We start from the raw sequence: 121,896 nt of genomic DNA, 5'->3' as shown, positions 1-121,896 counted from the left end.
GCAGTAGCTATGAGCTCAGAAATGTGTGTGTATAATTTGCAATTCTCTTTAATATGCCATAAAGGCTTCATGAAAGGTTTTAAAAAATGTTGTTGTTTATTGTAGTGGGTTAGCTGCAATCAGAATTATAGCTGGACAAGTACACTACTTGTACTTTATAATTAAATGATCACCAGCAAGATATTTCTAAATAGCCAGTGGAGCAAAAAAATGATGATGGCGCCATTTCTCCTGGGTGGCACAGTTAATAATTACAACAGTGATCATCGTACACCATGAAAACAGTTTTATTCCCTGAGCAAACTGGAGAACAGGTGTAAAATCAGGTGGAAACTGAATCCAGGTCACTTTGTTTTAAAGACCTGCACACTAACCGCAGCTTTGCAAAGACGCGGCTTGTGTATTCTCTAACCTGCGTGGGTCGTACAGAGAACCTGAGAAGCTGCTTCATTGAGAATGTAGACAGCCTTCAAGCAGCTGGTCCAATAATCCACAGCAGGAGCAGACAGGCAGATCTCTGATACCGCGGGAAATCATCCCACAGAAATGCACCGAGCGTTCTTTATCTCTGAAAGATATAAAGGACATTAGCATTCAAAAAATTGATTTCTTCAACAAATCCATAATAACACTGATCTTTGTGCAGCTGGTGAGCAGTGCAGCTGAAAGTGTTCTACGGAATGCTGAGGCTTGCAGTATCATTAGTCTTTATCCTGACTTCTTAGCTAAGTCTGTAACGCCTCTATATCCACAAGATGCCCTGCACTTAGGGAAGTTATGTACAGCAATTTTATGAAACAGCAGAACTATCATGCCAATATTGGTTTGATTTTAAATGAAGTTCATATTGGCCCTGTGCTGGTATAAACACTTGTGTGCACTAAGCTATATGCCTCTTTCCTTCCTCTGCTTAACATCAGGAAATGCAGGCAGTGACTGTGTGAACAGGATTGGTTTACGGATCTGTGCTTTTTCTAGTGACTTCAAGGTCACTGAGATTTACAATGAAATGGCTTATGACACTTTAGTAAAAGCTACCCAAAGCTGATGACAGCAAAAGAAAACGAGCCGGCCACTTTAGAGGAATCTGCTTGACCTCTTACTGTGATCCATTACGTGGATGTACTGTTGTCTGTTTTTATTACAACACCTAACAAAGATGTTCACGTTAGTTTCAGCAGACAGAAGGTTGTTAAGGACGGCATATGGAGAGTGGATATGATAGACAGATTGTATATGCTGCACAAGGTATAGCATATCAGGAGAACGTTGCGTGTCAAGCTCCAGTAAAACTGCAGTTACAGACTACTACACAAAAGAGCATTAAATATGATTTAAAGGCCAATCTGTAATGGCAGTGTGCTGCCCCCTATTGAAATATTATTGCCCTACTACTTACCGTTTTAGATGGTGATTTAGTGTGCTCTGTCTAGTTTGGTTTATTTCAGTCGTAGCTCCGAAATATAATGCGTGCGCTTCTGATTTAAATAGTATTGTACGTGTTGTACTCGTAAAGCTTTGTTCTTTTGTTTAACAAAACAGAACAATGTTTTTAAAATAATGATGGCTTGAGAATATACAAGCCCTAAGCTTATTTGTCACTCTGAAACTAATATTAAAACCACCATACAGGGAAGCAAATGTATGCAGGCTTTGTTTCAATCATCCGAAAAAGTGCATTACCAACACTTGGAAAGGAGACTTGTTAGACTAAGTGATTTTCAAGGCATGTTTACTTTGCACTCATGGAACAATGTTGATTTTTATGGGATGCATATGGTTGCCTTTTATTGTGCTCAATTAAATCGCTTTAAACTGGGATTAACTTTTTGAAGTGGCAATCTATATATATATGACGTCTCCTTACGTAGAGCTGTTCACCACACGGCTGCTGCAAATGTCTCCTAAGCACTGCTCACAGATCAGGGTGTCAAATATGAGGCTGCCACAGCAATATTTAGTGGAAAAGCCCTTCCTGCTTTTAATGGTCTGACCTACATCCCAGTTCAGAGAGCTAATAAAAGCAGTCTGGTGGAGGTCCTGGAGCTGCGCAATGTCACTCACAGATCCCCAACTCAGCAAGATCCGGAATGCTCAATTAGTTTGTTTTACAGGCTCCATTAATATGCATTAACTCCCTTTCCAATACGAGCACAGACAAACAGTCGCTGCTGGCCATATATGAGACAGGTAACAGTTTGTATTTGTTTCACCTTTTCAAAAACGTAATACATTTTGGCATCATTAAAAAAAATCATGGTATTACTCAAGCGCAGTGCAAATTTCATGTTCTTTACGTGAGTATTTATACGATGTTACATTTCAATGGCATTACAGAAGGAACTATTGTAGTATTGTATTTAACACATAAAACATGATTATGAAGATAAAAAAAAATATGATACATCTTATTTTTGGGACTTTAAGTACATTTTGCCAATAAAACATATGCTGTTATTGAGGTACTGCAAAAGGATTAGTAGTAGTAGTAAAAGGATCTTGCTACTTCCCTCATTCAAGGTCAAACTTGTTTTGAAATACAAAATGAGCAATCAGGCCGATAGATCTAAAGCAAAAAAAAACAACCGAAACATCCCACACAACACAACAGTTATGGGAAACCATAACATTTACATATAATCCCTCAACCAGCCTCAGCTCCCCTTTTGAGCCAAGACAACAGATAGCTCACCACAGAAACCTACACAATCTGGTACCACTCCTCCCACACAATAAACCGATCTGGCACATCGTGAGCCGAATCAATCATGGCACTTTATTATCCTGTCACTAGTCTGCTTCCTGCAAGTGTGTTTACCCTGTCCATGGCCCTGCGATTGTGACTGTTCAGTGTACATTAAGACAGACATAATTGAGATTGTGGGCGGCCGAAAGTGCAGGGCTCAACCTGTTGTCGTTAATCTGTCATATTGTCGAGAGTCACGGCAGCAGTGACCCGTAGGAGGCTCCACCTTGGACGCACGGCTGATGGCGCTTTGTTGTTCATGGCAGAGGGCCTCACCTATTTTAAGTTTATTGGTTGGCCACCAACGGAGAACCCAAAGAAAGCGTGATCTATTGCTTAACCTCTGACTTCAATTTCTTTGCTATGCTCCTAATCCATGTTAGGTACTTTATGATTAGTTGTGACGCTTTTAAAACTCATCACCTCCACATTACATGCTGGTATTCATGATCTGAGTCATTAAAGATCAGATGGGCTTTGTTGTGTTTAAGTGTTATGATGAAAAACAAGTTGAAAAACTCAAAGGAGCAAACAGCCATGACCAGCGTAATGAAAGCTTAATACTTGGCTTTGTAACATACTAAATTATCCAGGCAATCAATTTAAATTAATTGGTAACCCTTCAGATAGCAGCAGATTCTTTTTTAAATGAGATTACTGATGGTTGTGATGAAAATGTGCCTTCACTTTGTATAAATTAAAGCTTTGGAAAAGCATTTACAAAATAACAAGATATAAATGAATGCAATCGTACTGTTGGAAAAGGTGCTTTTTACAATCACACAACATATTAGAAATAATAGCTGAATCTTGCCTCAGCGGCCTGTTATTAATTACCTGGCAAATAGGACCTGTCTGTTTTCAGACTGAGTTATAGCGGTAGTGAGAGATCACCAAAGAAAATTAAACAGCAATCAAAGTGCATTTCTATCATCATAATTCTGATTGTCAGGATCACCTTTCCCAAGATGGCTCAGAGCTGCTCAACGAATCAAAAATAGTTTTTATTAAGTGGCTCAATTTGCTGCCGTTCATATTATATATTTATGTTGCATCATACATGTATCTTGCATTCTTATTTCTGGTATGCAACACCATTTATTTGACACGGAAACATGAGAATGCTGCCATGAAACTGCATTTTATTGGTAGTTAGCAAAGGCGCAGCTTCTAAAGAGTCATCTGTGGCATCCACTGTGCAAAGCAGCACGATATGTTTACGCCACACTAACACAGAAACAGCAGCAATAACACCGAGCTCCCTGGAAGATTTTTATCACATCATGCATGCCTTATAACCAGCCTTGATTTTGAACTGCAGAAATTCCCAACCGTTTGAATCTCAAAGAGTCTGTAAGTATCTGGCTCTGTGTCTTCAGAATGTGGCTTCTTTTATAGCGGGGGTTATATCAACCTGGAGACCCATAAGTTATGAAATGTCAGGATCCTATGCATTCTAATTGAGTGTGGAACAGTTAATGGCTGTGGAAATTCAGCCACTTGACGTCTTATTCCCCTGTGTGCCGTTTCACTGCCAAGCCCATGAGCCTCAATTAAACGACAAAATGGGCCCATTCTTGAAAATAACAACAATAAAAACACAAGCCTATGTGGCAATAATATCAGGTCTCACCTTGAATTAACACTGGTCACAGCTTGCAAATGACTAAACGGAGACACTGTGAAAGGAGCAGAGACAGTCGGGCAAAGTGATGCATGTTTTACCAGTTTAATACAAGAATATACTAAATGAGGGCTGCAACTAACAATCATTTACTTTATTGAGTCTTCTGCAGATTATTTTCTCTCCAAAGGCCAGTGGTGGAATGTAACTAAGAACATGTACTGAAGTACTTCTACAGGCTTATTTCCATTGTGTGCTTCTTTATACATCTATTGCAATAGATTTAAGAGGGAAGTGATGTGACACTGAAAAACAGTATATAATATGATTCACTACTTCACTTATCTTCCCAGTACAAAATATATAATATTGAGCTGCATTACTATTGCATTTTTTGGGCTATGGTATGGTCGTAGGATTTTCCCTAAATGATATAAAAAAGAATCCCTCTCAATCACAGAGGAACGGATATGTGTGTGGCAGTGTCGGTATCTGCAGAGACCCTGCCGTTTGTCTGTATTTTGTTCTTTTTCTGTGTTTGGGACGGTGCTGGTTGTCGTCCTCTATAAAACTGTACGTACCAGATCGTAAGCAAGCATCCAAAAGGTCGCTAACAAAATGGTGGACACAACACAAAACAACTCTTATATAGCAAGATGAAAGGCCCAGCGTGTGAAGGTCATTCCAAAATGAGAGTTAATTTGGGGGCATGCGCTTCTGGTGCCACTGATTCAGGGAGGAGGACTCAAATTTTAAAAAGAAATCTGCAAATATTCATATTTAAAAACGTTTTGTAATTTCTGCTTAAAAAAATATTTTAGTGATTATAATATTTTCTGAATAATTTCCTGCCAATTGCCAAAGAAGTTCAGCTCTATACTGTATGTATAGTGTTGAACTAAATGTTAGATGTGTTTTAAAATGAGTGAGACAAGCATTTAATGCCTTAAACTTGAAGATGTCACACAGCAGGTAAAACCTTCCCACTGTTCCCACAGGACCAACAGGAGTTATCAGACTCAAGCCTACATGTTCTACCAAACTAGTTCATGCCTTAAAAATCCCTCCCCAAAAAACTTAAAGTTACCTATGTGTCACTGAACAAAACTTTAAAAAATCTAGAATCAATAACGCTTAAACCTTTTTCCATTTTCAGCAGATGTCTGCAATCCATAAATACACATGGAGCATGTCCTATTAAATCCTGTGATATGGCGAGGGGCTAAATATTGACCCAATCCTGATTGGAGTAGATTTTTTTTCACACTCTTGCTTATTGTTTTTATGAGTCTTTGACTTTAACCCCTTTACTGCTTCACTGAATTCATGCAACAAACAATAGCTTTTCAATAATTCAATTTATAGCTCGCCATAAATGCAATTCAAAGGACAATGCTGTTGCAAATGAACACGGCTTTTGGCTCCAGCAACATCCCGGTTGCCAGAGGAAAGGGAGAATGTATATTTTACGGTTGCCTCACATTCCCATTAAAACGTGAAAGCTACATTTCCAAGTGTGTGGTATCAATGTAATATACAGAGTTAAGAGACAGATGGTAGAAGGAAACTCTCAAGTGGCAATGCTGTGCAATGGTACCACTGCAGCCAGTGCCAATAAAGAAATCCTCCCAAAACCATCCAAGGCCAGATTAGCTCTATTAATGTTTATGTGCATCTATCATGTGCTTGTTCACATACATGCTCATGTGGGGAGTCTGATCCTGATACACACGAGGCCATGTCTAGTTCAATCAGTATTGTCCATGCCAAAACAATGAGAAAAGTAGTATGTGTGAATGGATCTAAGACACCAGCGTAGAAGCAAAGCACAGCACATGAATTACCAATATATTTATTTATCTAGGCATTTCTGTCAATCACAGCAATAATCAGAACTAACTCATTCAAATTTTGAGAAAATGAAGGATGCATTCCCTCCAATTTTCAATTTGGAAGTGGCAACTATGGCCATGATGAATGTCTGAATAGTCCATCTTCTTCCTCTCATTTCTCCTAACCTTTCTTGACAGCTTAGATATTGCCTACCTGGTAATTTGCTCTACAATAATTGTTACTGTGAGATTTCCCCCAGCTTTTAACAAGGATTCTTAACACCCTCTGTAGGTGACAAAATGCAATTACAAACACAAGTGCCCCATCGTGACGGGTCATCAGCAGCTGCCACCTCCATTCCCCAGCTCCGACTGGTTCCATTAATGGAAAAAACAAAAACAAAAGACGTGCGGGCAGATTCTGCAAACATTTGCTGCAAATAAAACTTTAATTAAAAGATATGAAGCCGTTTTATTGATTAACAACATCAGTGATTAAAGTGAACGGCTGACATTTTTTCCGAGGCTTGCTGTTTTGTTCCCTCTCAGAGATCATTTATTTGTTGCGTGGCCCTGTTTATTGATGAGTGTGTTTGATGAATGCAGATGCGTCTGTTTGGAGAGTGAGCTTGCTGATGGAGCGATCATATTGTGTGAAACACCAGGCTCAGGCAAGAACAGCTGTTGCAGCTTCGTCCACTGGGACGCCATGTTTCACCACCACCCCGAGTGCACATGCAGGCGCGCTGCTGTAAAGCTGCAACCGACATATTCACAGCGTCCTAACAACTCTATGAATTTTATGACACATCACCAGAGAGCTTTCATCTCTGTCCAGCACTAAAACCTTAATTATTGGACTAATTGCTATAGCTACGTTCTTCCCGCTGATAATCCGTCGGTGATTACATTTTGTGCTCAATACCAGGCTTATCCTTTAATTAAAAGGATTATTAACCTTTAAAGTAGAGCCCTGTGGGATTAAACCCAAGAATGTCAGTGTCAAAACCAATCTTTCACAAAACCAGCTGAGAATGAGGTTCATCATTTCAATCATTATCAGGAGACTGTGGGGTAGTCTACACGTTGGTCTTTTTAAGGAGCTGACTTACAACCGCAATAACCACTGTAGGGTGGTCATGCACATCCAAAGCAGTCTGGAGGTGCTGGACCAAAAACAATACGGCAATGAGAGAACAAATGAAATAAAATAGCTACAGTGTACAGACCTTTATTTATATTTTCAATAAAACTGCAATATGCCCTCATTCACAACTCCTCCAGGAAGATCACACATTACTGCTGGTGGGCTAAAAATCAGTGCAAATAGATGGATAATGGTACAAGGTCTGACCAAAACAGAATGTCAACATGATGAGAACAAGGTGAAAGGGTTAGTGAGTCAATGGTAAAATGGCTTTTCACCTCTAAAGCAGGTGAGATCAAAGTTCAAAGTCAGCCTAAGTGGAGCGTGATTGAAAATCATTGGAGCTCTTGAAAAACAAGAGTACATTTTTGAACAATGAAGAGGATGGATTGTTGTGGCTGAGGTTTGATGACGAATCATTGATCTACACGAGTCCTCTTCATGGACACCTGTGTAAGAAACCGTAAGGAGGCACACATGCTCTGATTAGTATACGAATTCATGAATATAAACGATGGTAAGTAGATACCATCAGTGTCACCGTCGCTGTTGCGGTCATTCAACGCAGCATAATTTTGCCTGATCGATACCTGCCCTTATCAATAATGTAAGAGAACTATTTGCCACCAATGAGGCGAACATGAACCATGAGCGAGAGCCCATGATGCTGACCCCCCCACCCTCATCTTATAGCTGACTCGAGCAGTTGGAATCAAGAGCTGTTTGCCCATACCAAAGCCACGCTGCATTATCCAGAGCAAGGCTTCATTTGAATGTCCTAATTAGTTAATTAGTTGGTGGTTAAGGATGATATGAGCATCTCATCAATCTCTCTATCTCTAAAAATAAACACCCTGGGATGGCGGTGGTGAGTCATTAGAATACTGATGACTGTGGGAAGTGTCTGTGAGGATTAGAGGTCTGCTTGTGACACTCCATATTTCCACAAACCACCCAGCTCTACAAAGAAGACTAAAGAGCCATTGCCTGTGGGCATTGTATGGATGACAAACCAAGCGTGACATAATGAGTTTACGGAAACTCTGAGGGGCTCAATTAATGCTTTTTCATGCGTAGCTTTTGGAATCCATTTACTTGTTTATCACTGATGGAGGGAAAATGATAATTAGACATGAGAAGGATTGTCATACACATATATTATTAAAACAAATACATTCGAAGGAAATGTGCATTATGACTTTTAAAGTGTCTGTTTTTACCAGCCACCGTACAGTTGTCAAGTGGACTTTGAACAATTGCTTTAAGCAGAGTAAAAACAGTGCAGACAGAGTGTGTGCTTCATTTCTGCAGTGGAATATCTGAAGGAAGGAGAAGACAGGGGAGAATAGGAGGAGAGAATAGGTTAAAAATAGTTAGCATATGGCAGCATATGATTGAGTTTCCGGGGCTCTGAAAATTCACTCTAATTATTCAACGCTATCCCTCTGTCATCGTTCCCTATATGCAATCCTCTGCGTGGTAGTGCAAGTGACTCCAACTAATATACATAATTCTGCTACTTAATTGGCACGGATCGGGTGAAAGTGGGCTACGAAACCTCCTTAGAGACTAATAGGGGCACATATCATTGGCTCCATCAGAACAGTAGTCCCATAGGTGATAGAAGTCAGCAAATATTTCATGAGCTACACTATCGAAGTACCTCACCTCTGCAGTTCTGTACACTAACCTGCATAGAACACTTCCCAAACAGTTCAGCTGTCAGGTGTATTTATAGCAGGCGGGCTGATGACTGATGCTAATGCTGTGGAAATTATGCAGTGCACAATTGCTGTCATAACAATATGTTAGACTTAAACAGGAAGGTTAACTAAACTAGTCATTTAAGATATAAGTGGGCCACTGAAGTATGTCTGCGTCAACAGATACGGATTAAGCATATAGTGCTGCATTAACTACAGCTGGTTTCCATAGGAATGGTCCTAAATTTGGCTTTGCGTTGATTTAAATATTTTGTTGATTTAAATATTTTCAGGGTTAGATTTGCTCCAGGGCTGAATGAGGGATTAAGTTAAATTGCCATTGAGAAAAAGTCAAAGGTTAACCTTGTACCATAAGATGAAAGATACAGATGAAACATGTGCTTTAAATTTTATATAATATATAATAACATTATAATTGCACTATTATATTAATAATAATAATAAGAGTCTCACTCTGTCACATACACACACACACACACACACACACACACACACACACACACACATACACACACACACACACACACACACACACACACACACACATCCATTCTGTGTTGCACTTTGTAATTAAAATGAACCCAACATTAACATAACACAGAGACGTCTTGTTTAGCAGTAAACTCCCATTGCAGAATTATTGTTCCACCTTAAAAGTCCGTCCACCTTAAGGCAAAGTTGTCACCACACTTCGGGGCTAAACCCCTTTTAAGCCTGAGATGTAGATGCTTTTTAAGCAAGCGTTAAGGTCACACAACTGCATATCTGACAGAGCTGCTATTCTGACGCTATTTCTGTGGAAAATAATAATAATAATAATAAAACCTGATGAACTTACTTGTGAAAAGGTTTACTGAGAAAACTAAAAGAGACAAACACTAAACATGGTAGTGGATCTGTGATGGCAATAGCAGACATTTTGCAGAAGTCATTAGCACTGATAATTAGCGCAGTGTGGTTTCATAATAGACAGAAAATATGAGCGTTTGCAGGACTAGTGCACCCTGGGGTGTCAGCACTGTTCGCTCAAAAAGCTTCCACATGAGAGTAAGACAATAACCATAAACAGACTGAAGAATGAATTTAGAAGCAGTATATTTTTTGTAGTTTATTTTATTTAGTTGACAAGTACACTACATTTTGTGAAATGCATTCTGTGGCATTCTGTCGTCTGTGAAACTGAGAATTGATATCAGTTGAACAGACGACTGCTTTGTCTACCTGCGTCCAGTATTCTCAGTATTAGCTCGATGCTAACTCTTTTTCAGCATTCGTAGATATTTTAGGGGGTAATTTGCAAAGATAGGTATTTTCTATACCTACAGGTGCTTAGGAATTCACATAAACAAAAAAGTTACATTGAAATGCATGATTGCAATGACCAATGACATTTGTCACGCCAAGTACGTCACATTAAAGAGACAAAAGTGTGTTTCCACAGTGAGCTAACGCTCCCATGGATGAAGTTGATGAAACGTCACATTTTTTTAAATAAAAATTGAGGCGGGAAACAACCCGTGCCAGTAAAAGTTCCAACGCATTTAGTTTCACAATGTTAGGCAGAGATAAGCTATATATATATATATATGTACACACATTCAATATGTGCTGGGCAGATTAACGCGTTAACGCAAAATTCATCTGGCAATCCTTTAACGGCGTTAACTACTCATGCATTAACTACTCATGCATTAACTATTCATGCATTAACTATTCATGCGTTAACTATTTGATCATGCATTAACTGCATGTTTTTTATTTTGTTGCTTTTTTTTTTGCATTAGGAGGGGTCTATCACTTTAAATCTCTACAGAGGGCGTAGTTCAGACCTGGCGTCTTACGGCTTTCCCAGTCCGGCCTGCGTGAGGTCAATCAAACATTAAAAAATAAATGAATAAGATGCAGCTAAGAACGAAATACGGCGACACTGCTTTAACTTTGAAGGCGATTTATGTAGGTGCGTGCGCGCGATTCCATAGCCTCACCGACAGGCTACGAATTGAGCCCGACGTGAAAGCACATATTGTTATGTAGCTTCTGTTCTCAACAAGCAGTGAGTGCTGCAACAGACGGGCAGTCTATCAGCAGCCTCCGCGCCCAGATTGAAAGTTAATCGCACATGCGCAAAGCTCCTAACCCGCAGTCTGATCCATTATGGCAGAGCACCTTAAGTCAGTATCACTTCTGGATCTTTACTCTTCTCTCAAAAGGAGAACTTTCCACACATCACAAGATGTTCAGTGCTCTTGTTCAAGCCAACACAGGCTGGACTTTTCTCAATGAGAAAACATAAAAAGCACTCATTGCTTTTGTATAAAGTGAATCAATTGCTGGTCTTTAACATACATCTTTAAGGTAAGCAACAGACTGAACATGGACCCAAGAAGGAGTGGTTTGTCCCTCACAGGGACCCTTACTACTGAACAGTACCTGGTCAGAAAAAGAAAAGAGATTTATATACTATATATGTATGTATGTTAACTTGCTGTGACTCCAGAGTGCCTGTTATCTTGTTCTGATGACATTACTTTAAAATAAAAGCATGCAATACACTAGTTTTTACTTCATTATTGAAATTGAATTTGGCGCATAATGCGATAAATTGTGATTAATCGCAGAAAAATTATGCGATTAATCAGTTAATTTTTTTCAACTTAGGCCCAGCCTATATATATATATATATATATATATATATATATATATATATATATATATATATATATATATATATATATATATTACCTGTCGTAGATCCCTGATATTTTTAGGTTTTAAATTCATGAAGCAATTTGATTTATAATAGAAAGAAGCTTAATAATCTCACCCACTAGCAGAATTTGAGATATGACTCTTTAGTGCTATCATGGAGCACAACAATGCATGAATGATTTCATGAACCAACCAATCTCCCAACAACTCAGTGTATTTCTGCAGGACAGGGCCCTTTAACCTTTCTGAAAAATAGACTGCCGCAACAATTTAAAATGATCGGCACGGTCAGCAGCCTTTAGGTTGAAACCAAAACCTTCAGAAACAGCACACCAAATAGTAAAACCACACCACAATAAAAGGTTCACACTATATCAAAACAAATTGTGTCCACTAAAAGAATCAATTTTTGACATTTCACCCCCATCTATTGAGAGTTCACTGACCCTAGCGTTTAAATTTACTGCTCTGTACAGCCTCAATCAAAGTGTTTGTCAGCAACACATTTTGTTGAAAGTTTTAGTGTAACACATTGCCGATCATGACATGTATAGATTTAATGGGCCCTTGAGCCACGCTTATATATCTCATGTTGTTCACACAGGATAAATATCTTAGCTCTCAGTGTATAATAACACAGGAGGAGATTTGTGGATGAGACCCCCATTTCTAATCTCAGATCTATTAAAATGCTTCTGAATGAATCATCAAAGCTATTGATGTCACAACAGGCTTGTTAGCTGGATCCTGAAGTCAATAACAATTTCTTTAGGGGTTTGTAAGAATGGTCACAAATGGTAACTTTTCAAGAGCATTTGTAACATTGTCTACTCAAATATATATACAGTAAACACATGCAGAGATAATACATATTGTATTTATATTTTGCTTCATAAACATTGGGAAACAATAACGTTAAATGTGAGATGTGAAATGTTCAGTATCGATTTGTGTTTTTGTAGTGTCAAGCACTTTGTAGCACAAGGTTTAGATCAGTCGGGCAAGTAATGCCAGCAAAGAGGAAAATATAATCCCAAAACCTTTGTTTTTCCAGGAACAAACACAACCCGCCGTCTAGATTTCTCTCTCGGAATCAGAGAGAAGAGAGATACTCGAGCTGAGGATTCCCCGTAAGCAGCAAAGATGACGTTCTCCACTACGGTGAGAGGCTGTTGAGTTAGCCCGGGGAGAGGGATCATGAGTACAATATTGACTTTAAATTACAGCAATAGCTGCTGCTCATGCTGTCTCAGGACCATGCTGTGGATCAAACACAAAGATCAGGCCAGGATTAGGAGAAAGCCACTGACAAGCGCCGAGCCGCCTCTCTGCTGCGGCAGCACGAGTACTCACCCAGCCCCTCCCAAATCTCACACTAAGCTCTCCCCCGCCTCTTAACATGTAACACACAGACCTTACACTCATCTCATTTGGATTTCAAAGCCCAAATTGATTACGAACAAAATTATCTACACACAAGGGGTAAAGGCGGCTGGGTTGTGTGTGTGTGAAGACTTTGTCAGGACAGATTTATTCCGACTTGAAGGACGGCAGCATTTCCTCCCCGACGGAGAAGATTCTCACGTTTGCTCACAGGACACAGCCGTGTTCTTGCAACGCCTTGTAACTGAGCTTCTATTTCCCTTTTCCTGGCAGTTAAACACAAATAACAGCATGGATGATGTGCTGGGATTCATTGTGTGCGCTCAGGGAGGAGTGCAGGATATGACTGGTGTGATAAATGATCACGCCTTGTGCCTGGCGTGACAAAGGAACTGCAGCACAATCTGCATGTGCTCCATCCTTTCGCCATCATTAGGTGTAATTGGGACTCATGGCGAGGTGTGTACTTTGAAAGTACTGTAGAATGAAGCCCTAACTCTTAATAGGACGAGCTACATAAGGGAAACGTGTCCAGGGCCAGTGCTACAGCACTAAAAGTATGGCCCAATATGGCCTACAGTAAACGGAAGCTCAACAGACGTGCTGGTGTCAAATCTCCTTATCTCTAATGTCAGACCAACTCTATTGTCATGTCAAACTCCCCTTTTTTGATGTTGACCTTCAAGGCTGTAGCCACTGGGGCTGTTATTGGCATGTGTCTGAGGAAGGTGGAGCAAGTTCCTTCACTCTAAACGCAGCACAGAAAACACAGCGCCCAGACAGGCACTGATTACAGTGCTGCTCATTAGCTATAATGGGGATGCATGTGGAATTTACAGCATTGTGTAACAAGATTAAAAACAGACTCATGAATCCTAGTATTCATGCACCCATTTTTCCCGTCGCACTATTATTCATCATTAAGAAGAGAATCTCCAAACACAGCCGAGTATCTGCGGCAAGTTTGTACTAAACTGGCAGAGTAATAATAGATGTGGAGGGGTAAATGAGCTTGCAACTTACTCCTGTTTGTCAACCAAACAGTCCAAGACCCCCTTGTGCACTCTTTAAACGCTGTAAGTTCCAGCCGCAGCACAAACACAAAGTCTTTGTTTCATGACCTCAGCCTGTATATCCTTTCCCCTCCTTTGAATCAAAGCCCCCACACCATCTTTAGCATTTAGAATTAATTGCACAGTTATCCTCAAATTAATTCCTAACTGTTTTACAACACACAGAGAGAAAAGGGCAAACCAATTATTATTCTGTTTTCACCTTACAGAGGGGGATATTATGCAAATGATCCTCTCTACATGAGAAGGAAAAGGGGCTTTATTTTCCTCAGCAGATGCTGCCTAGACAGTCTAGCGTTCTGTGGGGGACAGGAAGTGGGGATGCTGTGAAGATCTGATCGCTCCACCTGGCCTCCTACTGACTCCATATCCAAGCAATAATAGAAAACACACTGATTAATTATTTATTTCAAAGAATCATTTTTTTTTATAGATTTCATGCTGGACAACTAAGGTTAAAAGGAATGTTCCAAGTGCTGTCTGGAAGTATTTTACAACTTCTACACTTACGAGCTAGAGGTGTTTCTTGATGGAAGACAAAGTCCCTTGGCTAGACAGACCTGCAAAATGTTTTATTTGCTACTTTCCCAGGAAAAGAATACATGCTTAGCGAGAGCAGCGAGCCTGTGAGCCAGACATCAAGAAGTGGTTGACAGGACGACAACGCTGGGTTTCAGAGAGGACAGGGGGCATCTCACCTCCCTCGGCTGCGCTGCGCTTCTGACCACAGCGAGTGTTTATTAATCTGAGACCTTGAGACCTTGGAGAAGTTGCTAAATATGTAACTAAAACACAGACTCACAGCATTTCCAACTTCTTTAACAGTCAAGAGCCATAATACTTTGCAACGAGCTGATTTAAAACCGGCTTCTTCTTCCAAGGTGGAACAAACAAAAGCTTTAATGAGCTGTAATGATGAGTTAAGGTCAAAGCACTTATCATCTTTACAAATCAGGAGAAGATGTGCTCATGGAAATAAGCTCCCATGAGTATCCATCATCACCTCAAAAAACTGCATGCAGTGGCACAGCTCCAGGTGCTCGAGCAAATTGGGCTTTCGATGTGGGATGGATCAAGCGCCGGCTCAATATTCATTATTCTCTCTGAATGTGATCTGCTGCAGTTCTGTGAGTGGGTGAGGGTAATTGTGTACCTCATTGTGCGTGTGTTTAGACCCAACCTTAATCATGATGTCAGGCTGTTAATAAAAGGTTATTAAAGGAACAAAGATCCAGGTTTTACATATGTTAGGCAGGGGAGGTCTCGAGAACTCCTGTCTCTGAGGTAAACACGAGCCTTCATGACAAATGATGCACATGCTGAGATCAGATAGTTAACAAGAGATCCCCTTATTAACCAGGTCTGCATAGATAATTGGCACTTGAGCCTCACATTTTGAATCTGGCCTGAGCAGTGTCATTTATCAAGAACCCGAACATGCTGTCAGGGCTCCATAATAAGCTGCAGTAACTGATGAATCAAGATTAAGCAGATAAATTGCAGATGACAGAGGAGAAAATGGGCCACAGCCACTTTGCAGGGGGCTTAGTTTGATATTCATGACATTAAAGCGGTATTATTTCTTACAGGAAGGGATCTTTCCTGCATTAGAGGCTATAGTTGTAAAATAGCTCCGGCCCGACAGCATCATGATGAAGAGTCTCAATGTAGATTGTAACACTTTGCTCTAATCTGCATATGCTGCGTGCAAGCTGTTTGACCCGGAGAGGGAGAATGTGAGACCATTTCGTAAGTCATCTTCTGATATTTCCTCTCGCAATTCTTAAGAGCTCTTGAAATATAGCAAAAATAAAATTAGACATTCTCTGGTTTCAACTTTTCAAGTGTGATGGATTTCTGCTCAACTGAATGTTCTGTTATTCTGATAAAATGAGCTACTTCAATGTCACATTGGGCTCTGGGTACTTACAATGGCCTTTTTATTTTACAGTGTTAGGACATTTCTTCAAAAAAACTATCATTCAAAAAATCTAGGAAATAAATGGCAGATTAATTGATAATTAAAATAATGAATAGTTGCAGCAATAGGTAAACATTATTTTAATTTACGAAACATAAATATGCATCATACCAAACAGTAATTGATCTATTTGCAGCATCGGGTTCAGTAATACATATTGTTTACAATTTGAGCAAATTGTTTTTGTTATACAATATAATTGGCATTAGCTAAACAATGCCGGAGCACATTATGCCTATTACTGCTGCACAACGATATCCATCAAAACAATTATAGTAGATACAACTTCCTCATCAGAGAAACATAATTAGGTGCATTCATTCCAAACTTATTAGTTTCCACTGGCTGGTCATTGATCTGTTTTCATAGCCTTTTAATGTGAGTATAAGTCTGCATATGTGTGTGTGTGTGTGTGTGTGTGTGTGTGTGTGTGTGTGTGTGTGTGTGTGCGTGTGTGTGTGTGTGTGTGTGTGTGTGTGTGTGCATGCCTGTGTCCACCATCCCTGTTTTTATCTCACTGGTATATAAGTGTAGATAATTACAGATGATGGGCCGGTGATCAGCTGCAGGTATGGGAGCCACCTCAGGCCTCGCCCCGCCTTGCACCTCCAGCACTCCCCTGCTCTGTCAGGCATGTTTGGCAGCGTCTCCTTTCCCTAAGTCTCCAGCTGTCCAGTGGGGTGCGCCAAGTCACAGCAGGAGTGCCTGCCCCTCCATCTAAGACCCATCTCTTTCTAGGAGTGTGAGGTGTGTGTGTGTGTGTGTGTTTGGGGGGTGGTTTGTGGGGGCTGAGGGGGTCGTCTCTGCACTCGCATTACTCACTAGCAGACGGAGCATGCTGCCAGCGCCCAGCATGTCCGCCCACACGCCCCTGCCCTGCCGGTTAGACCTCACGGTTGGAGGAGATGATGGAGAGAATCTGGGATCGTAGAGGGGGGTGGATCCAGAGGAATCTGAGAGACAGACAGAAGCCCAGAAGCTTACCTGCATCCCACAGGCCGATCCTCGGACAGCCCGACCTGATATGGTAGTCTGAAGTCTCCTTGTTGGGGTTCTTTTCGGGGGAAGCAGGAGGGGTATCTGTGAAATGACAGCTAAATGATTTGTATGCTTTGGAATTATCACCTCCCATTATTACTGTGCTATGAATTCTACTGCCGTCTTCCAAAGCAAAGTAGCTTCATGTAGATTTTGATGTTGACAGTTTCAGAATTTCAGTTTATTATCAGTTCATATTTTGGCCACACAAAGGACTTTAAAACAGTAGTTAATGGCACGTATTTACAAAGTATTTGGACCTTAACATTTTTGTGTGATTGCAAAAAGTTTAAGAAGCACAACTTTGTGTTTGATGTCTGTATGATAATAATAACAATAATAATTAAAATTCCAATAATAATGATGATAAATTATGTTTGCATACAAAGAAAAAAAAGACTAAATATATCTATGAATGTACCAATTAGTAATGTCAAGAATGCAGATTAGTGAAATATTGGAGCAGAATATTATTGGAAAAGGGTTAGAAACAATAAAAAACAGCAGTCAGATCATCTTCATAATGAACATTTGGACAAATTCTTAACAACAACTCTAAGTAAGAAGGGCTCATTACTACCGACCAGCACTACTGCCATGTGCCCACAGGGGGCTCTAGTGTACCACACATTCTACTGCCCAGACACTGAGGCGGCTCAGAGACCAAGGCGCTGATCGTGTGGAGGGTAGACCTTTTGAACTGCTGTGCTGTACGATTGAAATACACATTAACCAAGCTTATATAGCATTCAGAACACAAACTGTAATAGTACAAATGAAATACAAACAGGGTTAAAAATGTTTTAAACAAAGCAGAGAAGTATTCACAATGTAGTAATGTAGCACTGTATCAAAGTCTGAAAAAATGTAAAAAGCTGAAAGTCCCAGAGAATACACACTGTATTGCGATCCTGATATTTCTGACTATGTGTGTGCGTGTGTGTCTGTGTATATGTGTGTGTGTGAAATTCCAAGGTGGTGAACAGTACTTGATGAGCTAGCTCTGGAGACCTCTGAATTTTAATGATGTTGGAGATGATATTGTGTGTCCTTCAGCTTGTTATACTGACACAAGCACTCCATAAATCATCATACCTAGCTATCGTAAAATCAATACCAAACTGCTACCTCAGCGCTAACCCGTAATAAGTTTTTCAGCCATCTAACAGCTTAAACTTTGCTGTAATGCCGTTCGACCTATAGGTTAAGATCAGAGCATGCTTAATTTGTTTTGTAATAGAGACTTTCTAATCCTTAATGAAGCGCCTATTAGGGAGGCTTTTGTTGGCACATTGGTGATCAGTTGGTGGAACAGCCATTGCAATTAGGTTTGAATCTTTGTCCTAGAGCAGAAAAAGGAAATAAAAAAGGGGGTGGAGAAAAGAGAAAGAAAGCTTGAACGGTCAATAAATGTTAATCCAGTCAGAACTCGTCTGCGCCTTTGAACAGGACTCACGCTGAGTTTTTTTCACATGCACTTTTTTCATCCTTCCTTAAGAGAGGCCATCCCTTAAGGATACTGCCACTGATCCTGAGACCAGACTACCACTCACTAATAAGAACCCATGTGTAAGCAATAGTGTCCACATTAAACACATTATTACAGGCTTTGTGAGAAACATAAGCTATAAATACGTTTAAAAAGAAAATTGGGAGACCAGAGTTTTTCGATGAGAAATGGAGAATTTAATGGGACTGCTATTATGTTATTGTGAGAAAGTTAAAATAAATAAAAGGTGGCATTATGTTGTGTCATGGCTTGATGGACGTTAGAATGCATCGCTACTTTTATCTTTGTCTTCTTTTTGCACTAAAATGATCTCTACAAGCTTTATCCAAACACCAAACAAGAGAAATAACTAAATAAAACTGAAAATGACAAGCCTCATGTAACCTTGTGGGCTTGTTTTGTTTAGAATGATAGCTATAACTGGGGCAGCTTTTCTGAGACACACAACATATGTAAAAGCCTTTGCACAAGAGAGAAGCCATTGCCACAATTTCTGAAGCGTAAACAGCTTATGAAAGTCAAATGGATATGTGGCATAATCTGACACGGCAAGTCACTGCTTCAAAAACATCCCTAACAAACCACGATGCCAGACAACAGCGACGGCGGTTGCATGTTTTTACCGCTCCACAGGTGATCGTGCTCTGATAGCAGCTTGTCGCAAGTCGACAAATGAAATGAGAACTTCATAACTGCTGTTTGACAAAAAGGTGCTAATGAACAGTATTACTCTAAATATTGTGTATTTCATGAGCACCATCTTGTAGTTTACACTCCAGTGCATGGAGCATTTACAAAAAACACACAGAGCTTACATGGGTCACAAGACCAAAAATTCTGGTTCCAAAGATTTAGCATCAAAGTGGCGCCACCATTGGCTTACAACTCATGAACACCCACAAGCCCATGGTTTTTGGGGAGGCTGACATTGGCTATGATTTACACGCAGTGACCAATTGTCAGAGGTCTTGCTGGCTGACCCTGAAACATCTGTGTTTAGGATCAGTTGCTGATCACACAGCAGACGATGCAGCAAAGAGGACAATATAACCCTGGCAATGTGCAGGCTGAACCATTTTAGACTTGAATGGAACCAACATGTAATGTGATTAAATGTGAATTGTGGCAAATAAGCAAATATTCTGACGGATCCAAAATTACTTTGTTAATAACTGTCTCATGTTGTATATGTATCAGCGTTTCAGAAGAATCATTATTATTAGTATGCCTGAAGATGAAGGTCCATGTTAACACTTTTTTTGTATATACGGATGCACGGGTATAAATTACTCAGCCGGCACTGTCACAGTTTGTTTCTTGACCTTAACTTGTGGTAAGAATGTAAATATGAAGCCTTCTTTTATAATAAAAATATGCAATTAATATAAAAAGATGTTTCGGCACACATAAATATCAAGAGCATTTGTTGCACTGAAATATCTTCAACATTGATTTTAAATATAGAATCAATACATGGTTTTGAATGCCATTTACTGGAGGTTTTGCCACATAACTTTAGTGTTTGTTCATGGCAATGGCAACAGTCATGAACTTACAAAAGACAACATGACTTTGCAGAGAAGTATTTTATTTGAATACAGGGGTGAATTGCAGCAGCCTGTTATCTTGCATGTCTGTCACAGGCCTCCCATGTGGCTGAGGCTGTTAGGGACTGGCGAGGCCAACCCGGGGCAGGGAGCTACAGCAAGGGGAGGGGAGGATTTATAACTTAGGGCCAGAGCCAGAGCCAGTGTGGGCGGGTTGGGCCGTCTTTTTTGTGACCTGCCACCTCTGACGGAGCTCTGAAAAGTGCAATCTGACCCTAAATGCTGAGCAGTCGTCCCTCTTTGTCACGACCCTTTGTCATCTGAATAAATAACGCATATTGTAATGTAATACTACATGTAGACTGTCTATTTGGAAATCCTGTTTTTATATTTGTTTAATGAAAATGAAACAAAATAATAATAATAATGCAGAGAAAGACAGAATTCCGGCAATAATAGGTGGCAAAAAACAGTTTCTCATCTGCATAAAAAAATACAGCAATGCCACTCAATTAAACCCACACAGCAGCAACCACCACCATAGATGTAGTTTTTCACAATTGTATGATCTGCCAGAAAGTCCAGACTCGCCCTTTGTTGAGCATCTACAGAGAAAGAAACACGGATAATAAAGGTCTCTTTATGATGAGGCTCCTGCACACAGAGACACAAAAAACTTAAGAAAAAAGATCTATCAAGAGGTGGGAATTACATTGCCCTGTGCTAGGGGTGGGAAAATGAAGCAGGCTTTTGTGAGCTAGCTGGCAACATAACCTTCAGAAACATCCTATTTTTCATTAGAGTTGTGTCAGACAGCTATGCCTTTAATAACATTCATCCCTGTACCAAGGAGAGGATAACTCAAGCTTTAGGCACATAATGAATGGGAGAATATGCCCTAGCGCTGTTAAACAGGCAGCGCTGCACTGCTGCACTCATGGCAAGCCTTCCACTGCACGCCACCCTCCTGTATTAACGCCATGCAAATGAACAGTCAGATGCTTCCTGAGGTGGCTCTCTAATGCGGCCTTGTTAATTACTGTCATTAGAGCAGGGGCTAGGAGAGATGACTAACAAGCCACCGTCCTCATGATCTCCACATTTGAAAGTCATCTTTGGCAATAAAAACATGTCAGAACCCCAGTAAGAAAATTGCAAATTGCCAAATTTGCTGACAGAGAGGATTTTTTTCTTCTCTTTCTGCTGACTCCGAGCAGGCTGCCAGTGATGGATGCATTCTTGACACAGTCTTGGTGATTAGACTTAAGAAATAATGAGTATCAATGTCCCAGCCGTGGAATATGCAAAAATGAAAGAGCGCTGTGTGAGTTTAATTAAGGGAAGCCGAGGCAGGAGCTGCTTTCAAACAGAGTGACCCAACATGATCAGGTTCTTATTGCTGTCATTTCTGTGCTGAAATATGGCCAGTTAGGTACCGGGAGTGCTTTAATAAGACCGACGTAATGTAATAGAAAGCATGCCCGAGGTAGTGAGTGAATTGTAAATGCAGCCCAGATATATTTCTGTGCAGTCTTGATTTCAGAAACACAGGTTAACATGCAGAAACTCACATCACAGAGTGAGGCTCTGTGAATTAGGGCACTTTTGTTTTATGAACAGTTGAATTGGTTTTCACTACATCATTACAACCATGGGGGGTGTGGGCACTCATTGTTTCCACAGTCAAGTTAAGTATTTTGTTTTACAAAACGCCCTCCGGCAGCTCACACTCCCTACATCAAGAGAGGGGATGTTTCTCATATTGCAAACCAAAATATCCCCTATTATTGTCTGTGATGCATCACATCCCTTGTGCGGCCTTGAATTTAGTTTCTCCCCCAAAAGTGGAGGGTGACACAGTCAAAATATTCAACACACAAGGCCATATCCAGGCTAATATAGAAGACTTTTCTCCCCTCTTCTCCCTCTTTTTTTTTTGTCCGGTTTCATTCCTTCATGTTTTTCAAACATCTGTGCTGTTGAGGACAAATCAAAGGCTCTATTTTACTAATGTACCGCTGAGCAGACTGTGAGGTGGCTGAGGGGATAATGAGGGACTGCAGAGATGTGAAACAGACAGGCTGAAATGGATAATTAGGACAGAAAGTTTCTGTGATGCCAATGGCACTCTACAGGAAATAGGATCATTAAGTTATATATGAAATCTCTCTATGTACAGTGTATCTATATAAAATTGCTCGTCCGCTTCATCCTTTTCATTACAACTTTTCATTTCATTACAACCGAGCTCTGTTTAACTCAAGGTGCAGCCTTGTTTTAGAGACATGTCAGAATTTAGCCACTTTAACTATCTTTATAACTACCTGTGAATATATTTTGCATAATTACTGCTTTGACCTGCTGGACAAAAATACATGAATACTTCTTGTACTTTCGCAGGACTGCCCACTTAAAATATTCTGCAAAATCTTGTTTTGAAATGTAAGTATGGCAGATGAAAGCTGGGGCTTTTGATTGTTAGCATACGAATGAAAAGGACACGCTCACAGGTATGTAGTGCTCAGGAGTATTTCATACTGTATCAGAGGGTCTGGTGCAGGAAAACTGGATAATGAGCCGCTATAGCTGTTAAAAGATGTTTGAAGGAGATATCATGCTATGTTGCTCTATTATGATTAGATTTCTCCTTGACAATATGAAAAGATCAAATCAATATCTACTGAGATTTTGATGATCCACAAGCCACCCCTATCCAGTTCCCCCTCCCTGGGCTCTATTGAGAGAGCATGATCTGACATCACCACAGTAACATCAAACGTTTCTCTGCTACTGTGAAAATATGTAACTTCGATTAGTGAAATGCTGAACAAGATGACCTGTGCTTTGGATTCACTCCCAAATGTTGCTGTTTGGGTACTGATGACAGGACCTATTGTGTTTCACTTTAAAGCAATTCAATTAGGAGTCATTAGTCCTCTGAGTGATTACCAGTGGCCTATCGATAGAGAGGAAGGACACACTAATTAAAGGGCATTTAAATGTTTCTCGGCACAGAGTAATGGGGCAAAACACAGCATTTAAAATGCAGTTTGGAGGAAAATATCCTTGCGCAGCAAATGACCGACATAACATGTTCACTTTGCTCTCTGCAAATTCCCTTTATAGGAGCATATACGGGAATGGATCCCTGAGGAATACTAAAATATGGTCATACAACAGTCACCAAGAAGCTAGCAGCCCCACTAAAACACAGGTAAATATTCAGATGCTACGGTTCTCCACTGTATAAGAAAATAAATAACCAGCTAAATAGCCAAACTGATGCAAAATCATGGCAGGCGTTTATAGCACATATGTGGAATTGAATATGGACATTTCACTATAAAGAGGAAGTGGATTATCTTTCATTTTTAATTGACTGTCAGTGTCATGCATCTTTGAATTCATTGTATCATAGATGGATGGTACTTTCACTGCCTATCATGCCTATCAAGTTAATTCCATTCTAAGATGAATGGTGGTGATTATGTTAAAGAAAGGTGACTCTGGATCCGCTTCCCATTTCTGTAATAGGTGGCTCATTTTTTTATGCTATCACATTGTGGAAATCATCAGAAATTAAATTAAACATATTCTGAATATCAACAAGATAAATAGAAAATTCCAATGCTTACAAAAACACTAGCTCAACTAAATCTTAATAAAAGACACATAAAATAATACTGCATTTGCACAGGTCACAAAATCTCATTTCATCTCCACATTTATTTCTGGAGACTCATCATCTACAGCAGAAGGACAGTACACCTCCATGGTGTGGAGAGGACTGCTTTGTGTTAACATAGTGAGAGAGATATTGATTAAAGTATGATAAGAAGAAGCTCCAGTCCCAGGGCAGAGCCTTTACAGCTATGATTAAATACTCTGTACCCAAGCAGGACCTATATCTCAGACAGAAGCTTGTGCATCTATATACAGCAAATTGTCTTTCCCACTCATATAGAATTAACGAGTATAAGAGCTCTACTAACTATAGCTCTTTTAATATGAAATCATGTGTAGTCCATTTATTGTTTGGCCAACACGTGTCAAAGGTACACGATGACTGAAGATGTAAAATAAAACCTTGAAAGGCATCTTACAAATACAGTAGTTAAGAATGCATTAGTGAATATAACATGATATACTGAGATATATGTTTCTGTTATAGTGGACTCTTTCCAGAGTTTTAGTATTCTAGATTGCAGGCACAATGTAAGTGAAGTAACATGAACCAGTACTGTGTTACAGATCCTTTTTATAAGGAGTAGCTGAAGGATGTTTAATCTCTATGTTTTCAGCCAGGCCAATAATTGCAGCACTGAACAGAAGGAAGCAATAACTCCACTAACAAGAAGATGCACATTTATATAAGGTTCCAAAAATGAATTGACAGATTTATACAAATTTAATTCAAATATATTTTACCATCTAAACATTAGCGGAGAAAAAGGTTGTTGGCCCAGCACTGACCATCTGTAAATATCCACACAACTTGACAGGTATTGTCAAATATTAAATTGGAATATATCTAAAAAAAATTTAAATCATTGTTATTATATTATGTTATAACATTATAAAATGTGAAACAATATTTCAACGGGGGCGCTACACAATAGATATTAAAGGGACTTTTCATTTTAAACTTAAATAAACGGAGGAATAACATAATAATCATCATAATAATAATGTGTTTGTTGTATTTCAATAGATACATTAATAAATGTCATCAACAGGAAAAAAGGTTTTGTTAATGTTGATATGTCTGGTTATCCTACAAGCCTTAGAATCAACTCGTATTATACACAGTATGATGCAGGGATTTTCTTTATTCCCATTTCAAGATAATAAAGCCCCATTCTGACAAGCAGCAAAATATTTAAATTTTCCTCTCACAAAAGTGAATACTTTTTCCCCCAATTTGGTAAAATACAAAACCTTACAGTGATCGGAAACATCTAGCATAAATACATCTAAAGTATGTTTCTGCAGTGAAACATCAGTTGAGGCACGAGGCGATTTAAGAGGAGGGATGTCACCTCCTTGTTAGCAAAGAGGGGTTGTTTAGTTGAATATGTTAGTGTAGTCCGCCTGGCTCATTGATCCTTTATCTGACTGAGGTTTGTGACTGAGCTGGTCACCTCCACCCCTGATGCCAATGAACAGAGTAGAGTTTGTAAAGCCCAGAACAGTCAACTTGAGCGTAAAAGTTGTCAAATTTACTTTTTGGATCAGTATTGTGTACATACTTTAAATGAATGACAAAGTACCGATACTTCTTATATGCATGTTTGTATATATTTCTTTGCTTATTGTAAACATATGTTTATATGTTTTGCACAACTTAATATTGTATTTCCAAGTGAAAATGAAAAAATGTCCATAATGATACACAGATGCCAGCCGAAGTATTGGGTTTACACACGGTGAGTTCAGGCCTGACATGCAGGTGGAAGAGACTCCACCACTTTATGAAGTTTAAAGAGTGTTGCGTCTCACTAAATCTGCTCTTTTTTTTTTTACCTCTCATACACAGCTCCTTATTATTTCTAGAATCACAATAAAGTGTTTGAATTCCATTTCAGTTCAAATCCAAAGTCTTTTAATTGGGTAGATTCTACAAACAATAACTTTTCAGTGAGAAAACAGTCATTAAGTGAGAGAAAAGAGCAGGTTCCCGATCAAGATAGTAAACCTTGTTGCCTTTATGTAAAACTCATTAGTTATAACACTTTTCTTTCAAAATGGGATAATCAAATGTTGCATGCCAACTGCGTTCCTCGGTTTTAAAATAACTGTGAGAAATGTCCCTTTGGTCTGACTTTTATTCCTCACCTTATTCCCAATGTCATTCATTTGCCACTGAAGGTAACAAGCCTTTTCCACTCTGTGCTCTGTAACGGCAGACCTTTAATAGCCATTTCCCGGTGTGGTGAGGGGAGAGAGGGGGAACATGTTTATTTGTGTGTCTGCACATGCCTCTCCAGCGATTCTCTCTGCTCCACTCACCCAGCTGCTGGCTGGAGGAGTGATTCATGGGCCTGACAGATGCCTGGTGCAGCTGGATCTGTCCTTGATCATCCCAAAAGCCTGGACAGCACTGTCATTCACCATTGCCCAAATTATCTCTGTATTGACTGCAGAACCCTCTGTGACAGCGCCGTAATGGCTAATTACCCAGGATGCTTTGGGTACTTTTAAACCCCAGAGTGTTCTCTTGCTGTCTTGCCATGCGGCGGCTGCTGCTAGTGCGTTTTGCTGAGAGGGACACTGCTTTCTCAAGCCCCACCTGAGCACCACAGGCTGAGGAACCCAGAGCAAAACATCAAGAGAAACAAAAGGCATAATATCCTCTTTTACAGAAATAATACAGCGATGCCAATGTAACAAAACACTTTTGTTACGGTCTCAGTGGTGTTTGGTAAGCTGTCGCTTGTGACAGTGAAATGTGCACATAAATTACCATTCATGGTTTGCCTGGTTCTCTATCTTTCTCTGCATGTCAGGGGAATCACCTCACACACAGTTAATTATCAAAATGTGTCAAATTATCTTACAAAATTTGGCTAGTTGAAATCTTTTTCAGTATGTGAAGAATAAAATGCCTTTTCTCTTACCAAGAAAACATGTTTTTTGTGGAAACGTACACACAAATAGCTGTCGAATGCTTTTCATTTCAGTCCAAAGGTCCACAAAAAGGATCCTCATCTACAATTCTAAAGCCCCAACGTTACTTTCGACGTTGAGATGCATTTCAGCAGGAAGGTGACAGAGGGAAGTGAAAGGAAATAAACGGAGAGACAGAAAGAGGAAAGAAGAAGGTGAGGGAATAGAGGGTACAAAATCCCATCCTGACTGTTAGGGAAGATGATGAGGTCCCCTGAGAATGGACAGAGCAGCGAGGGAGCAGCTTTTCTTCACAAAGACACCAGTAATTTGCCACATCCTGTCCACACACCCGGCATGGAAGCCACTCGGTCCTTAATTACCAGGATAACAAAACCCATCCCCTCCCGGCTCCTACCGGTGCTATTCTCCTCATGTTACTTTCCTCCACAGCCACCATCGGCACCACCCAGGCTTCCTGCGCTCCTCCTTCCCATCAGTGTCGGGTAGAAATGGATAGCCTCTGCTGCTGTCTGCAGACAGTGGAAGGATGGACACCAAATAAAGTGATAAGAGCTGAGAGAATGGCCCTGCCTCGGTTAGCAGCTCTGATCTTGATGGACAGGGGCACTATAATGACATGGAGGCCTCACCTGGATAAACTAGCAGTTCTGACAGCCCTGTTAGCCATATACACAGGGGAGCGCCTTTACACAAGACCACTACCACTGATGGTCTCCAACTAATGACACAATTACTGGTAATTTATGTTGATTTTGCCTTGATAAAATTTCATTATTACCCATTTTATTACAACTAATTTCTCTTAGAATCCATTTGCTGTCTGATCTATAAATTACATAGAGTCTACAGAAATTTAGTTAGTTTAGGAAACATTAAAATGTACATCACAAGACACTGCAAACTGTGTCGTTTGTAATGACATCGCTGTCATGAGACAACCAGAGTATAGGGGCCGTGGCCTTTTCATCTGGTCGTCGTCTGTCATCTCCAAGATGGCGCCGCGTCTGGCCCGGCTGTATTTGCATTGGCTTTTGCATAAGTCTCCGTTGCTGCATGCATCCTGACTCCACAGATTCAAAACAAAGAGGAAGAGTCAGGAGTGACACAAGAGTTCCGCCTTGCTTCAGCACATACAGATACATTCAGCTCCAAGGGAATGACGTGGCTGTATTAGCGCTGTGTTTGTATGCCTCTTTCATTGAGCAGGCAGTGGGAGGGTCTGCTATTCCTGGGGGTGAAGGGGTTAGAGGGGTGTGTGTGTGTCTGTGTTACCAGTCACCTGCTGCTAAATCCTATTAGCAAGGCCTGGGGGTTAAACCAACCATCACCATTAAAGGCCTGTCAGGGGAAAGCCCACAAATAATAGGGCTGATTGCTACAACTCACAAATAATAAGGTGCTTTGATAGAGGATAATCAATTAGTGGTAATAGGAAGAGGCATGACATTTTACGGATGCCTCTGAAAGGGGGAAATAGCAGCATAATGACAAGAACAAAGATTTTTGAGATTAATGAAAGTTTAGCCTTATATTAACAGCTTCAATCATATTTTTATCTGAGAAAAATGTAATAAATCAAATAATATTTATTATTTTTCTTCTTGACATATTGCAACATCACTGCTTTAAATACTGACTGTTTTGAATAAACTGTATTTTTTGACGGTGTGCACACAATGTCCTGTTCTTTACATAGAGCTCTTCAGCTGTTAAAGATAATGTATCAGTCATCGATGAGGTGAAACATTTAGAGGTCACATGTTAGCTCAACTGAAACCTAAAGTGACAATACTTTGGATGTAAACAGGCTAAAGTAAAATTTACTCAGTAATACTCCCGTTTCACATTCAATTACTCATTGCTGCTCTATTTTGACTGCATGTCTTTGGACAAACAGTAGTAGCGTCTGTCTTGATTTTTTTTTTGCTAACCCAAGGACAAAACAGTGCTTCGTTTTACGGCCTCTACTGCCTCGAAGGCAAAAGTTACAGCATAAAGCAGATATTGTTATTCGAGGATTAGAGTGTCAGCCAAAACATTTCCATATGTTTCCTAAAGCGAGGAAAGCGAGGTGAGAAGAAATTGGCAAAGCAAGTGTTAAATGAGATGGGAAGTGACAGTTTACATCTCCAGCCACAATTAACACATTGATGGCGTTTTTCGCCGGGCCCCTCACAGTGATAATGCCTGTTGTCAAATCTGTTTAGCACGCCAAATCTCCTGGAGCCTTCAGCTAGGCAGCAAGCTTTTGACAGATTGAAGGTTCAGAGATAGGCTATCATGACAGATGGAAGCTGGCATCGATGTTCAGCTCTCGCCAATCACAGGGGACCTGCCCCCCCTATTCTGCGGGGCGCAGCTCCGCAACCTTCCCCCCTCTGATGGGAGCAGGGGATGGCATTGTTAAGCAGTGCATCTGTGAGACTCAGTCTCCTCTGATGGAAGCATAAGGCAAAGAGCTCTCAAGCAAAAGACGGCCACTGCTGTAAGCGCATTTCAGATATGATGGGAGGCTAGCTCTAGGGAATTGTGGAAGAGAAAAAGTTTGAAACATTTTGAGGAGCTGAGGAAGGACCCAGGAGAGGAAGGAGCGATTGCAGCAAGCCTCAGCTATTCAGTAATGCCATCATTAAATTTGATTATTACCTAAATGCTAGCAAATGCCCTGTGCAGTGACAGCACAGTGGAGTTTTGACAGAAACATGTACTTGATCAGTCTTTATATCTGATTAGCAGAATGACATTTTTCATCTGACCAACAGAGTCTCACCTGTTAAATGCTCAATACTGAGAAGGAAAATCAATTTAGCGAGCCTTGGCTTGTGTGTTAAGTCCTCCTTAGAACTCATAGTACAGTATGATTACCCTTAATGAGATCCATCTGAAATGGTGGCACAAGAGAAACTCATTAAACTGAGCTGGTTCTAATCAGACAGGCTTATATGGATTTTGCAGACATCAGAAATTGTTGTGAAAAAGAAAAATACACCAGGGCCTCTGAAACCGAAGAAAGGATCTGATAATTAAGTGTCTGCCATGCACTGATGATATCACGAGTGTTAATGATCACTTTAATGACGGTTCACACTGCACCGAGTTGATTTACAATACACCTACTGTGAGGCACCACTGCGACAAACACTGCAGCAAACACACCCACGCCAAAACAGTTTAGTAAATACTAAAAAGCTGTAGGTTTGATCCAACAAGCACTTTTAGGGAAAGGAATAAAATGCTTACTTGCACAATAAGATTTCCGCGGGTAGATAACTTTGAGATGCAGCGTTGTTGGTTTACTTGCTGGCAGGCAGCCCTCTAAGTTGTTTGGTCTCTCCCTCCCTGTTTAGGCGAACACATTGTTGATTCAGACCCATCATGTTGAGGCTTGAGGTCACCCTGTCTCAGGCTTGGCTAGTTAGCAGCAGCCCACCTGATGGCCCAGAGGAAATCACAGCAGCCGCACTCACAGGAGAGGGCCTGACAGCCAGGCCCCGCACCAGAGAGAGGGGTCCAGCCAGGGGGGTGGAGAGAGGAGGGTCAGTGTGGGGGGAGGGAAGAGAGAGGGAGTGTGTGTGTGTGTGTGTGTATGTGTGTGGGGGGGGGGGGGTGGAGGGGAGGGTCCTTCAAACATAGAGAGGGATGAGAGACGGCTAAAGAGGGCGCGATGTTGAGTTGTGTTGTGATCGCGGCTGCGTTGAGTGAGACAGAACACGCAGACAGACCTCAATGATGAAAGAAGGATGCAAAAAAAGAAACAGGGCTTCTCACTGGGTGGCACAAACAAGAATGATGAGGTTCCTGGGTTAAGTTGTACAAAAAGAGGGAAAAGAGGAAAGTCCATTCAGTGTAACAGAGTGATGAGGATCCTCATTCACAAAGATGGATGCTGATATTTTGGGGGAGGGAGAAGGATTTCTGTTCAGTGGTGTATATGGATCTATACAGGGGGCTGGTCTAGTGGTCTAGTTGTCTAGTTTTTCCAACACCTAACAGCAGTTTCTGTTCAAGCAGAAGCAAAACTGCCCCGTGTAAATGAAGTGAGGCATCAATGTAAGTTATCCTGGGGCAGTGATGCTGCTCTTGCAGAGAAAACGTTGGCTGTAAAATGCTGTGATGAACAGCAGACATTTCCAGTTCACAAGTCTCCCAGTCTCTCCTGAGAGTCTGCTTCATCCCTATTATAGCCAATAATAGCCCATTGTAGTCATATGCTCTTTCTCTTCACTGTGACTGAATGAGGACACATTATTTACCGTGAGGAGACAACGCTAATACACCGCTGCAGAAAACTGCTGACGGGAAGAGGGCAAAAATCATAGGTTTCCCCTCCGAGAGGACGTTACACTTCTTTATATTTAGAGTTATGTTTAATAACATCCCACAATCTGCCAATATACCGCCAGACTACCTCCACAGTCGTTCAACTCCAAGGTGGCAAACTTGGGAGATTCAAAACACTGTTTTGTACCCTCTTTCTGCATTAGGTTTATATCGACAATGAAAATGTAATTTTGTTTTTTATGAGTTGAACAGAACTCTTTGAAATGGTTAGTATTGTAATATGATTGTTTGACACAAAAACATGCTAACAATTATATACTTTTCTATAATCCAAAACTATTTAAAGCTAAATTATACAAAATGATCTTTACAATATTTAAAATGTCTTGTTTCTGTATACTGTATGGGAACATAGATTTAATTTATCATTACTGTTTCTACAGATCAGAGGCAATGCACAAATTAAAACGTAAAAAAATGCTCTAATTAAAGTCCTTTAATACTCATTAAAATGTAATCTCAATGGATAAAGGCTCTCTCTACTGGAGCATTTCAACAGGGGGCAATAACTGCAAAATGCAGATCAAAACCTCATTGTGCCCATGTGCCATTGAACACATTTTCTTTAGGTTTCCATTTCATGCTTATGTCCAAAAGCATCCGGAAACAAATGCCTCACCACAAAGTCATACACCATTAATGCAGTCAGTGGTGCTGCAGCCTCAGAATCTTATTATCTTAGTTGGTTCAGCCTCATTAGCTGTTCTATGCATATTAATGGATGGGAAATGGAAAACTATACCCCATTTAAGAACAAAACATGCTCAAAGTACTCGCTGCTTCGAGGTTATGGCACATAACTCACTCTGCAAATTGCTATCATCGGGCTCCTGGCAGAACCCTGCTGTTTTCTTTACCCAGAAGCTCCTGGTTCCCTTGCAGAGACAGAGTTTCATTAACCTGCACTGCATTCAGATGCTATTATGGCTCTAATTATGGCACATGCTCTTGTGAGGAACTGCCTAGGTTCCCAAAGACTTTTATGTCCAGCTGTCCTGTCACCAAGGCCGGGGTCGTCACCGCTGGTGCCGCCGAAGTTTCAGATGGAGAACATGTGCTAATCTCAGATGCATTGAAGCTGGCTTTGTAGATTTAGGCAGGCTTATCTATCATGGTCACGACTGCATTAGACATAATACCTTAAGTTTGCAGGCACTGAAGTAGAAAGGAGAGCAAATTAAATTATTCTCATCTACCTCCTCAGCTGTGTCCAGATTGCATCAGTAAAAAAAAAAAGAAGAAGTGTACTCTCGAGGATAATAGGAGCACCTAGCAGTGCAGAGCTACGTCTTTATGTCACACTTGTTCTCAGCACTAGAAAGACATTGCTGTCATCCACTGCTACAGTCGGCTTTTAATGATTATAAAAGCTAGATAATGACGGTGTTTACCATTCTAGATTCAGCTGATCTGCCAACAGACCAATGGAGACCTTAGCTTGGGAAACAAATAAAACCTCTGTCCAGTGTCTCATTATCCATGAAAGTATCTCCTCGGCTCCCTATGTCTAATCAAAGAGAAAGGAAACACAGGAACAAGCTCAAAAATTCCAGCATGAGGGAGATTGAAACAGTTCCCTCAGCGTTGAGCATTGTTCACTCACAGCAGATAGTGAAGGTAAGAAGTTCCTTTGGCAGGTGCTGCAGGCTGTCAGAGCTGTAGATGAGCTCTGCTGCTGGATAACATCTTGCCAAATGCTCGAAGCTTGTCAGTTAACAGTCGGCCAGAAAAAGGTGGACAGCTACTAACCTCTCGGAGAAAAAACAAAGACCAACAGTAAGTTCCAAGCCTTGAAAAGAAAAGTTTGGAGTTTCCGAGTACAATTTCCAGTTTTGTCACACGGAGAAAGGCAAGCAACTTGGAAATGCAACATGTTTTAATGCATTTTAAGTAAATGTGTCTGTGTTTCTGCAGTCCAAGTACCTGGAGGGGTCTGTGAAGACAATTACTATTTTCATTGGGTGAAATTGCTCTTCCTTTAATATAAAAATGAATAATCATTCTCCAAACATGTTCATGTTTTGGAAAAACAGCACAGAGCAAAGTTAGTTTAGTTCAAACATCTAAGATAAATTCAGCTCACCAATATCAATACCAATTTTGTTGGCAATTCAATCAGTGCCATAAAATACTAATATATATATATATATATATATATATATATATATATATATATATATATATATATATAATAGTTAATATTTGTATTATGTACAAAAAATTATCTGATCTGATGAGTAAACGTATCTATTTATTTCTACCTCCTCTCTCCATCTCACCCTGTCTCAATAGGTTTTCTCGCACTGTAAACACTGAGAGTGTCAACCAGCGTGGCAGTCTGATCATTCAGAACTCTTGACCATTATTGGTTAATAATGGGCTGATGAGAAGACACAAAATGCTAATTTTCCATACAAAGCACAAGTGCATGAATGTATCTCTTTTTTTCATTTGGTTGAAGAGTGATCAGTAGTACTGATCACTAGTAGTACTGATCATTATAGTTGTTGAGAATCAACACCTGTTGAGCTTTAAGATATTCACAGCTCATTGTTTTGGTTTTGCTACAAAAACTCTGACCGTTCAGAAACAATACACGACAAGCCTCGCAAAGAGCAAGAATTAAATAAATGACTGGTGAAGAAATTTAAACATTTATCAAGGGGAAGAATCTTTTTTCTAAAGAGTCGGTGGAGCAAAACAGGGATTACAGGACTGGCACATGACAGGTGGCTGGAAATAGCAGGAAGTCCATGTTGCTCTGTTTCTGTTGGATGCATGATTAGCTGTGAGTGTTTTAGGAGTCGCTCCATCCTCTTCTGTTGCTCAATGCAGTTTCTATACAACATTTTGACAAAGATGAAATATGTTTAAGATGTGCAGGCTTTTCCTTGCAGGTTAATTCTAAAGACCCCGTATGATATTTTTAAGAAAATTAAAAACTTTGAATAAAATAAAATTGGCATTGGCATGTTTTGTTTTTTTTAACCAAAGCATTAATCAGTTTTATCTGAACAGGAGATATATGTTAGCTAAAAGCATAATTTTCTGGTTACGTTAAACCTTTTAGTAAATTATCAAACGTAAGCAATGTAGATTAATCTGTTATATTGGTGGACTAGAGTTTAATATTATGTCACACGTGAGGGCAAATGTTTGGTGTAGGTTGAACGTGACCAACAAAGTAAAAGCAACGCTTTAAAAATAATTCACAGGGTAATCGACCAAAAAAAGTACACATTGTAGTTAATGGGATCAAGAGGGCTACTTACTGTATGCACTCATTAATGTAGAGAAAAAAAAACTTTTAAAATAAAAAATGTTAAGTATAAAACTAACATCATAACAAATACTATTGCACAGTTCATTATGTCTAACACACCTGTTAAACAGTGTATTTTGCTCCATGGTACTTGTTTTGGAATGTAAAACCAAGCACTGACTGATAGAAGTTGTACCTGCAGTATACAAGTTCTTCTAAGACTAGCTCAACTACCTGTAAAGGTGCTAACCAGCACTTTCTATTTAAAGTGCAAGTAGCTATAGTTTTCTCTAACGTGCAGCTAAAGTAGTGCCATGAGCTCTGAAAGGGAAACTCATCTGTAAAGGAGAAATATGATCACAAATTGCTCCCAAGTATGTTTAATTAACTCTCTCTAACCGGGCTTAAAAAAAATGTAGCATTTAAATCATCAGTCGATTAATTAATCCTAACTATTATCGTAATCAATAAATCACGTCAGTAAATTATTGAGTTAAAAAAAAGAAACATTTGCTGGTATGTATACATATCGTTCATTGATTAATTTAGTAATCCAAATATGTAACTTTAAGATCTGTTAACATGTTTTGATTAGGAGTTGGGGTTTTTTTGCCATTTTAAAGACATGTTATGAATAGATACATTTATAATGCATCTTTTTTAACGCAATACTTGCCAGAAACGCGTCATGCCAGAAACATGTCATGTGACTAATTCACTTTGTTTTCATTGACTACATGAATTTGACTTATTGAACTATTCTAACATGGCCACAAGAGTGAATATACCTCAAAGGCTTTATCGCGAGTGTTATCGATCCTTTGACATGAGCGGCATGAGCCATCTGTAAATCACTTCAGCTGACACTCCACATTTCAGCAGTAGTAGGATGCCTTTCTTTTCATTTCCTTTTCTAATATAACAAAGCATTTGAATTCATGTGATCTCATGATTGAAAACACAATTGAAGGGAGCACACTTGCGATCCGCAACACTAATTCCAGTCAACCCTTTTCCTAAATAATCTCAATAATTTTGCTTTAATTATAACCACCATAACAATGAGCCACAGTGAGATAAATAAATAACTTCACTGTCCTCCCTGGAATTGTGCTGATGCGGAGGTCTGCCTAGGCATTATAAACCTAATTAGCAGAAGATTACTATGCAGTGTGCAAGGCTGTGGTCCAGAAAGACATCATTAGGTCTTCTGATGGGGATATGCCTTCAGCACATTGATTCTTTTTCGCTCCAAGAACAATGCAGATTGCAGACTTTATAATTGGGCTTTCAGGTCATTTGTGACTTCACTTCCACTATGTGTGGCTGACGATCTCCATTCAAACAAAAGAAGCCAATAACAATAAGACATTCCCACTGCACTCAAGGAATGAAGAGGATGTTCACGGATTATGAGATGCGCCAACGAGATAAATAATGATCATGTGAGCATCGCATACTCTAGGACTGTAATAGTATTCTACAGAAAAATATGATAAAGTTTTAGAGATTCAATCAGATATGCTGGACATTACACAAAACTCGCAACAATTAGTCGATGAATCAATTATTGGCTCAACAGAAAATGTATCAAATATTTTTGATAATTGATTAATCACTTAACTCTATGCACTCATACTTAAGGCATTTTTCAATTAAAAATCCCACAAATTTTTGCTTAAATGCTCTCAAATTGAAACTTTGCTGCCTTGCGTTGTCATACCTCAGTTGAAAACACACAAAAGAAGAAAAGAAGCACCCATAAAAAAAGTAAGTTCCTTATTTGTTGAAAAAATTCACAAACAGCTCTCATTCCAGTTATTTAAGGATATGGCAAGACAGAGGGATATACATAGTCCCATATAAATCCGATCAAGACCTTCTGTAAGTAAAAGAAAGCCTGTAGACTGAAAACTCCTCCAGTATCCTCATAAGAGTAAACAGCTTGTTCCACAACAAAGACTGCACATTACTTCTAAATGGAAAACTCAATGATCAGCCTGAGCCTCTTTTCAGGCGCCCTGGCATACTTTCCTGTAGAAAATGTAGCTGTGTGATACGCTGACTGACACAGACACCCTGGTCCCTTTTTATATAAATGTAACTACCAACCCAACCTGCAAGACCACAAGCACTGCCCTGAGATCCAACCAAGATAGCCCAACAATATCCAGGTTGGATCTCCTCCCCACATGGTCGACCTGCCACTGCAGTTTCTTCTACCCCCCAACAATATGCCCATTCAATGTTAGTGGTTCTTGCAGCAGTCTGGGCAAAACCCTGCCTCCCTTTTCTGTATCATCAGAACCAATGAAAAGTTCAAATTCCTTGTATTTAACACAACTTCCCCCCACATTAAGAACCAAACCAAAAGCAAGTATTATAGTCTGAGAACAAAACAAGATTCAAGACTAAGGAAAGAGTAGAGTAAGGCAATCTTCCTAATTAGATTCATGCACCTTCTTTCTGCTGGAGGTCATTAAAACCCTTTTTTTTTAACAAAATGCCAGAGAAAATAGACAAAGAAATGTTGCAAGTTTTACACTAGCTGCCTTTAGAATGAATGTAAAGAAAATAACAACCAACCCAGTTGACACTTTGGGGTTTTGTAGCAATAAGCCTAAAGAGTAGAAAACTATTATAACCATAAATATTCTAAGGCCCTCTTCTGTCTCCTGCTTGGTTTGCGTTTCATTTGCTTACTTTGCATTCCTCTATGTGCGTTCATAAGAGAGCTTGTTTAATCAGCTCCGCTCGCTGTCTTCCTATCTGGACTCGCCCGTCATGTGCTCGTCTCCTGCAGCTCGTTCTCGCTGGCTGGCGTTTGGAACAGAGCACTACAGCCCCATTTGAGGTATGATAATCAGCTGATTAGCCAGCGAAGTCCTTTTCCCAGAGGCTCCTTTGTGTGCAAAATCCTCACACTCAATTGACATGTGGACATCATCAAGCTGATGAAATGCAATTGTAATGAACAAGTGAGGCATAGCATCTGCAGTGGGACCCTGAACGAAAAGGACCCTTCCCTCCTGACATGCTAATGCTGAAAGCTGCTCTCTGCCTGTACTCCCCGTGGGTCCCTCATGGAAATGTGAAGAGATGCATATTCAAACCAGCGCCTTCTGAGGGGGCTGGATGTACAGCAGAGAGCGATGGGGAAAAAAAAAACCTGTGTGGACTTGGCCAAATGCTAATTCTGAGACAGATTATATTGCATCACGCGCAGTAATGATCTGACAGTTCATTTGTGAGGAGAGTTCAGGATCTGAGGTTTAATGCTTGGGTGGACGCAGGTGCTGAGCCCCAGCTCCTCAGAGCTGTCAGAGAAAGGCAGGGGGCTGCTGTCAAATTATCCCAGTTAAAAAGGCTGAGGCGCCTGCAAATATGAAAGACATTTAAGAAATTAATGCATTCGTATTCAACACATATTGCAACAGTGTTTCATTAGAGGTGCTCTAGTCATATTAAAACTGACATCTGACCTTTCACATTTCTCCGAGGCACTCAGGAACATTCTTATTACATACATGCTAAAGTCAAAGAGAAGGTAATTGTGATAACTAGCAATAATTAAACAAGCTGACATTTTATTACCACCGTTTTCCCTATTCTTCTTCTTTTGGCATCACACAGCACAATAATTATAAAAGCCATATTTGTATGAGTGAGTTTATCTGAGAGGAAATTATGTGAACAGTGAAAAACCTGGCGCTATGTGACTATCATATACTGCTTAAGTATACCATAATTTCATCTCTTGTTTTGCGATATCAAGGAGACTTATTGTATTACCATTGCTGCTTTGTTACTGCATAATCTTACTGTGATTATGATAAGCATGCATAATGGAGACAAATTCCATACAATTTCCCTGATCAACATTTTCTGCTTTCATGCATAAAACATTAATCATAAACAGATACAACTAGGGAAGTCATGGAGACTATCAAAGTCAGGATTTCATAAATTATATAATAAAAAAAATTCTCAACACCGTCTTTCCAGCTGTTGTGTTGTGTCACAGCAGATTGCAAAGTTTATCCGACTAAATCCGACTTTTTACGGAGTATCTTCTGGTTATTATGAACAGAGTGTAGTACAGTTGGGAGAGGTCGAGCCAGATAAACAGACTGATGATGCCATACATATTTGTTCTATATGGATAGATGTAGGTCATTACACCTATGGCCTCCAGCTGAGCTGCTTGTGATGACAGGACCTCTGGGCTTGGACCTCAGAGACAGAGCAAATGGGCAGTCAGCAGGCCCCCTGCTCACTGGGTCTTTTGGGTCGCTGAGGTGTCAGGGGCTGAGAGGGTCATGGACCCTGAAATCTAGCCTCACACACTTTCAACACTGTCCCTAACCCGGTGTGAACGCAACTACACCCTAGGCTTTGAGGTGGGCTCCCTCCCACCAGGTGTTCGTGATGGCATACATGTCTTCAGGGTATGGAGTGCCGCTGGCTGCCCAGGACTACACATGGTGCTGAGGGTCAAACATGGAGCCATGCTGAACCAGCTGTCGCTTTGCTGTTCGCTCCAGCCCTAAGCCAGGCCCGCTGGAATGGGCCAGATGCGCACACTCATTCTTCTACAGTCTACAGCAACCTAGGTCTCACTATTTGACCTCAGTGCTTTGGCATTATTTTGCAAAGACCATTGCAATAAAGCATGTAGCATGTTGCGATCATTCTCTGCAGAACCGCACAAAGTGTCAAAACAGTTCCCTTGTATTCCCCCAATAATTGGCAGGGTCAGTGTTTTGTATTCCCATTCAGCATACAAAGCTATCCATTAATTTGAAAAGGCTAAGCTACCATGCTTACACGTGTACACGCCCAGATCACAGACTCTGTCCTGCTTTGGAAGCAGCAGCACTCCATCTTCTGTCTAACTGCAGCTAAAAGCATGAAAGCAGCAGTGAGATTTCATTTGACTAACTGACTGAAAGCACTGAGGGAGTAAAGCTTGCTGGAGAGATTTATACACCCAGCCTGATGCCTCCTGCTCCCTATAATAGAACAAAAGCTTGTTGTCTCTTCCAATTACAGATGTCAAAACGCTTATTTTGAGGGTTGTGATCTTTTCCCTTTTAATCTGCAAAGATAAAAGGTCTCAGCTTCATTAGCATGTGTTCTCTTCCCCCAGACTCAGATTCCCTGCTAGCAGCCAGCTCAGCCCTACAGCCTATTACCCACTCTTGGGGCCATTAAGGTCTAACATTAATGATGTGTAATTAGCATATGATGACAAATAATAACAATGCACTCCCATTCAATCTAATGGGGGGTAGGATAATAACATGGAATCCCACTGTTTCAACCCTACATAAAGCTCACAATATCTATGTTTTATTGCCCACTCTGCTGTTCGAAGGTATAATGGAGTGGGAAGTAGAACGTGTGCATAAATTATTTAAATTAATATGTTTATCGAGAAATATCACAATTACAATACATCAATGAGTCAATGTGCTTAATCTGCACAAACCATGGCCGTTAATCATACTCACTGACAACGGAAGACAATTTTAATACAATTTTGGGAGTTAGTCAGAGTTGTTTTTTTCTTTGTGCGAAAAACATGAGAATATTGCAAACTATCAATATCGTGTTGTACTGCCCAACTATAATATAGTCCAACGGTATGCGCAGAAATCTTTTTATCTACTCAATTAAGGAAATAGGCCAAATGGGCAAATAATGGGGCTTCTTTAGCCCTCACCCATCTTACCTATATCCCTTCTTTAGGAATGATCTATTCAAGTTAACGACAGCGAGAACTCCAGGTAAATGGAGGGGTAATAGTAGACAAGTGATCAATTATGCTGTAGAACAGAGGCAAAGCAATCAGAAGTGACAGACCGTCTTCAAACGTCTCTTCTCATCCATTTAACAGGCTGCCTGTTTGTGTCAGCTGTGGGTCTGGAAGAAAACCATACAATTAAAGAGACCCTGCATGTTTACGCACACACATTCATATACAGCTTGAACATGGAGCATCTTGTATTGTGTTTTGTTTAATGCAGCAAATACTACTTTTTTATTTTTCACATCTGTCACAAAACAACCCATCACCAATTATACTGAAGCAAAAACATGGGCGTTTTCATATCTGTTGGTTACCTCCTGTAAAGAGGCTGGTGGGGCATCTCCGAATCAAACTAATCAAAGCACCTCAAAAGTAGAATCTAAATGAGTATATTGACAAACACAAAAATGAGGGGCTGTTGAAGTGAACAAGTGTGATGTGTTGCGAGACATACTGCCTTTGTGTTTTTAATGTGAGAAGTAAAATTGGCTTTTAAAAATGTGCTTTTCTTAACCATTTAAAAATGCAACACTCATTACTTTACTGGATCATTCTGTAGATTACTGGAAAGACCATCACAATTCTGTAAATGTATTTGTAATTTATTGTAATTTCTATCCAAGTATTAAAGATCTCACTGAAAATGACAAAATATAAAAACGTTGAAGTGCATGAAGGCAAACACATAGAAAACCCTAAATCCTTCCGTTTCAAATTGAATTTATCTCCAGAAACACAGACATTCTCTCTTTTTTCAAGCGAGCAAAGTAGAGCTATTTGAAACCCTGTTTATAGCACCCACATCTCAAATTGACTTGCTAATGTTAACTTTTATTCCGTTGCCATGGGTTACCGTGTCGTGTGATTTGACACCGAGCTGCAGACACTGCTGATTAGTAGCATCCAGTTCTGTCCATCTTTGTGCATCACTGAACCATCTGGTCATTTATTCACTAATAAGCCCCTAATGGCCCAAATATTCAGCGGCCTGTCATTGTGACATGGCAGAAAATGCCTACATCTTTCAACTCGCCTTGACATGTTGCTTGTTTCACATCAGAACTCGTCATTTACAGGAGAGGAGCTCAGAGGGGTAGAAACTTGACCTAATCTGCAGTGTTAACACTGGAGCTTTGTTATCTGCTAGACTGACTGAAAGGATGTTAATGCATTCATCCTTACCCACTTCAAGATCTTCTTTTCTGCCACGGGGAGAAGGATACGAGTGCTGTCAATAGGAATTTGATGATGCACGCATTGATTCTACTTCTTCAAAATGACAGATTATGCACAGCCCAGACTGCGAGATGCTGTGAGAGAATGCAACACGCGCCTCGCGGTACTGCAGTGAGTTCACGTCCAACCTGTCATTTGTCGCCAAAACATTGACTTCTTGCCATAAATATTGCCAGATGAACAAAGCCAGCTGGGATTGTAATTGGTGACATGCAACCATAAATTTAACCTTTCCCGGGACACTGGTGGCAACCAATTAACTAGCCATTGAAAAAAAAAACCTCAATTATCTGTCTCATTATGGCTATGTGAGGCTGCATGTCCAAAGAGCAAAGAGCAAAGAAGATGAGCAAAAACAATGATTTATTTTCTCATGTTGACTTTTCTTTTATACATTTCAGAGCTTAAGTTGATATAAATCAATGTTTATATATATATATATATATATATATATATATATATATATATATATATATATATATATATATATATATATATATATATATATCGCGTCAAAATCCATGAATATTGAATATGTGGAAAAGGCAATTACTCATTATACTAAGTACTCATCTGATATTAGAGAAAACATGAAGGTGACTAAAAATGTACAATAATAAACCCACCAATTCACAATTCTAAATGAAAACCTGAAGCAGCCCTTTTCTCTATCATTGGTCTGATTGGAGTGTGAATGAGTTTCATGTTGACCGACTGGTTGCAGAACCTCTCTGTCAACTTAACTAGCAGCCCAGGATGGTGTGAATGTATACTTAACTCCCTGTCACTTAGCGAGGCATGCACCCTGAGTCTCCATCAAGACGAGCTAAGTAAGATGGAAGACGAGCGGGCTTTGGCTGGAAAGAAGACGGGAAATGCCACCTTTGGTGAACTCGCCTGGAACCAAAATCTCTCAGCCTTATTTGAATGTTGTGCTAAGGGTGAGAGGATACATAGTGTGTCTTTTGCACACTTATTATAATTTCTATTGTAGAAATGTTAGGGCATAGCTGTTTTAAGGGATTTACTTCATACTTGAAGCATTTACAGGAAAATCCCTCTTCTAGCTCATCTTTTCCCTTTTTAAATCTCCCACCATGCATTGGCAATGCAAACTGCAAACTACTGAAGGGAATCAAATCATCTATGTCTTAAACCATCAGGCTTCATACAAAAATAAAGTTGAAACCAGAGGCATTTGATATGGGAAAGCGAGGGGGAAATGTTTTATGTATGCAGTAAGTACAAATTCAGGGCTGAATTCAAAGCAGAGTATATATTTGGAGTCCACGTTTTTAGCTCTTCTAATTAGCCAAAGTATTCAAATACAAACAGTCTAGCCTGTCTGATGCCGCAGCAGCTCTGTGGTCTAATTTATGTAAACGTGTTCCATTATATAGGCTGCTGAGAGCATTATTATGTTTGGCTTGGTTTTGGGACTCTCTTAAAGCAAACCTACAATAAAGCATAGCCAGCTCATCTCATTTGCTCCATGTGTTGGATGTGTATTCTAATGAACGGCTTACAACAATGCGACCTGCCAGCGCAAATAATTAACCTTAAGTGAAACCAATTACATACTTTTCTGCCATCGCAAAAGCCTCGAAAAGCAATCATGTATAGCTTTCTCCAGGAATGTTTTGCTGATAAAGAAACTAAGTAGAGGATTCTAGGCTATTCTGTAGCAACAAATGAACACTGAGAAGTCTCTTTATGCTCAGAGAGATATCTAAAGAGCAAGAAGATAAACAACAATTATACTGCTTTCCCTGTCAGCGCGGCATGCCTCGGGTCAGTCCATTAGAGATCACTGTTTGGTGCACTCTTGTGCTGGAATAAGAAGTGCGTGTGTTTGCGGCCAGGCTTTTGACTGGCAGTTGGGACCTGGAGACTGTGTGTGTGTGTGTGTGTGTGTGTGTTGTGAGCTGCCTGCGAATACAGACGGAGGGGGGGATATCCAGACATAAACTTCCGCTGTCAGCATGGGCAATCATGGCACTTCATTGTCCAGCAGCATCATTACAATATGGTTATCATCTGAGCTTGAGTCTGACACCTTCTCCAGGACCTCTCCAATCACCCCCATAGTAAGCTTCAGTACCAGGCAGTCAGGGCAAATCTCTGCTTTGTGCTTGTCTGCCTTAATAGACTGGATGTCACTTCTGCCTGTGGAATGTGCCCGGTCTTCAGCTGTCAGTCAGAGGCGCGGGTGTCAGGCCGGAGCGTGGCTGGAGCCGTCTGGATTAGAGGGTAGTTACCATAGCTGTCAGATTACTGACAGCCTGACACCCCCTCTCCCAACTTCCTCTTATTGTTTCTTTGTTTCTCTCAAACATCCTCCAGATGGGAGAATTACCAACCAGAGGAGAGAGAGAGGAGGGAGATGGAGAGTGAAGTAGAGAGGGGGGGGATACAAAAGCCGAGGCGGGTTTTAAAAGTTGTATGCCACGTTAGCTTTGTGATGAAGTAAAGCGTGCTTGGTAGATTCCCATAGAGGGAGAAGGAAGAGAGAGGATGAAAGAGAGAGCATTACACCTATTCCCACCTCTCCTTGTTATCTTTGGTATTCATGTCAAGATAGGTGATTGTGTTGGTCATTAGTGTTCCTATACCCAACAGAGTGTCTTAGTTAGTACCTTTGAGTAAAGCTTCATCTTCACTGAATATTCACCTCTATGACTGTACCTGTCTCATTCATCTGGAGAAATGTTGGAGATGTTCTTTAATTTCTCTTTCATTTTAAGACAAATTAACTAGCTTATGTGGAGATGTAGACAGGCATGATAAAAAATCACTTAGATAATATAACCTATAATGAATTATGGAATCATCCACGGTTTCTAGGAGTATTTTAATGATTGAAGAAACTGTGGGTGGGCTATGGGTCAGCACTTGTCTTTACATTTTTCATCTCTCTCATTTCTGTGACCCTATATGTGTGACACTGGCAGCCTGCCATTTTTAAATGAGCACTGGACTAACAGCAGACTTTACATTACAGCGAGAAATGAAGACCACAGACATAAAAATCCACATCCCATTTTGCAGCTTTCCATTTAAAGACAGTGTAAAAGCTGTTTTATTTTACATGAAATAACTCTTTGGTGGATCAAGCTGATCAAATATTCACAAAAAGACTGTATGTGAGATGTATAGAAAATATTACCTGCTCCAACTACCTAAAGCCCCAAACAGTGCACTTCTGAAACAATTACACACATGTAAAATGAAAGGAAAAGAGATGTTTTGTTTGTAAAATGCACTGATACATCACTTTAGCCCCTGGCCATCGAATTCTACCATAAAAATAACCAAAGGCAGATTACAGTTTGCCCTGACCTCCAATCTCCTCTAACAAGCCCAGCTACTAAAATCAGCTGCACCGTCATGTTCGGGTAAAGATAATGAGGGCGGCTGCCTGAGGAGAGACCGAATGCAAAACAATTATAGTTAGTTACAGGAGCACAGGTTAATATTCTCTCATGTGCCTCTTCTCACACATTCTCTTTTGTCCTACATCAATCTTAATGAAAGTTATGAGACCTGTCCGCAATGATAAGCAGCCACTCAGGCGTACTCTGTGTCAAGGCTCCCACATCATGCCTCCCCTTCAGCCTATGTTTTGCATAGCCTAAAGCATCTATTAAAATCCCCTTGTAAAATTCATAAAACAAAAATGCAGTGGGTCAAGTCTAGAGGGAGCCAAAGTAAGCTGCTTATTAGCAGGGAGTCGAAAACACAGATCCAATTACAGATCCTGAACAAGGAGCACTAAGAATCAGCATTGGGGAATAAGTATTTTCCTTTGCTCTCCCGTTCAATTGGCCTAGGTGCAGAGGAGAGAGAGAGAGGTATCAGAGAGCAGGATCCACGAATGGTAATTACAGTGGGAGTGTTTAGTGCATGAAGCTAGAGTTGGAGCCATTCAAGTACAAACTCATGTAAATCTTCACTTTGCTTCAGATAGTAAATTGGTGGGGTTTAAGGGGAATCCCAGAAGGAGCGGGGCTACACCGAGAGGAGCCATGAGCTCCAGAGATATGTAAAGAATCTCTGTCTAGAATTTAAAGGGCTACAAATTAGACCAGACATTAGCCTTTTTCTTTTACAGAGCCAGCAGAATGTGAATGAAACAGAATAAATAACTATAAGAAGGCTTTTCCCCCCTTCTTATAAGATGACATTAATCCTTTCATGTGCAATGACAGCTTACAGGGTCTGACCCTTTCCCCAGACATCCATATAAAGCCAGGAGATTTCTTAAGATCCCACCACGAACAAGCTTCTGTTAATAAGAGGTCCTGATAGAGGTCTCCACCTCACATTTAATACTCTACTTTACACCAACGCACCCTGCTCAACATGCTCAACAGATTGCTCTTGTTAAACCAATCAACAGTATTGTGAAATTGTGTTCCATTTAGACACATATTTTTAATTTGAATGGCACCATGTCTGTAACAAGCGGACAGGACAGCACTTTTACATTTTTTTCTTCCTGGGTAGTGAAGGCTGAAGTGTCTCTCAAGCGTACAATAGTGTGAGCATTTGAGCCCTTTGAAAGAAAAAAGATCAAAGGCGGCAAGTCCTCCTGCTGCTGGTGGTTTTAAGCTGTAACCAGCACAGACCCCGCTCTCCACATCTCGGGTAGCGCATAGTGGTGGGTGGCGAGCTGACTGATTGCCAGGAGTGTACTGTCAGCATCACTCTTTCCACAGAGAACCATGATGGGGGACAGTGTGCAGGATGTCCATGTGGACATCTACACCAAGACCATCAGCCCTGCAGGGAGACGGTGGCGGTCTGCATCTCCTATAATGACCTCAGTGGGTAATGTGCTACGCTGATATCTAGACGAGGTAATTCATTTGCACAAATGGACAATCCATCACATTTTTGCAGACAATGAATTCTTGGCCGAGCCGAATGTGTGCCGTATTTAGTTTTCAATACATTCCTGAAAAATAATTGGGTATTTTCAAAAAGAAATCAATACTGTAATTTCTATAAAATATATTTAGTGAGATGTCATGTTAATGCATTTCCTGAATTCAACAGCTTCATTTGAGACTGGAAAGATTTTAAGGTAAGTGCAAAATTTAATATGAATTATTATAAATAAAAAATAATTTGTACGTAAATGAACATGCAATTAACGGTAAGTTGTAATTGTATGATCAACTGGTTTATGGTTATAGCTACTATTCTGTGTATAGTCACTACAGAGATGCAATAAATACCAGAGGTTAAGGATTTTAACTGTGATATTGTTTAAAAGAATAAAAACAACATTGCATGGCTCAGTGGACTTTTAGGGAACATACCATGTGCTTTGTGATGTTGTGGTTTCAGATCTTGCTTGTGGCCTATGTTGTGGGTCATCCCCCCTTTCTCTCTCCCTCTAACCTCGCTATCCTGTGACACTCTGCTGTACTCTGATAAAATGACATACATAATGTTATCTCAGTTTCCATACCAGGTTATATTTATTACAACTGGACACATTAGAATTATGTCAGAGGCTAGAATAAGTGCAAGGTCCTCACATCCTTAAATAAATGTTAACACAGTGGTATAAGTTAACAGACATTCCTGTACAATTACCAGCCAGTGTTACACCGCTGACATTATCAGGAGGAGAACCTACATTACAAATGGTGCTCCTTTTGAAAAACAGCAGCAAAGTGGCCACTTTATATTCCATCACCTTAGATTTTTTTCCCCCCCGTCGCCCCTTATTTCCCCTCCTTCCAATCAATTTAATCTGCAGCCAATGCACTGATACAAACACAATATCTATTTGCGCAACAGGATCAGACACAAAGCAAATAAAATCTGCAAGATATGCAGTCCAAAACAACATCTCCTAGTCAGTGTATGCGGATTAATTGAAAGTCTTTGTGCTGTCATTTCAGTTGAGTGCAGTTTGACTAACATCTTAACCTACTTAGTGCAATTAGTGCTTCATTAGAGAGGCTAACTAACTATTGCTTCTCTCCATAATGATGTGCAAGAGTGTAGACATAAAAGTACATAATCAATGGTTTCCAATTACTCCACAAGTGCAACCACTATTTCAAATAAACTGGATAATAATATAGAGCCATTACAAAGTCTAAGGTAGCAGAACCATTTAATTGCAGTGCAGTTCTTCTCAGCTCCAAGATTTTTTCACACTAATGAAGTGTCATACAAAAAAAGACTGTATTGATTTTTTCACCACACAGCCTCTACCACAAATATGTAATTATCCTTTTTATATCTGGCAGGGGATTAAAGTAATCTATAGTATCTAGCCTTTGCGCTTCCCTGACAGGGTTGTGTGGGGCTTTTACCCTTTTCAAAATATGCAGCTTTTTGATGAATGAACTTTAGACAAAATGCTGTTCTGTTCTATATTGTTTTGTCTAAAAACCTGTATTCTGAAGACATCATGCAGCATGTACAGCTGCCTGAGCTTTCAGTACACAATCATGGCATTTCAAGGCCTGTCATCTATGAGCCAGGCAGTTAGAGCTAACCATCAGCGAACACACACATACACACACAGACAGATAGGCTCCACAATCAAACACAAGCACACGAAAATAGAAACAGACGCACATTTTCACACACTGGCACAATTTCGTTGGAGATCTCTGTGACGCAGAGAGCTCAATAGAATTCATCACAGCTGGTTAATAAGGTTAATTTAATCCAATAATGTGTCCATGAAAATCAGTACTTCCTCTGGAGCGCCACACAAAAGCTCCCTGCTGTTCACTGTCAAACACACAACACATCCACACTCGGGCTTCACATAATAACAGCCCAGTCCATTTAAACTTTAGGCCGGCTTCTCTCTCTCTCTCTCTCTCTCTCTCTCTCTCTCTCTCTCTCTCTCTCTCTTCCTCTCCCATTCTCTCTCTCTCCCTCTCTGTCTGTCTTTGCGTCTCCAGACCTGAGATGGACGAGCAACCTTAAGACTACCCCACGCTGGGCTGCCCTTCACGATAATAAAAAGCCATTACCTTGACCGCTGACACGAGGCCAAGTGTGAGGGTCAGAGTGATATTTATTGATGAAACTCTGAGCTCCCAATCTGCTGCACTCAGTGCGCATCATACAGCTGTCAGCACAGACAGGGATCAGGCAGCATGATGGCCCTCGACATGGCCCATCTATAATTTATGAACTACACAGAAAACAACCAGGAGACAACAGAGAAGCCCTGGCTGCCCAGGGATTACCCTCCAGCCAAGCTAAAGAGATCTGAACGAGAACCATCTAAGGGCCACTGTGGGCCACGCTGATATGGGGCAGCAGGTAAGCACAATAGCTGGTGTTCCATATTCAGAGGGGCCTCACCGGGATCCATCTCTCTAGAGGACACTGTTGTGAATAATATAATAGACAGTGTTTACAGTGGGGATGTAAAGTGAGTGCACTGGTGCATCACACACCCCAGCACACTTCAGCTGAGCCCTGTAAATGAGCTAACAGAGGGACAGAAGATGTAAAGTTTTACACTTAACTCAAAAAAAAAGAAGCTCCGGAACAGCCCAGTGGCAAAGACAATCAAAGATGACCATCACAGGGTGAAGACATTTCACTATTCGTTGTGATATGTTTCCTTAAATTGTGACATTTAATGGTTTAAATGTAGAGATACCAACTATGTTCTTTGATTAGCTGATAATTAGTTTGGACTATAAGAAAAGGAAAAGAGTGAAACATGCCATGCACAAAGACACCAAGACCCAACAGTTTAGAAAACAAAGTATTTTAGGATACAAAGTTTAAAACACAGAAAAGATTACAATCCTCACAACTGACAAGCTAGAACCAAAGCTTTTTACTAGAAACTTAAACAATTAATAGACTATCAAAATAGCTTTTGATTATAGTTTCAGCTACAGACCAACGTCGGCTAACTTGTAGACCATCGTGGCAGGAGATTGTTGGCTATTAGCAAAACAAGCAGTAGTACCATAACTATTAATTTCACTAACAATAGTTAGTGATACAACTAATGAAAAAAATAACACCAAACCAATTTGAAAAAAGCATTTTGCGTCTGTTTGACCATCATTTTCTGTTGTAAATAATAACTTTTGGTCTTGACAAGAAAAAAGTGTTTAGAGTAAATAGATAGTATTGTTTCCTAACTTATTTATTTTTCCCCACTGGTTTGGTTTGGTATAGTTATGCTTTCTTCTCAATTTAAATCCCACTTGACAGTTCTTTGTGGAACACTTTAATTGCAAATACACTTCTGGCCGATTTCTTAACACAAGGGTATTCTGTATCCGTTCTTGAATTCCCACCCAGATCAAATGCAATCCTTCATCGGCCAATTTCCCTGACACTTTCTTTTTATCCTCTGAATTCATCTTTACATGCTGCAGACAGACATACTGTATATTGTTTCTGATCAATAAATAACCACATAATTGAATACCGCTGCATCCCAAATGAAGCCCTCATTTACCAAGCTTCAGTAAACAGTCTGGTTTCTTTGCCTATCTAACGCTGACATTTCCGAATTCAAACACATTCAGGGCACTGTCAGTGAGCGCGGCTTCTGGATCCCACTTAGGCTCCTCTTTTCAATATGGAACTATCTCCACCCAATAAATTATTCTGGGCATCTCCAAAGTCATTACACATTTATTTTGATCTCACATCATAATTCACAGCTTGGCGCACAATACATTTTCTGAAAATGCATGGTAATTCCTTGGTGCAGAGCAAAGTTATGATTCATTTATACTGGAGTGACAGCATAATGCGGAGACGTCAAAATCCATTAAACTGTTCAATGTCTTGGGGTTTATTTTTAGATCCAATTGAGATTTAACTGATGGTGAAAAATACACAGTCAGGTGTGTTTACCTCACCTTTAGAGGGAACGTGTTATGGTTCCAATTAATTTGTTATTCCTGTCACTAAACCCATTGTCTATGTCAAAACTGTCACCGCGCTTTGGGCTTTGTTTTCTGGAGAATGGCATTTAATTTCACCGTATACTTTCATAACTATACTCATTTAAAATATGTGCATTTTATTTAGAGCCACTTAAACTAAATACATGCTGATTTGATTGCTCATCACAATGGCAGAATGCAAAATGGCTAGCTGTTGCATTGACCACTGAACTAGTTAAATGATCAACCAGTTTAAAAGACATTCAATTATCGTATGGATGCCTCAAGAGACGGGTGTTGAGAGGAGGGATCTGCAGTCTAAGTGGATGCTAAATTGCATTACTGTGGACATAATAAAGCTGTTTAACATTGTTACCTTAACCTATACTTTCCAAAGTAAAACAGAGTACAGGCCTATAGTGTGCTGTGGCACTGCACACCCATATTTCTATGAGAACACATGTCAGTTTATCATGCTAATCATGACTCCCAAAAGAGTTAAATTATAAGAATGTTGTCAAAATGTTCAGGAGAAGTGTAGTTTTTTTGTGTAGTTCATAATGTATTGTTTTTCTATATCCAGTATTTTAATATATATATATATATATATATATATATATATATATATATATATATATATATACATACTTTTTACTATATATATATATATTTATATATAATTTTTTGGGAGATTAAACTACATAGTAAGAAATAAATAAATACGAAAAATACATTAAATGACATTAAATGTAACTTTGTCACCCACCTACGTGTACCTGTCTGCACACATTAAATTGAGTGGTGATTTTAAACTCCACGGTGCTATGGTTCCTTTGTATGTAAGCCCACAAGTGCACCGAGTATGGCTAGCTGCTCACTGTCTAGGATGGGGAAAGGCAGACAGGAGGGATTTTTTTTCTTTTCTTCTACAAGGATTTTTTTGTGTGCAGTTATGGTCCATCATTATTAAATGTCTCTTGTTGGATGGGAGAGGCGCTTTATCAAAAACAGCCATTCATCAGGCACTGTGCAAGACAGCTCACATCTGACCTCTGCGGCAATAATGCCGCATCAAGTAGGCCAACTACCTAGTTTAGCGGCAGAGCAGGGAGCAGGGGCCGGCTCCAAGATTAAGTGCGCTGTTTCAGGTTTTCATTCCCAGGGGTTCTGCTGGCTGATGTTGTATTGATTGCAAAAGTTTACCAGTAAGTATCACAAACAACAATAGCCAGGTCAACGATCGGTGATGCCTGAACCGCTATTCCCCGGCGGGGGGCTACACGTTCAGGGCTAAAGCACTGCCATCATCATAGCTGTGTGCAGGGTGCACAGAGGGCTCTCTTGAGCTGCTGGAAGAGAAGTGCACTGGCTGTTCCTACTGACATTTAGGAAAGCGATATGTCAGTGTGAAATGAGCGAGCGTGAGATAATTATAAGCCTTTGCTTTATAAAAGGCTGCATCGACAAACTGTCGGATTGGCCATCCACAGAGGCACCCGGCCCTGTTAGGTACTCTTGCATAGGCTACTCTTTTCCCCATTTTATGGTTTAGTAATTTTTTTTCAACATCCACTGTAAAGACCCATCTTTCTACATACATATGTGACAGATCCAGAATTAGTGTAATGGAAATTATACACAGTATAGTGAATTTCGAAACAACTCACTTCCCATGTTTATGATAGCATGTCAAAGAAAGGAAGTGTTACCAATACAATATATTTTCCACAGGGAAACAGCAATGCTGCACTCAAACACAAGCGAAAAGGCTGAGCAGTAAAGAACACGATTCACCCTAAGGCCATCTTCGGCAGGCTGAATGATGGTGCATCCTTGGCCCTGCATGGAGGACAGCACACAACCCTCCATCACAGTGCCACCGGACCATTACCCAGGGACTGAAACGGCCAGCCGCACCAAGCAGGCCTCCTCCACTGCCCCATGAAGCTAATCATGTGATTTGATGCAATGACAGAGTAATGACACAGATTGGTGGTGTGTTCAACTTGTGTTCCTCTGCTGGAGACTACAGAAGAGGTGGTGAACACACAAGACTGCCCAAGCCAGAGCCAGAGCTACCACATTACAGAGCAAGTTACAGAAGATAACCAAGTACTCTCACAAGTGAAATCAAGATTAATGATGCTGCTGAGGGATTCTTTTATGTCCTTGAGTAACTATATTTCACTTAATGAGGGACATTAGCTGTAATAAAACTACTCAGAAGAACAACCCGTTAATTAATGCCTCCACATTACCAATGAATGAGAATAACTGAGTTGTAGGACCCATTGGACCAAATATTAAAGGTGCAATCTGTGGGCTCATAACTTCCAGTGCTCAGTGCCAATTCGTCAATTCAGCCACTAAGATATAGCCTGGCACTAAATTTCTAAACCAGTATTGTGAAACTTTGATTACTGTACTGCACATCATTCCTTATCAAGACTCATACTGATTTCAGTAAGGTTTCAAAATAATGTATTATGATGTATGGTAGTGAATGTAATTACTGCCAGGTGGATGTTTGAACTACATAGTAAATTATCTAACAGTTAAATTATTTACCACTCCTGTTCACCCCAAATGGACCACACCAATTCTAGTTCAGTCTTGTGTCTGTTTCTGCATCAGGCGTTTTACAAATTACTTCCAGATCTTCACCTACCTCAACATCAAAGAAATACATCTCACTAACCTCCCTCTAAGAGCACCTTTATCTGGGCTATAATCCTGGCTGTAATGTGCCCTCGTTAGGAAAGCACTGCTGGCCCACACCAGTAGCAACACAGGGAAAGCCTCAGGCACTACTGGAATTAATTACAGACAAAAGCGATGGTGTTTGCAATTGTCATGCCAAATTTATTACTAGCCACTTAATGTGCCTCATCTGAACTGATCCACACACTAGCTAAATTGCCCCAGGGCATCTATTCTTCCTCTTCTAGGGGTGGGGTTGTATTAGTAAGGGAGCATGTGTATGTGTGTGTGTGTGTGTGTGTGTGTGTGTGTGTGTGTGTGTGTGTGTGTGTGTGTGTGTGTGTGTGTGTGTGTGTAGGGCAGCCTGCATCTGCTGGGGGCCTGCCTAAGTCCTGGGCTGGAGGCGGTGTGCACTAACAATGCCCCCAGCAAATACAGAGTGTAGAAGTCTGTAACAAATGTTAACACACCCGATTCTCCACCCACCCAGCTACGTCTCCAGAGAGAGCTTCAAAGCCAATCTTGACATCTTTAATTCTGTCATTTTTGTGATGATAATCCTTGATGTGCTTGGATGTGGTGTCAGTGGTAATTTGTTGCACGTAAAAGTATATCTCAACACAGGCTTGTGGCTAACAAAAATCCTTGGATCAATAAAGAAGTCTTACCATATTTCAATACAAACATACAGAACATAATTGAAAGTCCAAGATGAGGTCTTAAAATAGCTTGTTAAATCAGTTTTTTATCGAAGACAAAAAAAAACTGCAAATATTCACATGTAAGAAGATGGAACAGGTATACATTGGGCATTTTTGCTTAAAAAATGGTAAAGATAATTAATGATCAGAGAAAAGGACCTGTCAGTTAATTCTCTGTCAATCAACTTATTGAATACCCGACTAATCATATCAGCTCTACATGGACGTTTTTAAATAATATAAAGTTGAGGTAAAATACTTTTATGGCTCAAGGTGAAATACAATGTGCATCATTTATCAGTTTTTTTCAATCCTGTCATTTATATGGGTGTTTATATCAAAAGGACAAAGGCTGTCCCAAATGCATACTTACACTTAAGCCACCATTATCTTTCTGCTTGTGCAGCTGAAAACCTAATACCTTAGTTCAATAATAATGCAGAGGGGACAGCTCATTGGTAGCGCAGTGGTACAACAGAATAATAGCTTCAGAGGAGTCCTGCCTCTCTAAAACAAATATGCAGGTGCTTCAGTTCAACTTAGGAAAAATGCAGCAAAATATTGTATCCACAAGTGCATAATGTCTCATCAACACCGATCGGTTATCAATTAAAGCAAAACTATCTCATTATATTAATGAATGGCCTCAGCTAGTAATAGCCTGTCTTATTGATGTTTGAACAAGGTAAGCACAAACCCCCTTACACAGCACAGAGGTCTAGAGAATCAGCAGCTGAAAACATATTTGCAAGAAAGAAGAAAACAAAAAAAGGAAAAGCAAAGAGAAACTGAAGGACACAACAGGCTACTCTCAGAGGGACTGCATTTATTCCAGCAATTGTCATGCAAGCCTTGTTGTAAGTAATAATGTGGCCTTTAATGACGGAATGATGGACCTGCCAAACACTGCCGCTGCCATATACTGTCTGCATGTCCCCGCCGTCCGCTTCTCACATACCCTTCTGGGACATATTAGCATATCCTCGTCAATTCACAGCCCACTTTAACATAATCCATATTTGTTGGGTAAAGTCCAACAGCAAGCCTCCCGTACAGCGGTCATATGATGCTATGACACACTTCAAGAGACTGGCCCACATAAAGCATGCTTGGGCAGCTAAGCAATTCAGAAATGCAAAATAGCAGGGCATGCCGTTCCCTACCTTGTACCTAGAGGGACAAATCCCTTTTGGCCAGACATCTCCAGACTGTTACCTTGGTATTCCTCCACAACAGTACTTGTGATTTTTATTCTAAGTGTTCAGGAAAGAGGAGAAAAAGAACAAAAAGGAGTCTGCTGTCATGGCTGGCAGTGAGTGTGTAGAATACATTGAGTTGCTGAGGCATGTCAAAGTATGTATGCTTCACCTATCAGGGAATAATGCCATATTTTGATACACGTTTGAGTGGTTTCTTACTCCTTAAAAAATGGATGGACTAAGGAGAGACCAAGCTTTAAATAACCTTCAATTAATTTGTCAAGTAAATGGAAATAATGGAAATTATCTTTTTCTATGATAACACTGGGCTCCTGTCTACACGTGAAATGCCTCATTACTTATCATGTAATGTAATATTTTTGTTTGTTTTTCACAGCATCTACATTAAAAAATTGTTAATATGAATAGCATGAGATAAATACAATTATTGGAAATGAGGCAAAGATAATAACTGACCTAGTGAGTCATCCTTAAAGAGGAGGACAAGTCATTATTTTATAGACGGGAAATGCATTATGAATGTCCTGATATTTATTGATACTGTAATGCGAGCGTAGATTTTATTGAGTACAGTCAGGAAACAGTTTAAGCAAAAATAAACCAACATGTTTTATCAATCAGCAAATCCAATCACAGGGGGTAAAAAATGAAACATAATAAATGATGTATTATCTGAGTAATATTAATTATTCACATGTTTATATTTCAGTGATGCAATTCTTTGAAGTTCTTTCCATTTGAAAAACATTCAGCAGAATTCCTTCACCCACTTGAAAGCAATACCTGTCATGAACCATCATCACAAAAGCCTTCTGAGATATAATCTCAGAGAACTTTTAACCCAGGAATTTCAAACCCTCCTGTCAAAGAGAAAGCAGAGATCTTGGGATCATGACACTCAGTCAGCAGCAGTCACATAGCTCTGGGCCGGGAGCTTCTCAAGTGCTGGACTGTCTGGCAGCCAGCAGGGCCAGAGGCTGAATTTTACAAAGCTTAGTTATATATTAGTCTAGTGGAATTCACTTACTGTACTGCAGCGTACAAGAAACTATGTATGAATACATCAAGGCTTGCTGCTTGCTGTTTTTCATCAAATACCCAAAAAAAACCTCTACCACCGCTGTTGGGAGGTAAACAGAGTGGAGCAAATCGTAAACAACACGGAAGCTATAAATATTTTAGCCAAATCAGTTGTCAGACCCACCTAGTGCTCAGGCCAGAGACACCTAGTTATGGCTGGTTCTAACTGAGGTTGACTTATGATAATGAGATGCATTCACAGCATGACCTATACAGGACACCTCCTTCATTTGATTTGTTGTGAAGGAAGTTTCTGGTTTACTTCCTTTGTACATTCAAAGAAGAAAATATGTTACGCATGACTTCCAATTTATGAAGAATTACACAAACACCAAATTGATTGGCGCTCCAAAGAGGTCAGTGAAGGATCCGGCAAACATCCCCCCTGACCAAATCCCTCAATGAGGCTGTGAGCGGGATGCTTCTCCGAGGGATCTCATGCTGCATGTCATCAGCCTGGTTAGATTGCACTGCCAGTGGGTTAGCAGCAGGGGTCATATGAGACTCGGTGTGGACTGCAACATGTAACGCATGGCAGACGTCAGTCTAAAGGCTGGCCAGTAGCCACTCCAAAACATCCCGATAAAGATTGAGGGGCAGCTGTTTCCATCCAAAACAATTTGTCTCACACACAAAATGGGTAACAGCCCATGTAAAGCTCTGCAGCAAAACCTTAAAAAGGGCTGTAAGGTTTAGGTCGTTTGCACTACAGAAATCAATACGTCAATACTGTGTCAATAGCATCCTTCTATAATAGGGCAATTGTTTGGGGATGATCTTTTAACTGTAGATGATTCTTAGTCTAGGAACAATTAAACAAACAAGCGTATCAAGTTAAAGGAAAATGTCTGTTTTGGGAGCGAGTCCAAGCATTTGCCTTTGTAAACACAAAGCCCACATGTGACTGAGAGAGGCCTCAGTTGGGCAGACAGCAGAGGGACTTAACAAAGCTAATTAGGAGAGGCTGACATGTTAAAGTGAGCTGCGGCTCGGGAGTCAGCTCTATCACATATGTTTCCTTTGTGGCGGGTGAAGTGGCTCCTTTGTTTGTGAATTGATGGCGTTTCGCTCCGCCGTCCCTTTGGGTAGAGGCACTGACCTGCGGAGGCCCCGACAGGGAGAGGAGGCTCTTGCTCTGTCTCCCCAATGCCTGCTGCTCCAGCTGTCCCACTCCCTCCCAAACCAAAACCTTCCCAGAGCCGTGGATGCACAGTGAGATGGGCAACACCTGTAAAAGAGCGACTACCCCCTCAGCCCAGGCACCTCAAAGCAGCCTGCCCACCTGCTACTGAGCTCTCTGGGCCCTGCAGCTTAAACGCTCATTTTGTGCCTCTCAGCACGGGACTTATTGATATAAATAGCTGTGCACAAAGTGCACACTCTGTTTTCTCTTGGTCTGATGCAGTAGGTGTGTATGTGATTATATTCAATGGCAGTCTCTTTCAGGTGGGGATGAAATATGAGCAGTTTGGACACTGGGTAAATGACAATCTCTGCTAGAACACTGAAAATGATTATAGCACAATTGACATATATCGAAATGGACAACATGATTCTGGCACCCGTCTTAAACAAGGATTCAATATCTAATATGTAGACACAATATGCTCTGTATTAAACATTACAGATACTGCGATAGATTTAATGATGACCTTACCATTTGTCTTGATATAGCTTGTCCTTCCTCAGTGGTGAAACGTAAGGTATGTCCTTGAACAGGACACTCTATGGTTATAATGAAAAAGGCGAAGTATAAAGCCCCAAGAAGTGCAAGCCATTCATTTATTATTATTATTATGTGTTAATTGTAATTTAATACATAAATTGCCTTTTTATAATTAGCTCAATAAGATTTACTTAGTATTTCAATCAGATGGAAAGAAAACAGACGTACAAATCAAAGTGTACAGCATCTCAAAGCATGGACTTTAAAGTGTCAACTTGCCCTTTAGGGCCATAAACAAAGTTTGTAAAAAAGTAAATCTCTTTCATGCACCTCAGCCTGCATGGCAAGAGATTAATCCTCAGCCATTAAGATGACATGACAATTTGCGGAGTAGTTGAGTGTAAATAAATACATTGAGGAGGAGATAATACATTAGGCTGCTGACCAGGCTATTCCATTACAGCAGCACATTTGTTTCCATACGGAGGAAGCCATTCAGCGTATGGCGTCTTTCCTTCATGAGGTGAAAGTGGAATCTTGGCTCTGAGAGGAAAATAAGGACATCAGGACTCTCCGACATTAACTTTCATCAAAAAAGTCATCTCACCAACCAGGAATAGAGGCTCTCTCCAGCTCGCTCATAAAAAGGAAAAGATATGATACACAACCTTCAGTTTAAGAGGGAACAATAGTTTTGTCTCCATTAGGTGTTATAAAACAACAGCAACAAGATGTGCATCTGGTGCCTCGCTATTTCAGAAACATGGCTGTAAAACACTATCTTGCAATGATTCTCCACAAACACAAAATAAGTAACAACCCTAAAAAACGTAATATTTTAGATGTGTTATATGCATCTTTAGATTACAAGCCTTTTGAGCATTTCACGTGCTGGTTCTGCTGGAAGAAAAGAGGCAGCACAAGCATTGATCTTGCAGTAATTGATCTGATGGTTCCTTGTGATAATTGACAATTATCCCTGATTACCAGACAGGGGCTTAAAATCAGTCTAAGAAAATGACCGGCATTATGGGATGTTGTACAATGGCTGAACAAAGATAAATCAATACGCCTCAGAAAACTGCTTAGAAAACAAGACAAAAGAGCATCACATTAAACCACATGCTGCTCTGCCTCAAACAATCCCTTACATACTGTATACGGATACATATACCACGCTGCTACACATATACTAATATTACAAGGAGATAAATGAACACAATAAACATTTAAGAAAAGGAAATAAGCTCATGTAATTTGTCACAAATTTGATGATCAGTTTCTGCGTGTGTGCATGCAGCAAACCTTTGTGCATTTGTGTGTATCCATATTGGGCATGTGTTTGCAAGTCGCTTCATGTCTATATTTCTCTGTTACTATGTGTCTGACCTTAGCTGATTGGTCCTCTTGATTTAACCAGACAGATGCAACTCATTGCAGCTTAATAAATGTAGGGGCCCAGGGGATCTCAGCTAAACAGTTCTATTAAGTTGGAAACATGTCAGCCAATATAAAAGCAGCCTGACCCCGGGAAAGGTCAACTGTGACACGCATGTTTACTCGAGAAAACAACCCGTGGCTAGAAGGTCTTGTTTTATCGGATGTCTTCAAAAGAGAGAGAGAAAGAGAGAGTCAGGCTGCCCAATTGTTGGTTTTATGTGATTGTGGGTCTTTGAAACCACAAAGGAAAGCACTGTTTTGTCACTGAGATGTTTTTCTGCTTAAGTAAAATGACAAATACCCACAGTTACACTGTGTATTTCTCAAGCTGCATAGATAGATAGATAGAAAGATAGATAGATAGATAGATAGATAGATAGATAGATAGATAGATAGATAGATAGATAGATATTTCATTATTGTTAAATATGATTATATTTTTCCTCACTGATTAGTCATTGTGTCTATTAAAAGTCTGAACAATAAAAAATTCCAAAGGTGTCTTGTTTGATCTTAAACTACAATATTCCAATTTCCAATTTCTTTAAACTCTCCTTGCCAATTCCGATTTTCTTTCTAAGAGCTAATATTGACAGCAAGGCTCCAGACAAACACTTTTTAACCAATGTCCAGGAACGTCCTGAAAAAATATCGACTATCCCGAAGTCATTGTAAACGTAAAAATGTCTGAATGGTAATTACTTTGCCATTGTCATCCATAGCGGTTATTTACATAAAAACAAACAAGTCAAATGATTAGGAAATAAAAGATAGTATTTATTTAAATACTTGCTTTGAGAAGACACTAGATCCAATACTTACCATAATGCATATTTGATGCATATTTTGTGAGCGCCTCTCTGCCAGGTCTTTTAAAATCCACTCCTAAAGTTTGTAACAAAGGCTACACGGTATAAATGTGTGAAGTGAGCAAATCATCACATTAATAGGATTATTTTGCAAAGTGGACAAAGACTCAAACTCAAGACTCAAACTTCAAACAGTAGACAACATAAAAGCCTCTACACACCAGTGAGTGAAAAAGAACGACAAACAAATGCGCTACTACTCATTCGCAGAAGACTAACGACCAGAATCCCGTTGACTGAGAATGTCTGGCAGTCTGTCTGTACTGCCTAAGCTAGCGTAAGCTATTTTATTGAGTTACCTTTTAGCAAGATGCTCCAAGTGAATTTCCCTGAAATGTTTTAGCATATATGTCTGCTGCTTTTATTATGAAAGGAAAGAACGTATAGAGTGGATCTGGTAGGCTTTTATCAAGGGTTGAAAAGAGTAATAAAGTTTGCCGTCTTGGTTCAGACTACAGAGTCTCTAATGATTGTTTTCCCCAATACGTTCATCTGCCATTTATTTTCTGAAGTACCCGATTAATTGTTTTGGCGATATCAGAAAATAATGCATATTGCTCATGACAACTTTCTAAATCCAAAGTTGCTTATTTCGTCTCACCTAAAAATATTAAATGTTCTCTAAAAAAAACCCAAAGAAAACAGCAAATCATCACTATTAATAAACTGAAACTGGAAAGTAGGAGACATGTTTTATCTTATAATAAGAGAAAAAAGACAAATGATTTATTTTAAAAACTTCTTCGGAGGTGTGTGGAAAGGGGGTGGGGGATTTGGCAGTCAGTCACCTGTAAAAAGGACTTGAATGCACTGAAACAACCTTCCTCATCATTTTTGGCATTTAAAGAGGCACCAGGTAAAAAGCCCCCCCCCCCCCCCGCCCTCCCTCCCGCTCGCCCTCCCCCCGCTGCGACAACACACTGAACCCTGTCGCTCAGGAACAGCAGAGGTGAGAGGGCCCTGCTTCTTTTCTTCACTAATGTGCCTCTCCAATGTTTAATCAGCACATCAAAACATTGAGGGAGAGGAATTTCCGTGCTTGGTGAGCATATTAGGGATGCAGTCACAGCATTAACTAGCATTGATGAACTGTTTGCTTATGCAGTAATAATTAACTTCCATTACATTACTTTGTGTGATTACTTTCTTAATTGCCTGAATTATGCATCAATTTAATATCTAATAACCAGTCTCAGACATTAGACACTGTTCAGACATAAATTGCATGTAGTTTCCGAGCTTTAATTAAACACACTAGAATAAATGAAACGATGCAGGATGGATGTCTTGCAGTGATTTCCTGGGTGCTTAAATATGCTATTTATTATAAAAGCATATAAAATTCACTTTCTCCTCAGGAAAGCAAACCACAAGATGCCAATTACAGTATGCAAGTTGCTTTGCCATGGATTTTTCAGAATCTAGACTAATAAATTTGTTGAGTGGGACTCATTGTTATATTATGCAAATACATTACCATGCCATTTTTTAAGTTTCAAATTCTGTGTGCAGAGCAAAACATGTCCCCAAAGATGATTTTAATTATATCGCAGAATAGGCTCTTGTTTTGCATTGTTATTGTCCTGTGGTAAGGAACTGGTGAGCTGGGACAATAAATGAGGGTCTATATTCAAATTATTTTTCAGATCACTTAGATGCAACATATCTCGTACATATTCTCTGCATGAAATATGGACATTTGCTTTCTGGTTGAAGCTAGAAATGAATGACCTAATCAGAAACATAAAAACACTATAAAGGTATTGCAGCCATAGAGCAATTATAAGAATGTTATTTCAGACATACTGTGGGTCGGTGCATCAGTGTGAAGAAAAGCCTTCTGCCCAAACTAAATCACTTTGCTCATCTCTTGCAATGCAATGCAAAAATAAACATTTTAGAATTAGGCCCATCTTTCTCAATTGCACCCTTCGTGATACCTGATTTAAGTTTGATTTACAGGTAGTACAGCAACTGTACGTCATATGAACAGAATATAATTAAAAAGCCAACCCGTGGAAGCACCAGGTCATTCAATGAATTGATATTAACTTTTAGTCCTCTTGTATCATCATTTTACCCTCACTCAAAAAGTGACATATCCACTTAAAGAGAAAAATGAACCTTATTTTCCTCATCAGCAGTAGTCTGGCAAACATACATGTAACAGAAAAGCAGCACGCACACACACACACACACACCTCCCTTTAAAACAGTGTCAGAAGACCCTTTACAATAATGGGAATAAAAACTATATTTTACATGAATTATTGAAAATGATATACAAATTAAAATGATGTCAAATTAATGCAAAAGTGGTGCATGTGGAAATCATCACCTATGGCTGAAATAAAAATGTATTTAGCTGATCTAAACTCATGCAAATCTATGTGACTGGTATTGGGTCTGGCAGCATCGTTAGTCTGCTTTTTAAATGATCTCCGGAGCTGGTGAGCTGCCGGCAATGCAAGGTTAGACAGAAAATGATGGCAGCATGCGGATGCTTCACAGACCTCATGATAGTTTCCGTCTGTCATTATTTACGTCTGACTAGTCGCGTCATGTCAGCTACCTAGAGAGACACTTTTAATGTGAACCCCCCCCCCACACCCTCGTTCTCCTATTGCTTTTCACACGCAGTGTAGTATACCATTATTTCTTTGCTTCAGTTCCTTTAGGTGAAGTTCGCCCTCCCATCAGCTAGAATCAAAGACAGATCCTCTGCTTGATTTTATACATGCCTGTGTTCTGACAGAGCTGGCACAGAAGCTACATACCACAATGAGAAAGGCAATACTGTATCTCATTTGACTAATTAAATAAAAAGGGGAAAAACATTGGGCTATGAGGTGACTAGGGATTTGAAATCTGGATTCAGAAGATGTTGAGGGGCACAGCTGCAGCAGCAATTTGATAATGAAATGAATATCTGAAATGTTTCAAAGTTACCTTTACACTGTATGCTGCTGTGTAATCTACAGTCATTAACTAACATAGTTCTACATCGGGCTACGTTACTGGTCAAGTTAATGAAAGACTCAATCCAAAACCATAAGGTCTCACTTATGAGTTCTCTTTCAAAACATACAAATGTATTTTGCAACAGTTACCCTCAAGCTCGATGAGATGGCCATTTATCACAGCAGTACCCATGAATCAAGTCACGTTGTAAAATCGATCATTGATTCACCTTATTCCCTTGTTTTTTCATCTGAGCCACATAATGATCATTATACTGACCACAGCATGTCCAAAAAATGGATTTATAATACACTGAGCTCAGCCTCAAACATCACAAGAATGGTACCATGAGGAAAAAAATTACACAGATATAGCATACCCAAAAAAAGGAATAATACAGTGTATTTTACGACTGTAGTACTCTCCCTGCAGCTTTAAGTACAGTACATTCTACAAGAAACCACGGGCCCAAGACCTCTTAGCGAAAGTCCATCTCTACGCTCTGTGCACGTGATTCCAGCCTAGATGAGCATGCTGTAATGGGGCTGCTTAGCCCCATCATGACCCAATGAGTGCCGGCTGTGGAGTGGATGTGCTTGGTGTGTGTGTGTGTTCCCAGCAGGGAGACAGTGCCTTATGAAGGTCACAACTGCAGCAATCTGGGGCTCTCTAAGTGAACCCTGGAGAGGATAACAAGCCACATCTAACGCTCTTTCTTTGTGCTCTCACAGCCACTGATCCACCTAGGAATAGTACAAGCTAAAACACAGTTTGCTCAAAGCAAAAGCAAAATCCACTTCCGTATGGTACGAAAAACATACATTCAGTTCCTTGCGAAAATGCCGTTTCCAATTACAACACAGAATTATTATCTTGGTGTCTTTCTAAAAAAAAAATGGTCTTGACCCAAAATGAGAAATATAGTGTTTTGCAAATCAATTCTTGTATAGCCGACTTTACAAAAATGGAAAAATGAAGAACACTATTTGCCTCAAGGGAATTTCAGTTCAACCACAGTGTGTGACAGTATTGCCCTATGTTATGGCCGCCTAATGGACAATGTAGCATTAATTCAGCTTCAGATGAACAGGCAGGACAGCAGAATCAAAAATGAGGAGGGGGCCCTAGGTGTATGAATTATGCATATTACATTAGCATATCGCTACAATACACTGTGCGACAAAACAATGCAGTGCAAATTGGGATTCGACTGAGATATTGAACAATTTCCTACATGGTTCTTGCCTACCTTAGAAGTGAAATTGTATTAAGCTTTCCAAATAACAGCAGAACCCATATGAGATTTGTATGTTCACATCTAGTCCAGTGGACAAAAACACTATGTAAACAAGTCATGGATAATTGAAAAGAAAGTCTCCTGACTGCTTTCCCTGGGACCTATCATTCAGGTAGATGGGAATTTGGTTAAATGGCAGGTAAGAAATTACTTTTTCCATTGATTTTCCTTAAGACGTCAAAGGCAGACAAATGAAATGGAGCAATTTACTTTGTCGAGCTCTGAAATGGTATTCAAGCAAAAACATGTCAGAAACTATTATTTGCAATCATGTTGCTCTTATTAATCCTGAGGAAAAACGGATAAATGAAAGCGCACAAAGGGATTTACTGGGCTACAGCACATTTTCAGTTTGTTAGGCCAGAAACAGTAGCAAGAGACAAATACAGTCACAGAGTAAATAAAATGAAAGAAATGACTGTAACTTTTAAACAAAGTCTTTACATTTGAGATTTGGTTTCTGTGATCATTTAAAGTGATTCAAAAATGAGCCGTACCCAATTTGCAACTTTTGTTTTATTTATTTAAGCACACATATAATTTGTAACGACAGGAGATTGAGTGTATATTTGCCACGCAACATTCAGGATTTTGAACTGTATCAACTTCATTTTTCATCTCATCAAAATCACTGTCATCCGATAAACTTACCAAAAAAGAAACACCATAACTTTGCATTTCATTTTCCATAATTGAAAGGTGAGACTATGTCTGTGATTTGTATATGACTCCTGTAAAGGAGAGCGCCTTAAGCCGCAGCGCACACTTTCATTGTGCGGTGTAAAACAGCATGTGGTATTGGTAACTGCTTCTGTTCAAACCTTGTAATCATTACCTGGCATCTTATTGCCTGTGTGGCTTTTAAAGCTCTTGTCTCACACCCAGAAAACAGGGAGTTATAGCTGATCTTTTATTAAAACTTTAGGAGAGCCTCCCCCTCCAGAGGGGGCGGAGGAGGAGTGGGACAAATTAGTGTTGACAGTAGACACTTAAAGCAGGAAAATCACAGGCCCACAGGGAGGCAGGAGCCACATGGGGCTCCCCGCCTGTGTAAAGAACACTCCAGATTTCACTTGAGATGCAGTTGCCTTTTAACAGGGCAGGGGGAATGTCAACAGACCCTCTTGAATGAACCAATAAAGCCACTAAAGGGAGAGGATTAACCAGCTGATATCGGGGACAGCGGTTTGTTTTGAATGCAGCCCCCCTTTTGTGAAACATGGCCGGAAACACACTGGGTGGAACATTTCCTCCGATAAGCATGCTGCTACTCTGCCAAAATTGTGTAGTTAATTGTGCTCATATTTGATTGTGGTCACAGTGGATTTAACCGTGTAATTCTATTCTGATGTTACTGGTTAAATAAATGGAGTATAAAAACATGACTCTGTATTCATTTGTAAATGACGCAAATTGAACTGCTTTCTCCTGATCACAACTTTGACATAAAAGGAGCCATTTACTTCTTAACTCTTTTGTATGGTAGTTGCTCTATTATTGCTTTTACTGCCCATTTATCAGAAAGCACTGCTGTTCGTAAGTGAGGCTAGACAACATGAAACAGTAATTACAAGACATCAGGGGCTTTCAATCTCCTCTTAATTTCCCAGCAGCTGTGATGAAAAACCCTTAGTCCAATTAATGTGTCAAAATATGACCCAACAATGTCATGGCCTTCTCCCAACCCCATAAACATCAAATAAAAGGCAAGGCTTAAAATAGCTGTATTTGAACCACAATGACAGCATTTTATTTCTATAGACCACCAAACAAAACAAGCAAAATTGCACATTTTGTTGTTTTTTCTCAGGTGTTGAGTTTCATTTAACAACTGCAGCTGAACATGGCGAGTTAAAGAATAAGCCCTGTTAGTGACATTTGATATATGGATAATTATATCTCAGAGAGGTGAAAAGATGCAACATTAAGGTCTGTAAATAGAGTCTGATGAACTGGCAGCAGCATGAAATCTCCACATCGTTAGCCATTCACTACAAGTCTCACAACACACAAAAAACCGTCAACAACAAAGCACCGTCTTTAGAGAGAGAATGTTTAATGGTAGAACAATAAAACATAAATTATAATGAATTAAATCTTTATTAGATCTGATCCTCTTCTGTCTCTCTTTATAGGCAATCTACATGAGGTAAATGATCTGTGATTTTTTTGCTCATTAATGAAACTCGATGCTATCATTAGCAGTTAATTCACAAGTAAATATCCAAGTTACAGAATTTTCTTTCATGCACCAAGAACTTGTAAACACATGATCCTGTGCATGTCAGCCACAGAGAATTTACTTGTTCTTCTTCTCAAGTCTGCTTGCAACTTGACTTGAATATATCTTAACAGTAGTTTACTGCTCGTGTCATAACATTGGGTCCTTGCACATAATTAGTTCACTCAATGCTATGATCTATAATTTGTCTTTTTCAAGCATTGGGAGGTAATGTTGCAGTGTGAATATATACATACCTTCAATAAACATCTTAAATAAGCTTCATTAGAAACATAATATATCAATGTCATTATCAATGTGTCAATTGTTGCTAAAATAGTTCTCCGGCGCCTTTTCCTGAGTCCAGAAGATAAATACTGAATATTATTCAGACCAAGGACTGCAGATGTTTTAAAATACTAGCTGAACAATTGAAGGTGTTCACAATGTTAAAGCTTATCAGTATGCCAAACTAAAGCCTTCTATGTTTCAACTTTTGGAAAAATATTTTTCATATGAGGCATCTAAGAAAAGGGCAAAGTACAATTAGTATTTTGAGCATCTATCTCGTTCCCTGGGAGCTTTGTCTTATGTCAACCAAGGTGGCGCGAGATGAATTTAGGCATTTGCAAAGTGCATCTGATTTATTAGGGAGAAGGTAAGGGTAAAACATAGAGGGATTTCCCTTTAATCAGATCTCTCAGGAGTCCATCTAGTGGACCAATACCCCAAAGAGTTTCCTTCTAAAAAGCCGGGAATATTAGTTTGGCTGCATGCTGCCACAGTTTTAGATTCAATCAGAGGGAATTGGGGAGGATTTTGTTAAACCTAAGAGCCTTTTACATCTCTGAAAAGTTCATTTCTCTTCATCTATTAACTCTGTATAAAAACCTACCATCATTTATGCATTTGTCCACTTAGAAATCCTCCAGCTCGTGAGCTGTAGATCTGAGCCCAAATTCTGAGCTTACGCATGACCAATCACAGAGGTGCGTGCCTCAGAGCTGAACCACAAATGGATCCTTCCCAGCATTGTAAATCAGGACCTCAAAGAGTATTATTTAGCCTCAAGCAAAGAGTGCTTGTTTATCAGATGGTGCCTGAGTCCAGCATGAAAAACTACACATAAATCTGGGTACCTTTTATGTGCTCATAGAGACCGACTGGCTCTTTTTGAGTTAAAGGCTCTCAGGAATGCAGAGGTAAGCATGGCATTCAAGTCAAAGGGCATGCATTGTATGATGCAGTGGCGGGCTGTGGGATATGTCACTACACCTGCTGTGCTGTTTAATAGCTGATCGTGGCGTGGCACCCCCCCACCCAACCCCCCACCTCAATCCGGTGCCACTTTCTGTCGCCGGCGACAGGCACCGTACTAAAAGGGTTAAAGTCTCACTAATATCTCTCATGAATTTATGTTTGCAGTTGTTTAATTAGTGAGTCGTAGAGATGACTTTGATGAAAGTATTTTTCTGAATGCTTTTTAATACCTCCGCCACACGGCACCACCACGAACATGAAGGGAGGGTGGGGTTGGCGGGAGGCTAACAGTGAGCTAAGCAGACCTGCTTTCCATCTCGCGTGTCTCACAATCACAGGGTGAAATGCGCTGCCAGAATCCACATGGAGTAGTCTCCAGCTTCAGATTCTCTTTTTCTTCTCTACAAGTTAAAGTAGCGCAACCAAATTGAATAGGTGCATACAGCGCCACCTAAAGTACCGGAGTGTGTGTGCAGGGTCTATTGTGCTCTGTGAAAAACGACCACAGTGCCAGGCTGCTGGCCTTCACTATTTAACCAGTGGAGAGAGAGAAGAGAGAGAGAAGAGAAAGAGACGTACAGAGAGACAGAGGTGAGATTTGATTGGATAAAGAGCGTTAAAGCAGCATTCTAAGCAAGCGACAGCTCGATGGCCTGAACAACCAGCAGACAGCAAGCCATGAGGAACAGACAGGGGACAGGAGCTGCTCAATGAGAACATCCGCTGATAGGGAAAAAATATTATAACACATGTAGTGTATTTGTGAAAAACAATTACACTATAAAATAGATATAACTTTTAATTATTAAAAAAAGAAAAACATATTAATTAGTTAATTAATTATAAATTAGCTATAACTTTGTGATTCTGTTTAGGCCAGCAAAGAAGGCCTAGCGGGCCCTGACGGCCCACCACTGGTGTGATGAGTACCTGAAGACTTGTTCTAAGGAATGTGTTCAAACATATTATAATTGTCCTTATTGCACATTAAGTGAGACCTGTGTCCCAATGTTGTGCTGCTGTTGCAATCATTTGATTCAAGTGCAGACAAACAAACCATAACCACAAATCAGTGACAAATCATATTAGTTAAAGGGTGAATTCAAGATCAATCTGTGGCTTAGCAAAAGGTTTTGCATTCATGATTTAGTGTGTTGTCACTTTACACGTTCAATAAGTATTGTCAATTTTTAACATGAAGCGTCAGTCCGTGCCACAGTACATCCGGCAGTGTGCTAGATGTAAGTTATCGCAACTGCAGCACTCCAGCGGGTAATTTTCTGAACATTTTATTTGGTTGTCTGATATATTGCCACTTATATATGAAGATGCTAAACCCCAGATGATAAATCAAACGTGCAGTGGCTGCCTCTGATAACTCAATAAGCACCTGGACTCCTCCTAACATGTCACACCTGCACTACTACGTATACCACTCTCATTCTCGGGCCTCACTGGGGGGCTCAATACACCTGCCAAATACCCATCAGAAGCCTAGCAGCTGGGAGAGAAACATCATGCATGCTTAATTAGGAGGTTCAGGAACCATGGGAAGTGGTTGGCAATTCTTAATGAACAGTATATATTCCTGGCTATATAAAAATACATAAATTTATATTGCATCAGTATGTAATAAAATGTGACTTCATTTATGTAACTAAATTATAAACAAAGAAGATTTAATGACTAAAACGTTGTAAATGATCACCTCCGCCATAAATTAAAATGTATGTAATACACTTTTCTCAAACAGCACTTTCTCTGTTAAAAAGGTATAAATAGTTCCTGCAGTATTTTCATTCTTTACTGCAGAGTATTAAATAGTCTTGATTTAATGAGCTTACTTAACAAGAGAATACAAAGAGGAGCCTGTGCTGATCAATATTATTGCATACTATTTTCTATCCAATCAATTAAGTGTCTGCTTAGGAGCCATTACCAAGTGTAATAAATAGGCGGTTTGTTTAAGAAAATAATAATATACCGATTTACAAACCCCAGGTGTATTTATTAAATTGCATGAAGAAATGTTCAATGTCATTTATGGACAACACACAAAAAGCCATTCAATGGATAGATTGTGCACTCAAAGAATGTCAACAAGTATTTAAAAGTCAAACAAGGACTTTTATACACTTGAATGTTAAGGATTGCTCAGTTTCATAAAGTATTATAGATGTATTGTTTATTGTCAAATCAGTTTGTTATAAATTGCTTGTTCCAATTAAAATTTGACATGTCATTTACATATTTCTGAACTTGGTTGATTATTATAATGTAAATTACTTGATAGGTTTTAAGTCAAACTAACTAGTTATTGTATGGGCAACAAAAAACATTCTGAATTCTGAGATAAATGTCTCCTTGAGCTTGGATATGATGTCCTTTCGAAAACAACACACTACAGTTGTGTTATGGTCAGAGGTTGTGTTATGCACACACAGGCAGTAGTGTCTAAGCAGGCATTTCAGACAGGAGGTTACACTTCCAATGAATTTTCTAGCTGTTTTACGGGACCAATCTTCTAGCCAGTCTGAGAGTATTGCTCATAAGGTGTGACTCTTATCAACACTACACAAGCTATATGTTTATCACAGACTTTGAGTCATACGCACAATCCTGATATGAGGTCCAGTATTGCTACAGAGGCTGTAAAGCCTATGCAGGAGTGAGGAGGCGAGAAGCAGTATGATAAGTCGTCCTGCCTATGAGCGTCCTGCTGTAATTATGGTATTCATGAAAAGATGAAATAGCGTGCAGACTAAATCTGTAGCTCCAGGCAAAATCAACAGCTTGGCATTACGCCGTGACCCTTGCCTATCTTGAGGATACGGCAAACATACCAAAACTTAGCTGTTTTTTCTCATCAGTCAAGAGTGAGGGAATGAAGTGCATCGATTGCTTGTGATTATTAACTAGACTGAGATAAGCCCTCTCCTTATTATGCAGATTACTGAGGCTCCCCGCTCCAGCATATTGTACAGATGCAAGGGAGCAGCTGCTCTTACAGATGGTGGGTACACGGATCTATCATTATGCCTCCATTGTCTCCACTTCAATTGTTTGGGGGACAACAGAACTGTATCAAAGAGGAATCCAACTGCAATGGATTAAGAAAGAGAAACAAAACCATCAACTAAATTTATACACCGGAGGCTTTGAAATGGAGAGGAGCGTAAAGCTGAAGCTTTTTCATATATAACCATGGAGTCGCCCAGTCATGTATACTGTACCCAAATCTGTTGGATTCAGCCCTGTGCACCAAACATATGTTCTTGCTGTTTTTTTCATTATTAACAAACGGATATTAATTTAGGGTGCAGGTATTATAAAAAGTATAAAAAGAAATGTGAGCAAAAATCATAAACCAAATAAATACATGATTGAATAATAATAATAATAATAATAATAATAATAATAATAATAATAATAATAATAATAATTGAATAATTCTTAGTGAAATGAAAAAATCATAATGACACTTATTTTCTGTCAAATACCGCACTGTTGACGGCTCCAGAATTAAAAATATGTAACTATCCCACAAGGCCAACCACAGCGAGAAAAGAATATGCAGACAGCGTCAATTTTGCCCTTAAGAGGAACCTCTGGTTGTCTATTTGACTCGCCACACCTCCTGCTGTGCACTGCTGAGATCAGGACACTGGTAGCTCCTCTGATCAAACATGACATTACACTAGAGGGAATTACATGCTCAGATTATAACAGAGAAGGTCACACCGAGTTGTAAGTCGTGACAGCAGTCTCACACTATTTTGCAGATAGCGGAGGGTAATATTACTTTAAGAATTAATGCAGTGACATTAAACTGAGCACCCTACATGTTTCCACCCCTCATCAGGCAGCTTGGGAAGTTAAGGTTAGATGGAAATATCCCCACCACATACAGGGAGAAATTATTAGTATTTTTTCTTACACATGCAGCTGGCCCAGGGGGTGACAAAGACTAAATTAAATGATAGAAAACATACTGTAGGGTAGAATAAGTTCAGACTGAACGTCAAACAAAGGGAGCATATTAACAAAAAGCAGACAAACTACAAAGTGCAGTCGGTGAAAATTGTCTTACACTAAAGTCGCAAAAAGAAATAGTCAGTGTAAATCAGGAGTAAAATGGGTAATCAATATCTTATTGCGATAAATAGTTTGCACACTTTAATTCCAGGAACATAACATTAAAAAGATGTTTTTGATGTGTTAATAATATTTAATACAATTCAATCTGCTTCATTGGCATGAATGTAACAAGGACAATATTGCCAAAACATCAAGTCGAAGTATTTTGATAAGTAGTATTGAGAAGGTGCGCAGAAGAATAAAGGGCCATGAAAATGTCCAACTGTCTTTATTCCATCATTTTCCTGCAGACCAGAGTCGGTATGAAAAAATTAAGCTTAACAGAGCGGCCAGAAAGCCAACTCAGTAATGTCTGCAACTTAATTTAATTAATATTTTATGTCATTGTATACAGATATTAAGGATAGATCTTGGGTGTTGATGATTTTTGTCTTTGAGTGCATTTATTCTGTGTACCAAGAGCCATTGATTACAAACAAAGAGCAAACATCCATACAGTAAAATGCAGTAATCCCCATAAGGTATGGAGAACTAACATTACTTGATCCAAATAGAAAATCAATTACATAGCATAATATTTTCTTTTAATTTCCTACAGAAGCTGCTGTCTTCAGATGACCTCAGTAGGAATAAATACATTCCTGTCTACCATGTTCTTTCATACGATGTAATTATTTAGTACTGAAGTAGAAGTCATGGCATGAATACAAGTTGCAAACAAGCCATAGCCTCAAAAACACTTTGCATGTGTGTAAAAACACACAAAGAGCAGTGGAACATAAGTAGCTTCATCCCAGCAGGTCAAAAAGCCATATTTCAACATTAATTCCTTAATTCAATCTGCTGTATTCAAATAAATAACAGTTTTCCTTTCTTCAGTCATGTGTCATGGGTGGATAGATTGAGCTCCTGTCAGAGCACAAAGCTCCCCTCAGAAGTCCACATTGCCTCGTCTGTTGTTAGGACCTGGTCCACATGGGGCCAAATTTGATTGGAAAGCCCAAAGGGAGGAGTTCCACCAGTCACAAGGGCATTGTTAGTGCCTCCAAAATGGCCAGAGAAGAATGACTGATTATGCAACCACAGCTAGGGTTACTAATAGGAATTCTATTTGAATTTCTAACATAACAGATGTTTGCTGGGCACCTCCATGGAGAGCGCATACACAGTTATGCTAATTTGCCAGTGTTTCCCTTCAAGTTAGCTCAGAGTCATTAGAGCACACAGCTAGCTTAGATCCCTCTGTCAAACTAATAATTGGCCATTATTGATATTAATTAACATTTTTGCTCTCTATGTCCTTTTTGACCTGCTATCTGTTAGTAAATCTAGTTACTGAGTCCTATTAGGGCAATAAAATCCACGGGACTCTATGGTAGTTGCAAACCATTTATCAGAAAGAGAACATAAAGCCAATTAGGAATGGGTGCAGACAGTTGTCTTCATTCTCCACTGACTACTTCTTGATCTCCATTATAAATTGCTAATAGAGCATATTCTGGGAGGAGAGGGGGGTTACCATTGCTCACTCTCATCCCTGATGACAGGTGAAAAGGACCAGTAGTAGTGTCCATGCTTGATGAGGCTACAGCATCATCAGCTGCTGTCTTTTTTTCTTCCGTCTTTTTGTTGAAGGACGTCACGGTGAACCTCCCTCTCTACTGCTGGTCAATCGTGTTAATTGGCCTTAAAGTAGAATATTACAGAAAGCCATTAAATTGTTGATCGTTCATTCTCCGAAAGTAATAGCTTTTGGCCACTCTGCTGTTATGAGGCAATGAGCATCGGAAACACTGTACACCATAGGTTTATGGGCTCAGATCAAGAAATCCTAATAGGTGGATATTGACTGGTTTATTTTCCACAAAACTCCAAAGGGACCGGTGGTTGCAAGAAAATATATCAAAGAGGCTATCAACAATGGTTGGGTCTTCTGTGTAAAATCAATAGTGAGCCATAGATGGCTTGAGTTTTCACAGTTCTCTCTCGTCATTTAAAAAGACTGTAGGCTATATGATGCTTTGAAGGACCCCTGAGATTTTTGTAACATAGCAACCACACTATATGTTTGAAAAGACACCGATTAGTAATAACCTCATCTGCGTTGCCTTTGGTGAAAACATTGTGCGCTTTTGTTTTGAACTTGATGAGAGGTCATTGCTGCTCTAACCCAACACTGATACTGACACAGTGATTGAATGGTTAAGTTTTCTCGAACAAAAGAGCTCAGCAGCATAAAGCATCTTGAGTTGTTGTTGGAGTAGGTAGTCCAACATAACCTGTGTGAATAACAACTTATGCTCCTGCTCCCTGAATGCAGATGCTACCGAGGCAGCCGGGGTTTATGACAAGAGGTATAGCGGTCCCTTAAATGAGCAGTATTTAATAGCCTGGTTTCAAGTGTAAAGGCTTTCTCCCCTGTGCATTACTCCAAGAACCTAATTACAAGTTTCATCATCAATCATGAGCATTATTTATTCAGTGAAATGAATTTCTAATTAATAACTGATGAGCATTATGGCCTCGAAGACTGTAAAGCAATTAATTACGGTTGGCAACGGGGAATATCCATGTAAAGGAGTATCTAGCGCACAGTTACAGCACAGTAGTGCCAACAGGCTAATGTCCACAAAGAAGAGGCACTGGATTGTTTTTGTACCTATGCTTTATTGAGATAATTACTTTCATGAATGTTGTCTGGGGGCTGTCATACTGTTGGCAATGTAATAAACACATAAGAACTGAACTTCAATTTTGTTAAATGCTGTTAAGAGCTGCTGTCTTCTACGCTCTGTGCTGCCACCCTCACAGATGTTTTGTTGGCACAATAGCTACTTCCATTTGTATGGTTTCTGAAGAAATTTTTCCGTGAAGATTTAAAAAGTGCATTTGACTCTGCTGAAAATTTTTCTACTTGTTGAAATTCCAGAATTTAAACTGAATTCATGCATTTTTAGTAAATGCGGTTACCAGATCTAATCTAAATGTGCATGAAAGGCAGTCTCTCATAGTCATTTCAAAAGTTATACTATTTGCTGTCATCAGGATAAAGAGAAGAGCAGACTCTATGTCATACTTATATATATATATATATATATATATATATATATATATATATATATATATATATATATATATATATATATATATATATATATATATATATATCACTGTTAAATGTACCATTAATTCATTACTTTGACTTAAAGGTTTGTCTTAACTGTTAGCAGTGTTTCAAAACAGGGTCACAAAAGAAAAGACAAATAAACACTGGTGTGAAGAGAGAATTACATAAGAGAATGTCTATAGAGATAAAATAGGCTGTAAGAAGAGATTAAAATGCTCTGCTGGTTTGACTTCCTCAAGGAGGGTTTTACAGAGAGTGGGTCACTGCATGGCATTTCTCGCACTCCTGGTGAGAGAAAAGTATAATTAAACTCAAATTAATTCAGTTATGGGAGCAAGAGTAGGTTTCCTTTTGTATTAGATACACAGAATATAGATTATATCCCTGTGTACTGTCATTTGCAGGTTATAAATGACTCTCTTGGTGATATTTTTAATGCATATTATCACATTTCCAACAGCCTTATAAATCCCATAAACAATGCATTTTACTTTTTCTCCATCACTGCAAAAGGGCAAAGTCTTAAATCTTCAAATCACTGTAATTGTGCTGCATTAACCTCATTATTTTTATAGTTATATTCAAATATAGTATCTTTTCAATAACCATGGGTCAAACGCATAATGGTTGAAATGAAGGTAGATTATGTACATCTTCATTCGGACGTTTTAATAGACACATTATGGAAGAGACACAAAGAAAAATAAGGAACCAAGAGAGGCAGTAATTCTTTCATTTACAGAATGGAAATCAACGAAGCAGCTCTTTAATTTATCTGTTGTTTCAATTCAGCACAAATTTTTTGCACATTTGTGGCAGTTTTTTTGTTGCATATATTCATCTCACACACAACTCTATCTGCACAAAACGGAGATGGATTGAGTCATGCATGGCTGTTTGCCATCTAGAGTAAACGTAATAAATGTGCATGACTATAATGCTGAATGGTCTTTTAAAGTATAAAGTTAGTTGTTGTGAGCACAAGGTGTGTGCATGTGTCGTATGGCTTGTGTCATTTTACAACTCTCCGAGATTGATACGTCTGTTTGAACAGCGTCTAAGCAGACCTCAATTTACTGTACGCACATTGGTTTATTCAAAATTAAGCTTTTTCTTTCACTTTTGTATAAAACAGCACCAATCAAAAACCGGACTGGCAACATGTCCTCTGGGATGTTCTTTCTTTGTTTCAATCATTTCCTTTACACATGAATTCTTTCCAGGGTTGCAGGGTGCTGGAGTCTCAACCTTGGTCAAGGCCTTTGTACAAAGTCAACACAATAATAGTAAAAGGCGTAAATTACTTAGGTTCCATTATTTTATAACGTGAAATATTATGTGTGCAAGAGTAGATGTCAATCAAACTGAATTACAAAAGATGGACCGTCATCAAGATAATCACAACATGTATCCCAAAAATACATTCATTTTGTGAACTGTCATGTCAGATCTACTATTTTTTCCTAATTTCCCTCCTTTAAGGAGCTTCTTTATTTTTTTATGTGCATTGTGGAAAAACTACTTTAGCTCTATCCTTATCATGTTATACACTAACTCTACATTTCAATGTAACAACTTAACAAGTATGGTATGTCTTGATAAAGTTTTCATATGATATTCATAATATGGACTCAGTCAGTCTTAGGCAGTGCATGCCCAGACCAACACTCACATCAGTATATCTCAGAATGAGAACACAGTGAACACACACCACTAAAACTACCACTAAAAAGTCGCCACCAAAAAAAAGGTCACACACACTAATATTTCGTTGGACCGCCTTTAGCTTTGATTACGGCGCGCATTCGCTGTGGCATTGTTTTGATAAGTTTCTGCAATTTCACAAGATTTATTTCCATCCAGTGTTGCATTAATTGCTCACCAAGATCTTGTATTGATGATGGTAGAGTCTGACCGCTGTGCAAAGCCTTCTCCAGCACATCTCAAAGATTCTCAATGGGGTTAAGGTCTGAACTCCATGTGTGAAAATGATGTCTCATGCTCCCTGAACCACTCTTTCCCAATTTGAGCCCGATGAATCCTGGCATTGTCATCTTGGAATATGCCTATGGCATCAGGGAAGAAAAAATCCATTGATGGAATGACTTGGTCATTGCTGACCAACTGCAGCAACCCCAGATCATTGCACTTCCCCCACAGGCTTGAACAGTAGGCAGTAGTATTTAAATCCAGGTGGCAATTTTTTTTTGGTCTGGCAGTATATAATGTGTTATGCATTCCAGAATGGATTTTGTTATATTAGTTGAAATTATCTTTAAATATCGACAGCAATTAATAAATAAAATGCTCCGACAACAAAAAAAAACATTTAAAAAAAATCCATTATCTGTGGCAGTCTCAGGATGAAATCGTTGGACTGCCTGTATACCTGTCTACCTGCTCGCGCTTGAAGGAAGAGGCCTGAAGGGACAGAGTGTCCGTTTTGCCAACTTGGTGACTTTCGGAGCTTGGAGCTGCTCGCTACTTTCATTGGAAAAGAGTCGGCAATGCTGGACTGGATTTTATGGTTGGATAAAAAGATTTTATCTCGCTTACTCTTGCTGCCTCTCCAATGTTCCCTACCCACGCTTTAAACCAGAGACGTAAGTCTTCCTAATGCACTTTGCATAAAGTTACGCTAGCACAATTTGCAGTCAATAAAACACAGGGTAGTCTAAAACTATAACTATCTATATTTTCACATATCTGTTCAAAAAGCATGTATGTTTAAACTCAAGAACAATCTCTGCTTATATTGTCTGTATGGATAAAAATAAAAATAAAAAAAGAGAGGGTCAGTTGACTCTATTGATTAGTGCACTTGGACATTTTGACATATGTCTTTGTGGTTTTAGACAGTTTGTCTGCTGTTAGTTTGCTACTGGTTTTGACTCTTTTGTCAATTAGCTCTGCTTTTATTACACTTTCACTTCTCTTTGAACTAAATCTGGGAACTAATTGGAACACACAAGAGAGATCACAAGCAAAACTGCAGAAATTAACAAACATTGCAACATGTTGTGGTTGTGCTGCTTTAGGTACCAGTAAGAGGATGAAACTCAATCCAGGAAATCTCAAAGGAAAAATAGATCAATCTACACTACACAGTGTATAGTACAGTATAGTATATAATAGTAAAGTTCAGGACAGTACAGTATAGTAAGTAGGAGTATACATTGTCTTATTGCAATGAATGAGGTGCTGCATTTTTTTTCATGAGGTGCTAATATCTGTCTGAAGCATATACTAAAGCAAATACACAGTTTGAACACAGCCTGTGATGCTCCGCCTCAAATGTACGTACAGTTTACCTACATTTTGTACGTTTACAGGACAACTGGCTACATTTGAACAAGCAGGGAAGCATCTGAATAGTTAGCCTCAACCCATGGTGATACCTTTGGCAACAAACACACAATAAGTTTAAGTAATGTGTGCTTACTTACTTCTGCCATTTCCACAGGCTCAGAATCTCAGTCGGTTCTCTGGCTCCCGCTCCTCGACTAAGAGAGGGTGAAATGCAATAGGGGAAGTAGTATTCAAATCAAAGAAGCAATACCACAGTGTATAAATATCCAATAACATGTAAAAGTCAATATCCAATAAAAGTAAACGTACAGAAGTATTGGAAACAGAACATACTTAAGCATCAAAATGGAGAACAATTGCTGGGAATATTTTAATAATATACTATTGAACCAATATTATTGATTCATTAGCATGTAAAGGATATTTAAATGGTGTTCGTAAAGATGGAAATAATTTTAACTGAAGCTACTTTGAATACTTTAGGTAGTTTAATCCTTTACAGTGTAGCAAACTCAGAACAGAGTCCATGGCGGAGAAGTTCAAAATGTTCAAAAGTCTAGCTAAGTATCACGTGTTAAAGTAGTATTAAAAGGAGATGCTTAAGGTTCAAGTATCTCCAAATTGCACTGAAAATAACATTGCAGTATTATTATTATTATTATTATTATTATTATTATTATTATTATTATTATTATATTAACCACCAGTAAGTACAGCGTTAGTTCAGTTAAATTACCATTTAAGTGGTTTCCAGGTGAAAAGCCCTGCATCCTCTCTGCTCTAGCTGTTGCCCTCGCTGGCTCGAGCGAGGCACCGTTAGCAATGTCTCACGCGCTAGCTAATTCAAAAACAAGGTTGCAACTTGCTTTTCGTCCGTGGAATGTCATTGTCGTAAATACGTTGTGATGTGAGCAATATCGAAGACTTAACTAACGCACCATCCCAGAAAAAGCGAGCTAACTTCTCCACTGTGACGAGGTCAGATGATGACGCGCCAGGTGGCGTTAGCGTGAGCACTATTTGTGTGTAAAAAGTCGTTTCCTGACTGGATGGAGGGCTGAACCGCAGCGTTCCTATTAGCTGGTATCACTACGCCAAAGTTTGTCTACATTTGTTCTCCACGTGGATGTAGAAAAAATAGATGCAAATACTGCTTGTTTAACTAGATGCATGGATGTTAACCTATGTTGGTCAGTGAAAGTGCAATGATATACTTTTTTTAAAAACATTTCACGTTTTCGCCCTTGTCCTATTTCCACCTAGTATGTTTTTATTGCCCTTCTCATCGCATCTTATCTTCCCTGTGTCCAGAAACTGTTGTAGAATATAACACGTTCAGCAATCCTATACAATTCTGGATTATTTTCACGGCCTATACCTTTTATCAAAGCAGTGTGTGCTGCATGTCATGTGAAATAATAGTATGTCCCTCTCCTCTTAATGGATTACACATGATTGGTTGAATGAACTAGTTGTTGAACTTGCCAGAAGTCAGCAGGTCAGTTCATTAAACATTATTCCACTTTTACAGCACTGCCAGCTCACCACTGAAAGTACAGACTCTGTGTCATCCTTCAAGATGAGTGAGACACATAATAGAAGAGGCAGGACTGTGCACATCCTATAACTGTCCTTCTCTGTAGGTTTTTCGAGACACACACACACACACACACACACACACACACACACACACACACACACACACACACTGGAAGCTCTCGTCTTTCCATCTGGTGAAGTGGGCTGTTGTGATTGATTTGTGGATTTGCTCCCCCTTTTTTTCTCTCCATTTAAGTGAAATAATGTATGGAAGCAATCTGGCGACAGACATTTTGGAAAATCTATTTGAAATCATTTCAGCTGAAGCCATGGCAGTTTGTCTTCTTAGGGGAGGGGAGCAAAGTATAATTGTCTGCAGTCTAGTAAAACACAGTATAACTGCCATCACACTTGACTGAGCTTATAGCCAGCTAGTCCCATGGCCTCTAGAAGATAGAGCAGTTAATGTTCCCTTTTATTTTAGAGGATGTGTCACTTGTATCGCAGATTTATACCATGATACAGCAATTTTGTCCAAACAGATGGATAATGGTGTCACCGGCAAAAAGCCCTGTTTTTATTGAGTTTAGAGCATATTGTTTAGATAGGGGGGCTGTGTTGAACAGCTCTGCCAACGGTTTCTCTCTTTATCTCTCTAATCTTGCCAGTATTAGATTTGATCATTTTTGTTTGAAGGGGGAAAATGTGGCTGTAATGGCTTCCTAATAGCAAACACAGGGGATACAAATCCAGAGACCCTGTTCTGTAGTGCTTCCATAAGCACCACTGATTTATAGAGGTCTTTATGACAGAAAGGAAAATGATCTGCTGCAGGTATAAATCAGGTGAGGAGTAGGAAATTGAACTTAGATATCATCTTGTCAGATGCTTAATGCTCTTCCTCCTGTCACATTCGATAGGACCAATTTGGAGAATCCTGCAGAGGTAAAAAGAAGACAATTAACAATGACAGTGTGGTAATAGATGAAGCTATAAAATGAACCTGCTGGCTGCAGGATGCTTTGTATGATTTCCACATGAGGTAGTAGCAGGGGTGTCTTGTCTCGGCCTTCCATTTTTTTCCCTATTCAGGTTTTTGGTTTCTTGAGCACATAAATATGCAATATTTCGTTACAAAAAAACAAGAAAACAAAGAGATATACATATATTGTGTGCTATGCACTATAATTGAATTATCATCCTGCATATGACAGGCCTTGTAAATTTAGGCTAACCTTGTTTTTATGTTATTGATTCCGAGGGCGTGTTCTCTGCTGACACTATATAAAACTAATCAATATATCAATTGTCAAGAACAAAAAATATGTATGTTCAGGAACAATGAAAGTAAGAATAGCCTAAATGTATCATATTACTGTATTTGGAGATAATTCAGTATATAATAGAGCCTCAATTTTTTGTTTTGTTTTTAGTAATATGATGTAGTAAATATTAACATGTATAGGCTGTGTCACATATGTCCTTTTAGAGTTTATTATTTAAATTAAGGTACTACAGTTGATTGTTTGCAATAGTAATTGTCAAACTGTAAGAGTGCTCAAACAGATGTCATCACTCAGTGGTGTAATGAGTTCAAGATAGGACAGAGAATGACAATGCTCTCTGATCCCTGAATGTCACTCTGGTATAAACTGCAGCACAGTGGTTTATTGCTGGCATCGTATATTCAGCGGCATGCATTCGTGATCTGACAGATTGAATGTGGGGAAAGGGGGGTGGGGGGAGCCATCCATCTGGGTTTGTACATTTCAAATGACTTGAATTTTAAAAACTAATTTCTTGGAAGCTGATGACCTTTTGTGAAAAACTGATCAACTTTGTCATGTGGCAATTCAAGCCCAAGCAGCTAAGGCGCCACAGTAATAACCAGAGATCCAGTGCTCGCGAACCATCATCCCTTGCAGCTCATCAAGCCAAGCTCTTGTATAATCTAATCTGATTTTAATGCTTCTCTGAAGGAGATTGTGCTCTTATTACTGTGTAATGATGCTTCTGTCGAGAGCCAATGGTGATGTCTGATATCAAAACCATGTTAAACTGCTTCTGTGACACTCATCTCAACATTTTCCACATCGTCTCCAATGCACAAAGATATTTATGACTTTGTTGTTCTTCCTGTTGCATACTTCCTGATGGACAGAAACATGGTACATCTTTAAAAATCCCTTCTTTATTACTTTTGTCTGATATGGTGCTTTTTTGTATTCAGTACAGTAGATAGAGCATAACGATGAAGGTCTTCGCTGAGATGAGGAGAATTTTGAAGTGCTCACACTCGGGGGCAGCAAATGGAAAAGTGACAAGCCTGGTGCACTTGTCTATTTTACTTATTCTGTGCCTCTGTTTCATATTCTGCTCCGCACCGTGGGGTTATTTTCCTCCGGGGTTCAGAAGGGCACGCTCTTTCATTTCTACAGAAAATTGTTTCGCAGGATTTCAATCTTTGGCTGCTAGATATGACAAAACACAATATCAAGAACACTTATGTTTCTTATCTGCCATTTTTTCTGGGTATAAATAAAAGATCAGTATAAATTTGAGTCAAGTGGCCTCGAATGCACATGTGAGAGATGAGTATGAAAAGAACTATGAACCTTGGGACAGCTCCACTGTACATTTTCATCGCTTGCTCAAAATTACCCTGGCACTGGGGCTGTGTTTGTCATTTGTCATCCTTGAAAATCAATTAGTGTCTCCATGATAGCAATCCAGATGTAATCCTTTTTTTCACTTGGACATAACAAAAACAAAGTGTATCTTTTGTTTTCACATAATACAAATACAGTATTTCTTTGAACTGTTCATGTAATAGCATGAGATCAAGGTAAATGCTGTGCAAATTAAAGTATGAACATCCTGATTGAAGAGTTGAAAGGTAATTTCAAATATGAATTGTATCTAGATGGGCCTTATTTGCCACCTTGTGTGTTAATACTTACAATGGCAAAAAATCTGTGTGACCCTTCATTCTTCTATGAAATTATTTGTGCTACATACATTTTTAAAAAAAGCCAAATGAATAACTGAATGTTTTTAAGCCAACTTGATAATAATATATTAAAAATATAATAATTTTCTGTTTATGGGGTACAAACTGTCAAGAAATGAGTCAGTGCTATGGAATCAAAAATATTCCTTTTAGCACATATCAGAGATCTTTGGAGATATAATATTTATGATGATGCACATATGTGTGCAGGTTATGTATACTGGACAACCTCCCAATGGTGTGAAAACATCCAAACATTGTCCTATTGATGTCCCATTTTTTTTCCCTGTTTGGCTCTTGTCAGAGGTCAACCTCAAACAGCATGCGGTGGAATCAGGCGTTACTGTCGATGTCACATTGATGCATTACAAGGCCCAGGAGGTCACGTCTCTGTAAACATACATTATCAAAACCCATAGAAGATGTGGGGAATTGACCTCACCGATAGTTTACGGTCTATCTTCAGGGGAAAAGGGTCATGTGATGGCGCAGAGCAACTTTGTAGCTGCAATGAGTTTCTTGTTGCAAATGAAGAGGGTCAAGCAATCAAGACTGGTCAGGCTCTGTGTCAGCCCTATTATCTTACACTGTCTGAAATGATCAATGAGCTAAAATAAAATGATCACAAGCTAAAATTGGCCTGCTAATAAAAATGGACTGTTTAAACATGCTCCTGAGTGAAAAGCTGGCCAGGAAGAAATAGGGTGGCAGTTTAAAACACATGACACAAGGTGGCAGGAATGAATGAGTTATTGCCATCATGACTATTTACATGTTAGTTTGACCTTTTGATTCATATTTTCATGTCAATGCAGAATAAGTTTTAAAAGGAAGATGTACTTGATTGTTTTCACGGCAACGTCAATCAGAACATTTTTCAGCATATGTCTTACTAAAACAACAAATATGCATCTGTCTCATCGATTGTGTTGTGATTCTGAACACATGTACACAGATGCTCTCAAAAGTTTATTATTATTTATACAGAACAAGAATTCCAACATACAGCAAACAGATACAGTTTGTAAACAGTTCAATGACTTTATTGTCTATATGTAAATAAGTTGTATCAACAACTCTCTGAAACAGAGACTTAAAATATAAAAAGGCACTTAGGACAGGTGCACAGTACTGAAATATATCTCCTCCATTTTAGCAATAAATACTTACTGTATGTGTATTCTTATTATGGTACCATGGGTGTGTAAACATGTCAGCATCACCGTGCTACAGAATACCTCATGAAAGTCAAAGCATTATAGAAAAATATTTATAAATAATTTCCCATATAAAAATGTATTTTCCCCACAAAATATTTGTTGTTTTGTTTCTGCAATATCAAATTAAGCCATATAGAACACTGTTTAGAAATTCAATTAAAGACAAATAAAATATAGAAAACAAAGAAAACATGGGACAAGACTACAAAATCCACACCATGTAGGATAATCTTTCTGAATGAGCTATATAATAAAGGGAAGGACATACAGGTGTTTGCAACCAAATGCTATCATTATGGAATATATATTTAATGTGTTACTATTGCTAGAACTATAGAAGCAATTCTCAAAAGAAAGGACATTCTGTACTGTAAGTTGAAAATCGCATCAAATGCTGACTTGTTACTGTATTATTTCAACTCACGGCATTTTACTTTCAAGTCAAAGGTTTTCACATTTCTTCCAAAGAAAAAAAAAAAGTTCTAGCCAGACGACTTAACTACTCCACTGTTTTATTCCACTTCCATGGCAGACACATCCAGCTCGCCGTCAGACTTCTCTGAGGGCAGATCTTGTGACTCTGGCGTGGTTTGGCTGCCTGACGCAGAGCTGGGCTCTGTGGTTGTTGGTGTACCTGGCTCCTGGGTGTCTGTATCAGCTGAGACATCAGCAAGCTTGGTTTGCCCTAAATGAGATTTTAAAAAAATATATATTTATATACATGTGGTTTAGATTTGCACACATTTGAAAACAACTATAAATGCAATGAACATTATATGTATATGTTAGACAAGAGTTTTAACACCAGATTTCTAAATGTACCAATATTGGTAACATTTAGATTAGATGGACATTTACATTAGATGAAACCTGCTTAAGTGACATCCTCACCCAAAACCGATAGGTCATCATCTACGTCAGCAGCAGACGAAGGTAAGGTTGCCTCAGATAATAGCTTCACTTCGCCAGTGACCTCGGGGAGCCTTGGTGCCTGAGGCCTGGTCTTTCTCGCAGGGTTCAAGAAATAACAATATGCACATCGGAAGGCTGAAACACAAATAAAGCGCCGTACACAGTTTATGTCACTTCTCTAATACATTTTTAGAACAGACATAGATTAATATACATGAATATGGACCAATGACAGAAAACGCCTGAGATGCATAAACACTTCAGATTGATGCGGAGCACTGGTTTGCATATTCAATCTTGTTGCGTTTTTTGCTTACAGGGGTCGGTTGTGGCAGAGGCATTTAAGAGCTATATGATATACTACGCTGCCAAATGCTAGAGGGCAAATGAAGGCGCAGTATTTGATGAAGACTGACAAGAGTGTTTGTTTCTTTAAGTCTTACCAACATATTCAAATTCCTCTTTTAATGCCATGCCGTTATGGGACAGACACTGCTGACAGATGAGAGCGTATCTATGAGGAAAGAAACACAATCCAGTTCAGACAACATAAAGTACAAAGAGACTGGTATCACATAAAAAGATAGTTCATCACTGCATTTTTATAAGTTGGCTAAGAACCTGCTTAATATCACTTTAATTATGCATTCCCACAAAGCAGTGCAATATGTGTTGTTTGCCAAAACATAATTGATCCTGCTCAAAAGCAGTGGTTGAGCACCTGTTCTGAGGGCCATCTCCAACTAGATACTCAATGACTCTGTCCATAGCGCCTCTTTCTCTTGGGAGCACAGGTCTGGCAATGGGCGGGCCTGGAGGGTGCATCCCTGTTAAAGAACATTAGCGGCTGTTAGACATAGTCCTTAGAATTGAATACAAACTGCATTAAACAGGGGCTGCTTACAGTTAAAAAAAAAGAGGCTACAATTTACAGTTTACTGCACAAACCATGATGAATATTACAAAAACCTGCCCCTTTTTCTTAATGAATTAACACTGGATCTCACTTGCAAAGCACGTCCAGCATCCCTGCTGTGTTGGTGAGTAGTAATTAATATAATCTAACATCAAGAGCAATCATAGGAAGATGACTGGTCATTTCTGTGAGACTTGGCACAGTCTCAATATCCTGCTGGTTATTAATTTACCAACATATGGAAACTCTGTGGTGACTCTTTGTATCAAATTGCTTTTCACTTTCAATTTTCAGCAGAAGCAGGTGATAACATCAAGTCATGTAAACCATTTGCAAGGTGTTTCAAATGCCAAAGGCAATTTCACCAAACATTAAAAGACATTTAGTGAGATTCTACTAGCATTGCCCAGAGAACAAACGCAGGTCTGGCTAATTAATCATAGTTAATGTAATCCTGATTCGTGCATACCTCACAGTTGGCATTCCACATGGCAATTACAGCATGAAGCTTCCTCTAGGAACACATGTCCTTTACCGTTTCCACTTATTTGCATCTTCTATTGAGTGTTCATAGCCCATAAATAATTTATATTAAATATCCAGGAACTCTGCACTCCACAGATGTCTCCATATACAGCAACTGTTCTATGGAAAGTTTTTATCCTGTTGGCTGGCTTTGAAAAGCACACGCATCATACTCTTGAGGGTAAACAGTCTGGCTGCATCAAAAAAATAGTCCCCCATTTCTAATCGTAGTTCAAAATTCTACACTAGTTTGAGAGAGGCTTAACCTTTAAGTAAGCTATTTGAAAACTACATTCATCAAATTATCCATTACAATTTCTGTGTAACATATCCCACCCTTGCTGACAACACACACCACAGAGCCTTGAGCAACGAGGGACACAGAGCCAGAGAAGAGTAAATCACACCTTAATCGACCACATTATGATGTGGTCCCCCTGTGTGCAGGTAACTCACCGACTCCTGGAACAGGTGTTCCAGGGGTCACAGGCCTTCTCATCAAGCTCTGCTGAGCAGCTAAAGCAGACAGGCTTCTCTCTGGGGGACCACCTGGAGCAGAGTGGGAGGACCGTCCAGGGTAGGTGAGCCCTGAGGCAAGAGGGGGGCGAGCAGCAGCTCCACTTGCAGGAGTCACCACCACCGAGGGGGTCTTCGGGATGACATTGCGCTGGCGGAGCTCTAACACAAAAAAATATTGCAGTTTGCTTAACAACATTAAGACATGCCAACAAGAGAAGTAGAGAAAACAGTGCGGCTTTCAGAAGTCATTACTACCTTGGCCTGGTTTTGGAGTCATCTGAGGTCCAACTGGAGTGGATTCGAGCTCCTTTATACAGAAAACAAGAGTGTGGAAAAGCCTGTTTGAATATGGAAAAGAATTCAACAAATGTATTTATGTTGCAAAGTGAAAACCAAACAACTCACAATTTTTCTTTTGGAATCAGGATCAAATCTCTCCAGAATCATTTTAGCATTTTTATATGTCTCTGTTTCCATAACTTCTTCAAGCTGCAAAACACAAGACATGGTATTAAGGCCTATATCATTTTTTCCAATACAGTGCACAAAGAAATTATTCTTATAATAATAGCTATTACTTAGCAACAAGTTGATATTACTTAGTAACTAGTTGATGATCAGATTTAATTAATAGGCATTTCGTAAAACACACATAAATACCTTTGAATCATCTACTATAACATTACACGTAAATACAAGAAAGGGCACCAGTAATTTACTGGTGCCCTTTCTTGTATCACTAAATAGTACATCTTCATTTAAGTATCAAATATTTCTAAATGTTTACATAAAGTATGAAGAATAATTACATTCACTACTTCGATAATGGAGAGTGTGAAAATCCATCAGCCCTAATTATTGAAAGTTATTAGACTTGACAGAGGATGACAAGCAATTTTTCAGATTTATATATTTCATGTAGTAAATGCTATTAATTAATGTGACATTAGCAGAGTGGTTTACTGGGTTAAGTCACTGCACCAATTAAACTCTGTCTATACAAATCCTAGATTAGCATATAGTTTGCTGCAAAATGCTGAAAAGATCAACAAGACAAAACTACACAACTTGCAGAATAAAGTGCAAGTCTTCACTTTGCAAGGGACCACTAGGCATCAAAATTACAAAGCGTTCCACAGAGATTATTACTTTTATATTAAGTTTCTCTCACTTATCCGACCATGGCAGAAGCCAAAAATGCATGAAACTTGTGCTTTAAAATGTGCAGATCTCTCAAGCTTGCAGAGGTAATTTCAGGGACATTTCAGAGAAAATCTGTAGGGTGCTTGTAGTGCATATTTTGTAATGGTTTCATAACTGATACTGCTACACTGAGTGACATGGTAAAACTAAACAATAGAAAATAAATAAATATAGCATGCTTCATATCAACTTTGACAAGCATCCATTGCCTAAACCAGCCAATGTTTTGGTGATGAATCAGCTATAAAAGTATTTTGGTTTTATATCTGAAAAGCAGCTACACCTGACCAACTGTTTCATCTCTGCTGAAAAAGGAATATTTGCATACCAATGTATTGTTTGTTCTACACATGTGCACAGTAAGCCTTATACTAAAGTTCTCCAATAGTTGCTTTTGGGAAATGATTTTAGGCAGTTGTTTGATCAAAATGGGGGCAAACTGGTAAATTGTTAAATAAATAAAATGATGATCTGTGACATTCTATTTACCAACTCTAGCACACCGACTGAGACAATTTATATTTTATTCAATATACACTACCGTTCAAAAGTTTGGGTGACTTAGAAATGTCCTTATTTTTCAAAAGAAAAAAAAAAGCACTGTTTTTTTTACTATGAACATAACATTAACTGAATCAGAAACATACACTCTATACATTGCTTATGTGGTAAATGACTAATTTTGGTGGAATTGTCTGTTTTTCTAATGAAATATCAACATAGGTGTATAGATCACTCCAGAGTTCTAATGGTACATTGTGTTTGCTAATCGCCTTAGAAGACTAATGGATGATTTCAAAAACCTTGTGCAATTATGTTAGCAAAGCTGAAAACAGTTCTGCTGGTGAGAGAAGCTACAAAACTGGCCTTCCTTTGAGCATGTTGAGCACCCGTAGCATCAAATTTGTGGGTTTGATTATAGTCTCAAACTTTTGAATGGTAGTGTACATGAATGTGATGAGAATCTCACTGGCGGAAAAACAGGGAGATGTTAGACAGTATTTCGTCATTTAGGAAGAAGGCAAGATGCCGGGCTGATTTGATCTTATGTGTCACATCAGTGCTGTTAAGTCTATGGAGTAAAACACAAATGGAAACTACAGATCAAAAGCCAAGCAACAATATGTATAAAATTGGACAAATTTTATGTATCACTTACTATTTTCCTTTTGTTTGCTTTAAGATCTCCAGATTTTTCATCTAAAAAAAAAAAAGCCCAAAACAAACTTGAAGATTAACAGAAAAATCAACAATATATAGTATGTTATGTATGAATATTGAAAAGGTATCTTACTATTTTTTTCAGTTCTTCGTGAAAAAATAATAATAAGTATTTTTCGAAGTAACCAAACTCTAAGAAAAAAGAAAAAAGGAAGGAAAAAATTGATTAGTTAAAATACATTGTAGTTACAGTTGAGTGAAATGTGATTTACAATCTCGCATACTTACAATAACGGAAATATCACAAAGGGAAGAGACAATATGAGCCGTCCCATCCACTGTTCAGGCAGGTACCAGAAATACACAACTATACACATGATCATGAAGAGAAGAGATGAATACAGCAGCAGTCGCCCAACCCATATCTTCAACTGCCTCTGATACTTCTCACTGTATTCTTCAAGGATCTGTATCTCCTGTGAGGGAAAAAGTCAAATAAGTGTGATGTTAGAACACAGTTTTTTCATACAGACTACAATTAATCCAAATGCCATAACAATAACAGTTATGGTTTTACACACATTCCAATGAATAAATGACTCATTCATCATTCATTTTCACATATAGAAAGGTTCCCTCACTACGTTGAAGTGCTGGTAACCCATCTATGAATAGCTTGTGGACAGTATGGAACCCACTCTGGTCGCTACGGTTCTCCTGTAACATGTGTGTCTGTCACTCTAAGCACTCGATAAACAGATATCATGTTCAGCCTTACAGTATAACACACATTGCCTTTGTGTATGTGTGGTGCAACCACCCCCATGATTTCTCTATAGAGGAAAACTAACAGGCTAAACAACCGTCTCTTTTACCCGTCAATGTCCACCTGACCTCTTCAGTATATGTGTGGTGTCTCCAGCTCAAAGGACAGGGGCTGAAAATAGCCCAACACTAGCTTAACTGTAGAAGAGCACTGAAGCCTTGGTCAGCAAATGAGGAGCTGATTTAGAATGTGTTGACAAATCTGTTAAGTTCAAAAGAGCTTCAGGCTTATATAACATGTCTTCCATAGTGCAGTGCAATGATACACATGATCGCCAGATGATCAGACAGGTTGTCATCAAATGCCAAGGTAAACCAAACTTATTTGACATTGGAAGCGAAGGCAAATGATAGAATGATTACACAATTTGTCTTTCAAAATCCATTGCACTGATTTTAATTTTTGAGGTGGAAATTCAGATTCAAATTCAGATTTAACTTTATTGTCGTTGCACATAGTACAAGTACTGTGACAGCGAAATGCAGTTTGCATCTGTTAAGAGTGCGAAAGAAGCAATTAAGGTGCAGTGCAGTGGATAATATGAAATAGACAATTTGGAAAAACCTGTTTTTGTTGCTCCACTGGGCCCATTTTCAGTGATATTACCACAATCCCAGATCTTTGCGATTACTTTGCTGAGTACAACGTTATCATAACCAATATAACTGATAGACAGAGATACAAAAATTCAACTTAAGTTGTAATGAGCCGTAGTCTCTCTTCAAGTACTGTACATGCAAATAAGCAAATTACCAGTAACAGTCCTTTAAAATGTTCCACTGACTGTGATGTGAATAGTTGAAATTGTACCAAGTATCTGCAGAGTGAGTCTGTACAGATCAACTGGGTATTTCTGACATGTATGCATTTTACAAAACATTGTTGGGCAAAATTACACTGACTGAGGCCTTTGCTGGTCAGTTTTACTGATAATGCTTCTCGGTCTTTCACTCATTTGACTGACAGCGGGCGCCTTCTGCAAACTTGGATGCACTCAAGCTCAAAGGATTTATTGTAAAATACTCTACTTCTGTTCAATGTAAACAGGGCATAAGAGCATAAAAAAAAAATTGTATCTCTTGCATAACGCACATAATCCCTTTTCTTATCTTCAATAAAGTATAGACTATATTCTATGTGAATGACTTCATCTGTCCATGTATACCAATAGTTGGTTTGGTAATGTTTGTGAACTTGTTCGTGTTCGTGGGCACGAAGACAAAATGCAGTTTCGATAGTAAAATGTTTAGCTAGAGCATGCAATTACTGCGCTTTGACCAATGTTATCTAACACCGCAAGCAAATATGTATAAGAAAGACTTAAAGTTTGAAATCAAATGGGTTTTAGAGAATTCAAAACGGCACTTCTGGCATCTGACAAGTATACCTTATCGATTCCCTCCAAAATCTCCACAGTGGATGGTTTAGTCTGTAAGGCAAACAATTTGGAAATCCAAGTTAGAGTGAAGAAAGTATGACATTTGCCATTACAACTGTACTCATTGTGCAAGCAACTTCCTGATAGGATCTGGCAACTTCCCCTTTCTACACAATTTGGATATATGTCGTGTTTTTTTGTTGTTCGCGATATTATTCAAATAGCCTATGCATGCAAATATGGCAAGGAATGGAGATGCCAAGGGGAGAATTAGCATGAACATCTGGAATCTGATCATTTATGTAGACCTAATATTATAAAATCTAAAGTTAAAAAGATTTAAACAACACATGTTCTTTGACCAAGTAAACAATGCAATCACATTATTTGTATGAATGTAGCTGCATGCAATAGAAGTGGAAAGACAAAAAAACAGTAAAAGTTTGAAAACAAACCCTCCACCGTGAGATGACAGCGCCCATGTTGCTCAAAGGATTAAAGGATATTCTGTTCCCTCAGAGCATGTAACCTCTCCACCTGTTGACCAGAGTAATTATTGTCAGTCTACATTCAGTTAGCAATTTAAAAAAAAGGTACAACTAGTGCACTGTAACACAACTGATACAACTAAACTTAATGTACATTCATCTTTGGAGGCTTTTCGTAAGCGTGGTGCATTTTAATGCACTGCACTAATGTGTTCCTAATAGTTTTAGCATTTCAAACATGTCGTACACCATGACTCATACAAGACTTATACATTCAGTATATGGCAATACAATGCACCAGATAGTTCCACAAATAACTGCTTCCAAAATAACCTTCCCCTCGCATCATCTCAAAGGCTGCTTCAAGAAAAATGCAACATGGTAACCTTTATGGTAACCTTTTTTGCTGTATTGGAAAGCGATACCATGTAGCTTACGTTTAAGTGCTTGAGCACACTTTAGTTACATGTAGCTCCTATATCAATTAGTTAGTTTAACTTCTCATCGTCTTTGCGTCCTATGTGAAAGGTTACCACTCGCTAAACTAAGTTAGCAAACTTAACTTCACTCCATGTTTTTGGAGGCAACTGACTGTCCATAAACTTACGAGGTTACCGCGGTAATGGTCGCTATTTAGGGCAAACATTTCTTTAATAACTTCCAACCCGTTTAAAACAGTACATTGTTAGTTAGCACTGCCACTATCCAACACGGGTAGCTACCCGCTAGCTGCTGCTGCTAAGCCTAAAGGAGCCCGGAGTTCATTGAGGCGAGCAACAGCAGTCATTGCTCACTTTAGTTTAGCGTTAACGTCATTTGTAAAAGAAAGCAAGACCCAATAACGTGGCTGCAAAGCGAAATTATCAAAGCCTATTGTTTACAAATGCAACAGGAGTATGTATTTACCGAAGTGGAGTCGTCCAGGTTTTCGACAGCAGTCCTCCCGTCCTCTGACGGACCGTGTGTGAGTCAAGATGGGGGAGTGTCTAATCGGAGTGCAGAGTGGAGCAGGAGCCAGGCCTTGAAGGCATCGATTGTCTGTGTGACGAGGCCACGTCCATGTCACTTAATATATGTTTACACTAAAAGTGTCCCTATTGAAACCTCGTCAGCATGTGCTGGTAAAACATACACTATCATATGAGAAAACACTTTTTGATATGTGGAGTACTGATGATTATTTATTGTAACTTCTATATAACTTCTTTCCGCTGGCCATGACTCTGATGAACATTTAATTAGACACCTCCATCTGCACCACACTAATATGCCAAATTCATTGTCCACTGTCATTGTCCCTTTCTTCATACATATGATTCAATATACAGTATATTGATATTGTTCAATGTTACTGTTGATGGTGAGTTTCTGTGTTCTACTCTGTTGTCTTTTATTGTCATTTTTTATATGTATCTTGTTTATTGTATATCATATGTACATATATACAAAGAGAGCAATGTGTAAGTTACGCGAGTGAAATACATGTATGTATACACACATGACCAATAAAGCTGATTCTGATCATGTATTTTAATAACTGAGCTATTAGTCTCGTTTTGTTAAAGCTGTAGTGGTGGAGTGGATACAGAAACAAGAGGACTTCTGGGCAATATAACACAAGTCATGATTCATTAATCGTTTAATCATGAAGTGGATTTTTTAAATGAATATAATCTCCAACAGTTGTTGTGATTCTTTTATTGTGATAATAATATGTATTCTTTATGTTCACCAACCTTAGTATTGATTGACAGATTGATCATTATTAGTATTGGCCATTGCAGAAGCACACTGAACCCCAAATTACTCTCGCCCAAAGTAAATGGAACCATACTGCACTTTTTGAGTCTTCTGACCAATCAAAGCACTTCAACATTACATCATTCACCCAACAATGGGAGGAGCTACCATGCAAGGTGCAACATCAGTATTATCAACCATTCATACACTGTAGGTGCAGCTATGGCAGCAATTTTAGGATTAAGTGTCTTGCTCAAGGACACATTGACATGGGCTGCCGGAGTGGGGGATTGAACCACCGATCCTTTGATTGAAGGACGACCCTGCTCACCACTGAGCCACGGTCGCCCTGAAAAGTGTCTGCCAAGTGACTACATCAGCAGCTGTTATGCTTTTTGCATATTTTTAAAAAAAGGACCAATGTTGTTTTTTATTTTTTTTTAAATGAAGAAATACAAAGCATTCAATTTATTAGGTATGCACACTAACTGTAATCACACATTCTCTATTCAAGGCCCATATCCAACAAAGCTTTCGTAATATATTGGAATAGGTACAATTTCCCATGTTGATGTTTGGATTTGCAGGTCGAACACATTAAATTGCAAATATAAATTTAAACAATGGGATTCATTAGTGAGTATGTAAGCACAGCACTGGCCTGAGGCAGCTCATAAAAGCCAGTGCAGATCACAAAAAGACAATTATTTGGTGAAAACATAGGCGTAAAAAACAGACTCAACAATACAAACTGAAAAAAACAACATGTTCCAATAACGTCAATGTGTACGTAATTATTTCCTTGAACAACACCATATGTTTGCAATTTTATGGAGAAAAAAAACAATTTTAGTTGAAAGAGACCCCCAAATAGCACTGGAAGTTGCTTTGAAAGCATGTTCCTTTGGAAGATGCATCCATCTGTACATTTTTAGCCGCTTATCCAGAGTCGGGTCGTGGTGGCTGCAGGTCCAGAAGGCTAACCCAGGCTCCCCTTTTACCGGTACCATTTTCCAGCTCATTCTGGGGATATTTTCACAACTGATGATAATCAATAATAACAGTGTTTGTGTTTTGATTGGGAGAGGTAATACAGGTAAAAATGAAATTCATTGTAATGGTATGTTAATGAACTCCAAGACCACTAAAAAATAAAAGAAAAAAACAATACAGTTCATCGTATTCATTACATTTACTATTAATTGTGTTCTAATTCAGTTTTTATGTTCATCACTGGGTCCCAACAGTTATGTATAGGCATGTAAACATGCCCACTATCAAAGTTTGGAATAGGAAATATGTGTCAAGGAACTCATTGTCCTTGTTTAACTACATGGCCTGGGCATAAACTGCAGGTTTGCAAAATGTCTTCATCTTAACATGATGTATGTAACATACTTAAGAAGTTGGGCCAGTATCCCTTAGGCATGAATGCATTCGGTCCATAGTTTCAAAGCTAAGCTAGAGATTGTATGTGCTGTGCCGAGCGCAAAAATCCCAAAAATGTTCCGCAATACATGCATCAAGGCTTCTCATGTCTTCAGACTAATGACTTCAGATGCTCAAAGATTCAGATGTTGATGCAACACAGTTAATACATTTTTTATATTCAATAAAAAACAGTCCACCCTCTACTGTCTGCACTTTTCCCTGTTACGCATATCCATTTCCCTCTGCCTAGTTAAACCACTGCCACGTTCCAATTTTAGAACACACATTTTAGAACACACATATTTCTCCTTCTGACATTATAACTATTACACACTTGATGCATTACTTACAAGACAATTACAGTTGTTATAAAGTCATAAAACCCTAGAAAATAAGCCCCAATATAACTGTATTCAATATATTTTTATTACATTGTTTTCATTCCTTTCCAACAGCATTCTCTGGCACAAAAAGTCAATGATCACAGATCACATCTTTAATATTATATTAGCTTGTTTTACACTCTTTGGCCAAAAGGCATGCACATGAAGCCTCAAGAAATTAATCATTTTCCAACAAAATTGCCATAAAGTTTCAACACTTTAAAAAGCTGCATCTTGCCATCTCTGCTGCTAACATTAATGTAAAATCAAGTTACTTACTTACTATTCTTTGTTTTTCATGCAAAAGGGTCTTCATAGGACCTCATGACTATACTTTTACCATGTGTGGCAACACTGTCTCCTAAAAATTACGTTCCCCCAGAACTAAACTGCATCTTCAATTACGTTGACTATAGGAACATATTTTCACCCTGATTACGTTTGACGTATTACAAATGCGTCTGTGATCAACGTATTACAAATGATTATACGCATATATGTTGCTTATACACGCATTTTAGTTTTATTGTTTATGACAAATATGTTTATAATTGTGTGCTTGTGTTATTGTTTTCTTGCTTTCCCGCTGGATTTAAGTATATTTGAATTTCTAAACTTTGCAGAGAAAAAGAAAAGGACGGTGTGAAGCCGGTAACGGGCCGGTCTGAAGAACGGTTGGCCGCGGGCGTGAGGTTGATGATGTGCCGGTAACGGCCCGGTGGAGGAAAAGAAAAGGGCGGTGTGAAGCTGGTAACGGGGCCAAATAGATTAAGAAAAAAGCAGAAGATCTAAGGTATGGGATGGATATGTACTAGTTGAATATTTTCCACTTTGCAAGAAAGCTACAATAAAAGGTGTAGTTAATGGAACATCATCCCAAGGGAATGCAATGATATTCGTTGAGTATAAAGGGGTAATTGATAGGTTTAGCTTGAAGAGGTTTGACAAAGTAATTAATGTAAAGTTAGAGACTAAATCTGTGATGCTTCACTTTAGTTTGGTTTGTCCACTGGATAGTGTTCTTGGACCATGTGTCATACAGTAAGGCAGTATGTTCTCAAACAGCTACCATGTTGAAAGTCTGAGCATTGCCTGTTTTTGTGTAGGTGTCTTTTGTAACATGTGGTAAATTTGAATCATGCAGCATCTGAGACTAACTGTCCAAAGAGAGTAAAGGGGACATACATAATCAGGGTTAAGAGAAGGCATAAGCATGATGAAGTAATTAGCCCATGTGGCGTGAGACAAGAAGCTAAGGAGGATAAAGCAGCCAGAAACCATGGGGAATTTTGCTTTTGTAAGAATCTGGCCATGTTTTTAGCATCATTGGTGTTTAACTGCATTGCTGGAGTAGAAAGTAAACCTGAAAGTATTTAACAAAAACATGCAGCAAGGAGATTTCTTGGTGTTATGGGAGTGGAGAAGCTGTGCTCCAGCAGTTAAAAATGGCTTTCAGCCTGTTTTAAACACCTGGAAATTGTTATTTAATTTAGTAAATAGCATTTGTTTTTAAATCCAGTAGTAGTGGCCATGCAACATTTTGGATGCCATCAGTAAAAACCAAGGGAGAAGAATACATGTAATTTTGTCTTTTAACTTGACATGTACATTTGCCTTTGTTGATGTTTCATTGAGGATAGGTTGTTTTAAATTAAATACATGCATATGGATTTCTAATGTTTCTAAATGTTTGTCTGACATTGTTGTACAAGGGCCAAGTTTAGCAGTAGCTACAGTCCCTTTCTAGGGACGGCTCACACAGTTGTGGCTGGCTATTACTGCCTGTGGGTTGGCCACTAACTGACTCTGTTATTAGTTTTGGTTTAGTCATCACTTGAGCAGATATGTCAACCTAAATGTATTATGTGTTCATTCTGCGTAAAGATAGAGTTTCCATTGTATGAATAATGACAATCTTCTATTGTTTTTCAAATCTGGTGGCTGATAAAATAAATATCACGGTATAGGTAAAACACACGTGTATCACTGGAGCTAATGCTAATGGAGGCTAGTCGGTTCCCTATTCTGTAACATGTCATTCTATATATTATGCCCAGAATCTTTTTTGTATATTCCAGTATGTTGAATGAAGTATGCCAAAAATACTAGGATGTCCTATGACATCCGGTCATATTTTGTGATATACAAACCAACCCACTTCTCTAGCTGTTCTGACTCACAATCATTTGTGCAGCGTATATATGAACAAGCGTGTCAAAGTTCAAGGTCCCATGTTATGAGGAGGTAGTATGTTCACATTGAATATGTATACTGTATGCAGCAGAAGTTACTGTGTAAGGGCAGCTTTATTTTGAACTACAAGTAAAAGTTTACGATTTGGATAATGTGGTTGTTACTTCTGACTTACTGTTGGCTAGTAAGTACATAGCCTGCGGCTGTTGTGATTTCAAAGGCCGTGACAAGAAGCTATTTTGAAATGGATGTAAAATTAAGTGCATGCAGAGGCTGTGCAATTTTACTGGTTGTGTTGGCTGTTTCTTCCTGACCAGTGCCACTGTCTTATTGTCTAGAGTAGCCGCCAGTCAGTCATGCAGCAGTGGCTACAGCTACTTAGCTACAATGCAAGCCACAGCAACAAGTGGTGTTTCGATACCCTATCAACAGCCACAGCAAAGAGTGGGCCAACTCTCATTGTTGTGTGTGTCACGTCAAGTGGCTGTAGCTAGATATGCTTATATTGTTGTTCTTTATACTTGCTTTGTGTTTCGCAATGACCTGTGTGTGTCTGCGTTCATAAACGTGAGTGGTGTGCTGCTCCAAACTGAGTTTATTGTTAGGTGACAGAAAGTGCTTCAAACTCTATTGACAGATGTCTACGGCCAAATGGTAAAGCTACATGTTGCCACGTTGGTTTGGTTCCAGTTGGGAAGTTATTGACAACAAAATATACAAAATTATAAATATATATATATATATATATATATATATATATATATATATATATATATATATATATATATATATATATATATATATATATATATTCAGAGACAGATCATGGGTGCTTTTGAACAGTCATGATCAAGTCAAAATATAAGGAATCATCCCTGCATACAAGAAAATGTTACATTTTGAAACACCCTCTCCATTTTGACTTAAACATCAGGTTCAGATGATGGGAAGTCCCAACACTGAAGTGGTCACCGGGGAGAAACGCACGCACATCTTATGAGTAAAATTGCTTTAAACATATATCTTCAGACAGGCCAGGACCCATTCTTATCTTTAGTCTTATGCTATTGTGAAATGATCTTACTGGTTTTATACATTGTCTTTGAATACTTTGGCTTCGCTAAAATCTGAAATAGGAGATCTCTTGTGACCCAGACTCATTAGATAATTGGACCACAAACCGGTCCAAAACAATGATTGTAATGGGCATTAGTCACACTGTCTGTCTGAAGTTAAAGGTATTATTAAATGAAAAGTGTTCGCTTTTTATCCAGACCAATATTGAATTGTGATGAATGAAGATTTTACCTAAATCACTTTAACTTTGGACCCGCAGAGGCAACCAACAATGGAAAATTTGATCAGTGTGAAAAACACCTTTTATTAGATTGTTTTAATCAATAAATATTTAATATATATATATATATATATATATATATATATATATATATATATATATATATATATATATATATATATATATATATATATACAATAATTAATCTGGGTGACAATTTAAGTTGATAACTTCAATCTTTAATTGATTTCATTGTATTTTCAAATGTAACATTTCTTATAAGGGACTTTTTGAACACACATGCAGTTGCACCATGACATCCATCCTAAGCCTCATTCTTTACAAGAGAAATGTGTGAGAAAAATACTAAAACATATTTTTTGTTGATGGGACCAGATGCAACCAGAAATAATTTCTACAGGAAAAAAATACATCTATATATTGTATCCTAAATGCACTGCCTTGAAATCTGTCTCGAAATGTTTTACTTTTTAAATTTGATAAATCTAATAAACAATTATAATATAAAAACAAAAACTATTATAACAATAGTTGTAAACAATTATAACATAAAAACAAAAACTATTGTTTATATTAGGTGTCTCAGGCTCAGAAGAATAGCATTGCACCACCTTAACCGTATCCGGAGCTAAGGACGACTGCAAGAATTGGTCTTTAAACCAATAAAACCAATTTCCAAAGATAATTGAGAACATGTTTCGATACATATGCATGAAAAAAGGATTTTCCATACGACCGACTCACATGCTCATGTAATTGATTGAGGGGATGACCCGTTATATTAAATGTTATTTGAGAACCATCAAAACGCGCAAAATTGCAAATTGCCCAGCTTGTATCTGAATTAATACCTCATTCATCATCATTATGAGTTGATAAGTTAATTTAACCATTTCATTCTGTCTTAATGAGCTATAGTTGAATTAATGTCATGTAATATATGAAAGTAACATTTGAACAGAGGCAATGATTTGAGACAAACAGAGCAGAGATTTTAGAAGCATAATGGTGGCATAAATCTCATCAGGCTCATGCTATACTTACATTTTGGGGGGAAATATTCTAGCTGAATATGTAAATTACTAACCGTAAGAGGGTTTTTTTGGTGTGAAGTGGTGGTATGCTTTTTGGCAGTGTTTGAAAAGATTTGATTGATTTTAATGTTTTGATGTAACAGCTGGTATGTCAGTTGTAAATACTGCACTGCATCAGATTCAAATGTGTGGACTATATGTTTTAAGAACTGTCTCACTTTGTCTCACAGTTGTTGAAATACGTTGCTTTTAGTGTATGAAAAGAAATAAAGAAAGTACACGTGGCGTTTTCTTCCTTAGAAAAACAATACAGTGCTCTATTTAGTCCTCAGTTGGCTCGGAGAAGACCCTACTGAGCTGCCAGTCCTTCATCTGGCGTTGAGTGACTGCATTTGACCATTAGGGGTCTTTGCTGTCTTCTGGTTCCACCTTAAATGCGTTTTGGCCCCGCTTGCTCCCTGTAGTTTAGGTTTTTTTTGTCCTCCCGCAGCAGCTGTCACCCTGCATTACTCGCAGTCAGCTAAATGAAACATTATTCTAAACATATGCATCGTAATCAGTCCGGTCACACTTACAAGAACACGCGTTAATAAGGCAATCAATCACTCTGGAACAAGCAAGTTGTTCTGTAACAGCTCATAAACAGTGTGTAATGAAGAATTGGAGGTTAGCATGACACGGCGCTGATCAGATAATCAATGTCAAAGATGCGATGAATGTCAGTAAATGTAGTTTTCATGTCGTTTCTATAAAATCCTCAATTTACAACAAGCAGTTCAATTACCCTGAAAATACAGTCAATTAAATAGGGGTGATTGGACAGTAGGGCCAGGATCATCGATCTTTGCATTTCTATCTCGCTGGTGGACATTTAATTTGGTTTTTCTATTAGCACAGAAATAAAGAAAATATAAAATGTATTAAACAACCCAAAGATTTATTTTCTTGTCAAAAACCATTCAGCGAAGGTGACAGACAGTCCTCTGCATTATGATGAATTCTTTTTTCAGTCTTGCACATTGGATACAAAACTAATCGTGTTATTGTGGGCAGTGTTTTTCTGGCCTCTGTCTTTTCATTTCTACACCTCCATCTATCTCAATGCTTTTGTTGTATGGGTTGCAGCCCTCGCTTTAGTAAAGAGCAAGGAAACATGGTGATACATCACGCCCATATTTGCTGCCCTAATCCTATTTCTTTAATGGGGACGTTCAAAAAAGCAACTTATCTTAAAGTCCCTTGGGGGCATTCTGGTGTAGGCGATATTTTAACCAAGTGCAATTAACGACAGTATCAGCTTGTATCATTTAGAGGTAATGTAAAAATAATGGTAAATTATAGGGCCGGAATGACCCGTGATGGCAGGCCTCATATTCCCTGTAGCTATCCACGTATTTTTAATTAATGCTTTACAGTGTTTGCTAAAGAAATGGTGTCACAGCACCCCAATGCATGTCTTCATTGTCGGGGTTGAATGTTCTCAAATTTGAAATTCAACATCATGTTTGTTTTTCTACAAACAGTGTTACAATATTTTTAAGCAAATACATTAAAGTTAAATGTGTTAACCTGTTTGTCAAAAAGGTTGTCATTAATGTAAAGAAGCGAAAATGTGTACAGGTTTTTTTAAATTTATTTTCCAAGAACAAACACGATCAATAAATAACATGATTTACATTTCATATTGCACATTTTTTTCAAGTTAAAATATTTAAATTCATACAGTCATTGATATTTTAAATACAGCGATATAGAGTTATAACAGAGACCCCAGGGACAAAGGCCAATACTATTTTCAACATTTTAATTTCAGTGCTCGTTTAGCAGCCCTTTGAAGCCTCTTTTGAGTGGACCGTAAAGAAATGTTCTCCATAATTCAGTCTTACTTTTTGCAAGAAATAGCTTACAAATCAGAAATGTGGAACATTGCTGAGTTTACAGGCCAATTTGTAGGCTATGTGATGCTCCTATTGGCTTGTACATCCAGTGTTTAAACATTAAAAAAACATTCAGCAAGTCACATAAAATAAATTAATAAAAGAAAGTTAAAAATAAAATCACAAGCCTACCATCCACATTTATGAAGCATTTTCCAGGGCGATCAATATTTCAGTTTTCAACTATCAGTAGGACTATCCATGATATTTGCAAAATATTTCACGATTTACACGATTCACATGTTTTATAATTAACATATAGGTGATTTCCCAACAGGAACGAATAAAATAGCACATAGCCATTTTTACAGGCGCAGACAGATTGTAAATCCAGACTATTTAGTCTGAACTTTCGCCTTGCTCAGTCCCGTCACTGAGTGTATTGAGTGAAGAGCTCCTAAAGGGATTACACACCTAATACTGGATTGAATATGAGGTGCAGCAATGTAAATAAACGAGATGCTACTGTGTGTCGAGGTGTTTCACATTATCAGCAAGCTAAATCTGAGGTGCTCTTTGTTTGTAATATGTTCAACCCCTGCACGTGTCACACAGCATTCTTTAGTTTATCCAGTGCATCTGTGTACCAGGACTGTCGCTTTGTTCCGGGTCTTTTGTATGTCTAATGACTTCCCAGCGCGGGTTGTTAGCACTTGACAGCGGGTCTCAAAACGAGGAACTTTCTTGCAGTCGTGTATTCAAAGGAGCTCCATCTAGGTACATGATTGGCAATTTTTGTCATGATCCTCTTATTATTAACATAAAATTTGACATGAAAGACGCGGTGCAAAAATGATATGCACCCTTCTAGCTGATTAGGGGGGTCCCCACAGTGCAGAGGCTGGGTGCTGGAGAAGCTGTCCCTGCCAAACACCTCAGTCTATTAGGCCTAGTGAAGAAAGATATGCTGCTGGGCAGAGGAGTAGGACCTTCTGCTATCTAAATATAGTGAGCATGATTAGTTTACGTTTGAATCTTAAAAACCAGAGCACTCAAGGTGAGATGGGTTCCTCACGCTGAGTATTGGCTTTTGAGCCGCAGGAATAGGCCCATGAATGTGACTCAGTTACAGTGGTTGGTTTCGATTTCTAGAAATAAATAGCCTAAATACATTTAAAATGGCACATTGATTGAGGTATGGGACAGAACGAGCACACTGCATGGTCTGTTATTTTTTTTTCTCTCCAAATATGTATAAATTAAATCAGCATAGAAAATGCTCTACTGTCACAACACAAGAGTACAAGCTTTTATAAAAGGTTGTTTGTGAGTTGCAAAATTTTCGATGCGATACTATTTATGTGTTTTTCGTTATAAATAGCCAGTTGGACTTGATACAGACCTGTAGAAATTAATCTAAACGTGTGTGTGTGTGTGTGTGTGTGTGTGTGTGTGTGTGTGTGTGTGTGTGTGTGTGTGTGTGTGTGTGTGTGTGTGTGTGTGTGTGTGTGTTTGCAATGCTGCCTTGACGAATTCTTTACACAGGTGTGACTTTAGTAGGCCTATCCCCTTAATAGGACTAGAGCAGAATAGGAAACGGTCGTGTCGGCTGCATGATGAGTTATCTGTTAAGTGAGGCTTCTTCTCGTGGGTCTGGTGACGGGACTGAGGTCTTGCTGAGAACCGCAGCAGAATACGGCAGAAATCCACTCTCGGATCTTTGCCCCGAAGCTGTGCAGATAAAGTCCGCGCTGCCGCTCCTGGAGCCGAGCGCGCTCGCCGCTTGGCTGCTGTGGCAGCTGAGGCACGAGCAGGGCCCGGCGGCCGACGGGGCGCCGACCGCCGCGGCCGCGGCCGCAGCCGCCGCCGCCGCCGATGCCGCCGCGGAGCTATTGAGGCCCGCGGGAGACTGGTAGAGTCCCGGATGCCGGAAGCCGCACAGGAGCTCTGGCCGCGAGTAGGGGTGGGAGAGGGCCCGGAAGGTGTCGAGGGGGCGGATGGAGGTGGCGAAAGGTGACGAGGCGGCGCTGGAGGCGGCGGCCGCGGCGGCGGCGGCTGCCGTGACGCCGACGTGCGGGTAGTAGTGTAGAGGCATGTGCGAGTGGAAGGGGTACGGGAGACTTCCTGTCGCTGCCGCGTGCGTCATCATGTAGGTGTAGAAGCTGGGGTCTGCTGGATGGGGCCAAGACATCGCCAGACGCTGCCTTTTATCCTTCATCCGCCTGTTCTGGAACCACACCTGCACACGGAGGCAACACAAGGCACATATTGAAGCTGCCATGTTGTTTTCGAGCTCTACATTTAGACCATGAAGAGTGCTTCAGCGCGCGCTCAGCCACTACGTAATGTCCTTTAAATGCTCTCGGCGCACTACAACATGCAGAAGCAGTTAAAATCTACAAAATAAAAGTTAAAATATAGTTTTTATTTGGGATTAATTTATTTCAAATTGTGAGGTTATAAATGACCTACACGGGTTGAATTGATTAGCACCCATGGGGTGACTTTAGTACATCAAAGCGGTATTTTGTTTACAGGTTAAAACCAAAATATCACAACACATTCTATGTGCATTAATATTTTTTATGATTGTATTTTACACTGCAGAGTATTATGATAATTATTCAGTTGTACCCACAGCATTGCTTTCTCTGCAACGCATGCACACACAATATTAATGAAGATGAATATGTACCTTGATCGTAGTCTCGGGCAGATTCAGCGCTGCGGCTAATTCACATCTTCTCGGTCTCGAAACGTAATTTTCCCTGTAAAACTCTTTTTCCAGTCTTCCGATCTGTTCTCTGGTGAAAGCAGTCCGATATCTTCTCACTTGGTCGCTATTTGAATTGTTTGATCCTCCCGATGAATTACCGTTCATATTCTGTAGGGAGTTGGAGCTTATGTTGGAAGATCCAGAATCTGAAAAACCTACAAAAATATTGTAAAGAAGCACATTTTTAGGCATATTGTTATAGATCATACAGAAATAATAAACGCGTGTGGGCTTGCAGTATAGGCCATATTTGAGAATTGAATGACAAGTATTACACTACTTTTAAGGTTGAAATAAAATGTGTGCCAATAGTCAAACGCAAAATGTTGTTGTTGTCCAATATTATATTGCATTTGTATATAATATTAATATTAATAAGCATATTTCGAATAGGAACAGAACATTCGACAAATAATAGGCTTAATAATCATAATACTTGTATTTAGCTTCATTTCGTTTTTGGATGGAGAAAGAATAATAAGCGTGGCTATTACCCGCCATATTAACACAGCAATACAACTACAGAAATAATGAAAAAACATAAATATGGAGAACATTGAAATAGTAGGCTACCTTTGTTGTTTTCCTTGTGCTGGCTCGGGGATCGATGCGATGGGCATCCCACCTCCACATCACTGTTAATATCTGAATCTGGCGAAACTTCGGAGTAAAGGCTCATTTTCTTCCTGCTTTCTGACGAAGAAATTTCCGCCGAAGAAGTATTGTCACTGTTGTGGTGCGCGCCGTAAAGACTGTCAATTTCAAATTTGCTTTTCGTCGGGATGTCCCCAAGATTTCCATGGAGAGAAGCCGAAGTTATTCTGGGGCTGAGCCGTCCGCTGTGCTGAGAGTTTTCCAGGGCCTCCAGCACTGAATTTCCAGGCGTGTCTGCGAGCCTCTTGCCTGCGACAGGACTGTGCAGACCTCTCTCCATCAATATCATCTCTTTTCTTATCCTCTCCATCATTAAGCCGTGCAAGACGAGAGAGAGGAAGAAAAAAAAACACACACACACACACACCACACACACACACACACCACACACCACTTGTCCAGGGGGGCTGGAGCACCAATGAGTTGTGTCGGAGCTTAAATCCGCATGCAACTCAACAACTGTCTCTAAATAACTGCCTCTAAACCTTTTTATAAGCAAGACGCAAAAAAATGCAAAGAATCTGAACGCAATCGACGAGCGACTGCTCAAAACGAGCCGTGCATCCTCCTCACAAGCAGCAAAATGTCATTCATCAAAAGTGGTTGCTGTTCGTTGTTAAAATGCTCGGCTGACGTTGCTCCAATGATCATTTATTGTAACAGGTTTATAAGCAAATAAATAGGAGAGGGCTGTCACTTGATGATGGAGGCGGCCTTCGGTCAGACGAATAATATCCAAGTGAGAGGAAGAGAGGAGTGAGGAGCGAGGTGCTTGTCCCTGGGTTGATCTCTGAGTCTGCTTTAGATTGCTCTGGGGTTTGGCCTCTTGGGTGAAATTGACAGTCTGATTAATAAAATGAGCGGTGCAACATTTCCCTCTTCATTTAGGAATATTATTATGCTTTGATTCTCTATTGTTTGCCCTCCTCTCTTTTCACCCTCCCCCTCTGCAATAGTTGTTCTTTTTATTCATGCTCATTAATTCTTTTCTCTTTTAGTTTTTTTAAACAATATTCTGCGACTTCAATCCAAATGTGGAGTGCCTTATGATTAACGTGAAAGTATGTGATGAGAGATTAAGAACAGTATTTCTTTCTGTTGTTTTATTGCATTTATTTTGCAGTTTTAATATTTTTCATGTTTTTTTTCTCACAGTTCGTCAAAGACACATTCTGATGTGGTGATAATGGTTGCATTAGTACCGACACCAGCACACGCTGTATATATATATATTATGCATGTAGAAGTATCTGTGTATGTTAGCTTGCTTAATCAAAGACTTTTTTTTTATCTTCTTCTTTTAACAATTGAACAATACATAGTTACTGTTAGTTTAAATTACATTTCGTTACAGATTATTATTCACATTTTCTTTGTTTATTTCCATTTCCTCTGATGTTGAATCTTAACGAATTACTAAAATGTAAAAGCGTATACTTAATATGTCACGTTTTCAAAACAATCTCTTGTATGTTTGAAGTAATTTACTCTACTGTGCATTGCAGTCTGTGAGTTTGCCTCATGTATGCATCATATTGTTCTGTACCGGAGAGTAAAGACATAACACCCATGCATGGACTCCTATAGTTCTCGATGTGAAATGACTAAAGGCATCAGATCATCCTCTGCGCGTCCTCTGGCGCCTCCTGCAGGTTTTAATATGAATTGCAGTCATTGGTATGAGGTGTTGACTGAAACTGAGGACTAGTTTACCATATACAGTCTTTGAGTTTACCTGATGCCCTGACTTGTGTCTCTGCTGAGCCTTGACAGGCAATACTATAATGTATAAGGCAATTAATAGATCATATTAATAGTTTTTGAGAAGCTGGAAGCTGTGAAGAGCCAAAGAGCCACATTGCTAACCTCACACTTTGTACCTTATTTGGTGAGCAATCTGAAGGGATTCAACTCCGGACAAAGTATGTCTGCCCTCTGGGAATATGACACCATATCGAGAAATATAAGGCTCAGGATAAGAACCAAGCAGCTTAAATTTCAATATCAACTTCTGAATTATGCTGTCATATGTTTAAAAAAACTGCTAGTGTGAAAAATCAACTTTTAATCTTTAAGACAATCATGTTTTACAGGATAAGACCAATTCATACATTACATTTAGTTAAATGTACACATCGTTTCATTAGTGAACACTATTTTATTTCATATTTTAATGAAAAACTGATTTGTACTCAATTAAGACTCTGGTGTTTGCAATGTAAGAGCTTTGGGAATTTACATTTCATATAATTAGGTCATTTGCATACATGTTGTGCCGTTGATGAATCTGTATATTATGAGTTTACCTTAAGATTTTTTTTTACATTGCAGATGTCTCTGAGGATACTTGAAATGGATCTTTGCAATTTACTCTTAACCTTATTTAAGTGAGATTTTAGGCCATAACAGACAAAATGGCACTAATCTGCTTATTTGTCTGTTTTTTTACCAGCTTTGATTGTTCCTCAAACCATTACATATTCTCTTTTCAATATTGCAATTTTGAGTACATATTTATACATGGCATTTTAGAGAGAGAGCCCTTCCCCATGTAAAATCTGCTCTACATATTCCTGGACATAAAGTCTTAAATGACTTTGAGTTTCTTTTAAGCTCATCTTTAGAGACAGATTCACACTTCCACTGTACCCTGTGAATGGATCCTTGCCTATACATATATGTTAAGGACATTTTGGGTCCAAAGATATGAATCTGAAGTTTGCGTGTGAATGGCAACATGGAATTGTGCAGAGGTCACCGGGTTTCCCAGCATTTCATTTTCACTTCAGTTGACTTACTGTTGACCCATTATAATACATCAACAAAATGCTGAGAATTAAGGTTAAAATGAAGTAGATTCAGGAATTTTGCATTTTTTTCTGTGGTAATAAAATTTTCATTTGCAATTCTGTCATGAGGCAAAAGTCAATTAATTGTCTTAAAAGTCATGTGTTAAACACTCATAATGATGAACTCTAATGGAAAATGAACACTGTTCCCTATTCATGAAAAATGCAATTATTCTTTACTGACATTTGTAAAAATGAATATGAAACACACCAGACAGGTTCACAAGGAAGTGCAAATAAAAAAGGATGGTCATATATTTAGTTTATTGATTTATATTGACAATGTACATTAATAATCATTTACATAAGTGACTGTTAGCCAGCAGGCTGATTTTTAACTGCAGTCTTTTGACACAATGTTTTTCACCCAATGAAAGGACGGGTTCAGAAATATGCAGCAGTTGCAAGAACAGCAACAAAATCAGCTTTCTCAATAGATACACTATTGTACCAGTAACTGCTTAGTGTATGTTTCCATGCAAACAATATGAAGAAGCAAAGCAGTAATGAGCAATAGTAACCACATTTTGAACAAAGCAGAATTGCAGCAGTTACATGTAGATGAATTATACAATCTGAATTAAAATCCAAATCTGGACAAACAGGAGGAACAAGCAGTAGCATGACTGACAACATTCATCTTTAATTTAAGGGCCAGGTGCTGTTCAGTTATTCTGCTGATTTAATCTCTGCTTAGGGGAAAAGTGGGCAAGCAATGATGGGTGTGGCATAAATCCTTTAAGAGTGAAGTTGTCACACCTTAACAGGTGCAACAAAGCCAACAGGAGAGTTGAGTAGTCTTATCAGCCAAATGGTTAAAATCACCTGTGTTTATCAAATACAAGGGTGTGCAGTGTCTTATGAGAAATATTTCAAACACATCAGCAGATAAGCAGGTGTAAAACCATTACAAATGGACAGCGTCGCCGTCATTAACTTATAATATTCACTTTTGTTTCCTGAATGGGACATGGCTGTTATCTATGATGAAAAGATGTGAGACTACCTTAGCTGTGTTTCCAATGAGAAGTTTTCTCGGCCACCTCAATGCAGTAAGTGTTAGGATACAACATCTAGTGGTCATTAGAGGAATTGCATCTTTAGGTTAGCTACCTCTCTCAGGATGAATGTAGGCCCCTAGCAGTAGAACTATACCTCTTGGAAAGCATCCCTTCAGACTGGGACCCCTTGAAATGTAGTGCAGAAAGCAAAACAACCAATTCATGTGCTGACATGACATTATTTGTGAAAATTCATGAGTTTAAGACCACTCAAATATGAAAAAGAATGTTCAACTGCTGCAGGTTTTTGATCATGTAAATATCCGCCCGGTCAACAAAAATCCATATTCAGTTTTCTCAAAATATAAATCCTTCACTTTCATTGCTTGTCGAAGCAGCGTATTCAGTCCACATCATTTACATTCATGAAAATTGTCACACCTGCATTGTTGTTTTTTTTCCCAAGAATATGTAACTGCCAATCATTTACCATGCCATTGTAAAATGTTTACTAATCCCCATATCATTACAAGCTCTTTAATATAGCTAATTTTTGAATGAATTTGTATGTGGAAACAACTTGTCTCCATTCATCAATTAAAGACCTTCTAAAACCTGGTAGAGTTTCAGAAATCTGTCACAGTGCTTTTATTTTTGTAAATTACATGATTGCTTTGTGTAAAAGCTATTTTAATCTGTTGACCCAAGCTCTTCAAATCCCTAAAGAGTGCAACCAGTGGGGTAAATGTGAGTACACATTTATCATTAAATTGAAACTGCAGCAGACAAGAAAATCAGCGAGAATGGAAAACATACTGGAGTATATTTAACATATCTGACTCTTGACGCATGATCTGAAATACTCTCTTAATTATCACTTGATGATTTAAACGAGATGTTCATGTGATGAAGCTGTGAAAGTGTGTTAATAAGTGGGTCACAGGAAGTTTGCCTGCACCTAAAAGTGCATTCCGGCCCGTGATTGTGAAATCTCAGGAACGTCTGGAGAGAATTTCTTCAAATTTGGCAGAAGCTTCCACTTGGCCTCATGGATGAACATATGCTAATTTGGACATCTTCACACAAATCTCTACTAGGATAAAATGATGAAGTGATCTTGGGCAGACATTGAGGTGAACTTAAACTTGAACGGTTGGCAGAGTCATAACAATGAGAAGCATTGCATGTTTTGCAGGCTGAATGTTCTGTGTGCCCGGATGAGAACAGCCAACCACTGCTTAAAAACAGAGCTGGGACTCAGTGAACAGTCCCTTTACTTATCAGATCTCCAAATCACATGAAGAGAAGCCATAATCCTAACGGATTTACATACAAAGTAAAATGCAGACTTGAAGCCTTACCAGGAAATCCAGGTGTGATGCTTCTTTACTTAGTTTAACCTGTTAGCCAGACATTGACACAAGGAGCAGATTGACATTTTTTGATCATTCTTTGTTTGTTTGTTTTTCTGAACACTTTTGAAGTAACTATGTGGTGTTTGCTGGCACTGTGCTCCTTTTGAAGTACTCTTTACTTTAAACAAAGGCCATTGTCTTTTTGCTAATATACATATAGTCCAAACAGTAATCAATACACTAGTGTATATGTCAACAGGACATTAAATGTTAAAAGTGGAGATTGCCTTCTTAAACAACACCATGAACTTGATCCCAGATTAGTCAAATAACACATGTAGGCCTTTTGCTTTATGTCTATCTAATGATCTGTGGTTCCATGCACGCAGTATGTAAATATATGAGCAACTGTTAAATATACATTTTTTACATTCATCGCACACAATTTTCCTTATTAGGCACTGGTCTGTGCCATGATCTCACACTCATTACAGGATGCATAATACATGTATAAGTGTAATGATGTCAAAGATGGTGTTGTGTCCCCTGCTTGTGGACATCTTGTTAAAGTAAGAGCACATCATTAGATCTTACATATTTTACTTCCAATTCCGAAATATATATTTGTTGAGAACCCTGTTCTGATAAGAGGAAGTCCAGTGAAAAGAAACAACCCAAATAATGCAGAGCTTGAGTAAAAGAGGAAGCATCAGTTACTTCCCGATGCTAAATGAATCTGTCGCTTTAAGCTCAAAGTGTTTGCACATGTGCAGTCGCTGCAGAGTTCTTTCCTTAAGTGAGAGCGCCATCTTGAGGCGATTTGTTGTGAATGCAAATAAACCAAATACCAGAAGGACCAAAGTGCTGCCATAACCTCTACACACCCCATTCAGCCTTAAACATTAGGACCTAAACGTGTGAAAATACCAGGAAGGCATACAATACCTTTGTTTATTGTGCCAGCATCGTGATCGATGGAATAAATGTGTGTGCCGACCGCTTCACATTGTTGAGTCAAATCAGAAGCAGCTCAAAGATTGAATATAATTATTCTGGCAAGAATCCATATAAACGCATTATTATAGAGAAGCCTAAAAAGTCAGAGGAATTTTCCAAGAAAAAAGGTCTTAATCTTTGTTGAAATGAACATTCATGTTTCTCTTTATCTATAACATACCTTTGGTCAGTTCCCTTCTTTCTCAGTTTTATCTTTATGAAACTAACAGAGTAAAAACTCTGATGATGACACTAGCTGTTAGCTGAGCACGAATTATTGTCAAATCACTTCTACTGAGTATAATATTACATTATCAGCAATGAAATACGAGTATACGAGCAATACGAGCAATGAAATAATATGAGTAGATTGAACTTTCAGTCAAAATATCTGCAGATGATCAAAACGGAATATGCACATTATGGCTGCCTGTCATTCAGCAGCAGGACGTTTTGAAGTGTTCCTTGTAACATATATTACTATTAAAGTAAACATATTGTCTATTACAGGCTAGTACACAAGTTACTAATTATTCGATACAAACTGATTTGCTCACGAATAGTGTATTATTTTATTGGCATCAGAACCCTTTCTATCACATTGTTGCAGTGATAGTTGTTATTGTTAACACATTGCCTTATTGATAATGACAACATGTGTGACGTTAATTTTCTTTTTTTCTACATTTGGGCTATTTTACCGACATTTTCCATCGAGTACATCAGAGGTTATTAATTTTAGTGTGTCCCAAATTTCATTTCGGATATTTACTTTGAAAGCTGACCAAACTCATTTGGCCCGTTTGAAACTTCCAATCGTGGATTTGTATTAATATGCCTGCACGTTCACATTTCTCCAACATCTAACCATCAAGTGTGTATTTTAATTTGAAAAGATTTAGTTTATTTTAACACCATTTGTTTGTCGCTTTATCTTCAACCACTTCTTTTTCCGTTTCGACATTTCAAATAACTGCTTAATAGTCGAGAAATGAAAACATTACACGTGTGAACTTGCTCTGCAAAAACCCCCCTGAAGCCTGTAGCTTCTGTCAGATGGACGTAAAATAAAAATAATTAGAAAACTTTTGTTCTTTTTGTAACCTGTTCGTGTGCTGTTCCCTGGCGAGTACATTGAATGGAATGTCTCTTGACTCATATTTCAACACAAGGAAGATTCAAGGTAACATTGCTCAGCCCAAAGAACTTGAACGAGGGAAGCCGCAAGTTTATTACCAAGGACAATAGACGGCGGACTGCTTCCTCCAAGGGACTGGAAATCAGCCACACTGAGTCCTCAATATGGCTCCTGACACTAAACATGAAGGACGAAGAGCAGTAAAAGACAGCAAACCAAACACTGAAAGCTTCTCTTAATTTTATAATTGTGGGAGCCCATCTTCCTTTGTCTGACTATTGGCCTAACTTCACTAGAGCAAAACGTCATGCCCGAATGTCTCAAATACTAACTTATGAATTATGAAAGTTTTGAAGAGACAATTTGACGCAGTTTGTGATATACCACCACGTTTTGGGCGAAATTTGTCGCAACACAAAACGATTAAAGTGAAAATGTGCCAGCAGAAGGTTTATCAACACGTTACAGATGCAACTATTGGGTTGGGATTAGTTTGTTTACACGTTTTCATATGTAATAAATGCAATTTGCTTTTAACTTAATTCGAACTCAGTGTTTTTTCCTTCATGGGGGCATATGCGAGGCATATTTTACATGAAGCGAGATTTAGGCCTGATGTTGAAAAACACACTTTCAACTTTTGAATATAGCTTGAAATGTGATGGACAAAATTAACAACCATCTAAAAGGCCTTTGAAAATAACACAAGCCTTCACTCTAGAGATATTGCAGTCAGTTTTGTAATATCAATATATTTCTTAATACCTTTTGCTGCACTGTGTATGTTTGGACATTACAATTTTAAGTCGTTATTTCATGCATAAGTGTCGCTATTCGACATATTTTGCCAGCTGATATTTTCTACTTGAATAAAACATTAAAGGAACATACATTTACAACAAACTGATAGAAACAAAGATTTGCGACAAATGCACGTTTATGTTTGCACTTTTCCTGCCTTGACTTCTGATGTTAATAAAGGCACACACTATATTCATGGTCCCGCAGACGAGCAAAACATATGCATAACTCCAGCGATGACTGACAGTGCTGACGTTTATTTGCAGAATTAAGCAACTGTCAAACAATGTAAAGAGCAAAGGCAGCATCGCAGGATGAAGGCCAAATACGAACGTGTACTGCCACCTATTGGATTACAGCCGCCACTACTCCAACAATAAGTCATTTTGAGAAACTTGCCTGCTTTTATTATATTTGAAATCTCAATGAAATGTATTTGGAACGATTAACTCTATATGCAAACAGCTATAATTAGCCGGTTTGACCAGACACGGTGCAGTTATTAAGAATCCAATTTAAAGATGCATGTTTGTAATATAATTAGTTGATTGTCTCTGAAGTAACTTGTGATCAAAACAATCACCCAGGCGCGCTTTTCCCCAGTGATCCTTTGTAATGAAAAAACAACTGCTGCAAGTCTTCAACGTCAGTGTATTTTTGAACTCCCTACCCCCAATACACACACACACACACACACACACACACACACACACACACACACACACACACACACACACACACACACACACACACACACACACACACACACACACACAGGTTATCCTCTAATGTAAAAATGAAGAGGAAGAGAGGAGAGAATACAAGTGATTATAAATCAAACAAGTACAGTTGCCGTGATACACGTTACATCCCAGGATGAGAGTGTGGATATTTTTCTTTCGAGCAGCACGGACAATATCTAATAGTACACCAAGTACTGCGAGTGAAATGCACTTGGACTTGGAATACAACATTTACTCAATATTTTACATTAACAATTTAAATATCTGTTTTAATTCTGAACAATCATTTTTGCAAAAGGATAATATGATCGCGATGCTTATTTTCCAATGTTGAATAGAGCTTGTAATTGTTCAGGGGGGCACGCAGAAGCATTTTCACGGAGATGACGGTTGTAATGGTCATTTTTCTCACTCAAGGAAGGAAACAATTAACATTTCATTTAAAGACTCACTGTCAATCGAAACTGCTCAAGAAGCCTATGCAGTTTAGTTTAGGTGTGGTCTTGCAAATAGAGCACACTAGCCTGTAGAAACATCTGATGGGAAACGCGGACACATGTTTTACAATACTTCGAGTTTCTGTAAAGGCCGGTGTGATTTTTCTCAATGAGAATATAGATATATCCTGATGTTTCACACGTTGGTTTCAGGCCATGTAACAGCACACCAGCACGAATGAATGTGGCATTGTTTACAAGGGAGTGACCACAAGAAAAGCATCACTTCCAAGGCTAAAATGTATATAACGCAATACAATGGCTTGTTGAGATTGCATGCGGGGAAAAGGGACGTTTACTGCTTGTTCTTGTGAATATTTTTCCGTCTGTGCTGTGTTTTCATGGACTGTTTTCTGTCAATACAAGAGCACACTTGAAATATTAGCTTTCATCCTAATAGATATTCAGTATAATTACAATAATATTGCACTCGAGGTATTTAATGGGGTTCTGCATGTTCTCGGGTCTCCTTTATTTCCCCGTGTACCACATGGGTCAGTCCACACTGTCACCTTGCTATTCTCAATCTCAGCACAATGATACCAAAAGAGATTCTGCGCATGTGCTTCAGAAACACGAGCCGCTGGCACTTTGTGTTATAAGCCAAACATTCCGATGATATTCTCGACTATAAGATTCCGATCGAACTTCATCCCCCACCCACTCAATACCAAAATATATCTCATGGAGTATTTTTGCTTTGCAGCTCTTGGAGCAAGGGTGGGGCGGAACAACATACTTTGCATATCACGTGACGTTGTATTAACAAATCAACAATTACCTACCCTTTATTCTTCAGGAGTTGCTAAGAGCCTTGTGAGAAGCGTCTGAGGAAAGCTCCATGGAAATGTGTGAGCGGAATCCTTTAAATCCCGGCTATGTTGGTTCTCTGTTGAATTTTACTTCCCCTGAGTCGCTGTATTTCTCCAACTTGCGGGGTAATGGAGCCCACATACCCGGGCTGCACCAGATCCCTTACAATAGGAGAGATGTGTGCACGCTCCCTTGGACTTCCTCAAGTGCATGCACGTCTGGACCAACAGTACCACCTCAGGGTCGCGCCTTTGGAGGCTACTGTCCGCCGTTTCTGTCCAACTCGGTGTCTATAAATACGAACTCTTCCAGCGGCCACGCCAAGGCGCATCTGGAGGAGTCGGCCCGATGCTTCCAGGTCTCAAACCACAAGACGGAGGAGTCTGCCAGGCGGGATGAGGTCTACGCCGGGGAGCACGGGGCCGCCAGTGACCGCGGCTACTCGGACCTGGACAGCCGCTCTCACGGCTCCGCGGCCCAGCTCGATCCGGATTCAGTGGATCCCCTGAATGTGAACGACAGCAAACAGGAGCCGAACTCCATTCACCCATCATCTAGTCACACATGCTCCAGGACGTCTTTCGCAGAAGGTTAAGTATCCGGATGTATATTTATATTGCATTCACACAGTAGGAACTAAGATTTGTGCTTCAAGTTGTTGTCTTATATTCTGGTGATTGTGTCTTGTGATAAGTCACATCATGAAGAACATTCACCTGGCGAATAGCGTATTGTTTTAAGGGAGTTAGCTGGTGCTCGATTATATAGTGTAATGGTCAGTGTATATCTCCTGCTGTCTGCTTACTATTTTAATATTCTTGGTTTTAGCCATATAGGCGAGCCCTCTAATATTTAATGTGTTAACATTACATGTTTTAGTTATTTTTTCGTAAGATATGAGCAATAGTGCCATTGGGAGCAGTTAATTCCCCTCAGTCTATATTCTTGCTACTGAGGTTGGTGTTAATTTAAAGTATAAAACTTGTTTCTACCTCTGCTCCCTGCAGCTGCCCCATGGTGCTCGTCACAAGTGAAAACCAGGAAGAAGAGAAAACCTTACACGAAGCTACAGCTGGCTGAACTTGAGAATGAGTTTATGATGAATGAATTCATCAACAGACAGAAACGGAAAGAGTTGTCAGAAAGACTGGACCTGAGCGACCAACAAGTGAAAATATGGTTTCAGAACCGGAGGATGAAGAAGAAACGACTGATGATGCGCGAGCATGCTTTCTCTGCGTACTGATGACCTTTGGACTTGATCATGACTCGGAATATGTGTTGTACTATGGAGGTTGCAGCACATCATGTGCACACCTTTCGGTTTGTGGCATGGACTTGTATGTATAGATATGTAAAAATTAAAAAAAGATATTCTGTCACATCAGATGCTGCAATTGTATAGTCCCAAGATAAGTGATATTAACAATGAAAGCACAGTGCAGACTAAAAGAGATCCTTGATTCTATTCAATTGGTCGTTTAGATATTGAGATTCACCAAATGCGCAGGAGAGGCCCCATTTGGCTCCTGGTTGGCTTGAAGCGGCGGATCATGATTCACCTTTAAATTGTTTCTTACCGAGCTCAAAATTATATCAAAACCAACCCGTTTACATATTTAAACAAGTATATTGGTCTGTGTTTGTGTATTTTGTATGGTGGCCCGTTGGTGTGGTGGTGGGGGCCTAATGTGGATGCAAACGGTCAAGTTCATGTTTACGGACAGATAAAAGATTAACAAGTCAGGATTACGAGATATATTGTGATTGCATGGTTATTTCATAATTGTTTTATTAAATTAAATGCCTGAGTTCCCATCCAACTAATTGTAAATCTGATTAAATGAGAAAAGTATCATTGTTTTTGTTCTATATGGCCGCGTCCACATTCAAAGTAAAAATAATTTAGCGCAAAACGGTGTTTACTCCCAGTGCAAAAAAATATTTACGTATTTGTTGATATGAAACATGTTGATGGTGTTGATTTAAACGGCTATATACCTGTATTAATATAATCTTGAATTGTTGTTGTCAGACCTGGTGTTGTGTTGCTATCCAAACGGCTCCTGCACAATTACAGATCAGTTAAAGCGGAATTACTTTTGCTTTGCTCTTGTCTTTTTGAATACATAATTTATGAAGCATTCTTTCGGATTGTATGAATGGTCAAATAAAACTCATTATTTGTAAGAACACACATTAGACCAGCCATATTTTTTACGCACAGACATATGTTTTGTAAAATGGACGCAACATGCAGACATACCTACATTTGTAAATAAAGATCATTTTGAAATGACCGGAAGTCGAGTTATTGTGCATCTTGTGAATCATTATGTTACTGTTGGGTTTCTTTTATGTGTTCCCGTTGACTTGGTTTGCAATTTAAATTGAATGACCTAGTGTATTGAACCTCCGTAATCACGTTCATTCAGAACATATTGATCCTTATATGTACCTGTAATCTGAAAGTGAAAAATGTAGTAATAGTCTGCAACATATTGAACTTAAAAATGGCAATGGAGAGGATTTACTTTGGAGACCTTGTGTTTTTGGCTGCCTGTGATGGAAAGACAGCGTGTTCTGTTCTTCTGTTACCACTTATTTATACGGAATACTCCACACGCATCGAGGATGTTTGCGCGAAGAAACGTATTTCTTTCATTTCGGCTGTACAGAGACGCTTATTATATTAAGATGTTTTCTTAAAACAATCCTCCATTCACTTTACATTGCATTTCTAGTCTTCATTCAGCTTTCCCTGCAGTTTATACATGTACTCCTCTCAAGCAGCTTGAGGGGTTATATAATATAAATACACTATTTTCAGCCCAGCAGAACAAAACCCCCGACTGCTTTACAATTATTATTTCTGAATCATACATCGCGTTAATTGTAAATTCCGTATAAAATAATCACAAATGCTATTTCTTTACGAATATAATATGTGCATTTTCTTCAATAATAGTCATCTTTTTTCGTGTGTGTGTGTGTGTGTGTGTGTGTGTGTGTGTGTGTGTGTGTGTGTGTGTGTGTGTGTGTGTGCGTGTGTGTGTTTTGGTTAGCATTTCAACTCTTACACTAATGCTTTAGCCTGCATAGCTAAATGTAGTGCATTATTCGCATGGTGCTTATTTATATTGGTCATTGTCCCTTTGTAAATGAAATGAACAAAAAGACAAACACACACACACGCACACACACACACACACACACACACACACACACACACACACACACACACACACACACACACACACACACGCACACAACACAGATACATACCTGCGCGTGCACATACACATCTCCATATGACGGGAGGTTACCTGGATATGACCAAATTGAATAATTTAAATATGCATTAGCATTAATTTATTTGCACTTTACGCACCAAAAACAGGTTTGTATTTTCCGTACGTATTGTTGGTGCGTGCGTGCGTGCGTGCGTGTGTGTGTGTGTGTGTGTGTGTGTGTGTGTGTGTGTGTGTGTGTGTGTGTGTGTGTGTGTGTGTGTGTGTGTGTGTGTGAAATGTGCAAATCAAGCTGGGTCATTGTGATTAACCTAAAAACCTAAGTGTACTTTTCACATTATGACCACCTTGAAGCCTTCGGGTTACAGGTGGTCAGACTGGTTTAAAGGCATCGATCAAAGCCCAACCAGCAGCATAGCCAGCATACACCATTACATGAGTTAATCTAATGGACCCTCCCGTTGCATTAGCACGTCACCATTACTGTATCACTGCAACAATAATTAACCACTGCAGTCATATCAAAGGCTAATGAAACTAAGAGTAACATTTAAAACCTTCATGTGTAATGAAACAGGAAAAGATGGTTCTTTTGTTTTTTTATGTTCGTGAGCTGTTGTGGCTGAGTGTGTCATTGCTATTCTTTTATTGGCGTAATCTTGCGATAATACCGAGATTATTTTGCACACAATTTGCATTCAGACGAGGTGGGCCTCTTGAACCAACTCGAGATTTTCTCTTTATTTTTCTCAGCTTTAAATCGTTCCCACGCATGTTTTATCTATTCCTTTTTGTCGCTCAGACTATATTGAACGGCTACAAATTGTTTGCTATAAGTCTGATACGCAACGTTTTTCTGCAGCATTGGTCGCTTTATTGCTTTACAGCCAAATGCTGCAGACGACGTCACACAGCAACTGCAGATAGAGGGGGCGTCCAAACAAAGTTAAGGTCAAGTTAGTTAGTTAGTAAGTTAGTTAGTTAGTTAGTTAGTGGCTGTGCATTGCTAACACAATGAGCAAATAGCGAATTCTCAGTTAAACTAAACATGGACATTTTTACATTAATATTTACATTGTAGTGGACAATTTATGAAGAATTCAAGATTGTCCATTGATGATTTTTAAATGTAACTTAATGACTGTGGACTATATGGAAATGTGAAAACACTGAGATGAACATGTGAGTATAATGCGTTTTTTGACTAGTTAGTTAGTTTAGTGAAACTAAACATGGCCATGTGTGGTAACATAGTAGACAATTTAAGTTGACTAGTTTGGCCTCCGAGAACTTTTAAATTTAATTCATGGAGTGTGGACTATGGAAATGTGAAAATATTGATGTAAGTAATACATTGTTTTCCTGAGCGCATAATGCAGGCAAAGAAAATCACACAATATATTATTCCAAAAGTGCAAACAGGTCGTTGAATAATAACAATTCTCATGATATCACGTTTCAAAATGCTTTACAGCAAACAGATAATTGGAGACAATAAGAGCCACAATATGACCGAAACGTAGCACACGTGACAAGCAACAGGTTGTTTGAAAACTATAATATTTGCTTTACATGCTTTAACATTTCCCTACAGTACTGTTAGTTGTTGGCGATGTCTAAAGATGTATTTTCGCCGTATTCAAACTTGAACCTCTGGATTAATTAGTTTGAGAACTGTTACATTTTCCCCCCTATTTTTTTTAAATAAATAAACACGAACTTGGTTTGGCTTGCATGGCGTTAACTGCCTGAGGGGTTTCAACGTGAAGTGTGGTAAAAGGTTGCAAACCAGAGCACCGGACCACAGGGCTGATTTTACCCCAATAACAATAAACCCAGTCGCCTTAGAGCCATTTCCACATTGCGCGTGACCTTCAGGCTTTAGTTACTGAACACTCTAATTGTCCTCTGACTACAATACTGGCATTTAACTAGCTGCGTGTCTATCTGTACCATTTGCATGATGCTAAGTGTTCTAGGTTCAGCATTTGGACCTGGAAAAACTATGAAGTACTTGACTGTTTTTTATATTTTTCTCCTCTTTTCTATTTTCTTGTGTGGAAATAAAATCATACTCACAAATGCAAAACCCCCAAATATTAATGTCGGCTGGAAGACGCGTGTCCGTTCTCCAGTGTTTTAACTCCGTGGTTCTCCGAGAAGAGGGGCCTAAACTCTGCAGACATGGCTGCCTTAGTGCAATAAAAGGATTTGGGTGCAGAGGCTTGTTGCTGAATGCTTGGTGGACATCACCTAGACCACAAACGGTCAAAGCCAGTTGTTTTGGACTTGGCCATGCTGAATGTGCAGCGATTCATGCTCGCGATGGACTTAACTTGTGTTTTTGTGGCTTTTCTGCATTTTGCAGAAGCATTGTGGGACGTTCAGGCGCTTTTCTCACTCGTTCATCATTGTTTTATGAAGCTGTAAGAAATGAAAAAGAAAGCAGCATATACACATACAGTTTTTTTATAATCCACTGCTCCACATGAATATATATATATATATATATATATATATATATATATATATATATATATATATATATATATATATATATATATATATATATATACATACGGTTTTACCGTTCTAATAGTTCCAAGTTGAGTCACACGTGTTTATTTGCGTGCTTCGGAGTGGAATGTATACAAGAATGTGTAAAACAGTCAATTTGTGGTCTCGTTATTTCTCTTGTGGTGCTGCTTGCACCATACTGCAGGCCAAGACAATTGCATCTAACAATGACTGCAAATATTTCCCTGTAGTGTATTTAAATGTCCTCCAACCATCGTGGTGCGCAGTGATTACACGCAATGAACCCTCAAATGTATTTGCATAAAACGTGACTTAATGAGTCGCTTGTGAATCACAAAGGCTTCTGGTCTGACAGTGCAGC

At 39.0% G+C, this 121,896-nt stretch overlaps 3 protein-coding genes and 1 long non-coding RNA gene across 4 annotated transcripts; 1 reads left to right on the top strand and 3 right to left on the bottom strand.

Annotated features, from left to right (window-relative positions):
- Positions 1–406: 406 nt before the first annotated feature.
- On the bottom strand, positions 407–79,475 carry LOC137783287 (uncharacterized). The gene is made up of 4 exons (XR_011077321.1): positions 79,187–79,475; positions 78,588–78,644; positions 17,204–17,299; positions 407–568 (listed from the first exon to the last, which is right to left on the bottom strand). It is a non-coding gene; the product is annotated as an uncharacterized lncRNA (long non-coding RNA).
- A 4,490-nt stretch (positions 79,476–83,965) lies between these two features.
- Positions 83,966–93,132, bottom strand: lnpa (limb and neural patterns a). Its single transcript, XM_068572538.1, has 13 exons — positions 93,054–93,132; positions 92,115–92,196; positions 91,669–91,710; positions 89,744–89,931; positions 89,589–89,647; positions 89,454–89,494; positions 87,497–87,580; positions 87,347–87,398; positions 87,029–87,250; positions 85,853–85,958; positions 85,575–85,645; positions 85,111–85,266; positions 83,966–84,904 (listed from the first exon to the last, which is right to left on the bottom strand). Exons 2-13 carry the CDS (start codon positions 92,139–92,141, stop codon positions 84,732–84,734), a joined length of 1,221 nt encoding a protein of 406 aa, XP_068428639.1. The 5' UTR covers positions 92,142–92,196; positions 93,054–93,132; the 3' UTR covers positions 83,966–84,731.
- A 10,329-nt stretch (positions 93,133–103,461) lies between these two features.
- Positions 103,462–105,866, bottom strand: evx2 (even-skipped homeobox 2). The gene is made up of 3 exons (XM_068572975.1): positions 105,473–105,866; positions 104,819–105,054; positions 103,462–104,362 (listed from the first exon to the last, which is right to left on the bottom strand). Exons 1-3 carry the CDS (start codon positions 105,864–105,866, stop codon positions 103,745–103,747), a joined length of 1,248 nt encoding a protein of 415 aa, XP_068429076.1. The 3' UTR covers positions 103,462–103,744.
- A 9,908-nt stretch (positions 105,867–115,774) lies between these two features.
- Positions 115,775–116,992, top strand: hoxd12a (homeobox D12a). Its single transcript, XM_068572914.1, has 2 exons — positions 115,775–116,336; positions 116,754–116,992. The coding sequence occupies exons 1-2, from the start codon at positions 115,775–115,777 to the stop codon at positions 116,990–116,992; spliced, it is 801 nt and encodes a 266-aa protein (XP_068429015.1).
- Positions 116,993–121,896: the final 4,904 nt, after the last annotated feature.

Source organism: Clinocottus analis, unplaced genomic scaffold (genome assembly GCF_023055335.1).
Source record: "Clinocottus analis isolate CAN_PGR_092001 unplaced genomic scaffold, fCliAna1.0.p SCAF_12, whole genome shotgun sequence".
NCBI lineage: Eukaryota > Metazoa > Chordata > Actinopteri > Perciformes > Cottidae > Clinocottus > Clinocottus analis.
Note: the sequence above shows the minus strand (reverse complement) of the source record. Positions and strands in the feature narration are given on the sequence as shown.

What these genes read in the sequence shown, in the direction of transcription:
- hoxd12a (XM_068572914.1), top strand. Translation starts at nt 115,775, where the DNA reads ATGGAAATGTGTGAGCGGAATCCTTTAAATCCCGGCTATGTTGGTTCT. An exon ending in CAGGACGTCTTTCGCAGAAG is followed by an intron (nt 116,337 to 116,753) that starts GTTAAGTATCCG and finishes TGCTCCCTGCAG; the next exon opens with CTGCCCCATGGTGCTCGTCA.
- lnpa (XM_068572538.1), bottom strand. Translation starts at nt 92,141, where the DNA reads ATGGGCGCTGTCATCTCACGGTGGAGG. An exon ending in AAGCAAACAAAAGGAAAATA is followed by an intron (nt 87,581 to 89,453) that starts GTAAGTGATACA and finishes TGTGTTTTGCAG; the next exon opens with CTTGAAGAAGTTATGGAAAC. An exon ending in AACACCTGTTCCAGGAGTCG is followed by an intron (nt 85,959 to 87,028) that starts GTGAGTTACCTG and finishes GTTCTTTAACAG; the next exon opens with GGATGCACCCTCCAGGCCCG.
- evx2 (XM_068572975.1), bottom strand. Translation starts at nt 105,866, where the DNA reads ATGATGGAGAGGATAAGAAAAGAGATGATATTGATGGAGAGAGGTCTG. An exon ending in GCACAAGGAAAACAACAAAG is followed by an intron (nt 105,055 to 105,472) that starts GTAGCCTACTAT and finishes ATATTTTTGTAG; the next exon opens with GTTTTTCAGATTCTGGATCT. An exon ending in TGCCCGAGACTACGATCAAG is followed by an intron (nt 104,363 to 104,818) that starts GTACATATTCAT and finishes CTCCGTGTGCAG; the next exon opens with GTGTGGTTCCAGAACAGGCG.